This window comes from Podarcis cretensis (assembly GCF_951804945.1).
Source record: "Podarcis cretensis genome assembly, chromosome: 2".
Classification (NCBI taxonomy): Eukaryota; Metazoa; Chordata; class Lepidosauria; order Squamata; family Lacertidae; genus Podarcis; species Podarcis cretensis.
The window spans coordinates 5,226,777-5,370,355 of NC_137171.1; the positions used below are offsets into that span (position 1 = coordinate 5,226,777).

At 46.2% G+C, this 143,579-nt stretch overlaps 3 protein-coding genes and 1 long non-coding RNA gene across 8 annotated transcripts in view; 3 read left to right on the top strand and 1 right to left on the bottom strand.

Moving 5' to 3' along the window:
- Positions 1-2,503: 2,503 nt before the first annotated feature.
- Positions 2,504-30,396, top strand: LOC307210646 (solute carrier family 26 member 10-like). Of its 3 annotated transcripts, none has more exons than XM_079966701.1 (18): positions 2,504-2,906; positions 5,525-5,635; positions 7,664-7,824; positions 9,010-9,174; positions 10,074-10,226; positions 11,788-11,870; positions 12,061-12,208; positions 12,693-12,806; positions 14,118-14,195; positions 16,116-16,211; positions 18,749-18,855; positions 19,691-19,760; positions 21,473-21,643; positions 22,538-22,577; positions 23,360-23,439; positions 24,703-24,757; positions 25,978-26,084; positions 27,981-30,396. In XM_079966701.1, exons 1-18 carry the CDS (start codon positions 2,639-2,641, stop codon positions 28,017-28,019), a joined length of 2,046 nt encoding a protein of 681 aa, XP_079822827.1. In that variant the 5' UTR covers positions 2,504-2,638; the 3' UTR covers positions 28,020-30,396. The 3 variants fall into 3 exon arrangements, with proteins under 3 accessions (XP_079822827.1, XP_079822828.1, XP_079822829.1); XM_079966702.1 differs by lacking the exon at positions 2,504-2,906 and adding an exon at positions 3,765-3,961; XM_079966703.1 differs by lacking the exon at positions 2,504-2,906 and adding an exon at positions 3,911-3,996.
- On the top strand, positions 19,776-21,459 carry LOC307210815. The gene is made up of 3 exons (XR_013836146.1): positions 19,776-20,309; positions 20,441-20,577; positions 20,756-21,459. It is a non-coding gene; the product is annotated as an uncharacterized lncRNA (long non-coding RNA).
- A 571-nt stretch (positions 30,397-30,967) lies between the features above and the next one.
- On the bottom strand, positions 30,968-74,433 carry B4GALNT1 (beta-1,4-N-acetyl-galactosaminyltransferase 1). Its single transcript, XM_079966734.1, has 11 exons — positions 74,356-74,433; positions 46,746-46,961; positions 45,480-45,653; positions 43,349-43,455; positions 43,175-43,212; positions 39,568-39,748; positions 36,060-36,167; positions 34,131-34,318; positions 32,871-33,011; positions 31,717-31,954; positions 30,968-31,430 (listed from the first exon to the last, which is right to left on the bottom strand). Exons 1-11 carry the CDS (start codon positions 74,406-74,408, stop codon positions 31,216-31,218), a joined length of 1,659 nt encoding a protein of 552 aa, XP_079822860.1. The 5' UTR covers positions 74,409-74,433; the 3' UTR covers positions 30,968-31,215.
- A 36,308-nt stretch (positions 74,434-110,741) lies between these two features.
- OS9 (OS9 endoplasmic reticulum lectin) overlaps positions 110,742-143,579 on the top strand; it is a 39,835-nt gene continuing 6,997 nt past the window's right edge. For 2 of the 3 annotated variants that reach the window (XM_079966698.1, XM_079966700.1), the window contains exons 1-12: positions 110,742-110,962; positions 122,054-122,230; positions 122,718-122,781; positions 124,240-124,316; positions 125,263-125,361; positions 126,714-126,915; positions 127,653-127,778; positions 128,805-128,926; positions 139,175-139,217; positions 141,067-141,155; positions 141,410-141,652; positions 142,525-142,747. In XM_079966698.1, coding sequence (XP_079822824.1) covers positions 110,780-110,962; positions 122,054-122,230; positions 122,718-122,781; positions 124,240-124,316; positions 125,263-125,361; positions 126,714-126,915; positions 127,653-127,778; positions 128,805-128,926; positions 139,175-139,217; positions 141,067-141,155; positions 141,410-141,652; positions 142,525-142,747 — 1,648 coding nt within the window. In that variant the 5' untranslated portion in view covers positions 110,742-110,779. The remainder of the gene's footprint in view (positions 110,963-122,053; positions 122,231-122,717; positions 122,782-124,239; positions 124,317-125,262; positions 125,362-126,713; positions 126,916-127,652; positions 127,779-128,804; positions 128,927-139,174; positions 139,218-141,066; positions 141,156-141,409; positions 141,653-142,524; positions 142,748-143,579) is intronic. The other variant, XM_079966699.1, reaches the window with a different exon arrangement.

Genomic DNA, 143,579 nt, shown 5'->3' on the forward strand with positions numbered 1-143,579 from the left:
AATAAGTAGGATTTGGCAGCCAGCTAGTGAGGAGTCATGCTTTTCCAGGGATGTTCAATGTGGTGCCCTTCAGGTACTTTTGGACTATGACTCCCAGCAGCCATAGCCAGTGCTCAGGGCTGATGCTAGAGCAGCAGAGTAGTTTAATCCACCTTAGGTGCACAAACCTGAGTTTCTCAGCATGCGCTTGCATCCATCCAAGGTGCTCCTTTTCACATGGCCATTCTGCAGGGAGCTTTTGGTTGTGCCCCCTCCACAGGTGAGTGGACCTCAGCAGGTGCCTAGCTTTGCCACCCCCTGATGCCAGTTCTGATCTGAAGTAAGTGAAAGTACATTCTTGGACAGAGTTGCTTCCTATTATTTTATAGCATGGTTATGTGCATATTTTGGAAAATGGGATCCTTTCTTACAAGAATCTAGTTGCAACCTGCTGCCCAAAATGCCACCAGCTCTCCCAGCTCACTGAGCCCTGTTACCTCTTCAGCTTCTGACACCTTCTCCCCCCCCCAGTCTCTCCCTCTGACCGCTCATCATTGTCCCACCACCACTCCCTGGCCTTGGTGATTCTGCAGCTGGTCCCTTCCACCATTCCTCTGCGTCCAACCAGTCTGTGACAACCAGTCTTAGCATGGTGTTAAGACACCCCGTGTCTCCACCAATGTCTCCCAATGTGTACCATTGATTGCCCCCAGCAGCAACAAGCATTTCCCAACCATGAACTGCTTCAGCAGCTGCCACTGCCTCCAGCCTAGCCCTCTGTCTGCTGCATTGGTTTGCCAAGTGTCCCAAAGAAGTTCGTGAGCACAGAAGGTCCCTGTCTGAGGCCATGCCCAGGACCCAACAATCTTCTGCCTGCTACCTCTGCTCTTGCCTGCTCCTATCTTAACACCAGTCATTGATTCCTTGAATTTATCTCATCCTTTGGAAAAGCCACGTGCTAGGCCTTATCGCAACATCCTATAGTGATGGATTCCGTGGGTTAATTGCATATTGTGAAGGAATACTTCCTTTGGTCTGTCCAGCTGACCTCTGTTGAGAGCTAGTTACAGGGCAGATGTGCAGAGAGGATGATGGACTTGGGCTGGGTGGGGTGACTTGGGCTGAAATCTCTGCTCACTGGGTGTCCTTGGGCAAACCTCTGTCCCTCCAAGACACTTCACAGGTTAGTTGTGGAGATAAAATGGAACAGTATGTTCTACGTATGTTCTTGTAGGAAGGGCAGGATGCAAACATGATACATACATAAAATACTGCTAATCGCTTCAGTTGGGTGACGCTGAATTTGCAGAGAGAATAATCTCTCTCCATTCACGTCCTGTGATTATACTCTGTCAAGACCTACCTAGAAGTGACATGAGAGATCCCATCCTTGCTGGTTCTTCTATTTTGCATGAATGCTGCTATGTGGGTTCTTGGTTTGGATCTGAGCTGTGGTGGTCATGGAGTGTATCTTGGGGGTTCAAAGGGACCTGGGCCCCTTCCAGCTTTTGAGGCCCCAGGGTATGAGAAAAATTTAAAATGACGACACACAAAAACAAGCAGAGGCATTTTAAATTATTTAATATGACAAAAATCTGTATCAGTATGCAAAATTGGGAGGGGCAGATGGATTCAGCTAGCCTGTTCCATGAATGGAATCCAGAGCAAGGTGCAATGGGACTTCCCTCTCTCATCCCCCCACCTGCACTCTGCACCTCACCAAATCTGCCCTGGAGGGTTGGGAGAACCCTTTGAGGATCAATCTCCTTAGTGCTACGTTGAAGCCCACCCCATGTCTTTCCCCTAACCTCCTCTTACGTGCTTAAACTTGCATGCCACATTTTCATCTGGTGCACATAAAAACAAGTTGCAAAACTTATCAGATGCCAAAAAATAAGGTCTACGTGTGAGACCCCCTTTGAGCTTGTGGCTCAGGCCAAATCCCTCTGCCCACAAGTAAGTGGCCGGGGTGTGATAGTTTTCCCAATGCTGTTTCCTTGATTTCAATCCCTGCTATCCAAAACTACTTGTAGCCAAAGGGGTAGAGAAGTCAGGGACAGTCTGGTGCCTAGCTTTGCCCCTTTTCACGGCTGCTGCAGCTGCAAGTAATGACTTAGATTTTGTTTAGGTCTATGGTATGAAATTAGTACTATTTTTTGATGCTCATTTATTGATCCTCTGTTGTATGAAGGGACATAGTTTTCAAACGGGCCTTGGCTTGTTTTGTTTTTTCTTCTCTTTCACCCCACCCCCACCCCCCACTAAAACAGACAGACAGACAAACAAACAATCCATGGTCCGCTTAGGAACAGGAGCTCATGCTGGAGAACCAAGGGAAATGGAAAGATAACAAAGGACAGTTTACTATATTGTTCCAACTAGGGAAGCGTCTGGTAATCAGGGATGTCTAAGGGGGTGGGGAAGCTGTCCTCATGCATGACTCAGAGGGCACCTAGAGGCATAAGAGCCTTGGTGCCCTGCACCTGACCCTTAGCACCCTGAGCTTCCGCCCCCTTCCTGCCCTGACCCACATTCTGCTTCCCAGAGGGAGGAGAATCCCAGCTCCCCAAGCCTTGCGATTGGCCAGAGAAGTCAAGCCCAGCCAGGGATAAAAGGTGACTGTGAGCATCTTGCCTGCTTGCCTGCAGCCCATGTCAACATGAGCAACCTGGCCTTGTACCGTGGCATCTACACTGAGGAGCGCTTCCAGCAGCTTTATGGGACGCCCCCAGAGCCAGAGGGCAGCCTGGCAGGGATGCTGAAGGGCAAGCTGGCCCAGGGGTGCCGCTGCTCCAGGGCTGCAGCCTTGCATTTGCTCCGAAGCAGGCTTCCCATTGCACGCTGGCTGCCCAAGTACCAGCCTAGGAGGTGGCTCCTGGGGGACGTGGTGGCAGGGCTGACTGTGGGCATTGTGCACATCCCACAAGGTGAGTTTGTGTGTGAGAGAGCGTGTGTAGGGAACGCTGCTGAACTGAACATCAGTGGTGATCCTGGAAGACATAGCACAGCAGCCAGAGGCTGAAGTGAAGCCTCTTCCTTTTCTGCACAGAAGTTTGTTGCAGAACATATGGCGGTGGTGGGCATTCTTCCCTTCCAGAAGTATCCAAGGAGGTGGGGCAGTGGTAGAGATGAGTCGCTTTGGGAGGGGGCAAACCTGGGCACCATCATCTTTTCTCCTTTCTCTATCATCTCCCCTTCCCCATGAAAGTCTCCAAGGATTTCTGATCTTTCCTGGTGTGGATCCTCCTCCTCCTCCTTCTCCTCTCAAGTCCTACCTAATTTCTTCTCCTCACCTGCAAGATCTTCAAAGATCCTTCACCCTGGAGGTTCTGCTTGCTGACTTGCTCTCTATGCAACTGTTAAGCGTTTCTGTTTCCCAAGCTATCCCTAAACCTTCCAGGGGATTTACTCTCAGTGCCCCTTATGCTTTACTCTCAGTCTCCCTTATATTTTGTCTGCTCTCTTGCACACACACCACAAGAGTACTGACCTCTTATCCACTTCCTCAAGCCCTCTCCCCGGTTCACATACTTTTAAAAAAATCTGTGACCAGCTTTGCATCTTCCTTGTTTGAACAACAAGTCTTTTGTTTTCTGGTTTTAGTGTGGGATTTCTAAGGCTGCGCAGTCCTGTGCACACTTACCTGGGGAGTGAGCCCCATCCACTGGAGCTGGCTCTGAAGTAAACACGCAAGGGTGGGGGGCTGGCAGCCTGTCTTGCTTCAGGAGCTGTTTCTCACTAATCTCTGAGGCTGTGGCTGTGTGGTGGAATGGCAGGGGGGTGGGAGTCAACTCCTGGATGTCTTTCCGCCCTGGAGGCCCCAGGTTGGACTCATGCCCTGCCCGTCCTTCTTAAGGGAGGTGCTTCCCTTTCCTCCAGCGGCAGCCCAGGCGTAAGCAGCTGGGGTTAATGGAGCATGCATCAAGGGGTTTCTGGTCAGGGCTGTTCCTCCTACAGATTTTGACAGTGGAAAAGAAGGAAGGTAGAAAGAGCATTGGAGGGAATGATTTCAAAAATGTAGATTTGTTGGACAGCCTATTTTCTTGCTGAGAGGTGGCATTTTCAAAATTCTATTTCTTCTAAAAATTAATTCTGAGGGGTGGCTGTGTTTGTGTCAAGACCCTGACAACAAAGCAGTCACGTGACACCTTAAAGACTTGGCAGATTTATTGTACAGTAGTGCAAAGCTTTCCTGGATTGGAGCCCAGCTCATCCGAGGGATGACATGCTGACATGCTTGTCACTCATGCTGCTGACTAGGAAAGTGAATCCTAGTGCATGAACCCTTCTGGACTGAGCACATGCTATTGAGCATTCATCCCGATTTGTTTGCAAGGGGGTCAGATGATGTTGTGCCATAGCAAGGGTTATCACACACTTTCCAGTTGTTCCTTATTGCAAAAAGTCTGTTCCTTTGGGGGAGTGGGCTTGTTGCACAAAATTTCCTAATCAGCTGTAATTATGCAGCCTGAGTGGCATTCCCCCCAGAATTCCTAATTTCATAAATGTGCTAGCGGCAGTGTGAGATATGGGATTGTTTCTGGACTGGATTTTCGGGTGGGATACAATCACATCCTAGCACATTCAGGTTGCACAAGTATAGTTGATTGGTGAGAAAATACACTGGAAACAAATCAGAATGGATGCTGATTGTCATCTAATCTCCTGCAGACAAATCAGGATAAAAGCTCAGTAAACAGACCACCTGAAAGCGTGCATTCCCATATCCTTCCTGCAAAGTACTGACAGTCTGGAGGTGCTCTGAGAGGGAGGGTTGGGTTTACATGTTAGTGAGGCAGACACGCATCACATGTGCTCAAAGAGAGTTGGACTCTGGGTTCCAACAAAACCCTGAGAAGGGCCCCTGACCCTTTCAAGGATAAAGGTAAAGGTAAAGGGACCCCTGACCATTAGGTCCAGTCTGGGGTTGCGACTCTGGGGTTGCGGCGCTCATCTCGCTTTATTGGCCGAGGGAGCCGGCGTACAGCTTCCGGGTCATCTGGCCAGCATGACTAAGCTGCTTCTGGCAAACCAGAGCAGCGCACGAAAACGCCGTTTACCTTCCCACCAGAGCGGTACCTATTTATCTACTTGCACTTTGATGTGCTTTCGAACTGCTAGGTTGGCAGGAGCAGGGACCAAGCAACGGGAGCTCACCCCATCGCGGGGATTCGAACCGCTGACCTTCTGATCAGCAAGTCCTAGGCTCTGTGGTTTAACCCACAGCGCCACCCGCGTCCCCTTTCAAGGATACCATCCCACTAATTCTGGGGTAGATCCTACATTACTTGAATAGCATCATTACCACTTCCATGTGGCTACTGAGCGGAGGAACAGGAGCAAATGGCACGATCACTTCCCATTGTCAGTTCTAGTGGCTCTTAGGCACCAGTGACATTGTCAGTCCTTCAGCAGGGGAAGCGGGGCCTACCAGTTACAGGCTGTGCTTCCAAAAGTTAGAACTCTTGTCCCAGCCGCTTGTTTACACTTGGCCTCCCAGCCGGTGGGGATTTTGTATAGCTCGTTCTGTTTGCTCTTCCTGCAGGAATGGCCTTTGCTCTGCTCACCTCAGTAGCACCAGTCTATGGGCTCTACACTTCATTCTTCCCTGCCCTGCTGTACATGCTGTTTGGTACGGGGCGCCATGTGTCCACAGGTAAGTGTGCTGCATGGCTGAGTCAGGATGCAGTCGCCATAGACGGGCACCTGGGGCGCTGCTCTTGGGCCCCATGACTTGACGTCCTCCGGGCAGATTTATTATTATTATTATTGTGATTTCTTTATATAATTTATGAGCCCTGACCCTATGAACTACCTTGAAGTGATTTCTCAATACAGTATGTATATATATATATATATATATATATATATATCCATACATTAAAAAGTTAAAGCAATTGCATATATAAAAACAAACTGAAACCTAGTTCAGATAACATTTGAGATAAAGTTCAGATAACATTTGAGATAAAGCCTTGTTGAAAGAGGAAAGGCAGACACAAAAAAGGCAACCAAGATTGCAGTTATATCTGCACCAGTATAATACTACTGCTACTAATACTATAAATAATGGATTATATACAATGTTAGTCATACTCAGAGTAGACCCATTCAAATTAATGGACACAGTTAAACTAGGCCCATTCATTCCAATGGGTCTGCTCTGAGTAGAACTTTGCTGAATACAGTTAAATGTGCTTCAGATTTAATGAAGTGGCTAAGCCAAATAAGGAGAAGAAGAAGGCTAAGGACAGGATAACTTGAGGAAATAATTTCTGCCCTGTCTGATTCCTCTCTCTGTGTATGAAAATGTGCATGTGTGTGCTATAATATATTACACACATAACAAACCCATACATGCCGGTTTCCAAGATCCTGTCACACAATGCAGTGGTTATGCAGATGAAGAGAGGGCCAGCCCTGCTTCTTAACAACTGGGGCTGCCAGGGTGGCATCCCTGAAGGCAACGTTTTACTGTCTCCGCTCCGGTGTAAGTGAATGGTCACTATTCATTTTTGCAAAGGAAAATAATGTGCTGCCTTTGGAGATCTTGTGGTAGTGAGGACAAAACTTCACCCTTGATTCTTGGACCAGTCCTCTCACACACATCAATCCTGTAGAGTAGCTTTCATCAACTTGCCCTCCAGATATACAATTCCTTTTCATCACACATGCACACGCTACCAGGCCACCTGTTATGACAGTGGCTGCATTGCTTGTTCATAATAGTGGTAGTACATTTAAATTGGGCAATTTATAAATATGAATTTATAAATAATGAATTTCAAATGTTCCAGATATACACCCATATTTTTCCATCTATAAGACATCCCTATGTATAAGATGCCCCTTATTTTTGGGGACTTGGATTTAAGAAAATGGGGGGGGGGATCTATCCGTGTATAAGACCCCCCAAATTTTGGACACTGTTTTTAGGGGAAAAAACCCTAGTCTTATACATGGAAAAATACGGTATATTCTGCAACATTTGAAATGTAAGAATGCCCTTCAAGCTGTGTTTGCTTTTAAAGCTCACATACTGGTGCATTGGACTGAAAATTGAGTTTGACTCTCCTAGCATGCCATGTGGGGGAGAGTGAGAGATCCTTCCATGGCCATAAAGTGCACTGTGTGGTCTTTGTCATTGTTTGTCAGCCTATTCTGTTCCACCCATCCAAGACCTGTAGGCTGCAAATGGAGATTTTTCAGCTTTCTGAATGTAGAGAGAGATCCAGTGTATTGTTCAGACGGAAAGTAGGAATGGGTGGCACTGCTGCCGCCAGGATCATGAACGAATGCCACAATGCCATGTAACCGAGGTCGCTATTTTTGGGTGGGATTCCGTTACATGCTGGCAGTTATAACTGATTTGGAAGTATTTGCGCAACAAACCTGCTTCCACAAAGGAGCAGGCGATGGGAAATGCACTGCGATAACACTTGCTTTGATGCAATGGCATCTAACTGCCCCATGAACAAATCAGAATGAATGCTCACTAAGTAGCCAATGTTGTCCAGCTTCCCTGCAAACAAATCAGGATGAATGCTGAATAAACAGGACACCTGGAAGCACCCCCAGTTGAGGGGAAAATAGGAATGGGTGGTCCTGAGTGCCATGGTGTCATTCTCGCCCAGGATGGGACATGCAGAGATTTCATTCGTTCCTCTTTTCCTGCTCTTCAAAGGCACCTTTGCTGTGGTCAGTCTGATGACGGGCTCCGTGGTGGAGCGTTTGGTTCCTGAGCCCCTGCAGTCCAATGGCACCATCCCCGCAGAAGCAGCTTTGCTGGAGGCGCAGCGCATTGGTGTGGCAGCCGCTATGGCCTTCCTTGTTGGGCTGCTCATGGTGAGTCAAAGGGAGATGCTGGGGCAAAAGGGCTCCTTTGGGAAGGCTGAGCACATCACAAAGGGGGCAGAGCCTTGGAACAGTGCTATGGCTGTCATCTGAGGAGGATTCTTGGGCTGCCCATGGCTAATAAGAAGGGCTGATAAACTAGGGGTTGATGAACATGGAGGCTTCAGTCTTAGCTATAGAACCATGGAATTGTAGAGGTGGAAGGGACCCCGAGGGTCATCCAGTCCAAACCCCTGCAATGCAGGAATCCTTTGCCCAATATGGGGCTCAAACCCACGATCCTGAGATTAAGAGTCTCATGCTCTCCTGACTGAGCTATCCCAGCTCTCTTGGCTAATAAAGGTAAAGGTAAAGGTACCCCTGCCCGTACAGGCCAGTCTTGACAGACTCTGGGGTTGTGCGCCCATCTCACTTAAGAGGCCAGGGGCCAGCGCTGTCCGAAGACACTTCCGGGTCACGTGGCCAGCGTGACATCGCTGCTCTGGCGAGCCAGAGCCGCACACGGAAACGCCGTTTACCTTCCCGCTGGTAAGCGGTCCCTATTTATCTACTTGCACCCGGAGGTGCTTTCGAACTGCTAGGTTGGCAGGCGCTGGGACCGAGCAGCGGGAGCGCACCCCGCCGCAGGGATTCGAACCGCCGACCTTTCAATCGGCAAGTCCTAGGCGCTGAGGCTTTAACCCACAGCGCCACCTGTGTCCCCCCTCTTGGCTAATAGCTATTCTTATATCTCTCCTCCAGCAAGCTCACTTGATCCCCACCCCACCAAAACCCTTTAAAATCCTTTTTAAAAACCCAGTATTTGTCTAATCCCTTTGAAGAGCCATCTGTTCTAAAGTCCATCACCACCTCTTGTGGCAATGAATTCCATGCTTATTGTTTATTGTGCTGAGAACAATTTCCTTTTGTCTGTGTTGGGCTCCTGATGGCACCGTGTTATATGGCCTCTGGAAAGCTTACTTGGCAGCTCCTCTGGCTTTTGAGATTTTGGTAGGCCTAGCCCACACATTTTCTGGCATACTTCCACAATGGTAAGGACTAGAAACTTGCTTTCTTAAAAGAATGAAAGCTGAGGAGACTCGCTTCTGCACCCAGCACCACAATCTGTTTTTTCTGCCTGTCTCAGCAGACACACAATTCACACAGCTACTGCTGCCACCTTCCCCTCTTCCCCAGACAGGGATGTTTACGCTTCACCTGGGCTTCCTTTCCACCTACCTCTCGGAGCCTGTCGTCAAGGCCTTTACCTGTGGTGCTGCTTTGCACGTGGTGGTGTCTCAGCTCCAAAGCCTCCTGGGCTTGCCATTACCACGTCCCGCTGGCTGCTTCGCCATCTTCAAGGTATGTGGATCCACATTCAGGGGGTGGGGGTGGGGGTGCAGACATCTCTGCTTATGAAGCCACCAGAAATGTAAATGCAGAAGGAGAACGCCTTTCTCATTCCTAGACACCTGCTCCTGGATGCAGTCCATAAGATATTTTGTTCCTCTGAGCTAATATGAGTGTCCTTGTTTTCTCCACTGCTTCTCTCTCTCACTCCATGGTGCTTTCAGCAGTTTGAGTGGGGCAAAGGGGGCGCTGCCCCACCAACCTCAGCCTGGCTTCAGCCAGCCCCTCACTTACCTGCCTTCTTGCAACCAGTCTAGAGTATGCACTGGCTGCCAGTTTAGTTCCAGTGATGCCCTTGCAGAGGGAGGAGAAGACTGGGGACAAAGCTAGAATTAGTTGACTTATGGTTGGCCACTGTGAGGACAGAATGCTGGACTAGATGGACAATTGGTCTCATGAGGCAAGGTGAGGTGAGCAGGCAGCAGAATCCACAGGGCCAGCAGATCCCAATATAGATATTTACTCCCCCCTTTTTCTGATGTAGATCTTCCCTCACCTCTTCTTCCCTGGTGGGGAGACAGACATTGTTTTGTGGTTCACCTCAGGGGCCAAAATATCTTGGGCCAGCCCTGAATTTGACCTACATTCTTATGGCTTTGTCACTGTCTCTGGCTCCACCTGCCGTTGGTCTTCCTGCCACTGGCCCTGCCAATTCCACTGCACACCGGCCACCCCCTGGTTTGCTGAAACAGGCTGCCAATGAGTTTTGATAGCTGCTAGAAGGTTCCAATAAGCATAGCTGCTTCCTCCTCCCAGGCTGCTAAAAGCATTCCAGTCCACCCCTCAGGGCAGACCTGGCTGCCCTTTGTGAATGCCACGCCAGATGTCCGTGTTTCTGCATTTCCCCCTAGACACTGGCATCTGTTGTGGAAGCCTTGCCCTTAACCAACACAGCGGAACTGCTCATCTCAGGCTTCTGCTTGGCTGTGTTGGTGCCCATCAAAGAGATCAACAACCGCTACAGGAGTCGGCTGTGGGTCCCCATCCCGGGAGAGATCATCATGGTACGTTTGAAGTCTTAGTCAAGGCTGTGTTTTGTCATACAGACAGCTGGTGACTCCCTGCAAAGGAAAGTCACATTTTAACACTTACAAAGAATGTAAATTCAGGTAATTTGCTCATACTTCCTTTGTGTATTTCTTCTTCCAAGTCTGAGGTCATCAAAAGATTTGGATGGGTGGGTAGAGCAGGGATTGAAGAGTGGTGAAGAATAAAGTGTAGATGAGGCAAGGAAAGGCATGGATGCTGGAGATAGGTGGGGGGGGATATAATTGTGGCGGGGGGCAGGAGCTGAGCAGGCACTGTGGATGAAGGGCTAAATTAGATCTGTCATTAAATGCATATTTTAATTCAACATGCACATTTTTTAAAAGAAAATACAAATAGCAGTCAATGGAAGAGGTGATTGATAATTATTCAGATTGTAGCCAGTGAGTTCAAATCTTTCTTTCTATTCTGTGGTGCTGAAGAAAAATACTTCTTCATAGTGATTATATGCTTTGGGAGAAAATTTCCATCAGGATCACAGCAGAAGAGGATAGGCTTAAACAGGCCTTCCCCACCTGCTGCAATCCATGCTAATTATCCCCACCCCAGCTGTAGATATTTGAATTTAAGCAAGCAAAACAAAATATGTAGGAAGATGCTCTTTAGCATCCTGTTTAGTTTTGCCCTAATTCTGTGGCCCTTGGAATGACTGTTCAGAATCATTTTATACTTTTGGTGGTCATTGCCAGTGCATTCAAAAGCTTTTTTCACAGCCATGAGGGCTAAAAACTTGGTTTTTGATTGACAGAGGAGATTTTCACAATGCATCATTCTGTCGGACAGTAGTTGTCTTGCAATAAATAAGGAACCACACAGAGTCAAAATGCAGAGACAAAGATTCACAGTAAAGGCAGAAAAACTTTACTGAGGCAAACAAACAAACTTTATTAAAGCACTGGGCAAGCGAAAGTGAGCAAAGTAACAGAGGTATTTATCTCTCCTGGCTCAGCGTGACCTTTACGTAGTCAAAACAATATTTGCATAAGAAGTGAACCTGCTAGAATTTTCCAGCACTTTCCTGCTTCTGCTCTCAAAGACCTTAGTTACCATGACACATTCTGATATTAAATACGGTACCATGTTACTTGCTTGTGCAACACATTGAGTTACAAAATATGCAAAACCTGGGCCAATGTAGTTCAGTCAAATAGCTAAAAAGGGATTTCAGCATACATGTTCCAAACTGGCCTGACCTTCTGTTTTCTTACCTGTACCAGGATAATAATCCCATGACTAGTCCAGCCCCGCTTGGTATAGAAAGAACCCCCTTGCTAATTCACTCAGACCTTAATTCTTGCAATATTTGGAGACTTTTGACAAACGTGAGATGTCCCTTCACAGTGAAGTATATCTGAAATACATGAGGACACACTTTGTGGAGATTTAATATTTGGAGCACCTAGCGGGACAGCGGCTATAGGAGAAGCTCTTAAAGGCAAATGAGGAGGTTGTTTTTAAAAGCCACACAGCTTACAGGCCTTTGGACTGACACTGGGTCTGTCTGTCATTTTTTGGCAGGTACTGCTGGCTACTGGGATCTGTTTTGCTTCCTCCCTAAACACTCACTATAAGGTGCAGGTTGTTGGACACCTCCCAGCAGGGTAAGACCCCCTTTCTCTCTCTCTCTGTCCTCCCCATTCTCTGTGCCAGCTGAGGGTCAAGTCACCGCTGCCCTGTTGGCATGGCAACAGAAGTGCGGCTTCCACTGACCCTGGTTGTTGGGGAAGGGCAGGGAATGGTCTCTGTCCCCGGGGCACACGGTGACTCCCATTCCCCCATTCTTTCATGCAGGTTCCCACAGCCCCAGCTCCCAGCCCTGCATCTGCTGCCCCAAGTGCTGGGTGACACGGTGGCCCTCACTTTTGTGGCCTACGCCATCTCGGTGTCATTGGCCATGATCTACGCTGAGAAGCACCACTATGTCATTGACCCCAACCAGGTGTGTGTCCAGCCTGGAGAGCTCAGGGTCCCCTCTGGGTGGGGAGGCAGAACCTGGACACATTCAGTCATGGAGACTCTTCCCTTTGCTTGCCAAGCCGCCAGCCTTCCTAGTGCCTCCTATTGCGTGGAAACAGAGCGATGGGTTAGATGGGCCTTTGGGTCTGATCTGGAAGGGGCCTTCTTATGTTCCTGTGACCCTCCAGCTTAAAAATTGTCTTTGTTTGTAGTGGAGACTCAGCTTGAGAGTTCTTCATTTCTTGCTTGAGGCCAGGGATAATGAGCCCCTGGTCTTCCAGATGTTGCTGAACTACAGCGCCTATCATCCCTGACCATTGACTGTGCTGATAGGAGTAGGAGTCCCAACAACATTTGGGGAGTCACTGGTTCCCCATCCCTGCTCTGGATACACCTGCCCACCCCTTGCTTCAGGTTCAGCTGGCTAAAACCCTGCTCTTACTTTGCCTTCCTCTGCTCTCCTACAGGAACTGCTGGCTCATGGCCTCTCAAACCTGGTCTCCTCCCTGTTCACCTGTTTCCCCAGTTCAGCCACGCTGGCTACAACCAACATCTTGGAAAGTGCTGGTGGACGCACACAGGTATAAGGCTGATGTTTCAGGAGTGCTTTGGAGAGAGGTGGAGAACCTGTGCTCCTCTGGATGTTGTCTAGACTCCAGCTCCCATCATCTCTGACCATTGGCCATGCTGGTTAGACGGACGGAAGTTCACCAACATCTAGAGGGTCACAGGCTCCCCATCCTTGGGCTACAAATGGCCTTTCTTACCCCCATGCCACTACATTTACATTTGTTGCTTGGAAATGGCAGGGAGCAAAGGACTAGTTGCTCTAGAAAGAAGAGTGGAAAGCAAGACTGTTTCCAGCAACAGTGGGAAGGAGAGGGTTAGCCCAGTTGCTGGTTCCAAAGCATTGTCAGCCACAGTGGTCCATTGGGATGAAAGTGCCCTTTTTTCCTGATAGGGCTCCTTTGCCTTTTATAACTACACAGCAAGCAGATATGGATTTGCCTGCTGTTAAATGAGACCAGAATAAATAATAATAACATACGCGCCAACATTTCTCTGATGAAAATAGGGACACCCTATTCAATGAGGAGGAGGAGGAGGAGGAAGATAACTACTTTATTAAGTATACCCCACCAATCTGACTGGGCAACTTCCAACATATATAAAAACATAATAAAATATTAAACATTTTTTTTAAAAAAAACTTCCTTATATAGAGCTGCCTTCAGATGTCTTCTAAAAGTTTTATGGTTTCTTATCTCATGGGCTTGGGGAATTGCATAACTCCATGCCCTCCAACATTTCTCCGATGAAAACAGGGACATCCTAAGGAAAAGCAGAACATTCTGGGATCAAATCAGAAACCAGGACAGCTTCTGCAAATCTAGGACTGTCCCTGGGAAATAGGGACACTTGGAGGGTCTGTAATAATTAACAAATGTATTTTGTGAGCTGGAGGTTTAAACTAGGATAAAGTGTGCATAAAAATGCATACATTAGTGAAAATGGTATATGAAATGCAATATATAAGGGGAAATTGTGTGTATTAGGCAAAATTGCATACAAAATCATGTATATCAGAAGAAATCACATGAAAATTTTGGTGAATTTTCATGAGGACATTAAAAAAAAACCCATGCAAACATATGTGGAAATGTAGAGAACTGAACTTAAATGGGGAATTCCTATTCATTATACTCATGTATCCAAGGCTCACATGGGTAGCTGGAGGTCCACTCTTTAGAGTGCTCATCATTATGGGGAACACAGGTGTTTATTTGGTACCACTGCTATACTAAGGCAGAACAATGTCCCTTGGTTACCAGTGGACTTTAATGTCCCTTCCGTTATCTTGGCTGCAACTAACCAGCCTTCCTTGCCCACAGCTCTCTGGCCTCTTCACCAGTGCTGTTGTCCTGGTGGTCTTGCTATGGATTGGACCTCTCTTCTACTACTTACCCAAGGTGAGCTAGTTGATACTATGTGTCGGGGGGAGGACAGGGGTTTATTCAAAGGGTAGCTCGTTATGCTCAGCCAATCCTGATACAAAATTAAATCATGTGCTCTAGGCATCATTGGTATATCTTAGTACCATATTTTAAACAAATTTTGGGTCTCCTGGGCATCTTCATTTACTTGCTCTTAGCACAAAGGCTTGACTCACATGCCATATATTATAAGCACATCTCCCGTCAAAGAATCCGGGGAACTGTATTTAAAGGGTGCTGGGAATTGTAGTTCTGTGAGAGGTAAACTACATTTCCCAGCTGTATTGTTTTGTTTGGTGTTTAGAGGAGACATGCTTTAAACGTACGGTGTGTGCAGTCATACACTCTTGCTACACATTTTGTTTCCATGCCAGCTGTTCAGCCTGGAATTTACCTCCTTAGTTTTTATAGAGAATCAGGTGGCTATAAGTTATTGTTGCCAACCCATTTCTTCCCACTGATCTCTGAAAAATGGTCATGTACACTTGCAGCACCAGCCTGCCCAATGTGGACTAAGAGCATGCTATGGAATCTGTTCAACGCTATTTGGCCTGTACAGTGGACATTTGGGTTACAAACGTGATCTGTGCAGGATGCACGTTTGAAATCTGCAGCATTTGCAACCCGCAGCGGCACGTCTGCACACATGGGGGTTGTGATTCAGTGCTTCTGCGCATGTGCAATGCGTGATTTAGTGCTTCTGTTCATGCACGACCGCCGAAACCCGGAAGTAACCCGTTCTGGTACTTCCGGGTTTCGGTGTGGCTGTAACCTGAAAAAAGGCAAGCTGAAGCGTCTGTAACCCGAGGTAGGACTGTAATGAGAAGCTTCTTGCCGCAGCTTCTGCCTCCTGTTCAGTGTGGCTGCTCCTTGATTGTTTTATCAGGTCTTGGTGAGCTAAAACTATCAGTTCTTGGTGAGCTAGCACTATTTCACAATAAAAACATAAGAAAGGAAACAAAAGATAGGAAACTGGTAATTAAAGCTCTCTACACCAGCCCCAGCAAAGGGAACAGGAATTAGGACTTTATTTTTTAAACAGTCAAATGTTATGTAAATGTCATTAATTAAATTATTATATATACCGTATTTTTCGCCCCAAATGGCACACCGGCCCATAGGGCACACCTAGTTTTTTTGGGGAAAAATAAATTTAAAAAAATTATTCCCCCCCCCAGGCGAGGGGCGGGGGAAGCCCGAGCTTCCCCCGACCCCAGAACAGGCTGCTATCCGCAAGCCGTGGGAAGCCCGAAGCCTGGGGGCACTGAGCTCAGCGCCCCCCAGGCTTCTGGGTGCAGGCAGCTCTCCGCAAGAGGTGGGAGAGCTGCACGACTTCACACAGCTCTCCCACGGCTTGTGGAGAGCTGCACGAAGCCCGAAGCCTAGGGGGCGCTGAGCTGGGTGCAGGAGAGCTTCTGGGTGCAGGCAGCTGTCCACAAGAGGTGGGAGAGCTGCGCGACTTCGTGCAGCTCTCCCACGGCTTGCGGATAGCTTCCTGAAGCCTGGAGAGCGAGAGGGGTCGGTGTGCACCGACCCCTCTCGCTCTCCAGGCTTCAGCGAAAGCCTGCATTCGCCCCATAGGACGCACACACATTTCACCTTCATTTTTGGAGGGGAAAAAGTGCGTCCTATAGGGCAAAAAATATGGTACTGAAGGACCAATTAAGGAGGTCAGCAGTGCTGCATCCCTGCTGAACAGCAAGCAGGCCCAGGGTAAGAGGAGAAAGCTTCTAATGAAAGTTGTAACGGGGCTTTTACTGAACTGAATTTTAATTCTGTTTTGAACTGATCACAGAAAAACAGTGCCTCAGTGGTGTTCAAGAGCCGTGGTATGGAAGTGGGACAGTATGTTAAAGAGGCCCCTCATTTCACACTTCTTTTCTCTCTCATGTCTAGGCTGTCCTGGCCTGCATCAATGTCACCAGCCTTCGGCAGATGTTTCTGCAGTTCCAGGACCTGCCCGAGCTGTGGAGGATCAGCCCCATTGACTTCGTAAGCTATGACAGCATCTGAGAATGGACCAGTTTCTAATCTAGCAGTTGGAAATTAAGAACTGAATATGTTCCTCCCCTATCAAAAATGTTTACATTGCTACCAGGCTTTTGCAATTGGAGTGGCTAGGTCCACAGTTCTCAGTAATGGCCTATAGTAGGGATGAAGAATCTTTCTCCTCCACCCATATTTTGTTGAACTACAACTCCCATCATCCCTGACCATTGGTCATACAGACTGGGGCTGATGGGAGTTGAAGTCCAGCAACATCTGGAGGACCACAGGTTAGTCACCCCTGTCATATTGGCAGAGCCTGTGGCCCCCATCATGCCAAACAGCCATGGCACTGGGGAGCTTAATCTGAAGGCCATACCAGCCTGTCCGTTACCTCTCACAGTGAACTGGTGTGGACTTCCGGGTTAGCGCCAACGTCTAATGGCGGATTCCCTCCGAGCTCCGGAGGGCTCAGTAGGGATCGGGTTCTACCGTGCCGGCGACGCGGGGACCCTTAAAAACCACAGGTGCGAATGCCTGTGGACGTGGTGACTCGGCGGGCACCATTAACGCTCCCCCCGACCCGCAAAGGAGCCTTTTTAAAGGCTGCGGAACGGGGGACGGGGGGCGGCGCGGTGCTGAGAGTCTTCTGCTTCCCCTGCTGAGCGAAGCCGCATGCCATGGACGGAGAGCGCTGACTTTTTCCTTTAAAAATTCGGACTAAAAGCAACAACCCGTAAGTAATACGGAAACCGGACTTTAAAAGAAAAAAAATTTTAAATTCGGCACGAATGGGGGAGGGATAAAAAGGAAGTCTGCCCCCCCCCCCATCTTGTAGATATTTTAAAGCAAAGATCGGAGAACTAAAGTCGAGAGAACCATCTTTTCTTTTCTTTGGAAGAAAAATTAATATTTTCGCGATTGGACTGTACAATTGAATTTGCTGGAGGATAAGAGCTAACCTAAATTAAAGTACAACCCCCCCCCCCGGGAACCGGGAGTGATCTGTGAGAGAGCCTGTTGAAAAGATACGGACTTTGACAGCTGTCAAACTAGCTGTCAAAGTTGGGAATAAAAGGAAACGTTGTTTTTGGTGACTCTGCTGGCTAGATTCTTTTTAAAATTGGATACAATTTATCAGGAGTAAAGGAAAATAAGCTACATTTGGACTTTTGGAAGTAAGTGGAAAGATACTAAGTAAACAGGGTCCCCCTAGAGGGGACTTTTGGGATACTGTAAGAAATGGCTCTCAGTGGGAAAATACTGGAAGAACTGAATAGGACTTTTTATCTCCTGGGAAAGCTTCATGATCAAAGTGGTATCTTAGCAACAACGACAACAGCATTGAACAATACTGTCAACAATCTTATGGGAACAGGAACTGAATTGATACAAGTTTTTGTTTCCGAACCAGAAGTTTTGGAAGGTGAAACAGAGGCTGCTACAGCTGAGGAAACGAACTTTGAAAAATCCCAAGAGCCACATGAGGACTTGTTGGAAATTGAAGGAGAAGCCACAAGGTTGCAGAAGATCAAGGCTGACCAGAGGCCTGGCAGGATAAATTTATCGAAGATGGAAATTGGAGCTTTAGGGCCATATAGATCTAAAAGATTTAAGAAACAGAATTTGAGCTCCACTTCCAAATACAGAGGCCTGCTGGCAAGAAAAAAGAATACTATGGTGATAAGGCTTCCTCGAGAGTTGGTGCTGAAAATAAAGGACTGTCAAGAAGACCGGCAGAGAGAGACTAAGAGAGGGCTAAATGCCTCAGGCGTTTGGGACACAGGCTAGAATAGCTGTACTGACATTGGTTTTAGAGACCACAACCGGGAAAGGGAGGGGGGGATACTTGGGAATCCAAAGGGTGTTTAAATATAATTTGCTCAGATCTTATACATATGTTTATTCTGTGTAACCTTTATGGAAGGTGGGAAAATCGCGGAAGGGAGATTTGGGTCGACTTTAGGAATAAGGTTTAAAATTAATTCAAAAGTGGTTTTTCTTTCCAGATTAAATAGATACAAGATTTTAAATAAGTATTTGTTGAATGGACAAAAATGAAGTTATAATACAGAAGGGGGAGGTGTGAGGAGGTCGGGGAAATAAGGTTTAAGAAAGAAAGGATTGAAATTATACTTGTTTGTTTGTTTGTGTATGTTTGTATGTGGGTTTGTGTTTATGTGTTTAAAACACAGTGAACTGGTGTGAAACTGCCTTGTCAAAGGTTCCAGTCCTTAGCCATTGTAGCTCCAGTTTTCTGAGAGGTCCTCCTGGTCTACTGTAATATTTCCTTGCATTAGGCCAGTTTCCACCCAGACTTCACCAAATCTGCCAGAAGAGTGTGCTTATGTGAATCAGACCTGAGTCAGCAGAGGGCAAGAGGGAAGGCTGAGCCAGTGAAGGACTGAACAGCATGATGTTCCATGCTAAGTGTCAAAGCTGAGCAGTGCTGGTTGCGCCTCAGATCTGTATCCTCAGGTGCTGAGCTGCTCTCCTCTCAGGATTCCTTGTGATTCTATCCCACCCTTTCTCATCCATTGCAGACGTTGTGGGTGGTCACGTGGCTTTCTGTTGTCGTGCTCAACGTGGACCTTGGCTTGGCGGTGGGGGTTGTGTTCTCCATGATGACTGTTGTTTGCCGCACACAGAGGTATTTGCTTGCCTGTCCTCTTCCTCTGCTTTCTCCTTTTGTCAAATGTTATATCAGGCCCAGCTGCTAGGATTAGGTCCCCTAGTTGGGATTGTGGGGGGAGCCTGCAAGGCTATAAGATTAGGGGGAGGAGCTTCTTTCTGTTGAGGGCTGCATTGCTAGTGGTGGGCAGATTTCATACCATTCCTGCCCCCTCACTTGCTACCCCATCTCTCCCTCTCCACATCTCTCTGCTGGGGGCCACATGGAATTAAATATGGGGAAGGGCTATGGCTCAGTGATAGGGCATCTTCTTTGCATGCAAAAGGTCCCAGATTCAGTCCTCAGCATCTTCAGGTAGGACAGGGAAATGCTTCCTATCTGACACCCTGGAGAGCTTCTGCAAGCCATTGTAGGCCAGGATGAGGAGCCTGCGATCTGCCAGATGTTGCTGAACTACAACTCCCATCATCCCTTGCCATCTGCAGCTGATAGGAACTGCAGTTCATCCACATCTGAAATGCCTGAGATTCCTCACCCATAGTGTAGACCCTACTGAGCCAGTGTTGTCCCTCCCAGAAACTGGAGCAGTACTAGTGCGGAGGGGAAACTGCAATGTGGGCTTCTGCCACGTGGCCTGAGGCTCCTCACATTACCCTGGTGGTGCATGAATGAGCCGTGTCACAGCAGCTCCCATGCAGCAAAGGTCCCACGAGAAGGAGCCTGCGCTGGGGGCTGAGAGGGAGCCTGTGGTTCTCTACAACCTTCCGCCTCCAACCATGTTTGCTATATGTTGGGGGAGCTGTGTCCAGATAATTGCCCGTTTGCCCTTCATGTCGCTTTGTCATTCTTACAGGGCTGAGTGCTCAGTTCTGGGCAGGGCAGGGGACACAGAGATCTACAAGCCTGTCAAGCACAACAGCAAGGTAAGAGTCGTGAGGATCAAGAGGGAGCAAACAAACATAGGAACACACGCCACGTGCATGTCTGAAGCCGCAGCCCCAAAGCACCCACTGCAGGGAGCATGAATCTCAGGATTGAGATTGGTGGGGCGACTCCAGTGCCCAAGGGTGCCCAGTCCACACTAGTTGAACACACACATGCTAATCTCTTGATAGGCTATTTATAGCACAGGTGGGGCACCGGTGTCTCTCCAGAGGCAGCAGAACTACAACTCCTCTCATCCCTGACCATAGGCCATGCTGGCTTGGGGTGAAGGGAGCTGAAGTCCAGCGATATCAGAAGGCTTCCCACCCAGGTTTTTGAAGGATCAGAACCTGCAGGTGGGTGTGAAGTGAGGACTCATCCCACTGCTTCCCCCCTGGAAAACCTGATTACTGTTAAATCAAAACAAACGTCACTCATTTATTCCGCGGACTGAATTCAGCAGTAAACAGCAGATTTTCCCAGGGAAAGTGATGGGACAAATGAAAGCTCCGGACAAGAGGGAAACCTCTTGGACCCATGGTTTCTAGGCACAGGACAAGCAGAAGTGCATGCGAGTTCTGAGTTTTTAGTGTTCTAGAATGAAAATTAGCCACACTGCAGAAGATGGCAATTATCCCACGAGGATGCGGAAGGTAGCAAATGTAGCAGATGTTCCTAGGAGAGGGAGCAAGCCTCACTGTATTCAAGGGGGCCTGCCTTTGAGGTGAGATGTGTAGGGATGTGGTGGCAACTTAGGCTGTCATTCAAACCCCACTACCTGTGCATAAGCCCCATTGAATTCAGTAGGACTTACCTGTATTTTTTTGCACCATAACACTCACTTTTTTCCTCCTAAAAAGTAAGGGGAAATGTCTGTGCGTGTTATGGAGGGAATACCTACGGGTGGCATGCCTACGGATTTTCCTCCTCTAAAAACTACGTGCGTGTTATGGTCGGGTGCGTGTTATAGAGCGAAAAATACAGTACTTCTAAGTAGGTGGGGTTAGGTCTGTGGTTTAATAAGGATCAGAAATATTTATTACAACCATTTGTGCCCCACTTTTCACCCTTTTCAGGGAACAAATCCTTGCTAGGATTAAACAATATTAAAATACATTTTTAAAACACACTATGAACATTATCAACATATAAAAAGCCACCAGGATCCTTCCCACAACTAGTCTCCAAATGAATGGCCCTGTGGCAAGGGAGTCCTGCTGTAGCAGCCCCTGGTGTCTTCTTTGCCAGGTTCCCTCTTTCTACTGGGATCCTTCCCAGAGTTTGTGGTTGATCACTCTGGTAGGGGGTGGGGGTCACTGGAGCAGGCAAAGAGACACCAAAATTCAGCGCACGCACACCCCTGCCTCTTGCCTTCCATTCTACATCATTCCTGGTGAGAGGGGCATGGCTTGGGCAGAGACCATGGAGGCTCCATGCCCTAATTTCACCTCTGCTGTTGCTTGTCTGAATGGAGGTGTGCCTATCCATGTGGGTGTATAAATCTCTGTTTGCCTTACATTGCCTTTGTCCACAAAGGAAGGCAGCCCTTGGGCTGAAAGAGGTTCATCACCTCTGCTTCAGCCAAAAATTTGAAAGATGATGGGGTTCGTATATTCATTTTAGGATGGGGTTAATTTTATTAACTTGGCCACCCTAGCCAGGCACAATGATGCATCTGTACCCCATTTATCCACCCATCCCTGCTTCTTAGTGCTTTGAGATCCCAGGTGTGAAGATTATAAGCTACCAGGCTCCCATCTACTATGGGAACCGCAGCTTCTTCCGCGACACTCTGAGCCAACTTGTGGGACTCAACCAAGAAGGGGAGAAGCACGAGGACCAAGCTCCAGGCATCGAGCTCAAGATGGACATCAGCACTGTGGTAATGTGGCAACCCAGGGTGGGAGGGGGGCAGAAAAGATGGAGGGAAGTAGAGTGGAAAATTGGGAGTGGAATTCAGAATTAACCAAGAATTAGTGCCTAAGCTTGCTGGCATTTTTCCTCTTCCTTTTGTGTGGAGACTGGTCAACTGTGAGCCTGAAGGCAGGGGCATCTTCTCACTGATATTCATAAGCCACTCTGGGAACGCTTTCTCAGCTGAAGAGCAGGATAAAGATATTAGTCATAAATAACAGAATCAAGTTAACACAAATCTTGCTAGTCAGAGTGGGAGCCAATGGAGTTGGCCTCCATCCGTCTTGGGAGATAATGGAAGAGTGTGCCTTTGGGGGAGAACTCAGACTGTTGTAAGGCTGCAGCGCCTGCTGTGGCTGTAGAGACTGATACAGGATAAACATGTTTTGTTGCAGCTGGGGCAGATGAAGGCGTCCATTGATGCACCATGGTGTTTCTTCTCTCTGCGCTTCTCTCAGCGGTCATTCCTCCTCTGGCCACTGCTATATCTCCATGACCTGTCTCCAGGCACTGTGGTCATCTGCAAGGGACTCCCACAGGATGGGGCTGATGTTACCAGCCTTCATGCCACATTTGCAGACATCTTTGTAACCCAGAGTTGGCCATCAACAGGCCTAGTGCCTGAAGCCTGTAGAGCACATCCTTGGAAGACAATTCTGTACTAGATACAGACCATTTGATTCAGCAAAGAACTAAGCAAGTCCTATTGAGCCACAGACCAAACTAGGTTTTGCTCTAAAGCAGAGGTTTTAAAATAAATATAAATTAAATGAACAAACCCAAGACTGGAGATGTTTTCACTTTGTCTGGAGTTTAAATTCTTCTCACCTAAGTGGAGATTAAGTGTTGTTTTTCTTCTTAGGAGAGCAATGTCTCTGTCCTGGACAAAAAGCCTGGCTCAGGTAAGCAAAGGGCAATTGCCTTCCAGTTCCTAGTAAATCTTGCTTAGTCAACATGCATTTTGAACTCTGCAAAGTGGAAAGCTGCTTAACTGCCCCTTTCCTGTATTCTGCTGAGGATACTGAATGAGTGTGTGTGTGAAAGAGACTTGCCAGGAGTGTTTTTTCCTATGGAAGGACAAGAGTTCCATTCACTTCTGGTACTCAGAATAAGTTCCTGGGTTCAGAATTCATTAGTGCTCTCTCTGTGTGTGTCTTGCACCTGGCTCTGGATAGTGGATCTTAGCGTTCTTGTAAAAATCAAATTACTTCTTGTAAGCCTTCAATCTTCCCACCTTTGAGCAAAATGCTGGGTGTTGTGTTTAGCTACACTAGACTGGTGTGACAGGAGTTGATAGGCAGGTTCTCTTCTGTGAACATAGAAAGATGCTTTACACTGAGTAAAGCATCATACGGGCCCATCAATACTGGCCCATCTGACTCAGTATTGTCAACACTGACTATCGGCTGCTCTCCAAGGTATCAGATAGTAGTTTCTTTTCAGCCCGATCTGGAGATGCCAGAGGACTGGACATGTTGGGCTGGGTTGAAGAAAACAGTTGTGATCGTACAGCTGCAACAGTTTCCCATATGGAAAATGAGATTTATGTCTCCCCTGTGAAAACTGGTTGGAGATGGGATTGCTTCTGAGCATGTGCAGAGCGGCACATGGCAAATTGTCATTGATGCTGCTGGGCTCTGCCTGTTGGATTCATTGCAGATTGTGGTCTACTTTGCTCTTCCAGGTGTGTCAGTACAGGCTGTCATTCTTGACTGCAGTGGAGTGTCCTTTGTGGACGCAGCTGGAGCCCATCTACTTATTCAGGTACAAAAGGACACATATGTATGAGTACAAGTAATGAGGTGGCGCACTTGCCATCAGAAAGTCTGGGTGCTGAGACAATCTGGAAGCCAAGCTCCCAGTCTAGATTGCCTGCCTTGTTTTATTTATTTCACCTGTATTCTGTTCTTCCTCCAAAGAGCTCAGGGCTTAACCTGACTGAATGTTAAATGCACTTTTTGCATTTAATGTATAGGGTGTTTGATTGTTTTAAATGCAAACAGCATCCACCCAGGTAGTGGAGCTGTTATAATGTGGGCTAAAGAGGGAGCAACATAACCTTTCTGGCAATCCCTCCTAGTTGCATTAGGAGGAAATTATTCCATTAGTGCCAAGTCCAGTTTGACTCTTAGAGTAAGTTTCATCTGGCTGCCATGTGACTTCCCACTTAGGAAATCTTTAGAAAATTCAGTAAATGGAATGCTGCCGCCTGAGCATAGGCGTAGTCAGGATTTATGTTGGGGGGGGGGGGATAGAACGAAGATATCTGTCATGCAATTGGTCAGTTAGTTAAGTATTTATTTATTTACTTGATCAGCTGCACCCCCTGCACCCACTAAGCTACGTCCATGTGCCTCAAGCAAAGGGCAAGGTGGTACCCCACCTCTGTCCTCATTCCTTGTACAGGAGTCAACCAGGCTGATAGTTCAAACTTACTGCAACATTGATGATGGAATAATATCCCCTACTCTGTCCAAGGGTAACAGGCTAGCTTAGGCAGCACAAGGTGGGCAAAAAGGCACATACAGCTCTGTCAACCAACATGTTGCCACTACTCTTTGCCTGTCAGCATTTGCTGCCTGAGGCAGCTGCCTCGCTCTGCCTAATAGTAGGGCTGGCTCTGATCTGATCAATTTGTCAGCCAATGTTGTTGGGACTACAATTCTCGGTCAGTTCAAGCACAACCCTTGTTTAAGTTAGATCTTTAAACTTACAGGTAGGTGAACAAACTGTGAGCAGCGGTGTCCCTAAGGATCTGTATTGAGTCCAGTTATTATTTATGTAACTTACCAATGAACAATTTGGAGTCAAGATTTTCCATAATGGAATCAAAAACAGTGACACAGACATGATAGATCCCAAAATGAATTACAGAGATAGTTCCCCTGCCCCGCAGTTGTGCAAATATCAGTAGCAAATTAGAAGATCACAGCATAGCACCAGGGACCTAGCTATAATCACCGGGGCAGCTTGTGGTTAAAAGGCAATGTTTGCAATTCTCTGCTAATGGCTTCCTGTGCCTTGCAGGTGTGTGTAGAATGCCAAAAGGCAGGCATGCAGATACATTTGGCTTCCTGTAATGGTAAGTGAAATTAAAGGTGCCACCAGACCTCTTTATTCCCCCATTGATTTCCCGTTGGTTGTTTTTAAAGTGAAGTTGCACGTATATAAAGAAAGAATGTGTGCTATGTAATGTCCTGACGTATCTTTATATTGCATGGTTGTTATAATATAGAAAGATTAAAATCAATATATTTAAAAGGCAGCTTATCCCAATGCACATGTTACCCAGAAGCAAGCCTGGGCTTGCCACCAGCTGTACACTCAAGCAGGGAGCGGCCGATTGCAACCCCTGGAAAGTATTCTGAGATGTGCATCTGGTGTGCTTTCTGTTTTCTGTATGAGTCCTTCCGCTGTCTCTTTCTCGATCAGCCACTTCAGCCTGCATGACTGAGGGCCAAACCAGAGGAGGCAACAGAGATTTGTGATTGGGTCTCCTGTTTTCGTTTCTCTACATTTTTGTAAACAGCAGCAATGGGGGTACCCAATTCACATCAAAAACATAGCATGGTGGTAGCACTCCCTATGGGAGCAAATGACATGGGGGGGGGTTGTTGGGGGGAAAGTGCAGGTGAAATGGCCATTCCTGGTGCTGTAATTCTGCTCTGAATAGCTATGGGAAGGGACGAGCTTTTACAGAAATATAAAGAAATGGGAAATCCATCCACAGCTCTGTCATCATCCTGACATAGGCCACATCCATACCATGCATTTACAGCACATTGCTTCCCTCAAGGAATTTTGTGCCCTGTAGTTTACCCTTCAGAGCTGCAAGTCATAGAAATGTAGAATTGTAGAGTTGGAAGGGACCTGGGGATCATCTAGTCCAACCCTCTGCATTGTAGGGATATGCAGCTGTCCCAGACGGGAATCAAACGTGCAACCTTGACATTATCAGCACCTAACTCTGACCAACTGAGTTATCCGTTCCTAGCACCATAACAAATCAGCATTGCCAGAATAATTTAGGGGAAGCCACAGTTTAAAGGTTTGGTGTGGATGTGGCCACAGTTAGGCCCCAAGACCCAAAGATCAGAAGTGCATGCTCCCCTCTTGACTTGCCACTGAATATGTGAACTGACTCAGTTGAGGAAGCCTTGCATACAAAATGAGAGGTAAATCCTGTTTGCAGTGGTTTTGAGGGGTGGTGTCTTCCTCATACATGCAGGTCACCCCTCGAGGAACATGCGCCTGTAGAATCAGACCTCACCCATATCCATTTATTTCCTCCTTTCCATTTAGCCGGTGTTCTACAGACCTTGAGGTCCTGTGGCCTTCTCCATCATCTTCCCCCACAGCAGATTTTTGTCACTGTTCACGATGCGGTTTCCAACCTTCAACAGACTATGGTAAGAGGCTGAGGGTGCAGACAGACAATTGGTTGCAGTCCTGGCCCCTCTGGAACCAGCTTTGCAGCCCTGGGGAGGAGAGGGCCTTACTTGGGAAATAGCTCCGTTTTCCCCAACAGCAAGTGTGGGGTCATGGCTGTACCCATTGAGACTGAAAGTATAAACTCTTATCGTTGAAATATTCCCAAGTGAAAAAGCTTTTTCTTAATGTCCAGCCTAGCCTTCTCTCTGGCATGGCCATTTTCTACGGGCAGGGATATTATTTTTCTATGTGGGAGCATTCCATCAAATGAACCCCCACCTAAATGGACTAATCCAGACACAGATTTACCACTGGGCCTTCCGCTGCGGGCTTCAATGGAGGTTTACTGTGGAATCAGTGCTGTCCATGTTTGCAAGTTTCCCACACTATCCACATGGCCTTCCCATCATCAATACCTGTACTGTTTTCAAATATTTAATCTGGATTTTTCTCTGACTGCAGGAAATTTGTTAAGTAACAATAACCCATTATAAATCTACAGTCACCACTGGTGTGGAAGCCCATGGGTAATAATTTTTTTAAACCCACCAAAATGGAAATGGGGCCCAGGCACCTCATCCCCCAAACACAAACCTCCATTGTGAAACATAGTAACTAAGGGCCAGGAATACTTGCTTGTATTTTTTACCTTTTTTTTTTTTTTTTACGTACACATGCAAAGAATCTGAAAAGGTAGTGAAGCATTGGGGGGGGGGGCAGAACCAGCAGTGCAGAAACATTTCTTTAGTGAGTGCCCATGGGTGTGGGCAGGAGGCAATGGAACACTTATGAAAAGTAGAAGAAAAACTACAGAAGTGTGGCAACCACAAAATGAAAAAACAACAGCCCATGTCTCAGCCACCCACTTAGTAGATATTGCACCAATCCAGATGCACACCCTTTTCAGAGGAAAGTGGCTTTGGCTGGTTGGCAGCTTGCTTTTCGTTTTGCAAGCTATTTGTTACGAGGACACAGGCGGCGCTGTGGGTTAAACGACAGAGCCTAGGACTTGCCAATCAGAAGGTCGGCGGTTCAAATCCCCGTGAAGGGGTGAGCTCCCGTTGCTCGGTCCCTGCTCCTGCCAACCTAGCAGTTCGAAAGCATGTCAAAGTGCAAGTAGATAAATAGGTACCGCTCCAACGGGAAGGTAAACGGCGTTTCCGTGCGCTGCTCTGGTTCGCCAGAAGCGGCTTAGTCATGCTGGCCACTTGACCCGGAAGCTGTACGCCGGCTCCCTCGGCCAATAAAGCGAGATGGGCACTGCAACCCCAGAGTCGGCCATGACTGGACCTAATGGTCAGGGGTCCCTTTACCTTTACCTCCTGTAGTAACTTTTTAAAAAATGGCAGTTCTTTCTGGTCCCCATGCAATCCCACATATGGGCTCTGTGTCTGTGCGGAGCTGGAGCTGCAGCCTTCTGTAACAGGAGCAGCCAAGAGGGGGTCCTCCAGCTGTTGCTGGACTCCCTAATTCCTGGCAGTGGGACGTTCTGGTAGGGGATGATAGGAGCTGTAGTCCACATCAGGACAGCACACTGGCTATCCCCGTTCTACAGAAATAGCAAAGGAGCTGGTGGTTTTTCTTCCATTCCTAAAGAGCATACACTGAGAAGTGTGTGGGTGCCTTCCCATTCCAGTCTCTTTCAATCCATGCATTACAGGAGGGATAAGAACAGCCTCTATAAAGTCTGCTGCTCACTGCTTCACAATACCATTTATACAGCATGTATCCCAATCCTTTCTGCAGCCATCATGCACCTATATTGCAGATAGGGGCTAAGGCAGAGAGACTAGTGAGCAAGGATGCCTGGGAGAGTCCTGTTACACAGTATACAGCTTCATGCAGAATTCTTTCTTTTTTCTTTCCCTGCTCAGGAAAGTATGGAGCTGAAGGACCCAACCATCTGGGTGTAACTGCCTCTGTATCAAATCAATCCATGCGTACCAGGACAAGGACTAGCTGAGATCACAGAAAAGCTAGAGGCAGCTGGCTGCCTCGGAAACCAACAAGGCCCTGTCTGCTATAATGGAGGGCTGTCCTATCAGGAACGGACAGAGAGACAGAAGAGAAAGGAGGCAGCAGGACAAGACAGAAGCTCCTTCTCTTGCCAAGACCTCTTTGGCCAGTTGTGGTCTGTATTCATCTACCACCGCACTAAAGGAGGGTTTGATTTGCACTCCCATTCAGTCTCCATCTCTTCTGGGCCCTTGTCAAAAAGTTTTGATACACCAACAACCAGAGATAATTTTTTTTGTTGAAAAAACCAACACAAAAAAAACCTTTATTCCTTTCCCCAAATTGTTTCCTTTATACAGGAAAAAAACGTTTGAAGTAATCACAGGTAAATTCATTGCCAGCAGGAAAGGGACAGTAAGCTCGTAAGATGAAAGGAAAGGAGCAGCCGCAAAACAGCAGGTGGCATCCAGCTATGTTTTACTCAAGAGTACACCCATGGAAATTAATGGACCTAACTTCATCATGTTCTTTAACTTCAGTGAGTCTGCTCTGAGCAAAGGTTAGTGGACTTCTACTCAATGTGAGTGAAAGGGCTGTGCAGCCTGGAATGAGGTCTCATTATAGCTGCAGCAGCCCCCACGGCTGGATGCAAACAGGACAGGAGGGTGGGGAGGTTGGAAGATATTATTTCATGCAAAGGCTAACACACACCCTGCTGCCACTGAAGAACTTGCTTGCCAAATCTATAGCTAGCCACCCTAAAGACTGATAAACTGCCTTTCCCTCCTCATGTGGTTGGGACAGTACGGCAACACTGCAGGGCTGTTGGGAGAAAGTCAGAAATGGGGGTGATGTTCACCTCCTGGGCAGCTTCCCTCACTGAGGAAGGTTTCTGCTTTTAGTTTTAATTCTCCTTCACATCAGTATAGTTGACTCTTCAGCCTAGTATCATGATCTGAATTCATACTGTGTGTACCAAACTAAGCATTTGCTTGTTTAGGCTGAATTAGGAACAGGCTGTAAGCTTTCCAGTAATAGTTCCAAATCAATATGTCAACATTTTGAAAATAACTCTTGCTTTATTTGAAAGTGTTGTGGGGTGGGGGAATGTGTAGGGGTTGAATCACCGCCCCATTTAATAAATAAATAAAGTGGCATGATAGCAAGAGAGAGGACCCATCTTATTTACGTATCAATATGTATGCTAAAACTAAAGAGGCTTCACCTGCCCTGATTAACATAGGGAGAGCAGTGAAAGATTCAGTGCCTTATCTTTTGGCATGTGATTCTGCTGAATGGATAAACAGAGATGAGAGACTTGCTTCTGAGTCAACAATTGCGCTGTAAGTCCCACTACGCTCAAAGGGGCTTACTTCAGTTTTGAATGGGACTTCAGCAGCCTCTGTTACAGCCAACTGACCAATCTAGCAAATGCCTTATTTGAGACCCAGTTCTATACCAATCTTTTTGAAACTGTGATTTAGCAACATAATGCATCACCCTGAACAAGAAGCATATAAAAGGAAGAGAGTTAGGCTGGAAGGGGAAGGTAGGTAGAAGGAAAAAAAACTAAGTATCAATTCTTTACCTACTGAGACCATTGCTTATCTGATGGTTGTGGCAGAAAAGCACAAGAACACTCTCAGGAAAGCAACATGTTCCCCCTTCTGAAGAAGAGCCATTTGCTCTGGGTCTATTGACATGACCAGAGGGAACCTTTAGGTCATGGAGAGAGAGAGAGAGAGGGAGAGAAAGGGAGAGAGAGAGTTTGGAGGAAGGGGGGCGCTATGGTAGTACAACAAATATATTTGAGCTTCACAGCTAAAGGGCAGTGATCATCAGTCCTACTCCAACCACATTGACTCTTGCAATGTCCGTATCTGTCCCCTCAGCATCACTCTCCCTGCTGCAGAAATGCTTCAGTGCCTAGAGCTGATTGGCTAGTGCTATGATTGCCTCTCTGTCTCAATACCTCTGCAGTCAGTGGCAGATAAGCACTTCGTAGCCAGGCTACCAGGAATGAGTGCACATCATATGGGGGAAGGGGTGGGGAAAGCGTGCCATATAACAGAGTGGTCTTAATGGCTGCTGCTTACTTGCTGTAGGACCAATCCCATGCATTGGAACTAAATATGCAGGAGAAACTAAACCCAGCCCTGCTTCATAAGCATTTCACACACCCCAAAACAAGCAGCAGCTGTAGGAAGAACAGTAATACCGATTATGCAGTTGGGACCAAGAAGGCAAAAGGAAGCAGGGTTCAGGGATATGGGGGGAAAGACTTGTCAAATGGATTTTGTTTGAAATAAAAACATTGCAGTCTGTTGTACACAAGTCTGCCTTCTTCAGCATATAAAAATCCTGCCACATTAGAAAATCAGCTCCCAGCTCCCAACCCACTGTCAATGAACACAGGCCACTTCTTCTGCAGGAGTGGGCAAACCTGAACTTGTCTGGAGTTTTGAGTGTGCTGTTTTATGGCCCCTGCTGTCCTCCTTTTCTGTTGCTTTGCAGCAATTTATACCTCAAAGCTTCCCCCTGGTGGCTGCTTTCCATCACTGTAGTCTTTGGCACTTCAAAATGTCCCAGGATGGCACCAGCTTGAGGATGCGTGAGGGAAAGGAATTGGGAAGAAGGGAGCAAGATGTAAAGACTTGGCACAAAAAGTTGTGGCACTGGATAAAGTATTGTGTCTGTGTGTGGCGAGATGCAGGGGGAAGCCCAGAAAAAATTGTGGTTGCTTCCAGCTAGGAAAGAAAGTAAGTTAACTTCCAGCGCTCTCAAGTATCACACCCCATCCAAGATTCTCCAGTTCAGAGACGTAACAGGGCAAAACAAACACAGGAACAGGTCACATCCTCCTGATCACCAAGGCTCAGAATCAAGCAATGGCACAGTCTCTCCATCCTGCTAGAAAAGACATTTTTTCTTTTTTAAAAAAGTAGTCATGGCTGCCCATTTCCCAAACTGCTCTTTAAGCCTGAGGCTGCTGAGGCGACCCTGAGTTCTGGGGGTTTGGCTAGCTGACAGACAAGGCCATTTGCCTGGGGCTCTGGCCAATTGCCAGAGCAGGCTGCCTGAGATTGGTAAACCCAATTGCCTGAGGACAAAGCCAGTTGTCAGGGGTGAAGCTAAACTCATTAGCACCAGAGACTAGTTGCCGGTCATGCATTTGAAACGGTTCTTGAAGTAAAAGAAGCTCTGTTTGGTGGTGAGGCTGTTGTCACTTGAGTTGGGATAGCGGAATTTGGCATACTGCTTCTCACTGTCTGTCTTTAGCCATGGCAGCTTAATCTTTGAGGCATGGTCCACCACCACATCGGAACAGGAACCGACATGCAGAATACCCAGGCCATCAATGAAGAATTCTGCAGAGAGAGAGAGGAGGAGGAGGATTAGCATGGTCTTCTGGATTTTAGCCAGGAAGCCCTCATGCGGCCAAAAAACCAGCTTAGTCCAGATATGGTCACTGGTCCTAAATTATGCTCCAAGCACCCACCACACTCACAAGGGGTCCCGAGCACATCACTTGACTTGTACACTGCATACAGTTTCCCCCCGCTGCCTTGTACAAAAGTGCCACCCCTAGAGTTAAGCCAATGCTCCTTGCCTACACATGCTAAGCACCACTTGGACTGTGGCCGCATGACTCACCGAGGTGGGCAACACGACTGAGGCGAGGGTCAAAGCCAACCTGCAGAACCTTCTCAGTGCGTGCCAGGAAGAAGTTGATCACACCATCAGTAACCACGCAGTCAGGAAAGCCTTCAATGACGTGATGGTAACCCTGGCGGATTTGCAGACAATCTCCATCTTCACCGCCAGCTTGCACGCTGATCCGCTGGCGGTATGTGGTGGTGTAGCTGGTGATCTCTCGCACTGCTCCACCCACCTGCCAGGCACAAGAGAGGACATTTGGGATGGATGCAGAGATGGAACAGAGTTTGGGCCAGACATACAAGGGACAGTCTCTATTGGCACAGATTTACGCAAGAATTGGCCTTGAGGGCCTCAGACCAAATGCTGTCTCCAATAGCAGCCAGCCAGCCAGCCTGCTTCCCAGAGGTGCAAAAATGGCAACCAAAATTATCAAGGAGTAGAGCAGTTCCCCCATGGTCCCCCTCAAGACCATAGAAACAATTATGCTGGATCAGACCAAATGCCCATGCAGTCCATCATCCTCTTCTCAACCAGATGCTATGGAAAGCCCACAAGCAAGACAGGAGCACAGCAGCACTCCCCCACTAGGCTTCTCCAGAAACCAGTATTCAGAGGCATACTGCCTCCAATGCAGGAGAATCAGTAAGCACACAAATGATTTAAAACACTTGAAAATATCTAAAAACAATTCTTATACAGATGCCGACTGGGAAAGATCTATACTTAAAAAGCTTGTTGGAAATAGGAGCCTAATTTAGACTAGGTTCCTTCCTTACTGGCTCTCCCTACAAGCCTGATTTGGACTTCAGAAAGTGACATGTCCCCAGCCCTGCTGCTGTCCCCACAGATCCCTTCAACTGTCATGGCTGTCAAGGGGCCCCATTGCGAGCATCTTTCTCCAATTCTAGAAGCTGCATTTTGCTGCCATATTGTATAATAGGTATTAGAAGGCTTGGCTGGAGAGATGTCAGTCTGTCTCTTCAGACCAAGGATGGAGAAACTGTGGCCTTTCAGATGTTCCTGGACACACTCTCATTATCCTGCTGGCACGGCTGATAGGAACATTTGGAGGGCCACATGTTTGTCACCCATGCTTCAGATAAAAGAAATGGGGAACAGGAAAAGCAAGTTACAGGAAAGGCACTCACCAGATCCAGGGTAGTTTTCTCAAGGACATCTACCAGCTTCTCCACTTTGGTGCGATGTGTGAAGATGAAATCATCATCCACCCACAGAACATATTTTGTGGTCACTTGGGAAATGGCAAGGTTTCGGCCAGCAAACCAGCCCTAGAAAAGGAGGGAAAGTTCTGCAAGCACTGTTCACGACACTGCTAATGTCATTCCCCTTGCCCAAAAGTGAAACATAGCCATCTTGCTTTGCCATGAAGCATCTTATCATTTAATATCATGAGCTCAATCACTGGGCCCCATGCTTCTCCTTGGGCTCCAGGAACCCAAGTGTTGTTTCTCCCTCCCTAGACCCCTGGCCAGCAAATAGTTTTTCATTCTACATTGGCAACTAGGGGGTCAGGTGGTTCCCTACAGAGTCCCAGATGAGACTTGTAGGTCTCCAGTGGCTGATCCGCATATTGTTCTCTACCAACTATAGCACTTTCTCCAGCCTGGAGTTACCTCAGCATTGTGGCCTTATTCAGCCACTACTCCACTCCAGTCACCATGTACCACAAATACAATACTGCATCCTTGTATTCCATATTCTAGTAATTCACATTGCTACCCCAATGTTGTAATCATTAATGTGGACTAGGCTCACGTACAAGAATACATTTAAACTCTTTACTCATCCTGATTGTTAGTGTAGATACAGTTAATGTGCGATGAGGAAAGTGACAGTGGAGTTTTTCCTTCTTAAGGTAAAGGTAAAGGTACCCCTGCCCGTACGGGCCAGTCTTGACAGACTCTGGGGTTGTGCGCCCATCTCACTTAAGAGGCCAGGGGCCAGCGCTGTCCGGAGACACTTCCGGGTCACGTGGCCAGCGTGACATCGCTGCTCTGGCCACAGCCAGAGCCAGAGCCAGAGCCGCACACAGAAACGCCGTTTACCTTCCCGCTGGTAAGCGGTCCCTATTTATCTACTTGCACCCGGAGGTGCTTTCGAACTGCTAGGTTGGCAGGCGCTGGGACCGAGCAGCGGGAGCGCACCCCGCCGCAGGGATTCGAACTGCCGACCTTTCGATCGGCAAGCCCTAGGCGCTGAGGCTTTAACCCACAGCGCCACCTGCGTCCCTTTTTCCTTCTTAGTAGGTGTCAATTAGCCCCATTCCACCCCCATCTCTACTTCAGGAGCCTGACCCCAGAGCTGGTTGCCCTTAGATAGCACATCCCAATGGAACCCAACAGAGATTCAGAAATGTGCCTGAGGCTTCCCACAGCTAGTCTCCACACCTTGCCAAAGGGCATAAAGTACTGTTCAATGTGGGGTCCCTGCACATGTTCAGGGCTCTCGCTGTCATCAGCAATGATGATGGTCACGGTGGGATAAAACTTGCGGATGCTGCTGATCAGTGTTCGCAGCTTGTCATAGCGCAAAAAGGTCTTCGTTGCTATGGTGACCAGGGCACTGATGTCGTATTCTGCAGAGGAAACACAACACAGGAGAGGTTGGAAAGGTTCTGCTGAGGGATGGCTCAGAGGGAGTGGCTTGAGAAGCCTTGGGCAGAAATGGATATCCTTCCCGGTGTCCAATGTTAAGATTAAAAGAACAACACATCCAGCAGCTATCTGCTCATTTAGAGGACTTCTATATCGCCTTACAACAATGCTTCAAGGTTGGTTTCCAAGGAAGAAGGCACCAAAAAGAAAGATAGAAATGAAACAGTGAGGGCACCAGGTGAACCACTCAGGAGAGAGAATTCCACAAGGGCGGCACCACAGCTGAACAAGCACCATGGTATCCAACTCTGTTGCAGTGGGTTCTTGGGCTACTAGAGAGCAAGAGATATCTTGAAAATGTGGGAAAGTTCAGGGATGCAGGAGAGGATATATTGTCTGATTATATCCTTATCCAACTAGTGTTAACAAGTTCCTCAATTTCAGCAGAGTACACTGGTGCCCCGCAAGACGAATGCCTCGCAAGACGGAAAACTCGCTAGACGAAAGAGTTTTCCGTTTTGGAGGTGCTTCGCAAAACAAATTTCCTATGGGCTTGCTTCGCAAGACGAAAATGTCTCACGAGTTCCTGCGGGTTTTTTTCCCTTTCCCCCCCTTTTTCTAAGCCGCTTATCCGCTTATCCGATAAGCCGCTAAAAGCCGCTAAACCGCTAATAGCGCTAATCCGCTAAGCCGTCAATGGGCTTGCTTCGCAAGACGAAAAAACCGCTAGACGAACGGATTCTTTTTGTCTTGCGAGGCACCACTGTAACACATTCCCCTTTATTTTAAGCTTTGCAACGGCAGCGTTTGCTCAGGCTCGCTAAAGCCTCTATAATAACTATTCTGATATTTTCCCCTTATTCCCTCATAAAATAGAAGAGACGACACAGTCTTTTACAAAAGTATAAAAAAAGAGTTTACTCACATTCTGTTCACAATCAGATCCCAGACGGCACTTAGCTTAATGAAGTAACATACACTTGGAATCTATCTCTTAAGAAGACAGTCCCTTTGTCCTCTCTTGGTTGGGAGCCAAGAGGGCATCTTTGGCTTAGTAGATGTTGTTCCTTCGATGCATGTGGTGTAAGAGAGAGAGATGGCTGCCCTGCCCTGTGCTTTTGTCATTACCTGCACAGGTGAGGCCACACCCACCTCTAGTCACATGCAGAGGAAGTCTGTCCCAGCCCAGAAGGAAACAGAAAGTTTACCTGCTGGCTGGACAAACATCCCTCCCATTTGTAAACATGTTCACTCTAGGAATGTTGTACTTGACTGCTCTTGTGTTTCACATCCCACAGAAAAGACATGCTCCTAAACACAATGCTTACTATGAACCAGGATTACTATAAACTATTTACATGACTCCTGAGCATGGTTACCGCTGCTCTAAGCTGTTGCCCTTAGCATATAGCACACAAATGGGGGTGGCATGCAGGTGGCAGTGGTGACATGCAGCCCTGTGCAGGGCTTCATCTGAGTTCTCCCCTCAAGGCCTGTGGTGAAAATCAGAACTTAATCCTGGAACAATTTGAGACCAAAAAAGACGAGAGAATCTCTAAGGATGTGATGAAGACAAAGACTGGGGTGGGGTAGAGTGTTGGGGAAAGGAAAGACTCTTACTTCTGGTCATCCAAGTCAGAAGTTGGACACAGCAGATGGGCTCGAAGGCCAGGCCTTCCCTTGGAACATTTGTGTGCTAGACACCTCATGTGTAGTACTCACCGCCACTTGCTCCTCTACTGGAGGGTCCTGGATTGTAGAGCTTGGGCGTAGGCGCATGGCGGATGCGGATGATGAAAGATGCATGGTGCTCATCGGTAGAAAACTGCACTGGAAAACAGAGGAAGGAGCAGAACACCAGTCTAGAGCTGTAAGCACTTGAAAACGAAGCTATCACCACTGGACGAGTTTCTGGCCTGGGAGCTCTGGTGCAGTAAGCTAATTTTAGACTGAGCTTAATGTTCTTTAGACGATAATGTGCATTACTCCAAAATGTGGCAAGCTTGAGGGGCCCTTCTGAGTGGTACTCTAGACTTCAAAGACTCTCTGCTACAAAGGCCTTTTCTGTGTGAATCACTGGCTGTGGGCTGATATGTCTCTACCATTCACACACACATAGTACGAACTGGTACATTCTAAGGACCAAGAGTTTGAGCTGGCCAGACCCAGGTTTTAAAAATCTCACCTCAGCAATGACCTTTATCCAAACCACTGTCTCTCCTCAGGACTCACCCTTCAACTATAATATGGGGATAACAGTTTAGGTCCAAAGTTTCTGTTGACAGGAGCAGCCTGTGAGTGGAGCTCTGTTTACATTATGCTCCCATCAGCAGAAAGGGGGAAAGGTGAGTTTTGCTGATCTCCCCTTTCATCTGAAGGCCTTCTACATACTGAAAATCTGCTCTGGAAGTTTGGGGAATCTTCTAGAGCAGCATAAGAGATGGTGAAGGGACAAGGAAGAGTGTTGAAAAATGCCGCCCCTCTTCTGTACTCCCCTCCCCCCAAACATTCTACTGGATTTCCATTTCTTCCATGAGGGCTAGTAAGGACAAAGGACATTACTACTAGCCTACCTAGTCTGGGAACCAGACAGAGGGCCTTCTTGGGAAATGATCTATAATGAAATTAAGAAAGTCCTTAAGTGGACCTTTCCTAAGAAACCAGAGGCTTTTCTCTTGGGCATGGTTGGCCAATTGGTGTTAAAGAAGGACAGGATTTTCTTTATGTATGCTACCACAGCAGCAAGAATTCTACTGGCAAAGTATTGGAAGATGCAAGAACTACCTACTCTGGAAGAATGGCAAACAAAGGTGACGGACTTTATGGGACTGGCTGAGATGACGGGCAGAATCTGTGACCAGGGGAAGGAGACAGTGGAAGAGGACTGGAAGAAATTCAAAATATACCTTAAAAACTGTTGTAAAATTGAGGAATGTTAAGATGTCAAGGGGTAAGAAACAGAGAATTACAGCTGTAACTAAAAAAGTAAAGGAAATTTAATGAAAGTGAATTAAGATAAATTGACCAAAGGGTTGCTAAAGAACCATAAAATAAGGATGCAGGGATGGGGAGGTATGGGGAAGTCGAAAGAAAGAAGGTGTATGAAAATACGAATATGAAGTTATACTTGTTTAAATGTTTTGTATGTTTTTGTTTTGTCTTTTGTTGGTTTTTATTATGTGTTTGAAAAATGAATAAAAATTATTTTTTTAAAAAAAAGACAGAGGGCCTTCTTGGTAGTGGCGCCCGCCCTGTGGAACGCCTTCCCATCAGATGTCAATGAGATAAACAACTACCTGACATTCAGAAGACATCTTAAGGCAGCCCTGTTCAGGGAAGTTTTTAATATGTAACGCTGTACTGTTTTTAACACTTGATTGGGAGCCGCCCAGAGTGGCTGGGGAGGCTCAGCCAGATGGGCAGGGTATAAATTATTATTATTACTATTACTATTATTATTATTATTATTATTATTATTATTATTATTATTATTATATACCTTGCAGTGCTGCTGCAATTATTCCAGAGATAATGTATATAGAGTGCTTGAAATGTGCTATATGAATGCTAAGTAGTATTACAATCAAGACTGCAATGGGGAATGGGGTGGTTATTGGACACCATCTCCCAGCAGCCTCAGCCAGAAAGGCCAACAGTCATGAGAGCTGTAGTCCAGCAACATCTGGAGAACCAAAGGCTCCCGGATCCCTGCTATAGATACTGACCTGGGAGTGAGTCCCATTGAATTTAACCAGACATCTAAATAGACATACATAATGCCCAGGAGTGTGTTTTAAGCCAGGGGCTGGCAAACCTCAGGCTTGCAAAATCTACTTCGCCTTTTGACTGGAACTTTGAGGTCTACCAGGAAGAGCCAGGTGCAAAATATCAGCCATCCATGAGAAGACGCTTATGCAGATTCCAGCTTACAGAGTTTATTAATTTCCACAGTTGTCAGCCTAGCAAAATCACACATCCCCTGTAGCAATCTGGCAATATATTTCAGAAACATAGCATTTCTTCATTTTTTTAATAGCGTCCTTCCTTGAGCTTCTATCCTGCCCTATCCCTGGGGCCACAGAGTATCATACTATTAAACAGAACAGAAACAAAAAATAAAATGAATTTCAATTACCCCCCCCCCCTCCTCTAACATACACTACTTACGTAACTACAGCCCCCAAATGCCTGGTCAAACTGAAAGGCATTGCATTGCCTAAAATTGTATATTTTATTTTGTAACCCGCCCTGGGAACATATGGCAAAGAACAGGTAAGAAATCTAATCAAATCAATGAATGCATACACTAGTCAATTTTGGAGAGTGGGGAAGGCAGGATTCCAATCACAGCAACAACAGTCTCTACGCTCCCCTCCATGTATTCAGAGCACTTCGCCAGAGAACTGGCACAATAGGAACAGAGCTGGAAGAGACCCCCAGGGTCTTCCAGTCCAATAGGATACTGCCTCACAAGCAACTTAACCTTTTGCACATTTGCAAGCAATTGTGAGAACACCTGCTTGCACCTGACATGTCGACCTTCACCTTTGTCTGTCCTTGACCCCTCAAGGGCCCACAATCCTTACTTGGGGGGGGGGAGTGGGAGCACTAGCAGCAGGAGCAGTGGGAACTGGCATTATAGTGCCATCTTTTTTGCAATCCCAAGATCTCCCCTTGGTGAAAATGAACATTCAGCTTGAGAGCTCCTTCACCCACCCTACTTGTTCCTGCAACCACAGGTATGTCGTTGGATCCTTGGGAAGATAGTGGGGGTGAGGAGTACTCAGTGTCTGAATTACGAGTGTAACTCTGAGGTTACGAGTGTGGCCAGGCTCAACTCCCAGGTATCTGCAAGGAGTCTGCTTCTTACAGCATCCCAATTATTTCTCCTATATAGCAGACAGAAGGACTGGGTCTGAGGGAGTCACCTAATAGCAGAGGCACAACTTGAACTGGAGACTAGTTAGCTGTTAGCTCATATTCTTAGTGCCTATTTTAGACAGTACCTCAAAGGATGTATCTGATACACCCTGTCAAAAAATAGGCCTACCACAAAGCCTTTGTTCATATCCCCACAATGGTTTCCATTTTGTTCATTTTTTTCTTATTTGTGCTGCCTTGTGAGAAGATTTCCTTGGTTCTGTGCTGTGCCATCCTGTGCCTTTCCCCCTGTTCTCTGCAGTGACACCCCAGTGCTTTGAAATGAAATGAATGCCCCTTCTGTACCCACCTGTATCTGCTGTGTTGGGATGGAAGAGTGTGTTGGTGTAGGTGACAAACTGCATTTGCCGATTGAGGTTGTCCAGTTGGGATCCTGACATGATGAGTTGCATGCCCCCCTCCCCTTCCACTTTGACCCCTTCCACTTCTGCAGCCACATCGAAAGTGCCCATAGTAGCTGTCAAGTTGACCTGTCAAAGGAAAAAAAGCAGGGTCAAGAATGAAGGAAGCCAGCTTGTGACTTTCCAACAGGAATGGGAAACCTATGGCCCTCTATCTTGCTTAGACTACAATTCCCATTACTCCTGGCCATCGGCCAAGCTGGCTGGGGCTGATGCAGTCTAGGGTTGCCATATATCTGGGATTTCCTGGACACATCCGGTTTTGGGGGGCCAGCAACCCCATTTGGGTGGATTTTTGCATTTTGGATTAAATGTCTGGGTTGGGGGGTGTTATTTTTTATTTTTATGTTTTATTTTATTATTATTTTTTGTGGAGCACACCCATGCTCAGAAGCCACTGTCCCCAGGAACAGAAGGCAGGCATCGGGTGGCCTGGAGCAGCCTGCTGGGGGTCGTGCTAGGCCTGGTGTGGTTCCTGGCCGCACTAGGCCCCGCGCTGGTCCCGGCCGTTGCCTGGCCTTGTGTGACCTTCCCTGGGCCGCTCAGCCTCCCATCGTGAGCAGGAGGCCAAAGACAGCAAAGAGAGGGGAGGGAAGAAGGGGGGAGCAGGCAGGAGAGGAAGGGGTTAGCGGCAGGGAGGGGCGAGCAAGGGAGATGCAGAATGGTGAGGGGTGCCCCGATGGTGGTGGGGTGTCTGGGTTTTTGATCCCTGGAATATGGCTACCCTAATGGAGTCCCCAAACATGTAGAGGGTCACAGGTTCCCCACCTCAGCTTTAGGATCTCTCTGGTAAAATGGTGTGCTGGGAACAGAATGGAAAACTTTATAGGATGTTCCATGAATTAAAATCTAACGAGACCAGTTTATACAGCATATTTTCTGCAGAGTACAAATTTGGTTACATGCAAATAAATCATAGGTACACAGAGCAATCCTAGATAACTTGCATGAACCTGCTGCAAGGTTTGTTTTTTTTCAATCAAGATAAGCATGGTTCTCTTGGTGGTCACACCCAGTTGTTGCTGTGACACATGAAATTTGCTTAATCCCACATCCTTTGCTACTTTCCATTGATTGTGAAAACGTTTCTGTTCTGGCAAGCTTATTTCAAGCTGGGCAGATAGAATTTAATATGGTGAATCCTGATTAGTCCCTTTATTTTAAAATTTGTGTTTTATTGATTTTTAGTTATAAATGAATATATATATATATGTATGTGTGTATATATATATATATATATATATATATATATATATATGTGTGTGTGTATATATATATATATATATATATATATATATATATGTATATGTATATATATATATGTATGTAAATGTTTGATTGCTTTAAGTTATTGTTTTTATTTTATTATATTCATTATTTATTTCAGGATTTATGAACCACTCTACATTCAGAGAATGCCCAAGCAGTGTGCCAAAGTAACATATATATTAAAAATACAGATCATAAAACAGTCTTAAAACATAAAAACCAACTGCAGGAAAAAATACTCATTTGGAAAGCCTTGGGGAGGGGAATTAAAGTTTTCAGCAAATGTAAAAAACATAACGGTGCTGGGACTTTCTTTGCTGCTACAGGAAGAGAATTCCAGAGGACTGGAAATATCATGGCTTGCAGCACTTGGGCTGATGCCTGACTCTCTGAGTAATGTGATTGCAAAAGAAGGGTAGGGCATAAATCTTTGAACAAAGAAATGAGTGTTTGCATTTCTTCAGAACTTGACATTGTGCAACAAGGAATGGTGCCAAGAGGATACAGCTGGAAAAGGGAGGGACAACAGGAAGACAAGAGGGCTGGGAAACACAGCAAGAGCTCAACTATACTTGGCTTTTGCCCTGCTCTTTCCAGGGCCAGACCGTGCTTTAAAAAGCTCAGCGTCTGAGCATTTTTTAATTCCTTTCCCCACAAAACCTACTCTTTAGCACACATTTGGAGCAAACGTCAGTTCAGATTTCCCGCAGATTGAAAATGCATACTGCTCAACCATGCTGATTTAAAGCAGGACACCCCAAAATTACAGAAGCCTTCTGATTGGATCCCAGAATGTCCTGTTTTTTGGTCTGGTGCTTTGGCACGAACCAACTGGCTCCCGTGAGAGTGGACCCAAAAATGAGTGTCCTGATTTTGACTAGCGGGATGTTGGAGATTTTTCCACAGGGAATGCTCTGGGGGGGGGGGCGTGCTCAGACATGAAGCTTTAAAGCATGGACCTGTGCCTGGAAAGAAGCTGCCACATCTAGTGCAGTGCTGCTCACACCCTCCCAAGTGACACCCCCTTGACCAGCCCCACTCTGCACCCTCTGCAAATCTTTTTGCCTGGCTGGAATGAGTCTTTGTTCTCTGATAATGTTTATTGCTTTCCTGGGTGAAGAGTAAAAGGGTTTGTGTATAAACTAGCCTATTGTATAAAGATAAAATTCACATGCAATGCTCCACCCAGCCACTCTGGCCCTGCCACCATTGGCACGGGGCCTCCAGACATTTGTGCAGAAGGGAGTGTGGGCCCTGGGCTGAAAAAGGTTCCCCACCAGTATTAAAGTGATAATCAACACTTAGAATTGAATCCCAGAAACCCACCGGAAGCCCCCCAAACCGGTTGAAGAGAGGAGTCACACGCTCCAAACAACCAGCTCATAACTGCAACTGCATACAGTGGTACCATAATGCATTCCGGAGGACCGGTTTGTAAACCAAAACAGGTTGTAACCCAAGGCGCGCTTTCGCCAATGGCCCACCCCAATTGTTTGTAATCAAGAAAAGGGGCATGCACTTCCAGGTTTGACGTGGTTGTAATCCAAAGCGGATGCAAACCAATGTACCATCGTAATATGTAAGACAAGCAATCATCACACACACAGAGAGACAAGATCCCCCAGTGGCTTCATGGCCTCAGATTATCTAAGAACACCCAAAGAGATAACACACACTAGCCATTTGTCAAAGCAACAGGACCAGTTTATACATTTAGCAGAATCAAGCAGTAACCATTTTTCCGGCCTGCACCATTTCAGGCTATAGGTAGGAAAATCTGTGCTTGAATGCATTCAAACATGCAACTTCACCTGCTGCCTCAGCGGAAAATTCAAACATGCAACTCCATGTGCAACTTAAGTGGTACAACCAGCCTTCCTTTTTGCAAGGATACAGGGATGTTAGAAACTAATCAGGCTGAGAAACCGTCGCCTAATTCCTGCAATCAGATCTCTGTGTCCCAAATACCTTAGAAGAGTTTGGATTTGATATCCCGCCTTTCACTCCCTTTTAAGGAGTCTCAAAGCAGCTAACATTCTCATTTCCCTCCCTCCCCCACAACAAACACTCTGTGAGGTTAATTGGTTTGAGAGACTTCAAAGAAGTGTGACTGGCCCAAGGTCACCCAGCAGCTGCATGTGGAGGAGCGGAGACGCGAACCCGGTTCCCCAGATTACAAGACTACCGCTCTTAACCACTACACCACACTGGCTCTTTGTACCTTACCTGGTACAGAGCTCTTTCAGCTGCTTGTAGACTCAGACCTGAGGAATAAAAATGCACAAGGAGGTTACTGAATTTTCACCTTTCCCTGTTCCACAATAAGAAGTCCCTGTCCCCCACACCTGCCACCCCCATAGTTGTTTCCTTCGAGACGCAACTGGAGGGGAAGAGACTTGCCTGGGATGAGGATGGTCCGGAGGGGCCGAACTTCCACCCCTTGGGCCGGATACTCTAGAGGTGAGTTGGCTCGGACAATGAGGAGCTGGTCAGATGGAGAATGGGACCTTGGAGAATGGAAAGGAAGAAGGTTTAGGGATGCCAGCCTCTGGCTTTGACAAGGTGCTCCTACATCTTTATCCATTGATCTAAATATTTGTAGCCCACAATTTCATTTTAAAAATCAAAGTGGATGACAGTGATTTTAATGCAGTAGAAATCAAACAAAAATTAAAACAGATCACCAGCTGACTACTTAATCTTAAGTACTATGTGGAAGGGAAGTCCAGTAAACACACACTCCCTCAAAGCTGTGCTTGACAAACATCTCCATTCTGCGTCAGAGGAAGACACAGGAAGCTGTTCCTTCACATTCATTTGCTGCTTTGACTCTCAGTAGCTAGCTGGTGGCTAAAATTCCCACAGAAGTAAATCCCACTGAGTTCACAAGTCTTCCACATGAGATTGCTTAGGATTGCAGCTGCCCAGAGTGAGCCTTGGGAAATGTGTTTAGGACTGCAACCACAGATTACAATCCTGCGTTTACTCAGAAATTTGTCCTGCCAAATTCAGGGGGTTTACTTTACGTGGCTGATGAGTTAAATTCTGAAGTGCAGGTGCTCTTTGGGACAACCCCCAAAGCCACATACCTTCTAGCATTATACTAGAAAAATAAATGCTTGCATTGCAGACATTATGGCATCAATGCAAAGTCAGCTTTTTCCTCACCTTCTTCTGCTTTTCTAAACATCCAGCCTTGTAAGAGTTCTGGTGGTCTCAAAAGCTTGCTCACCATTTTGTGACATTTCCATTGATCAGAACAAAGAGGCTATGGATTCCCACCCCCCAAAAATAAATGTGGCAGTCTAACCCTAAGCCATGCATGCTAAAGTAACCTGCCTCTGCCTAGCATATTTGGCGGGTTTCTCTCCAAAAAAGGGGATTTGTATTGATTTTGCTTGATTTAGGGAGGCAGCTGACCCCCCCCCCCCCGGCTACGTCCATCATGTACCACCCCTCAAGCTGGGAGGAGGCACCAAACAACCACCCCTTCACTCCGCTGTGGTACTGACCAGTGGAGGTGACAGAGTATGAGGCCAGCTGTCTGCTGAAGTGCATTTCTGCTCAAACAAGGCAGCAGCTATAGAATCTGCAGGAGTCTATCTAACATGAGCTGTGTGCCCATGTGAGGCAACATGGAGGACGATGGAGGCTACATGCCAAGTCAACCACACCCTGGAGGTGTGGAGGGACCAAAATAATTAAAATCATTTAGTTAAGTTGTCTTGAAGAGAAACTGCTGGGTGGAAAGAAAGCAAGGCCATATTTGATGTGATGGAAATGGAGTAAGCAAGCCATGTTACAGATAAGGAAACATCAGGAGAATACAACAAATCACACTGTAGAAGCTTCAGAGAGAATTGCAGATCAAGCACTTTATGCGTAGCTGACGGTGCAAAATGGGTAGCAACAAAAGGGACTAACTGCACATGTCAAAAGGTGTAAACTGGTGAGTGTCACTAGAAATAAGCTGTTGGTATTTACAGTGACAGTAACATGTTATCTACTTAATGAGGCAGTACTATTTTAAAGTAACCACGTCAGCAAACAGTAATATCTTTGCTAAATACAGTACATATATCTGAGTGGTTTGTACAATGTCTAGACCCCAGAGTTACCAGAGTTGTTGGTAAATTAAGGGTTTAAAGCGTATAAGTGATATTAAATGGTTACAATAGTGCAGGGTTAGGAAAAACCACTGGAATGGAAGCTGGGTTTTGTTAACAGGATAAGCAAGGAAATATACCCAGCCTTTCCCTAAGTCTGGATAATATCTCTGGTCAGGAGTACCTTTTATGGTTTAATTCTCTGCTGATGGAACAGGAATCTGCTGCCATTCTATAAACCATGCACTGCCCAATAGTTTCCGGCTCCCATGTGAGATTCCCCTGTTACCATCATCTGCGGTCCTGTATAGAAGGATGGCAACAAGTAGCAGGGCCTTTTCAGCAGCTGCTCCTTTGCGACAGAACTCCCCACCAAGTGTGTGTGGTGTGATCAGGGAACCCACCGTGGGACAGGTGAAGCTCACCTTTGCTGGTAACTGCGGTACTCCTGTTTTCGCCTGCTGTTTATCTCTGGCAGTTCGGAAGGACTGAAGGCGTTTGCGAATTCCAGAGAATAGATGTGACCAAAGAGCTGTTTCTGAAGTGGGAAGTTCATACTAGGCTCCACCTCACACTTGCAGGAGTTCTTTGGAAGGAGCCTGGGAAGGGACAAATACGTGTCAGTAAACATTGATGAGGGGTATTCTCGTTTTGTCAATGCTGAATACACTATGTGCAACAACAGCATGACTTACTTGGAAGAATATTAATAATCTCTCTCCCCCCCCCCATATGGAGATGGATGTTGCCCTCAGTACCATCAAGATAGGACTGTGGGACAGCAGCTCAGGACCCCACACAGAGGAATGAGCAGGATCCTGCCCCCTTCCAAAGCAGCAAGGCTACATTAACATCTAAAAGCAGGAGCGGAATAAGACCTATAAATCCAGAATCTAAATTTACATTACTGCACCACTGGCTGTTGCCTATTATAGTAGAGGTAAAAGTGAAACACATTTAGTATCTGGGGAAGCAGTGGCAGGAGGAACGGAAGCAAGGTACTAGAAACTGGAACACCTTTGGGGCTAGAGGTTTCTCTCCCTACGATGCTCCCTACGATGTGGAACATCATTTCAGCTGTTGAGTGGACAGCTGAATCTACAGTCAAGACATTCTTGCCCCACATGGCATCCCAGGTGGTCTCCTGAGTCTTAAATCCAGTCTGAGGAGCCAGCTTACAAGGGTAGGGTGTGTGTGTGTGTCACATGCGCAACGTCCCACGTGTGACATCAGAATGTTGGGAGGAGCCTTGGGTGGAGCCAAACCCGGTGGCCACACAGCTTCAATGACTCCTTCTTCCCCTCCCCCTGGCATTGCTACTGGCAGGAGACTGCTTTGACCCTCCTTCCCCTCCACGGCAGGAGGAGGAGGAGTTGGCCACTGGAGCCACACCATGGTCAGCTCTATGCTTTGGGATGTGAGTATGTACATGCATGCACATTAATGTCACAATGCATCCATTCCTATATTCAGATATTTATCTTCTCAATTCACTCCCCCCCCCCCCGCCCCTGGGAAGGGAGTTGAATGGAAACCTTAAGAATCCTACTGCAGATGTTCGGACACTATACCTTTTTAAAAGCACATATACAACACCTCTTCCACCCCCAAACAAATAGGAAATAGCGCTTCATGAGGACCTGGTACCCAAAAACAGGCACTGTCCTTGTTATATAGGGATGGGCGCTTACTCCAGGATCTCCTCCTTAATCCGGAAAGCAATGTGTGCATATTTCTTCTCAGGCATCAGCAGATGGTCACTCAACAGTTGCTCTGGCGTTTGGCCTGGCCGGTGTCGCAGGTCCACCGTACTGTAGGGCTTCGGTGACCAGACATGAAGATAGAGAAAAGCCAGGGATGCCATCAGCACCATCAGCACACACAAGGACTTCTGGACTGGACGCATCCTGGGGCAAAGATGCAAGGAGAGAGAAGAAACCTTAGAAAGGCAGCAGCAGCCTGGATTGGGTGAGCAAGGAAAGAGCTCTCAGCCAGGGAGTGGGAAGAAATTTGTTCCATTTGCACTTTAATGGGAAACTACCCAATTCACTCTTCCCAAACCAATATGTTAAACAACAACTGATGACCTCCTTCTACTGGTCCACAATAGAGAGTGTCCTCTCATATTGTATCACAGTGTGGTACGTTGGCTTGGCAACCACAGACAGAAAGTCTTTACAGAGGGTGGTGAACACAGCACATGGTATCATGGGCTGTCCCCTGAGCCCTCTAGAGAGCGAGAAAAATTCTCAGGGATGTTTCACACCCCGGCCAGCACCTCTTTAATCTTCTACCCTTGGGCAGGAGAAACAGAAGTATAATCAGTCATACCAGCAGGCTTACAAACAGTTTCTGTCTGTGGGCTGTTAGGCTGCTGAACGGAAAATACAGTAATATAGTGCAACTGACTTTCAGGGTTGGTGTGTTGTGCGATAAGCACACAGAGTGCAATGAGATTCAGTGTTTGTGAGGGGGAGGGAGGCTCAGTTGATTTCACTGTACACAGGTTGTATATTGACAATAATGGTATTATTATTATTATGGCAACAAAAACTGAGCTGCCCTTTGAAATTTGGATTCCTAATTTTGCAATGTAGTTCTCCAACAACAACAACAAAGGTGGCACAGAAATATTATGGGAAAGTAAGTGAGTTCAAGGGACGTGGGTGGCTCTGTGGTCTAAACCACTGAGCCTCTTGGGCTTGCCAATCAGAAGGTCTGCAGTTCAATGGGTGAGCTCCCGTTGCTCGGTCCCAGCTCCTGCCAACCTAGCAGTTCGAAAGCACATCAAAGTGCAAGTAGATAAATAGGTACCGCTCTGGCGGGAAGGTAAACGGCATTTCCGTGTGCTGCTCTGGTTCGCCAGAAGCGGTGTAGTCATGCTGGCCACATGATCCAGAAAAACTGTCTGTGGACAAACGTTGGCTCCCTTGGCCATGAAAGTGAGATGAGTGCCGCAACCCCAGAGTCGTTCGCAACTGGACTTAACTGTCAGGGGTCCTTTACCCTTTTTTAAAGTGTGTTCAAAATGTTTCTGCATTACATTAGGAGAAATGCCTGTGCATTTTCGTATCATTTTAAAAAAAGGAAACTGAAGTGAAGATAGGGCAAACTGATCATCAGAAAAATGAGAAGCCAAAATGGACAGATTTGTTTATTCCTACTCTTAAGCCCCAATCCCGTTGGTGACTTTGGGTGAGTAATGCCCTCTTTTTCTCTTCGCCTAACCTCGCTCACATGGTTGCTGCATAGATAAACCATTTGTGGGTAGGGGAAGGCACACACCATTCTGTGCTTGTGATAATGATTATGAGAAGTGAAACAAGCAAATGAAGTGGCGGTTTCATCTCTGCAGATGTCTGTCTCCATCAGTTTTTGTAGCAGCTACAGTGCAACTCTGAAGATTGGCAAAACCTGTAATTTTAGACTTGAAGGGTCTCATGCAGCACAGAATGCCATGGCTTTTTCCAAAAGACTAGTGAATTGGAATTTGATTGCAAAAGTTTCAAAAGGAAGACTGAGCAACTTAACAGCAAATGAGAGGGATGTATCTCTGCCTCACATACTGCACCATTCTTCTAGGACTATTGGCTTCAGGAACTGCATAGGTGTTAAGGTGAGCTGAGTTGGATGGCAGAAAACATCTATAGGAGTTTCTGTTCCAGTTAAGCTATCCCTTCCCTTCAAGGGAAATCCTCCAGCAACTGCCCTGTGGGAAAGCAGGCAGGCAGCCAAAAAGAGACACCTGAGCCTCTCCCTGCAGGATTGTCTCCTCCCTGCATTCCAAAGTCCCTGCATTCCAAAGTCAGGCGTCAACTCTTTGCTTTGTGGTTCTTGGTGTATCCATTTAGAGAGAAACTGTTCCCCGAGTCCCACTTTTCAAAATAAAGTTTAGATGTTTGTACTTCTTTATTTATTGTTTTAATATTTCAGGAGATGCCCGGTGAGTTGTGACCCTTCTCAAAGCGTTTCCTCCACCCATTACAGAGCTGTTGCCACTGAGAGTGTCAGTCCTATGGGCAAGAGCCACCTGCACTAACAGGGGCTGGGCAGGTCAGAAGCCTAGCAAGCTGCAAGGTGAAGGAGGAAGCGCCCCAGTTTCACTTGAAGTGCAGAAAAGGCAAATCCACACAGTGCCAAAACCAGGTTATGCCACGGAAGCGAAACAAGTTTGCATGCGTTTTTTTCTTTGTCTTAGTGTGGGAGCTACTTTACTTTTCTCCTACATCTGAGATCTTCTAGAATGATGTGGTAAATTTTGAAGTGCATGGGCTCATTGGGTCAATTCTCATCCACCATCTTGGTGTATCCATTTAAACAGAAACTTCCCTCAGGCCCACTTTTAAAATGAAGTTTAGATGTTTGCACTTCCTCTTCTATTATTACTTCAGGGTCTCTGGAACTCTATATCTCAGTAACCCCCAGAAAGCTTTAAAAATGTCTGAGAGGCGTGGTCTAATAGGCTGCAGCTTGAGATTGACACTAAAGGCCCAACTCCACTTCCCCTTAAGGCCATACCTCTTTGCCCTGTTTTCAATTCGTTCTCTCACTCCTATCTTTATACATAATCTTATCTTTATGCCACCTTACCACAGTTCAAACTGTTATGGACATGGGGGGGAGGCCTACCCAACAAACATATCAGAAGCGTTGGCCTCCTGAGCTTGAGTGTTACGCTGTAGGGATTTGACAAAGCCACAGTTCCAAAACAGAAGGGTTGGTTCCGCTGCACAACATTGCATACACACCACTGCTAATTTCAATACATTTCCCTCCATTAGGCAACCTCTACTAGGTTCCCAGTGCCGTAATAAGGCAAGGAAACCCCACTTTCTGAAACATTCACAAAAAAGTAGCCAAACAGATGGTTTTATTTAGTTCCAAGGGTGGAGTTGACCCGACCCATGGCATGAATGGAACAAGGACTCCATAATCCTTCAGATGTGCTACTTCAGATTTCACCCCTCCCATATCCAAGAATCTCCTGACGAGTCTGCTGAGAGGAGGAGCAGTGTGCTGCTTTCTACTTATTCAGCTCCAGCACCAAGTCAGTCAGTCAGTCAGTCAGCCAGTGTGTCGGGGAGAGAGAGAGAGAGAGAGAGAGAGAGAGAGAGAGAGAGACTGAGTGTTAGAGATCGTGTATAGAGATAAGGTTGCTGCTAAGAGCAGCTGCAGACACTCAGTGCAGCATTCATTTATGCTAGACCTATTTAGCTCTGTATATAGTTTTGTATTATAGTTGTAGTTATAGAATAAAAGAAGATATTCTACAGAGCTGCTCTCCGAGTGGTTTATACACTGCTAGACTCTGCTATACTCTGCTGTGCGACAACTGTATTGTGGAAGTGAATCCGGTGCTCACGGCTCTAAGCTGTGAGTCCACAGCACTTTGACCTGTTCCTGTGAAGAAGGTGGTCTCTGGAAGTGCTACCCAGCTCGCCCAGCCCAGTCAGGGTTGAAGTTCATGAGTCCAGTTGGTGACACTGGCTCAAGGGCGATGCTGACATCGGTTATGGGCCCAGTCGTCTGACCAGTCGTTGTTCCAGTCATCCCAGTCGTCCCAGTCGCCAGAGGTTTCTGTTGCTGATCGCTGGACGGCGGAATGGAGGCTGCATGCTGGACTGATTTGTGGTGCCTAGAAGCAGAGCTGTTTTGGAGCAGAGTGCTCAAGCTGCCGCTGTTGCTGCTGCTTGATTTATGGAGGTATGTTGCTGACTGCCAAAGAAAGAAGATAGCATCCCTGTTTGCTTGTTAATTGCGCTCTGAGTGGGAGAGAGAGTGGCTGAAGGCTTTATCTGTGTTGCACGAGGGAAGTGTCTTGCTCTAAGTAATAGCAGACATGGCCTGTGCACATTCTGGCCAGATGGCTCTGTCCTTTCCTCTCCTCACGCCTGAAACCTACGCAGTTTGGCAAGTTAAGATGAAAGCGCTTTTACAGAGGGAAAAGCTATTTCACACGATAGAAGATGACCCTCCAGATAAGGATGATGATGATTGGGCTGAGTGGCATGCTGCAGATATGAAAGCCCGAGGGACAATTGTTTTGAGTGTTTCAGACCACTTGCTGGTGAACTTAGAGGGTCAAGAGACTGCACAAGCTGTTTGGCATAAGTTGAGAGATATGCATCTGAGACAAAATGCTGGTTCCAGTGTGATTTTCTTCAAGAAGCTGTGCAGGCTGCAGTTGGAGAAAGGTGGTGATTTGCCTAGCCATCTATCTCAGTTAAAGCGTCTCAGACAGGACCTTGTTCAGCGAGACCTGGCTATTTCAGAGGCTGTGTTTGCAATGCTGAGATGATTCTTACGATGGAGTAGCTGCCCAGATTTCTACAATGCCTGCTGACCGGCTAACAGAAGATTATGTGTCTAGCGTGCTCTTGAATGAGTGGGATCGCAGACAGGCTGTTAGAGAAAGCCGGGATTATGCTGTTAAAAATGTGCTTGAAAATGTGCCTGAGTCTTCAGCAGGGGAAAGTGAGAGTGAAACTGCTGCTGTTAAAGCACTAAAGTTGAGGCGGTGCTTTTCGTGTGGAGCACAAAGCCATTTGAGTTTTCAGTGCTGCAAGAAATCTTCAAAGAAGAAGGGAAACTTCAGAGGCAGAGGGGGAGGAGGACGAAATCCCCAAGCACCTGCTACTTCAAAGGCCTTGATCTCTCGCTGCTCCAACCAACGTGGGCGGAGTTTCTTCGTGATCGACTCTGGCTGTACCAACCACGTGGCCAAAGATAAGGATCTCTTTGTTCAGCTTGAGAAGCAAGAGAAAGAAATTCATCAAGCAGATGGGACTGTTCTCACGAGTTTGGCTAAGGGAACTGTGTTCTTAAAGAGCCTGAATGCAACAATTAAGAATGTCCTGTATGCACCTGATATTCAGGACAATTTGTTGAGTGTTTCCCAGCTTGATTGTCAGGGGTTTAAGGTGGTGTTTGCTAAATCTCGTTGTGAAATTCGTCGAGATGGCAAGCTCATTCTATATGCAAAATGTGTTAATGGTTTGTACCAATTGCCTTTTGTTTCAGGTACAGGTACTGCTGAAGCAACTGAGAAAGAGTGTTGCAATTTGTCTATTGATAAGAATGAGAAGATGCATGACCAATGTATTCATTATTACCACCGTGTTTATGGTCATTTGAATTTCCAGGCTGTGGCAAAAATGCCTGATATGGTTCAGGGTATGAAGTTGAAAGAATGTCCCTACCACATGAAATGTGTTTCTTGTGCTGAGAGTAAGGCAAGGCAAGCTCCCAAAGGTACAGAGTCTGGGAGAGAGGCCAAGAAACCATACGAAGTCATTCATGCAGACTTAGTGGGGCCTCTAGCGCTCTCTAGAGGCAATTCAAGGTTTTTCATGGTTTTGATAGACTCCTATTCGAGGTGTGTTTGGGTCTATATGTTGCAGAAAAAGTCTGAAGCCTTTACTAAGTTTTGTCAGTTTTGTAAATGGCTCAGGAATGTACATAATGAGAATGTACGTTGTATTTTCACAGACAGGGGTGGAGAGTTTTGTTCAGAAGAGTTTGAGGCTTTTCTTTCTGAACAGGGCATTGAGCATAGGACAGCCACGCCCAGATAACCCTGGCAGAATGGTTTATGTGAGAGAATAAACCAGACCCTGCAGCAAGGAATCAGAACACTATTACATGATTCGGGGCTGCCCAATCCTTTTTGGGCCGAAGCTCTCTCGTTTTTCTGTCATGTGTATAACAGGAGGTACCAGTCCGCAGTAAATTGCACCCCATATGAGATGCTTCACGGAAGGAAGCCATGTGTGAAGCACTTTAAAAATTTTGGGTCGGAGGTTTGGGTGCACACCTCGCTGGGTGACAAACTGAGCAAGCGTGGAGAACATGGTGTTTTCCTAGGATATGAGAAAGGGTCTTATCGTGTCCTGATCACAGACACGAAAACCATAAGGCTGACCAGGAGTATTGACGACAATCCACAATGGGACAGAGTTGGCGTTTTCCAGTGCCATCCCATTTGTGATGATGGTGCAAAAGGGGCAAAGAAAGTTAAGAGGGAGGCAAGTTCTGATGTGATTTATAATCCTGATGCCAATGTAGATCCAGATGATGGCACAGATTATCAGAGCCCAAAAGTCTCAGGTGAGTCTGACGCTGATTCAGACTTAGCAGCTTCATATACTTTAGCTCCCCATTCTCCCAAAGTGGAGGAAGCACCAGAACAAGAGGATCAAAGAGTTTTGCGCAGATCCGAGAGAACAACCAAGGGTGTACCGCCGAAAAGGTTTTCTGCAGAGTTCGCTAAGGCTGCGGTCACATAAAACTCTGGTGGGGTTTTTAAACCTAGCATGAAGTGTGCTGAGAGTAGTGGCACAAAACGCTTCATTTATTTCCTTACCTGACATTTGAAGGATCAGGATTGAAGGAGCAAGCATGTGTTTGAGTACTGAAAGTGGTTTGTTCAAATCTGCCTAATTAGAAATGTCAATTTGTATTTGAGAGGAAGAAATGTGTGTGAAGATTTTTCCAGAAGCTACTTATTCATTTGTGTGTTCACAATGTGTATTTTGTGTAAACTGCAGATTGAGATTTATGTTTTAACTCTTTCCTGATGGACACAGAGTGGTTGCAGTAACTGTTAAATGGTATAATAAAGTGTCTTAGATAAAGGGGGAGAGAGATATGTAAACCAAGGTTGTAAGCAGAGAACAACATTTGGAGTGTGTGTGTAAGTTGCAGTTATATTAAAGATTCTTGAAATGGTCGGATGAAATGGGGGAGGATGAGGAGATTTCACCCCTCCCATATCCAAGAATCTCCTGACGAGTCTGCTGATTCTCCAGAGAGGAGCAGTGTGCTGCTTTCTACTTATTCAGCTCCAGCACCAAGTCAGTCAGTCAGTCAGTCAGTGTGTCGGGGAGAGAGAGAGAGAGAGACTGAGTATTAGAGATCGTGTATAGAGATAAGGTTGCTGCTAAGAGCAGCTGCAGACACTCAGTGCAGCATTCATTTATGCTAGACCTATTTAGCTCTGTATATAGTTTTGTATTATAGTTGTAGTTATAGAATAAAAGAAGATATTCTACAGAGCTGTTCTCCGAGTGGTTTATACACTGCTAGACTCTGCTATACTCTGCTGTGCGACGACTGTATTGTGGAAGTGAATCCGGTGCTCACGGCTCTAAGCTGTGAGTCCACAGCACTTTGACCTGTTCTTGTGAAGAAGGTGGTCTCTGGAAGTGCTACCCAGCTCGCCCAGCCCAGTCGGGGTTGAAGTGCATGAGTCCAGTTGGTGACACTAAAGTATCGGAGCTGGTATTACCAGTCCTGACAGAAACCAGAACAGAATGTGCCCTTTGTTCTGGGCTTCTCCCATGCTTTGCTTGGGAGTTGGAAACTTGTTGCAATAACAAATGATCCAGCTTTCTTCTAGCCACTGTTTTGCTTCCAATTTGCCTGGCAGAGATCTCTTGCTTGAACCTGATCGATTCCGAACCTGCAAGGCTAGACCCTAGTGAAGTTTAAGTGAAGCTTTTAAGTACTATCCCCCAAAATTTTGTCCTTATCAATTTGGCATACATTTGCATTCTGTAAATGTGAGCCATTTTCTTGTCAAAAAAGTCGAATATAAATCTATTAAATAAGTAGACTTATCAGTCTAAACTGGAACCAAACCAGTCATATTTGAACCAGAACCAAACCAAAAAATTGAATGAGCTAGCTCCCTGGCCATGCTTAGACAGAGAGACATATATGCTACCCTGAGCTCATTGTTAGGAAGGGCCAAATGCAAATTAATAATAATAATAATAATAATAATAATAATAATAATATCAACTCACTTTCAGATCATTGCACAAAAGGATGCTATGAAATTACTGTACAGAAAAGACAAATATTTACATTAACCAGCTTGGTTTTAAAGCCCAGGGGATAGATGCATGACTATTTTTTGCATTTATAGTTTTCAAAAGGAACTTTTTAAGGCCACAAACGGGGAATTAGCAAAACCATATTAAATATGTTAAATGCTATTTAGAAGTTAACTCAGACACTTAATAACCATTCAGCTCACATAAACATGTTCAATAACTCCAGACAAATGCGCTTTCTAGCCCTGACTAGCAGTAGCTCTCCAAGATGGAGGAGGTATTTCCTAATCCTGCTGCCTGAGGTCCCTTTAACTGAAGATGCCATTTATCCTTGTGGATCAGTGGCACGGCATGGGTCGCCAGCACCCAGGGCAAATATAGCGCCTCCTAACCTGTGGACTGTTACCACTCCCTAAATCCCTTCCTCCAGTCCAGTATTGAACCCCGTCAACCCATCATCCCTGGCCACTGGCCAAACTGCCTGAGGCTGATGCAGTTGAGATTCCAAAGCAGGGCTACCCAATCTTTTTTAAAACCTGCAGATGCCAGGGATTGAACTAGAAATCCCTGGGTAGCCCACATGGTGCCCTACAGATGCTGTTTGACTCCCTGCTCCCGTCAGCCCCAGCTAGCATGGCCCATAGCCAGTGATGGCGGGGGTTGTAGCCAACATCAGGAGGGAACCAAGTTGGCCCAGCTCTGATCTGCATGAAAGAAAGCAATCTACCACTGAGATCTGGTCCCTCCCACACTTTGTCCCCTTCAGCCCTACCTTTTTTCTGAAACAGAATGTTCTGCACCCCCTAATCCAAGTGAGTTGTGTGCTTTCTCGAAACATTCCTTGCAGCAGTTGCACAGTCGTTACTAGAAGCAGCGTGAGTCATATAGGGAAGAGCTACAGCAATTAGTAATGATTTGGCAAGTCATCAGTTGAGCAAGATGCATGGTGAGGATACAGGCATTCATGTTTTTGCAGAAATGCACGGGATGTTGAAACCGTATTAAGCAATGGAAATGAAACAAGTTAGACTCTTAAACATAGCGGTCTGGATGGAAGAACAATGACTTTTTCTGAGAGTTTTTTCGAGACTGGACTTTCTGAAATTAAAAGCTATCAAAAGACGGCAAAGTGGAGTTGAGATATAGACGTGGATACACCAGGCTGGCAGTAGACAATGGATGAACTTTGGGGATTGGAACCGGGGAATGGGGGGGGGGGGAGATTTGGAATCCAAAGGCTGTAAAATTATATATTATTTCTTTCTTTTCTTTTTTCATGTCTGTTGCTATCTTTCCTTTTTATTCTGGAAAATTTTTAATAAATATTATTTAAAAAAAAAGAAGAAGAAGAAACTCCAAAAATGCAGGCAGCTGTATCAACTGGTATACGTACATTTATACATGCATACACACACCCCACTAAAGAACAGCAATCTGTGGCATAAAACCCATTTGATTAGAATCAGCTGACAGTAATAAATTATGGGATAAATTCAACTTGTAGAAAACATTGACCTTTAACAAAAGGTATCAAGCCAGCTGAAATGCAATCTTTGGCTCTTTATTAGAAATACAAAACTGCAACACAAGCAGTCACTAACATGGTGCCATTGTGCTCACTAATATCTCCTATGGCGTCCACGAAAGGTCTCAGTAGCTATTTCCTAAAATCCACATACGAGAAACTTTTTACTCATCCTGCTCAGTTTCTACTTGCACTGGCTCAGGAATGGGTGCCTACCCTCCCATCTCTTCTGAACAGAGGAGAGCAGCAAAGAGTGAATGTGGCAGTGGCTGATGTAGGTGCCATTTCACCCCACTGACGGACCATCTTGTGGCCCTGTCTCTTCTTCATATGGCAACCATTTTTTGCAAGCTTTTTGTAAAGGACACCCCTGTTGCTTCCTCAAGATACCATATGTGCCCAGTTGCCCATAGAGCTTAGTGGCGACTGCTGTAGCGTATTGTACAAAATTACATATATAATGACTACAATTCTAGGCAATCATACTTATTTAGTGGCAGAAGAAAGAAAGTAGCAGCTAAGACAGAGAAGGAAAAAAATAAGCTGTCACCCCCCCCCCTTTCTGTCCTCCTATGTTGTTGGACTCTAGCTCCCATCAGCCCCCTGCCTTCATGGTCAGCTGTCAGGCATAATGGGAACTGCAGCCTAATGCACGGCAATCATGAGTGAAAATGTTTACTTGTGCATTGCAAGTAAACAATTTACTTGTGCATTGCAACCTTCTTCTCGTCTTTTATGGTCATAAAAGCTGTCTCCCAAACATTATCATACCATTGCATTACTGTACTACTAAAGTTGGGGGATTTTCAACTGACAGCAATTGCTCATATGACTGCTGTCAAGAAGGAAGCTATGGGCCAGATTGAACTAACCCAGTACACTAACCAAAGCCGACACAAGGGCTCCTGTGAGCACACCAGGGCAGGGCGGCTTCTTCCACTTTCCTTCTCCCGATCTGCTCTGGAAAACCTCCAGAACAGCGCACGGGGGAAGGAAAGGAGAGGTCATTCTGTCAGGCAAGCAGAAATGCTTGCACTAATGGAATGATAACAACTGCGCAACACTGAATTCTTCTGGATATGTTCCAAATCTCTTTCAGCAACAATTCCTTATGAGTCCAAGAAGGGCCCTCTTTCATAAATGATTTGGCACATTTCTAAATAAGTAGAAGAAATGCAAACTTGAAAAAGGAAGTGTTACCATTTCAACTGCTAGAGTAAGGTAGGAACACAATCAAAGACAAAAGCCTCTGCTTGATTATTAGCCTCACTCGATTCCATAAGCAAGGACCACCAGTCAGGGCTTGTCCACACTTCAGCTTGTACCTGCCTCTCCCTCCAGGGAAAACTTCACCACTTAATCAGAGCAAATGTCAATCAACTGAAGCAAACGTCAAGTTTCCTGTGGATTGAGGTTTGCTCTGATTTTTCTAGGCACGGGACAAGCGAAGTGTGGGTGCACCCTCATTTACCCTCTTTTTCATTAGACATCACATTGACATCACTTCTGCTCTTAAAAAAAGTCCCCATCTCCTACACCCGGCCCTGGGCGAAGAGGCATTAATTCCCATCCTTGGGGGAGAAAGCAAAGTTGCAGCACTGTGCCAACTGTCCCCAAAATACTGCCAACAATGCCTCACATTTAGGAAATTAACATGGAGGAACACCAGTACAAGCACTAGAGAAATGGCAGTGATCCCTTTAACAGAGTTCTCAGAGTGCCTGTGGGCCTCCTACTGCTGACACATAAAATCAACACAAGACCATTCATTATGTGCTACTGTAGGGTCAGAAAAGTTTCAGCAAAGGGCAAACTACATGACTGTGAAGCTAGACCTGGGGCCTCCATAAAGTTGAATGTTAGAAGACTGAGGTCAAAAGGAAATACTTTGTCACACAGCAGGTAGTTAAAACTAGGGAATTCACTTGTATAGTATACAGAAATGGCCACTAACTTGGGTTGCTTAAAAAAGATGACAAATTAGACTAATTCATAAAGCTATCCATGACTACTTGCCATGAGAATGCATATTATCTACCAGTATTGGAGAGCCCAGGACCTCCCATTGCCTTAAAATAATCTTACCCAAGGGTGTTTTCCCTTCTTGGGAGTGGGGCACCTTTCACACATTATTATTCTGTCCTGGAAGCAGCATTGTCCTGCTTTCTCATCAGATTTTGCCTAAACTTCTAGTGCATCTGAAAGCTCATACTTTTTTCTTTTCTTGAAAATCCTGTTAAGTGCATGAAATATTCCTTCTTAACTAACATCCACAGCACTGAATCAAAGACAGTTCTAGCACACAAAGTATAATGTGGTTATTACATAATTTGAATGTAGAACCTACAGCAGCCAAGAAATACATCTGCACTACAGAAAACAGCCTTTGACAGGGAGAAAACAAGGATTCTACAAAGATTCCTGTCATAGTGACCTGGTTTCACACATCATAGTGAGCCTAACCATGGCTTAGCACGCTCTCCAGAAAGGAGACTGTGGCTATTGTACTTTGCTCCTCCTTGGTCATTCTGCAACTGAGCCATCCCAAGCCATGGTTTGGCTTAGTGTGATCTGAACTAGACCTAGTGAGAGAAAGATACTGGGGCACTTCAGCTGGCTTGTGGGGCTGAATCACAGTGTAATCACAGACTGGCCTTCTTTAGTAAGGCGAGGTCTTCTACCTCCCTGTTTTATTTCAAGCAAGTGATGCTGGAGGTGAACTGTGAATGGGAAGGTCACACAATCTTTCCTGGAAAACTTTACCTCAATTCCAGGTATTGGATGCAAACTGTGGTTACTGAAAAGGGGAAGAAAAGAACACTCTGTGAATGATCACAGGCACCGTTTTCTCTTACATGATTCACACCTTCCAAGATCAAGACCTGTAATTAAGAAAGAAGTTCTAGGCAAAATCTAGCCCAAATTGATCAGAAAGTTATCAAAAGGTTGTATTCTATGCCTGAACTCCCATCATTCATCTTATCAGTGATCTCTGCTCACAAAGTCAGTTATGTCTTCAAATGCAGAGATGCCCGTCGTTATTTCACCACATCCTGCCGCAGCTTTGTGCAAAGCAGCTCTAGCTCTTTGAAGCCAACAACCCTGCCCAACTCTGCCAGAAAGTCACACACCAGCAACATACAACCCTCCTGCCATGGAAAAGTACAATCAAGAAGTGGGATGTAAATGTTTGAAATAAAGTAAATAAATAGAGGGGACATGAAAAAAATACACATGCTGCTCCTTAGGTAGGTCCATTTTAAACTTGGAAAATTGTGGCAACAGACCAAGGATGAGAACTCAAACTCCCATCAGCCCCAGCCAGCATGGACAAAGGTCAGAGTCAGAGATGATGGAAGTTGTAGTCCAACAACATCCAAAGAGTCTCAGGTTCTCCATCTCTGCAACAGAAGGTGCTGGTGCTAGTTCAAACATCTCTGGTTTGTTCTAGGGTAGCATCCTGATTCACCAAACACATCTCCCCTAAACTTTTTACAGGTAACCAGGCTGGGTCTGGTTAACAGATAAATGAACAGGCACATGCGCACAGTGGTGGACCTCAGACTCCTCCTCTCCTCACCCTTTTCAGCAACGTAACAAGCCCTGACACTGACCCATGGAACCCAGGATGTGCTCAAGGAAGAGAGAAAGGCACTCTGCACATGCTCAAAGGCCATTTAATCTCCAATTGTTTCTTCAGTTTCCTGGGCACAACTTGGAACCATGTTCCAGGTCTAAGAGCCAATTCATACATATCGCTTAAGTTGCCACCATAGTCTTAAAAAAATCATCTTAACTTCCTTTCTTCATTCAAAATCTACATTAGAAAATACCTTTCTCAAGCAATGTTAAAGATGTTTGAAAGAAAACAGTGTGCAAGCTTTTGCCCTCTCCAGAACTATTACAGTATTCAGTAGACAGAAAGGGGGAAGTGAAATGACTGGTGTTGAAATTGTGTTGAAATCATGCATGGAGTCTGAATTTAGTCAGAAAGACCGTGGAAGGAGGTTGCAATATTCAAATGAGGCTCTATTAGGTGCTTTGCAGGGCTTCTGGGAAAAAGAAGCATACAATGGTTGACACTCCAATTTTTAGAAATATAAGATCCAGCTGTTAATCACAAGTGTATCTGTCAGAGCTGCCTCTAGGTCCCAGCTCACAGAGGACCAACGCTAGGCTGTCGTAATGTACAAAAGTCTTTACTGAAGTTCAATTTCCATTTCAAAGCCGCAGCGCGCAGCCCTACATCTTAAACCCTAGATCGGCGAAGTCCCGTCTGAATCCCCTCCCCTCTGACACCAGTTTAAGATCCTAGCCCTGCTCCACCTTTTCCGCTGCTCTCTCCTCCTCTGGGTCCTCCTGCCCGCTGGGGCATCCCCCTTTCTGGACTCCTCTGACGCTGAGTCGCTTAGCTCCTCCCCCTGCCTCCGGCGGGCTTTAGGACCCGGTTCCCAATCCTCATTCTCTGCTGTCCCACGCTCCTGTACATTTGAACTTGCCTCTCGCGCCAACCCAGTGACCTTCCTCCTGACCGTTACACTACTTCTGTCACTGCTTCCCTCTTCCGGGATACTGGCCGGATCTGACCTCCCCTCCGTTGTCTGACTCTCCGATGGAGGCGTGGTCAGCCCTGACTCCTCTCCTCTCCCTGCTGGGGGAGACGCTACTCCCAATACCTGTGACTCTTCCCCCCCCACTATGCTCTGGTGGGGAAGCTGGTCCTGATTTCCAACTGCTGCTCTGGGAGTCCCCGCTGGCCCCTTGCTTCTGGGGTGTCCCCCTTGGGACCCCCCTTGCCCTGGCCACCGGCGCCCCCTTCTGTGAATCTTCCGATTCGCTGGAGAGGCTCATGGAATCTCTCGGGCCACTGTCATCTTCTCCTACGCTGCCCTCAGATTCTTCCCCTTCGCTCTCCATCTCCCCTCTTCCCTGTGCTTCTGCTCCTGAACCCCTGACAGTATCATTTTTTGCTTTTGCAAAATACACAGGTTTCCTCTTACCAGTCTTGGGTTTTTTTATCATCTAGATAATACCTGTATAGGAGAACTCAGAAGCTCGCATGCTACTTGTAGTAGGGTATAGCCCTAATATGGATTTTGGATTTTCTTCTTGTGGGTCAACACAACTACATTTGCAAGAACGGTGTTGGAGGAGCAGAGAAGAATTTGCCATGCAATGAGCATTCTGTCCAAACTTCAGCTTCACATTTGCATTGCAAAGCATTACAAAGAGTCTTGTGTTGAAAAGCAGGGTGGGAGGGACTTGCAAAAAGACAATTTGCTTTGGAGAATGCTACATTGATGCTACATTCCTACATTTAGAACAGGAGCCTGTTTGTTCAATCCATCCTTTCCTTCAAATATTTTTCTTTCTCTTCCTTTCTTCCTTCCGCAAAGAAAACCACCAACTCCGTTGGGCAACTACTGTACAAGTCTTTCTCTATCCCGGGGAATATTATTTTGGCAATCAGGGATACTGAGGTTCCAGACCACTTTCCCCCACAAAAACATAGTACCAGCCATCAGGAATGTTATCCAGGAGGCTGGACCACATATAGCTACCAAGTTTTGCCACCTGGTCCTCAAACACCATTATTTCAAAAAGACAGGTAAATGGGCAACACAGTATGCAAACATATCCATGGCTATTTTAGAACAACACTTACTTCGGCTTCTGCCCACAAACACCTCCCCCAAGTTATATTGATGACATCTTCATCATCTGGACCCATGGGCAGGAGACTGTACAGTACTGTACAGTTGTACCTCGACTCCTGAACACCTTGGGAGTCAAACGTTCTGGCTCCCAAATGATCAAAAACCTGCAATGAATTTTCCGGTTTTTGGACGTTCTTTTGGAAGCCGAACATCCAACGAGGCTTCCATGGCTTCTGATTGGCTACAGGAGCTTCCTCAGCCAATCAAAAGCTGTGCTTTGGAAATCTAATGTTTTGGAAGTCAAATGGACTTCTGGAATGGATTCTGTTCGACTTCCGAGGTACGACTGTACACTAGGACTAGTGAAAAAATATTCACCTCACCATCAATCCAAGCATAGACCTGTCCACATGCAGGTTCATTTTATGGATGATATTGCAGAACTGCATAGTAGACAAATAGGCACCAGCTTATAATAGAAACCCGCTGACTGCAAAACATGTTTGCACACTTCTTGCTTCCATCCAAAGCTTAACACAAGATCTTCCATCTATACCCAAGTCCTGGATTCAGCCACATTTGTTCCAGCTTGTTGGATGGGGGTGGGCACTTGAAGGATTTATATTAGACATTTGCTACAATGAGACACCACTCAGGCAACACCATTACAGGATGTTAACAGGGTATGGACTTTCTTCTTGACTAACCCAATCCCGTCAGTTGCTCAGAATCCTGCTGAGACAATTTGGTTTTTCTGCCTCAGTGGAAGGATTGCAAACTGCACTCCTGAATCAGCATATTGGTCCTTGTCCAAAATACTGACCTTGTTCCAGAACCCTGGGATCTTCCTATTGTTTGGGTCATCACCCACCCTTGGTGAAGGACATGACTACAGTTCAGGGCAGTATGAACAAACATCATGTGTGAACGTGCAGGGAGTAGGGCCTCATGGCAGCCTGCCAGAAAAAAATTACGACCTCATCAGGAGTTCACTCACCAGCTTATTTGCCAAAGGGATACGTGCCATCAACATTTGCCTTCAGTACAGGACAAACATTGAAATGCACACAAACCGGTCACAAATCTGATGCAATAAATTGTAATATTCAAAAACCAGGGGGATAACATTTCAGCTTTATGAGACAAAGGCATTGCAAAAGGAGACAGCAATGTACCGTATTTTTTGCACCATAACACTCACTTTTTTCCTCCTAGAAAGTTAAGGGGAAATGTCTATGCGTGTTATGGAGCGAATGCCTGCGGGTGGCGGGGGGGGGGATCTGCTGCAGTCGTGAGCAGAGGATCCATGGTTCCCCTTCCTTCCCTCCTCCGTGATTACAAAGCATGGATCCACATGGATCCTCAGGATTTTTGCACTGGGCTACTCCAAACTCACTGTCAGTTCACATGTCTGTGGCCACAGCATGAATCACAAAAATCATATATCCACTATTTCGTTTGGAATATTTTTTTTCTTGTTTTCCTCCTCTAAAAACTACGTGCGTGTTATGGTCTGGTGCGTGTTATAGAGCGAAAAATACGGTAATAATAATAATACCCCACCCATCTGGCTGAGTTTCCCCAGCCACTCTGGGCAGCTCCCAACAGAATATTAAAAACATGCTAAATCATCAAACATTAAAAACTTCCAAAACAGGGTGAAATAGCTGAATTAGAAAGTTATCAATACATTTGGCTCTATCAGTTGGGTTTGAATCACAATAACTGTTTCCTATCCCACTAAAGGTAGGGATAAGAATAGCAAAACCGGGGCGATTATCACCAAACTACTGCTGTCTATACAGGAAGAAAAGGATTTTAAAATTGTATCGGCTTTCAGACTTGGAAGATTTGCAAAGAAAGATAAGCCCAGAGATTGTTTGATAACTTTGAGATCGAGGAAGGAAAGGGATAAGATTTTGGGATTACACTACGAAAAGTCACTGGACATTTTGGATAAAAGAGCACAAATTTACAAAGATATCCCGAAACAACTGCTGGACCTTAGATCCGCCTATCTTGAATTGGTGAGATTGTTAAGAAGTAATTCAATCATTTTCAGGTGGGAATTTCCTCAGGGATTATCCTTCACCTTCAGAGGGAAGAAAGTCAAGATTGAAACACTTGAAGATAGAGATAAATTTTTGATTGCTTACGGAGAGGACCTTCAGAAAGGAATCGAAACACCCTTGGGGCCTGGAGCATCTGCTGTACCTACTCCCTTGGAACCTGAGGATCCAGAGAAAAAGATACCACCCCTTGAGAAATAACAGATTTGTTCAGGATGTCTCTGCAACTGTTGAGCTGGAATATTAATGGGTGCAACTCTCCGGAAAAAAGGAGGAAATTATTTCATATATTGAAAAAAGAACAATTGGACATTATCTGTCTGCAAGAAACACATGTGACAAGGCTCCATAGAAAAGTGCCAATAAATAAAAGATTAGGCCAAGAATTTATATCTTCGGACCGAGTAAAGAAAAGAGGAGTGGTGATCTATGCAAAGGAGAGCCTATCACCTAAATTTTTATTTAAAGATGAGCAAGGAAGAATTTTGGCAATAGAGATACATTATCAAGGAGAGAAGTTTTTGATACTAGGAATTTATGCACCAAACGAAGGGAAATCGGAATTTTATAAGAAGTTGCATGAAAAAGTCCTGGACTATCTGGACTATGACAACATCATTATGATGGGAGATATGAATGGCGTGGTATCAACCAACATGGATAAGTCACAAAATCAAAATCTTACAAAAGATGGAAGACTACCAAAGACCTTTTTTGAACTAACTGACAACATGGACTTGATTGACATTTGGAGGACAAAGAACCCCCTGGGAAGAGAAGGAACATTCTTTTCTGAAGCCCAACTGACATGGACGAGAATCGACCAAATATGGATATCTAGAGGTCTGGCACCTAAGACTGGAAAGGTGGAAATCTGTCCAAAGACCTGCTCCGACCATAATGCTGTAAAGATGAACATAACACTACTACCAGCCGGCTCCTTTATATGGAAGATGAATGACAATTTGTTTAGAGATCAGGAGATTACCAAGAAGGCCCAAAAAGTTTTGAAGGACTATTTTGAGATAAATTTGAACACTACGGTGGAAAAAAGAATCATCTGGGATGCAAGTAAGGCTGTGATGAGGGGGTTCCTGATACAACAGAATGCTGTAAAGAAAAGGACACAAAATGAGAAAAAAGATAAGATTTTGGAGAAAATCAAAGAATTTGAGAAGAAGCTAAGATCTAATCCGAAGTCACAGCCGATTCTTAGAGAAATTAAACTCCATCAAGCACAGTATTCTAAATTGATAAACCAGGAAATAGAGTGGAAACTCAAATTAATGAAACAAAGATCATTTGATTCGGCGAATAAATGTGGGAAACTGCTAGCATGGCAGCTGAAAAAGAGACAGAAACTAAACACAGTTACAAACTTAGAGATTGAAGGAAGAAACATTCAGAACCCTGTGGACATTAGAAAGTGTTTCCAGAGATACTTCAAAAAATTATATACTCAAGGGCCGCAAGATGAAGACGAGATAAAACAATTTTTGAAAAAGAATGGATTACCAAAATTGTCACAAGAAAATAGAGCAATCTTGAACTCTAAAATAACACGACAAGAGATTGAACAAGCTATTCAGAATATGCAATTGGGCAAATCTCCAGGGCCAGATGGACTAACCTCCAAGTATTATAAGACATTGAAAGATTATTTGATACAACCAATGCTGGAGGTTAGCAACGAAATTTTGGAGGGGAAAAAGGCGCCGGAATCGTGGAAAGAAGCTTTTATCACATTGATACCAAAATCGGAAACTGAAAAGACTCAACTTAAGAACTACTGCCCCATCTCCCTCCTAAACGTGGATTACAAAATATTTGCAGACATATTAGCAAGTAGATTTTAAAAAGTCTTGAATCAGGTAATTCACAAAGACCAGGCAGGCTTTCTCCCAGGAAGACATTTGTTTGCTAACACAAGGAACATAATTGACATTTTGGAACTTTTGCAAACAAATATCAACACAAAAGCAGTTTTAATTTTTATAGATGCGGAGAAAGCCTTTGATAATATTTCTTGGAAATTTATGAAGGGAAATTTGGAAGGGATGGGGGTGGGACGGAGTTTTGGGAACGGGATTGACGCAATTTATTCAGAACAAAAGGCTAAACTGATAGTTAACAATGTGATTACTGAAGAGTTCAAAATTGAAAAAGGAACACGACAAGGCTGCCCGATTTCCCCACTGTTATTTATCTCTGTTCTGGAGGTGCTCTTGAACATGATCAGAGGGGACCGGCTGGTGGAAGGTATTCAGGTCGGAGTGAAACAATATAAACTTAAAGCGTTTGCAGATGATCTAGTTTTGACCCTTCAGGAGCCAGAATCTAGCACGAAAAAAGTATTACAATTAATTCAAGAGTTTGGTCGGGTAGCGGGATTTAAGTTAAATAAGCAGAAAACTAAGGTATTGGGGGAAAACTTGACAGTTACAGAGTCAGAATGGTTTCAGAAAGAGACAGAGTTGAACGTAGTTAAAAAAGTAAAATACCTAGGGGTAAATATAACAGCAAAAAATCTGAGTCTATTTAAAGATAATTATGAGAAATGCTGGGCAGAAATTAAGAGAGACTTAGAAAGTTGGACAAGATTGAAACTTTCCTTGTTAGGCCGAATTGCTGCTGTAAAGATGAATGTATTGCCGAAAATGCTTTTTTTATTTCAAACATTACAGATTGTGGACAAAACAGAGTGTTTCCGGAAGTGGCAGAGAGATATTTCTAAATTTGTCTGGCAGGGCAAAAAGCCCAGAATTAAGTTTAAGATATTAACTGATGCGAAAGAAAGAGGGGGCTTTGCCCTGCCAGATTTAAGGCTGTACTATGAATCAGCAGCTTTTTGCTGGTTGAAAGATTGGCTGCTTCTCAAAGACACTGATGTACTAGATCTGGAAGGTTTTGACAATGCGTTTGGTTGGCATGCATATTTATGGTATGACAAAGTTAAGATCAATAAGAATTTCAAGAACCATATTGTCAGAAAAGCAGTGTTTAATGTCTGGACAAAATACAAAGACTTATTGGAAAACAAAACTCCAAGGTGGCTTTCACCATTGGAAGCTAAGGCCCGGAAAAGACTCAATATGGAGGCCAAATGGCCGAAGTATTGGGAAATATTAGAAAAAGATGGAGATAATTGGAAATTGCAGAGTCAGGACAAAATGAAAGACAAAGTGCGAGATTGGTTACATTATGCTCAGATTAAAGAAGTTTTTAAATTTGATAAAAAGTTAGGATTCCAGGTGGAAAAATCGAAGTTAGAAACGGAACTGTTAGAGCCTAAGACTAAGGTACTCTCAAGAATGTATAACTTGCTGTTAAAATGGAACACACAAGATGAAATGGTTAAATCGGCTATGATAAAGTGGGCACAGGACATTGGGTATAATATTATGTTTGAGGACTGGGAAAAGTTATGGACCATTGGGCTGAATTTCACTGCATGTAATGCTTTGAAAGAAAATGTAATGAAAATGATATATAGATGGTACATGACCCCAGTCAAACTTGCAAAAATATACCACTTGTCTGATAATAAGTGTTGGAAATGCAGGGAAAGTGAAGGAACGTTCTTTCACCTCTGGTGGACTTGCCCTAGGGTTAAGGCCTTCTGGGAAATGATATATAATGAGCTGAAAAAGGTATTTAAGTATACCTTCCCTAAGAAACCAGAGGCCTTCCTTTTGGGCATCGTTGACCAGAGGGTGTTAAGGAATGACCGAACATTTTTTATGTATGCAACAATAGCAGCAAGGATACTCGTTGCGAAGCATTGGAAAACCCAAGATCTACCCACACTGGAAGAATGGCAGATGCAACTGATAGACTATATGGAACTGGCTGAGATGACTGGCAGAATTCGAGACCTGGGAGAGGAGACGGTGGAAGAAGATTGGAAGAAATTTAAGGACTATTTGCAAAAATATTGTAAACTGTATGAATGTTAAGGAGGATGCTTGATCACAAACAACTTGGCACCATTGAATTAGATAAACTGAACTAGGAAGATAAGCTAAATTTAGGAAAAAATCAATTTTTAGATAATGATTAGGCTAAATTAAAAAGTTTTTAAAAGTCAAATGAATATATCTAAAATTTAAGATATAACATTGGAAAATTAGATAAGGTGGGGACAAGGTGATAAATTGCTGAATTAACTTTTATATTTTGGAATGTAGGAGAGGGAGATGTGAGGAAGTCCAAAAAGGATAAGAAAATATGTTATGAAATGTGATTTTTTTGTATGTTTTGTTTATTATGTTATAATTCAAAAAAAACTATTAATAAATATTATATATATTAAAAAAAAGAGAAATCCGGAGGATCAGTGGCGTAGTATGGGTTGCCAGCCCCTGGGGCACGGCCCCTTCCTGCAATCCAGTATTGAACCCCATCATTGTTACTAATGAACTTACAAAGTGGGAAAAAAACTGCATGCCTAGTTCATTTCATCTCCATTTAAAGGCAGAAATTGTATTTGTTAAAATTGTGTATTGCTCTCTTCCTGCTCAAAGCAGCACCTATGGGATGCCGAGGCTTCCTTCCACTGGGGTAGTAGCAAGCTCAGACCTGCTTAGTTCCATAGAAACAATTACATTAGGACTTGCAGTCCATTTGCTGGCTGTGCCTGAATTATTAGCAGGCACTGCTTAATTCTCAAGGCAGCCTTTTTTTAAAAAATGTATTTTTTATTAAAGATGTCTTGTTTACAAAGTATGTGCAATGTCTCTTTTTTCAAGGAACATTTTCTACAGGTCGGTGTGGCGTTTGCCTCCTAGGTGGGTCATAAGGAAAGGGTTAAATGAGTGTGATGTGACTGGCCAGTGAGAACCCGAGGGGAGGAGGAGGAGTTAGAGAGAGAGTTGGTGTTGTTTGAAAGTCAGTTGAGAGTTGGGAGTTGGAGAAGGAAGAGGGAGGTTGAGTCTCTGGGTTGGTCGAGTTGTGTGGTGAGAGAGTGAGAGGAGCTGTTAGGTGGAGTCAGATAGATAGTTGGGATAATCAGTTTGAAGTTGTTAGTTGTTCACAGTGGCGTAGCGTGGGGGGTGCAGGGGGAGCCGGCCGCACCGGGCGCAACATCTGGGGGTTAGGGTTAGGGGGCGCAAATGCACGGGTTAGGAGGTGCAAATTACTTGCCTTGCCCCGGGTGCTGACAACCCACGCTACGCCACTGGTTGTTCATGCCTATAAAAATAAACTTGATTATTTGTTAACAACTGTCTGGACTCCGTGTGTACCCAAGAGAAACGGGTTGGTGGCAGCCAAGAGGCAATCACAGTGGTGGCACAGGGATCAACAGACCATCAAACGTCCGGGGACCCTGTGTGATCGCCACAGTCGGTTTTATTTGTTGAGACATTAGTGTTACATTGGGGGGGGGGAGAGGTGGAGGGGGCCATGGTGGGTGAGGGTGGGGTATCAGCCTGTTCTTTTTTGGAAAAGTCTCATTTCACTTCTCTTCCATGTTTGTTTCAGCAGGTACTAGTCATCTGCACCCATTCTTTCATATAATCACTAATAACCCCCTCCTCCTTCCTACGTGCACTAAGAACCACACATACACACCCTCTGACTCCATCCATATGCTTGCACACATGGTTCAAACTGTACATGGTTCAAAATGTAAGCTCCACCAAGTTTGAATACAACTGTGTCCAAGCCTGAAATCTTATACAAATTCAAGTCAGTGACAGCACACAAAGGGATCCACAACAACCCCTTTAAGCAATTAAAAGTGGGAATTTAAATCCCATAGGCTTCCAAGGGATAACACTCAAAATGTTGGTTCTTCTGACCTGCTGGATTTCTGCCTGTCATACATCAGTTAAAGGTACATAAACTCTGCCAGGGGGGAAAAGGTGCCAGTATTTATGCTCAAGGTTACCTTGCATATACATGATGGCACACATACACGCCCACAGCACCCTCAGACTCAAAGCCTTGCAGGGCTTTAAAAGCCTAACTGATCTGGGAGAATCCACTGCAGCATTGCTGAAGCTAAGCGGGTGTAGTTGAGTTCAGATCAGTCCCCTGGGTGGAAGATCACAGGAGCCCAATTCAAAAGTTACACAATACCAACCGAAGTTCCCTTGGGTAGAAAGAACAGAGATAATAACAAGAACATCTGCAAGGAGCTGCTATCCCATGCCCCAACTTGTCATGCATGTCCCAGGCTGCACCACCTGGTGTCCTCAGGCACAGTGATGCATGCCAAAAGACACACACCTTACAGACTTTGACCAGAGGGCCAGAGGGCAGACATGCATTGTATTAAGGGCATGGCTCCACACATGAATTTGTCTTACGAATAGGGCTAGGGGAGCCCAGCTTGGGTATGAGCAAGGTATTCTCATCTGTTTCTCTGCTTTACTGGATTTATGAGCCCCAGTATCATTACTGGGACTGGTCCGGATTCTTTTCTTGCCTCTGGGTGCCTTTTTAGGTTCAAAGCTAAGTTAAAATCTCAACAATTACTGTGTCAAGTTCAGTCACCTTCCACCCTTCCACTTGATAAACGGGATCCTGACAGAACATATAAGCTCCAAGTTTGTTAATTATTGCTTGTCTCACAGTTCACATTCTTCTGCTCTCCAGTTTCCAGGTTAAAAGAACAGTTAATAAAACACTTAATAACATGCTTGGTTTAAAACAAGTTAAAATCAATTAAAACTCGGTTGAAATCTGTGGAGCTCTGGAGCTGGCTGCCCTTTCAGGGACTGAGCAAGGTATTAATGTTTGTGGAAGAGCAACAGCTATGGGGCCGTGCATCTACTTTGCATGCAAAGGCCTTAGGTTCCATCCCTGGTATCTCCAGGCAGGGCTGGAACACTCCCCTCTCTGAAACCCTGGAGCACTTTGGAGGGGCGAGGGAGGTATGGCGGTGGGGGCAGATGTCATAGGCGAAGGGGATCGAGATACGGATATGCTCGTACCCCTTCCAATCTGCGCCCCATCCCGAGAGACGAGGGTAGGGTGAGCAAGGATTACTCACCTCCGTCACTGGTGTTGTGCAATGCCAGGTCTATAGGCAACAAAACCGCCACCCTGCGAGATTTCTTCACCTCGCAGGGGGTTGACCTGGCATGTGTGACTGAGACCTGGGTGCGCGAAGGGGATACTGTTACCTTACGAGAGATGGCGCCCCCGGGTTTCTCCGTCCTCCACCAGTCGCGGACTGTGGGCCGGGGGGGGGAGGGGTGGCGTTATTAATCCGGGAAGATTGTTCTTTCAGGGCTCTACCATCGCCATCGATCCCCGGCATTGAATGTGTTGGCCTAGTGTGGGGCTCCGAGGTGAGCTTGGCTGTCTGGCTGGTGTACCAGCCACCTAGCGCACCAGCAGCCACCCTGTCAGGCCTGCTGGAGGCGGTGGCCTTGGAGTTCCCTAACCTATTGGTATTGGGGGACTTCCATGCTGATGCCACTCCCTCCTCACAGGCTCTGGACCTGGTGTCTTCCATGGCGACACTAGGGCTCTCCCAGTTTGTTTCGGGCCCCACACATCAAGCAGGCCACACGCTGGATTTGATCTTTGGCGTCGGTATAGATGTGATCATGTTTCCTTCGATGAAGGTGCCATGGTCTGATCACTACGCTCTGAAAGCCAGGATTGACGTTCCACCCCCACCCCGCTTGGGTGGCGAGCCAATTTGGGCTCGCCCGCAGAGGCTGATGGACCCTGATAGATTCCATCAAGCCTTGCGGGACCTTTCTCCCCCTGGCGACTCATTGACTGAGCTTGTTGAGCCTGGAATACCCAGCTCCTGGCAGCCATCAATGAGATCGCACCTAAGCGCCCTCTGCGACCCCGCAGAAACCGGGCTCCCTGGTTTACCGAGGAGCTCCGGAAAATGAAGCGGGACCTCAGACGGCTAGAGCGAGTATGGCGGGGTGCCCGTGACGGAGCTTCAAGAACATCTTATAAGGTTTTTATGAAAACCTACGAGATGGCAGTGAAGGCCGCTAAGAAGTCCTACTTCTCGGCCTCCATTGCATCCGCTAGCTCTCGTCCGGCGCAATTATTTAGTATAATTCGGTCTTTAACGTCCCTCGAAGGACAGCCAAATTTAAATAACAATTTGACACACACCTGTGAGGCATTTGCGAGCTTTTTTGCGGAGAAGGTCTTGTTGCTCCGCCATGACCTCCCTGCCAATTTGGATACAATAAAGGAACTGGAGGCCCCTCGACTGTCCTCGGGTTCAGTATTGGACCACTTTGACTGGATATCCCCAGCCGATGTGGACAGACTCCTCCGAGCTGGAAAGCCCACCACCTGTCCTCTCGACCCGTGCCCGTCCTGGCTGATTAGAGCGTGTCCAGACGAGGTGCGGGCCCCCCTGGGGGATATCATCAATCTGTCCCTTGGCACCGGGACATTCCCAGGGGAACTGAAGGAGGCAGTAGTGCGCCCGCTCTTAAAGAAAACATCATTAGATCCCTTAGATCTATCCAATTACCGCCCGGTTTCGAATCTTCCATTCCTGGGTAAGGTGATTGAGAGAGCGGTTGCTGAACAGCTTGGTAGGTTTCTGGATGAAACATCGGCTCTGGATCCATTCCAGTCCGGCTTCTGCGCTGGTCATGGGACCGAGACGGCTCTGGTCGCCCTAACAGATGATCTCCGCAGGCAGCTGGATCGAGGCGGGTCGGGGCTGCTGATTCTTCTAGACATGTCAGCAGCCTTCGACATGGTCGATCACGAACTCCTGGACCACCGCCTTGCCGACGTGGGGATCCAGGGCACAGTCCTTCAATGGCTGCGCTCGTTTCTCTCTGGTCGAGGACAGAGGGTGGCGCTTGGGGGGGAATTGTCATCCCGCCACTCCTTGGTGTGTGGTGTGCCCCAGGGTGCAATACTCTCCCCGATGCTTTTTAACATCTTTATGCGCCCCCTCGCCCAGCTTGTCCGGAGTTTTGGGCTGGGCTGCCATCAGTATGCTGATGACACCCAACTCTATCTGTTGATGGACGGCCACCCGGACTCGGCCCCAGACACACTGATCAGATGCTTGGAGGCTGTGGCTGGATGATTACGTGGGAGCCGGTTGAAGCTAAATCCTTCGAAGACAGAGGTCCTCTGGCTGGGACGGGACGACATGGGACTGAGGGGGCAACTCCCATCTCTTGCGGGGGTGCAATTAGTGCCAGCACCGTTCGTTAAGAGTTTGGGTGTAATCTTCGATACCTCCCTCTCCATGGAGGCGCAGATTGCAGCTATAACAAAGGCGGCATTTTTTCATCTCCGCCAAGCTAAGCAGTTGGCTCCTTACCTCTCTCACCCTGACCTAGCCACTGTGATCCACGCGACGGTCACCTCCAGACTGGATTATTGTAACTCGCTCTACGTGGGGCTGCCCTTGAGACTGACCCAGAAACTCCAGCGGGTGCAGAATGCCGCAGCGAGACTCCTTACGGGGTCTTCGCTTAGAGATCACATTCATCCGGTGCTATACCAGCTGCACTGGCTCCCGGTGGAGTACAGGATCAGGTTTAAGGTGCTGGTTTTAACCTTCAAAGCCCTATACGGCCTAGGGCCCTTGTACCTACGGGACCGCCTCTCCTGGTATGTCCCACAGAGGAACTTACGGTCTTCAAATAAAAACACCTTGAAGGTCCCAGGCCACAGAGAGGTTAGGCTGGCCTCAACTAGAGCCAGGGCTTTTTCGGCTGCGGCTCCAACCTGGTGGAACGCTCTGTCACAAGAGACAAGGGCCCTGCAGGACTTGACATCTTTCCACAGGGCCTGCAAGACAGAGCTGTTCCACCTGGCCTTTGGTCAGGGCGCAGCCTGACTCCCTCCTTTGGCAATCTTTACAAAACTTTAGTTTATGGTTGCCATCAATTTTGATTTTAATTAATTTTTATAATGTTTTATAATGTTGTACTGTTTTAGTGTTGTTAGCCGCCCTGAGCCCGGCTTCGGCTGGGGAGGGCGGGATATAAATAAAATTTATTATTATTATTATTATTAGTCAGTCTCAACCGTCCTAAACTTGAGATATTTAAGGCAGCTTCCTGTTTAATGAACAAAAATATTTTCTAGTCTGTTGTTGACATCAGAAAGGTGAAAGTTATTTATAAATGATGGAAGTTTGAGGTTGCATGTAGGGCTTTGAGATATAGCAGTTAAGATTGTCTGAAGAAAGAAGAAAGAAAATTCAGAGTCCTTGTCTCACACAGAAAGTGGTGAACCCTCCCAGCTCTCACATGGGAGCTTTCGTTTCTTCTTCCAGTTTCTCACTCAGGGTCCCTCCATCCATCCACCACCTTCATATGTGTGTAATCCTGGAACCCAGTAATGGCAGAGGGCACCAAAGGAAAACCAAAGAAAAGTGAAGAAATAAGATAAAAAGGAGGAACATATATATGAGAAAAGAAACAAAGGGAAAATAAAACTTTCGAATTTTTGTTTGTCAGTTGCCCCAAAAAAACCTATTCAAAACATTCACTCTGTTAAGCAATACTTCCCCAATCTTCAGACCCATACGTCTCAAACGCATTCCTTTTCAAACAAAAAGTCCAAAAAAGGGGTTCTCTAGTTGTTGTTACTCACAAATATCAGCAATGAATTTTCTGTAATCAAACCTATATGTCAGGGACAGTCCCAGAATTACAAAAGCCATCTCAGTTTCTCATTTAATCCCAGAATGTCCCTATTTCCCCTGCGAGTGCTGCTGCTGCCGAGCTCAAAAAAAGAGGAAGATCCGGCACTTGTCCTGAGCAGCCGAGGAGGCAAGGGAAGCCCCTGTGGCTTCTCCATGGCCGCTGCTGCTGCCCCACTTCCTTGGGCAGCTCATAGCAGCTGCTAGAGAGAAGATGAGAAGAGGCTGCCACTGCCAAGCCCAGCCCTGTGTGAAGTGCTGGCTCTGAGGGGCAGGCAGAGGGCAAGGGCCTCCCTGGGAAGGAAGGAAGGAAGGAAGGAAGGAAGGGGGAGCAGAACGGAGCGCAAGGAGACTTGATTTAAAAAACAACAACAACTTTGTGCATCTACATCTAATCTTGCCCCTTTGCCCAGCATGGACAAAGGTCAGAGTCAGAGATGATGGAAGTTGTAGTCCAACAACATCCAAAGAGTCTCAGGTTCTCCATCTCTGCCACAGAAGGTGCTGGTGCTAGTTCAAACATCTCTGGTTTGTTCTAGGGTAGCATCCTGATTCACCAAACACATCTCCCCTAAACTTTTTACAGGTAACCAGGCTGGGTCTGGTTAACAGATAAATGAACAGGCACATGAACACAGTGGTGGACCTCAGACTCCTCCTCTCCTCACCCTTTTCAGCAACGTAACAAGCCCTGACACTGACCCATGGAACCCAGGATGTGCTCAAGGAAGAGAGAAAGGCACTCTGCACATGCTCAAAGGCCATTTAATCTCCAATTGTTTCTTCAGTTTCCTGGGCACAACTTGGAACCATGTTCCTGGTCTAAGAGCCAATTCATACATGTGGCTTAAGTTGCCACCATAGTCTTAAAAAAAACGATCTTAACTTCCTTTCTTCATTCAAAATCTACATTAGAAAATACCTTTCTCAAGCAATGTTAAAGATCTTAAAAAGAAAACAGTGCGCAAGCTTTTGCCTTCTCCAGAACTATTATTCAGTAGACAGAAAGGGGGAAGCGAAATGACTGGTGTTGAAATCATGCATGGAGTCTGCATTTAGCAAGCCTTCAGAAAGAACAGGAAAAAAGAGGGAACAGAATGGATCTTGATTTAAAAAACAAAACTTGGTGCATCTACATCTAATCTTGCCCCTTTCTAAAAATAAATAAATTTCTGGGTGAGTATTTCTTTTTGTAAATCTACCAAGTAATAAAATAAAAATAAAATAAAGGGGGGTTTTCTCAGGATGGGGGAGGGCATGTGTGCTATGTCCCATTAGGGAGGTGGTGGTTCCCGCCCATCTTCTGATGGGAAATGCTCTGCAAGGGGGGGGTGTACAAAAATGGGGGGTTCAAAGAGGGTCAGTTGAGAGGAGTGAGAAATGTCCCTATTTTCATCTGAGGAATGTTGGAGGGTATGCATACATTTAAGCACTCTTACCACTTAGTCATGGAGAATCCTGGAAATTGTCATTTGTTAAGGGTGCTGAGAAGTGTAGCTCTGAGAAATCAGCAACTTTAAACTAACTACAGTTCCCAGGATTCATGACTGTTAAGATTGCTTAACATGTTTGGTGTGGATGTGATTTCTGTTTGCTTCATCCACACTATACATTAACACACATTTAAAACACATGACTTTCCCTAAAGAATCCTGAAACCTTAACAAGCCACAGTTCCCAAGATTTCGGAGGGGGAGCCATGTGTCCTTGGAAGGTGGTGGACTCTCCTTCCTTGGAGGTTTTCAAGCAGAGGTTGGGTGGCCTACTGTCCTGGATGCTTTAGCTGAGATTCCTGCATTGCAGGGGTTGGACTAGATGGCCTTTGGGGTCCCTTCCAACTCTATCATTCTGTGATTCTATGACTGTACAGGTCAGCAATGCAGCTGAAGAATGGAGGTCAACCACCAACTCCAAATAAATGGCAGCAATATCCTCCAAAGTTCAGGATCCACTAAAATTAAAAAGAACACATACAAATGAAAGTAACCCATTACCAAGTTTGGGGTCCCAGCTGATTAAAATATCAGAGGTGGGAGGAATAGAATAAAACACTGAGATCCAGGTAGGAGAATAACAAGAACAGATAACTGCAGTATAGAAATGGGAAGAGCATGCCTCATAGCTGCAAAAATAACCAAGGGTTCACTATTGCAAAGTACAAAAGATAGATAGATAGATAATACTTTATTCGGCTATAAGCCCACAAGGTAAAACATATCAATAAATAAAATAGCATTTTACATTCTAAAATATCAACTAAAATATTTCAACGCATAATCTCCTTCACATTACTTACAATCTCTAGATGTACCGTATTATGGCCTTGAAGATAAAGATGGTGCATAGAGTTTACTAGATTTTTAATAGTCATGCAGCATTCCATGAAGTCTTTTATATGAAAGAACTGCAAACAAGAATCTGGCCACCTGTAATGTTCTATATGAGTCAATGTCCTGGAGTAGATAAGCTAGATGTAATTCAGGTGGCTTAGCAACAATTTCCAGAATGGTTGAACTCAGAATCCTTGATCGGGGAACGGTGTATAAAGGGCAATTAAACAAGATATGATAAAGGGAATCTATTGATTTGTTGTCACATGCGCATAAAACAGAGGTTTTACCGTTAGAAAATCTATTGCTCAGCACATTGGAGGGGAACACATTAAATCTGGCTCTAACAAATGCAAATCTATGCGACGCAACCGATAAGGTAGACAGATATCGAGGTATCTGGGACATAGATGTAATGCCCTGATTTATCGGAGAACATGTACCTCCACCTGTCGTAAGATTTTGTTGCAAATCAACCTCCTCCAATCTTTGTTTGATGACCTTTTTAGCTGTAATTAGATCTAACTTTAGTATATTGGAAGGAGAGATTCCATAAGACAACAGTTTGGAATGGATTTTTGTTGCCCATGGGCTGGTGAATTCATCTCTCCAAAGGCACTGAACAAGATGGTAATTCGGCAATTTATGCCAAAGGGACAGCCACTATTTAAAGGCATGTCTCCACATCAGAATCTCTAAGGAGGGGGTCTTAAGTTCTAAGCAAATGGCAGAGTTGCTTACACAGGAGGGTAATTTCAAAAGAGAAAAAGATTTTGCAATGTCACCAGAGGCATGAGGTTTACAAAGGCGCCCCATAAAGGGACCGCATAGGCCATAGTTGCAACCACTTTTGCACTATAAACTTTTAAGGCGGATGGAACATGCATAGCCCCCTCAGTAAAGAAGAAGCGTAATAGAGCGTAGATAAGGGCTTTAACCTTATTTTGTAGTACAAAAGAGCTATTTGGCTATATGAAAAGAATAATGAGAGGAAATGCGGAGTTCGAACTTCCCTTTCTTTTGCAGAAATAGGCTCTGGAACTGGGTAAATTAAGGAAGCTTGTTTTTAACACTGATTGGGAACCGCCCAGAGTGGCTGGGGAAACTCAGCCAGATGGGCGGGGTATAAATAATAAATTATTATTATTATTATTAAAGAGTCCTTCCAACCTCCCACCCATGCTCATCAAGAAGTATAGGCAGCTAGGGACTGGGCTGTGTGACAGCCCCTCCACCAACCTGAGGAGTTGCTGAGGATTGTCCTATCAGCCAGCCCTTGGGTCTTCATCTGCTGTTGCTGAATGCCAAGTAGGCTCTGAGCAAGACCTCCCTCAACCAGGATGTGATTATGGATGAGGAAGCTGATTTGATTTGTTTCACTGAGAATCAAACAACCAGGAAAGAGTGCAGCAGTTATATTTACATGGGCTTAGCAGGGTGGTTGTGGAACAACTCCTAAATAAGCACCACCTCATCCTTTTTCCTGCACATAGAAGCCTAACAAACAAACGTTTATTTGCAACCTCAAACTGGTTTTGTAGGTCTCTTCTCTGTAGGCAGCCTGGCTCCTCCCCGGCTTTACCTGAGAGTAAATCCCACCGAACTCAATAGACTTCCAAATCGACTTGCTTGGGATTGGGCAAAAGGGGAGGGGGGAGAGAGAAGAACCTTAGCTAACTTTGCAAAGCCTTGCAGAGGCAGCTGCATGCACCTTTGCCCTTTGTGGAGGATGGCAGCATGAGAACGGGCCTTTTCTACAGTGGCTCCCCATTTGTGAAATGTTCTCCCCAGGGAGGCTCGCCTGGCACCTTAATTGCATATCTTTAGGCACCAGGCAAAGACGTCTCTCTTCAACCAGGCATTCAGCTGATTAACATTCTATGGCTTTTAAAATGTGTTTGTGGGATGGGAGTTATTGATTTGTTTCTGTTTCTGTTAGATAAAGGAATATTTATAATAATATAAAAGTGTATAAGCATGTATCATCCTGATATTAATCATCCCAAAATTAAACAATGAACAGTTACAAATGGAAAGGCCTGGGAGGGTGGAAAAACCAGGGCTGACCAGGTATCCCTCCCCCCATCTTTCAAGTTATTTTCATATTTGTTTCCATAAAATTGGGGAATACAGAAACTTTGAGGGGGGATATAGTTACCCCCAGTTTATACCCCATCTGGACTTCCAATCGCTATGAACAGTTCCAAAAATGTGTTTGGTTGCCCATTACAAGCCATTTTATAATACGTTAATTTGATTATTATGAAAGTTCTGATTATTCCACACTACTATTATTGTTGGCAGGGCAACTCACATCTTGTGGTTTCATTAATTATTTGTAATATAATTACAAATAAGTTTGACTCAATCTGCTATTCTGTTCACATAAACTTCCTTCCACAGTTCACAATCTGACCTGTTAGAAGGAAGGATCAAGAACAAAGTTCTCTTCTCTGGTTAGGATAATATGGTGGCCTAAAGTGACAAGATAAGGCACGGCAGCTAACAGGCATTGAGGGACGGCAGTGGGTTAAGGAATCTCTGTGCCAAGATCACGCACTCTCTGTCTATGCTTAGGAGGCCTCACCCAGTGTCTGGCTGTTTCTTATATCGAGCTAAACCCCCCAGGTAGGCAGGCTCCAAAGGATGGGAGTCGGGGAGGGGGATGTAAATTCTGACAATCCAGAAGAGACTAGGTGATTACAAGATGGAATGGTTGCCATGTGCAGAGCAAAATTAGCAGGGTCTGTGGTGAATGTACTCAGCGATGAAGTTTACCAACACCACATGTACAAGATTAGAATTAACATACAGGAATGGAATTACCGTAACTCCAATCCCAATTCCATGTTAGATAGAAACATACTTCACTGTAAGCATGAACTGAAAAGATGTGCATGTGTATACACAGCCACCTTTTTTATTTAGAACGATCCTATATTTATTTACAGTGATCCTATATTTGCCAACTCAGAAGCAAATCCCACCAAGTTCAATAGCACTAAGGATACAATGCAAACCTCACTTGCCTGAAGTACTACTGAATTCAATAGGTCTTACTTCCGAGGAGACACAGCTAGAACTGCAGCCTGAGTGTGCAAAGAAACACGATATGGAGCTGCAATCTGATGAGCACACAGCTGAACAAAGGTCTCACTAGACACCGTGATTTCTGAGTACAAAGACATAGGCTTGGGTTACAAGTCAGTCTAACTTATGTGACAGTTGGTTATTGGGGTTTTTTTAAAATAAAGAAATCGCACACACCCAGAAATGCAGTAGGAATAAGAATCCAAACCCAGTTTCCTAATCTAAGTCATGCCCATACGGCACATGTGCTCTGAAACAGGCAACTGGCCTTGGACCGTAAGCCTTATGTAAACCTTGTTGACAGCAGCTGTACAATTCCTCTAGCCATCCCTGGGTCTGGTTTCTGGCAGATCAGAGATATACCTGTGCCATTCAGACAAAAGGCAGCTCCCATCTCACCTTCGCTTTCTAGGCAGGTCGGCCCACTATTGAAGCACATTCAGTCCTGGACTGGAAGGGAAGAGAATCCCTTTCCGAACATGACTGCATCTTGGGGCCTGTTCCCAGGGCTACCTGACGCCCTTTGGCTGGTAATTCAATTAACAAGCTCTCTTTGGAATAAATCCCAGGCATAAATGAGACGGTAAATTCTATCATGGGAGGCGGGGGAGAGCCAGAAAGCTAAAAGAAATGCCACCTGCACTTAGGACTCTCCCCCTCCCCATATTACCTAACATGACCAAATAAATAAACCCCGGTGATATTATAAAGAATTAACCCATCACTCCTCTATCAAGCAGCATTCAGGTGACAAGGGGAGGCCAAAGCCATTGGGAACGAAATAATTGGCTCCACACCATCCGCATCTATCCTCCATCGGGACCGGATCCAGGCCTGCTGTTGCCACCGCTCAGGCCCAATTGGGACAGACTCGTCTATCCCCGCACCAAAAGACTGCAATGATGAGAGAGAGAGATATATATATAAAATCTCTTTTTTAAAACCTGCCCAGCCAATCAATGCAGTCGATTCGCTGGGCTCCGGCCCCCACCCCCGCCAGCCCCACCTAGCTATAAATAACAAAAGCCAGGCTGGTCCGGGCATCGCAGCGCTGAGACGCCGGCTGGCTCTCCGCGGACGCGGGCAGAGACAGTACCTGGGTCCCGAGGAGGAGGAGGAGGAGGAGGAGGAGGCGAAATAAATCGGAGGAGCTGCACGCTCAGCGCTGCAGCATCTGCCTCGCCCCCATCTCCCGTGCCATTTTCACCTCGCCGCTTCGCTTTCCTCTCTCCGAGCTCAGAGCAATCTTCCGGCTTCCAGGTTACACATGTGACAGGTTTTCGTTTTCCTTTAAAGGAAAAACTGGTACCCTGCTAGCAGAAAACCGCCCCTCCGCCCAAGGAAGAGAGCAGGCGGGCAGCGGCCAGGGGAGCAGCTCCGCCCCGCCCCTAGCGGCCGAGCCGGGAATCGGAGCGGGAGGAGTCTGCGCGGCAACAACCGTGACGGGGAGTTCACACGTGGCGCGTGTTGTGGGTGGGGGCAGAAACAGTTCCCACTCACCCACGGGCATGCATGCATCCACATATGTGCATGTCTCGGGCGCTCTAGCGGGGAGGTTTAACGACTAAGAACAAAAGATAAAGGCTTCCCCACGCCTCAAGAGTTAACATTTAAAATTTCAGCGTTAATAGAAGCATAGAATTGTAGAGTTTGACTTCACTCCCAAATCGTCTCCCAAGACTGATATATGCCAACCAATAAGATCAATAACAGAACCATGGAATTATAGGGACAAGAGACATCTAGTCCAGGCCCCTGCAATGCAAGTCTCTTTGGCCCAGTGCTGGATTTAGGTACTCTATAAGCTTAACAAGCTATAGCTTAGGGCCCCCAAAAATTAAAAGAAAAATTTTGGGGTGCCCCCAAAAATTCAAAGAAAAAAAACCTGGATGTACATTTCCAAAATATAACATAAAAAACAAATAAAATAAAACCTACATACAGCAATGGTGTTTTGTGTTGTGTAGGCTCCTATGATGTAAGTACTGTGGTACCTCAGGTTACAAACACCTCGGGTTACAAACGCTTCAGGTTACAGACTCCGCTAACCCGGAAGTAGTACCTCGGGTTAAGAACTTTACCTCAGGTTGAGAACAGAAATTGCGCACTGGCAGTGCAGCGGCAGTGGGAGGCCCCATTAGCTAAAGTGGTACTTCAGGTTAAGAACGGACCTCTGGAATGAATTAAGTTCGTAAACAGAGGTACCATTGTAATGGCCCCCGCCTGCTAGCCTGCTCCCTAAAATATCCCTGGTTTGCTCATTTCTATATATAGGGTGCATACATTCTGCATGGATTGGTTGCATGGCAACATGTGCAAATGGCTCTCGATACCTATTAGGTCCATAAATTACCATATAGCATATATTCAACACAAAAAACAGCAACAATTTGTTGTTGACAAAGCTGGGCATATAAAGGGCCCCATTACCTTCAGTAGCTATGGGCCTCATCAAACCTAAATCCGGCCCTAGGAAGACACAACATGGGGCTTGAACCCACAACCCTAAGATTAAGAGCATGCGGTTGTGATCACCTTGGTGAGGCTTTAGCATACATCGCTCCCTCCCTGCTTCCTTGACATTTAAGTCACAACACCAGAGATGAGGGATCTCTTTTGGTTCAAGGGGTGCATTACCTCAAGGGAAATTACATACCAGTGGCAGGCAGTTCCAGAGGCAAAACATGGGGGGAGCAACAAATATGCCTCTTAAGTTTTGTACTATAAGCCAAAGTCAGAGGTCTTGATAGATACAAATCTCCTGCTTAAGTAGTTAAGGAGGAGAGTGCAGGGCTGGGCCATTAAATACGGGACCTCAGGAGAGTCCTGGAGGGCAGGCAAAGAAACTTGGTGAGGTTATTTGGCCCCCTAGGCCTGAGGCTCCCCACCTCAGCTCTCCATACTTCTTTCTGAGTACATAGGATTATACTGTGAATTCCTGTTTGCCTTGCAGCTGTTAAAAGCACAGGAGCCCTGTCAGGAAAAAGAGTTGGCAGCTTCCCCTTTTTCGCTTAGAGAGCAGGAATAATAGCAGACTGCCTGTTATAAAGAGAAAATAGAGCGAAGATTGCAAAGCATTTTATGTACTAGATCCGGTATATAAAAGAGGGGTGTTATAAGCTTGGGGCTGTTATGCCAGTTTTCTAAACTTGCTTTTTAACTGCAGCCTGACACACACAAGTAGGTGGCGCTTCTGTGGTGATACAGGGATGGGGCTCAGCTGCCCAGCTTTTGGGGTTGAGATGTGGAGGCACATGGAGAAGGGCCTCAGAAAATGAGAAGTAGAGCTGCGTGTCTTCCACGTATTGCTGCAACGTACTCTAAACCATCAGCAGTTTCAAGTAGATGCAGTGGCGTAGCGTGGGGGTGCAGGGGGGGCCGGCCGCACCGGGCGCAACATCTGGGGGTTAGGTTAGGGGGCGCAAATCCACGGGTTAGGGGGCGCAAATTACTTGCCTTGCCCCGGGTGCTGACAACCCACGCTACGCCACTGAGTAGATGTTATACAGCACAGGAGATAAAACTGAACCCCAATGAAGGCTCCACGGGGCTGAAGCAACACCCAAGGTTATCATGACCATCCAAGTAGGACTGGAAGCACTGCAAAGCTGCATCACCCACCCCTAGTTCAGACAGCCGCTCCAGAAGGATACCATGGTCAACCGTAGCAAAAGCTGCTGAGAGGCTGAGGAGAATTAAAAAGGTAAAGGTACCCCTGCCCGTACGGGCCAGTCTTGACAGACTCTGGGGTTGTGTGCCCATCTCACTTAAGAGGCCAGGGGCCAGCGCTGTCCGGAGACACTTCCGGGTCACATGGCCAGTGTGACATCGCTGCTCTGGCGAGCCAGAGCCGCACACGGAAACGCCGTTTACCTTCCCGCTGGTAAGCGGTCCCTATTTATCTACTTGCACCCGGAGGTGCTTTCGAACTGCTAGGTTGGCAGGCGCTGGGACCGAGCAGCGGGAGCGCACCCCGCCGCAGGGATTCGAACCGCCGACCTTTCGATCGGCAAGCCCTAGGCGCTGAGGCTTTAACCCACAGCGCCACCTGCGTCCCTGAGGAGAATTAACAGGGACACATTTCCCCTTTCTCTCTCCTGACAGAGCTCATCATACACAGCGACCACAGCAGTTTCTATGCCAAAACTGGGCCTAAACCCAGATTGAAATGGTTTTAGAAAATCAGTTTCCTCAGAAAGCACGTGGATCTGGTCTGTGATGAGTGCTTTTTTTTCCTAGAAAAAAGGTGCTGGTACTCATTGCTATTTTTCAATAAAATGAGGTGCCAGAACTCACCATAAACACCTTCCTTGTTCTCATACCTTGGGTTAAAGTCGCTCCAGGTTGTTGTGAGGATAAAATGAGGGGGAGAGGAGAACTCCTTGACTTCCTTGCAGGAAATGGGGGCTATAAATGTAATTATGTGATTTGTAGATGTGATAGGAATTTTATGGTCTTAGATAAATGTTAAATGTTCATAAGCGTACCAACCAAGCATGAACATAGATCAGCACAGGAAGACCAACCTGGAACCATTTTGATTCCTAAACTGAGCAAATGTTTTCTCTGCAATGTCAAAGTGGGAAACCTTCCATTGTCTCTTTCCTCACAAATCCTGTCTTAAGGGCACATTTAAGATATGAATAGGGTGTGAGCCTGTGACCTGGCCCAGGAACTAAGTATTTATCATTACAAAAGACTGGCCAGGCTCCCCAGGCAATCCAATCAAGTAATCTGCCAGATAAACAAGGACAGGAGAAAAACAACATACAAATTTCTACTACTGGTGCTACTGGAAGGAATTTTTTTTTCTTTTCTTTTCTTTTATACAAATTTCTGTTTTAAGACCACTTTTTCTGTGGTGTATGTATGATGTTTCTGGGGGTGGTCTTGATCTACAGGGTGGCAATTTCAAAATGTCTATATAAGGCCTTGCGCGCCATTGTTGTGGGTTCCTCCTCCCTCCTGTGTGTAGTGAGTGAGGACCCTGTTGCAACAGATCAATAAAGATCAAGCTTACTAGCTGCTTTGCTTCTCAATATTCTCTGGTTGGCCTCTGCTATTTTCTCCTACCAATAGGGAACCTATGTAAGGACTCTATATGGGCTCTTGGATACCCCATAAGGGAAAAGGGCAATTTTTGTTTACAACATACCCCACCGGAAGGAATGTCCCCCACAAAGTTCCGGGCAAAAACCTGATCCCCTGGAATAAAGGACCGTGGCGTGCTAGTACAGCCCGGGGGCTTGGCCACACCAAAGTCTGGGTGCAGCCCGTCAAGCGGAGATCTGAGGCAACGGCCCATAAGCAGTTCGGCCGGGCTCAGCCCTGTAGCTGCATGAGGGATGATGTGCTGCACGAGCAAGTATTCAGTGACCCGCTCGTGCCAGTCCCTCTGTTCCAGGCACGCCAGTGCCTCTTTTGCTGAGCGCACCATTCTTTCTTCCTGCCCATTGCTGGCCGGGTGAAATGGTGCCGTTAGGGCATGGCGGATGCCCAGCCCCAAGAGGTACCTTTCAAAGGTGCCCGACGTGAACTGAGGTCTGTTGTCCAAGACGATGACATCAGGACACCCATGAGTTGCAAACAGACCCCACAGCACCCAGATGACGCCTTCGGTAGTGGTGGAGGGCATCAGGGCCACCTCCAGCCATTTGGAATAGGCGTCCACCACTACCATAAAGGTCCGACCATGAAAGGGGCTGGCAAGATCAATGTGCACCCTCGACCAGGGTGCCTTGGGCATCTCCCAGGTGTTACCCTTAGCTGCTGGCGGTGCAGGTCTCAACTCTTGGCATGCTTGACAGGAGGCAACCCACGAAGTGATGGCATCGTCCATGTTAGGCCACCAGACATAACACCGAGCCAACACCTTCATTTTGACGATTCCCGGGTGGCTGATGTGCAGAGCCTCAAGGACACGCTGTCGGAGTCTTTGGGGAACCACAACTCGATCTCCCCACAGTGGGCAGCCACGATGAGCCGAGAGCTCGTGTTGTCTGGTTGCGATGTGGCCCCTCCTGGAACATCGCCGACAGATGGCGTCTCTGAACCGACACTTGGCACAGGAATGGTTGCCTCCACAGCCGGCACATTCTGATTGGCCCATGGACTTCTGTTTAAACTTCCCGTTCTCCCGCTTTGTCTGGTGCATGTCATCGTCTTCACTGGAGGATGCCTCATCACTGCTGGCCTCTTCATGATGCACTGGGACTGGCTTCCTAGCAAGACGCGGGCTACTGGCCTTGCGGATTTCCTGGGCAGAGAGTTCAGCAGCTTCTGAGGCCATGGCCTCCTCAATGGTTTTCTGCAGCGTGAGGTCTGGCTTGGCGAGGAGACCCCATTGCAGACAGATGTCCCGGACCCCGCAGACGATTTGATCCATCAGGGCATCGTCTAAGTCTCGGAACTCGCAGTGCATTGCAGCCTGTCGGAGGGCAGCAGTGTAGTTGTTAATTGACTCCCCCTCTGCCTAGTTCCGGTGGTAGAACACATGGCGGGCAGCAATCTTGGATGGCTTTGGCACGTAGTGGTTGCGGAGCTTCTCTTGAATCATGTCCCACGGCTCTGCCTGGACTGCTAGAGGCGCAACCAATGCTCGGGCCATCACAAACACTTCGGGGCCACAAAGGCTGAGGAAGAGGCCCCGCTTCTGATCTACAGACCCTCTTTTCAGCTCATTCGCTTGGAGGTAGCAGTCGAATCGAGCAAGGTAGGAGTCCCATGACTCAGAGGCTGGGGCAAATGGCGGTAGAGGCATGAGTGAAGCCATGGTTCCGATGCCAACGTGGAGGGCGATGGACGGAACACAGTGCTCTAGCCAGAACGGTCAGCTCTGAATTGGTTATGCTCTGAGATTTCGCTCCGTGTTTCAGCTCCGTGATTCAGCTCAGCTCAGAGGGTGGCCGCGTCTGGCTGTGCTCTGATGTCCATCCATCCCATCTTCGTTGCCAGTGTTAAATAGTGGGTGAACATATCAGACAACACAGCAATTCTTCAAACAGCTCTTGCTTATTCACAGGCCAGAACAGAACTGAACAGCAAACAGCTAAGCTGGCCTGCTTTTATAGACAGCCGGCTGTCAACATTGTAGCAACAACAACCCAGGGTTTCCCGCCTAAAGCAACTGACGTGGACCTGAGTGAAAACTATATACACGATACTCCTGGTGGCTAGGGTAAAAACATTAAACGCCTCCCTATTACAGGGCTGCCTTCAGAGGTTTTATAGTCGCTCACCTCTTTGTCACCTGTAGGGAGGGCATTACACAAGGAGGCTGACACCACCGAGAAGGCCCTCTGCCTGGTTCCCTGCAACCTTACTTCTCTCAGTAAGGGAACCACCAGAAGACCCTTGGAGGAGGACTTCAGTGATGAATGAATGGAGGTGAAAACACACCTTCAGGTATACTGGTCTGAGGCAGTTTAGGGCTTTTAAGGTCAGCACCAACATGGAATGGTGCTCAGAAACATACTGGAAGCCAATCAATCAATTAATTAATTGGGAAAGAGCATGGATAGGGAATATCAGGCTCGCAGGTTGTGAGTCCGTGGCCTCCTCACAATGAGAAGGACTGAAGCCTTCCCCTCTCCCACTGCAGTTTCATGGCTGGCTGGAGGAGACACCCTCCCAGTCAACTGATGGACAGGCCACCCCCAACCTGGGGCTCTCAGGTTTTGGGGGCTCTTAATCTCAGTCATAGTGGCTGGGGCCGATGGGAGCTGACAGTGAACACACACACACATGCCATGCTGGGATTAGAGGTGTAAGAAGGGGGAGCAGGGGGGCAAAGTGCCCCGCGTGTCATCACTGAGGGGGGTGACATTCAGTGCACTGCCTGCCCGTGACTCCCAAGCCTACCCCGAGCCGTCAATGTGTGGGGGGGGGGGGGGTTTGACAAAAAAAAAAATCCACATTGGGTACCACCTGACCTTGCTATGCCTCTGTCCCCTATACTTCCTGTTTGGACTGGTCAATAAATCGTAAAGGGGACATGCAGCAACCTAGGAATATAAGTCCCTTAATAAATTTGGCCCTAAATTGGCCTTGGCAGAGGACATAGACAAGGCCAATTTGAGAAATAAATCAGGGCAAACCGATGAGCTTATACAGAGGCGTTCTTTTGAGCTCAGTAAAAGCCAGCCCAGACAACAAGGCACACAAACAGAGGAGAGAGACACTGACCTCCAGGATCAGCTTCATATGGTTTGCTTAGAATTAATCCTCATCAAAAACTTTCTTACAGTAAGCAATGGGCTGCTTACAACATTGGTGGAAAATTTTACAACGCAAGAGAGAGCTTTAGAGCCAAGAGATACTGAAAGGACATCTAGACAAAGCCAGCTGGTAATCACTGTCCTCCCCGCAACCTTGAGGCCGGTGGATTCCTCCTCACCCGTTGCTCAAAAGATCAGAAATCAAACTTCGCAGGCCTCTGCTTGGCATTTAGGCGAAACATTTTAAATAGTGCCCTTGAAAGCGACTACCCAGCTGAATTCACCTACCTATCTGGCTCCAGAATGAGCGCTATAAACTATATAACTGTTTCTAGGGATCTCCTTCCTTATGCTAAGACCCTAGAAGTTATGCCTAAATTTGACAGTGATCACTTCCCAATTCTCCTTCAGCCAAAATCCTTCATTCAAGAGATACGTACTGAGGACTGTTACCAACCCTTCCTAATGCCAGCAGGAAGAACTTACTGCTGAGCCAAATGATCTAAACCAAATGATAAGTGAACTACTGGCCTCAAATTGCTTACAGTGCCTTTGGTCTGCCCTAATACGGGTGGCACTGTGGGTTAAACCACAGAGCCTAGGACTTGCCAATCAGAAGGTTGGCGGTTCCAATCCCCGCGACGGGGTGAGCTCCCGTTGCTCGGTCCCAGCTCCTGCCAACCTAGCAGTTCGAATCTCCCTTCTAATTTTAAAAGTGGCATGTACTATTCTTCCCCTTTCCCCCATATTTTATCCTCAAACTTGTGAGGTAGGATAGGCTGAGAGATAGTGACTGGTCCAAGGTAGTAACAGTAATCATCAACATCATCATCAATTTGTACTCCTCATTTTTCCCTGACAGAGACTCAAGGCAGCTTACAGATAAAAATAAGAACAGCTAAAATCATAGAAAAAACAGTAATTAAAAACAAATAAACATTGATACAATTAAAACTATATACTGTATATACGTATAGAATTTTATTAAAACCATACAAACTATAAAAAAAAACAGCACAGCACTGACCCTTTCATTAATAGCAATCAGTTCCCAAAAGCCTGTGGGAACAAGAACGTCAACTGCCAGTGGAAAGACAAGGAGGGAGCCAGTCTAGCTCCTACAGGGAGGGAGTTTCAGAGTCTGGGAGCAATCAATGAGAAGGCATATGCACACTGATGCTGATTTCCTCCTTGCTAGCACAGTCACCTTTTCACAGTGATCAGTCCAGTGCTTTTCACAGCAACCCAACATGCAGAAATTTTAGCATGCAATCCATTTTCTGAGATGATGCTAAACTGGTGCCTTCAAGGCTTAGTAGGAATCCCTCCCAGATCGCCCAGTCCTAACTGCACTGCTGCCGGTAACATTGGCTCCTGTTAGCGTTGCAAGTGCAGTGGTAACACCAAGAAGCTGTGTTGCCAACCTTTCCTTCTCTTGTGCCTTTCACAGTAGCTTGAACTGTCATACAGTAGTGACCCTATGGTAAAAGCTTCACCTGTTTCCCAGGACTTGTGAGCAGGGACTACACAAGTGAAGATCCCAACACACCTGGTATGGTCGAAGAGCTACTGAAATGAGGAATCAGCAAGTAAAGTTCTTCAAGGTATGGAGAACAAGGTATCTGCTGATCTCTGCAGATCAAGCTACAGTTAATGCCACAAATGCTAGCCTGGTTGATTTCGTCTCCCCGCTCCACCCCCAAACTGTAGGCAACCCTACTCAGAATAATGTTGCCACTGCATCTGTAGTAATGTTCACCCCCAACCGCTTGCCCCTCCCTTCTCCTGTCTCTGCTCTCCGGCCAGACTAGGACGCCCAGGGCAAGGTTGGCTGGCTAATTACTTTTCCCAAAACAGAACAAACACGACCCGGTAGGGCTGCCACCACTCCCTATGTCCAGGGGACCCAGAACCACAACCCAGGGAGAAGGCTGTGACCCGTTTAACCTGGCTGTCCCCCTGTTCCGCAAGCTGCATCCACAGACCTGCAGGCAGAAGTTCTACGGTAGAGCGTAACCAAGCGTAAGGCTAGGACTTAGCTATTCCCTCCGGAAAGGCACACAACTACAACAGTTTCATTCTTAAAAGGTTTATTTTAAAAATAACATAAAAAACATGCTAGAATAGCAGGCACTCTTTTGAACGTTACAGATAAGAAAATAAGAACATTGCATAGTATAACTAGCTATACATACTCACAAGCTCTAACACACAATAGGATAGCTGAAATCTTTAGGACTCTGCAAGTTGAAGGCTTTTGAAGATCTCCATTTCAAAAGGCAAAACGACGGCTGATAAGATGGGACATCAGAACCGGGCCTCTATGCGGATTGCAGAGCAATGGCAGAGAGCGCAATTTCTCAAACAATTCCCTGATCCTTTATTCACAATTCACACTCTGCATCGTAACTTTCAAGCCAATCATAAGACTCAAATTATTTTTGAATACACCAATGACCGGCTTGCTGGTCAATCAATTTACCCCTTGACAGCTGGGCCAATTTGGAATCCAAACTTTAAATCAAAGGGTTTCCTCCCTTCCGTGGAAATTAGCCAGATACACATTCCCAAGCAATTCAAGGACAGATAGCATCACTGGGGGGGGGGGGGATATTTACACTCTCAAACTCAGGTGTTAGGTCTTTCATTAAATCAAGGCTTCCTTGGTTCCCATAAAGCTTTCAACTAAGGAGCCATTTAGTCTAGAGTTTAAAGATACACACTTCTTTCCCAGGGTCCTTGTGGCTGATGAAACTCCCACAAGGCTTCACTCCCTTTGCTTGACCAAAGAATAATTTTCTAAATAAGACTAACTTTACTACACCCTCCCCTCTAAGATGAAATTATAGGGTGAAGTCCCATAATTTCATCAAAGAAAATTATTTACATACTGAGGTAGATCACCCGGTCCAGGGGGCTCCAGCAGCTTTTAGAACATACATTACTAGCAGCACCCCCCCAATCCGATTTTTCACAGTTCTTAGGCAATACTCAATAATAACATCTCATGAAACAGATTGGTACATTCTAGACAAAGTATCAGCAACAACGTTGCTCTTTCCTGCGATGTGAGTGACTTTAAACTGAAAATCCTGAAGGGCCATACTCCACCTAAGCAATTTCTGGTTGGATGATTTTACCCTTTCCAGCCAACACAGTGGAGAATGGTCTGTTTGAACCTCAAAGGTGTTACCCCACAGATAAGGACGCAGTTTGGTCAGAGCCCAGACCAAAGCAAAACACTCCTTCTCTATGGTTGAATAATTTTGTTCAGAAGTGATCAACTTTTTAATCAAGTAAACCACGGGACGCCAATTTCCTTTTTCATCTTCTTGGAACAAAACTGCTCCTAGTCCAGTCTGACTGGCATCAGTTTGCACTATAAACGGACGTCTCTGATCTGGGGCCAGCATGACTTGGGAACTCATAAGGGCATGTTTTAACAAATCAAAGGCCCTTTGGCACTCCTCAGTCCAATTTACTCTAACTGGCAGAGACTTCTTACAAAGGTTGGTGAGCGGAGCAGCTAAAGTTGCAAAATGGTTGACGAAGCGCCTATAATAATTCACCAACCCGATAAAAGACTGCACATCCTTCTTCACGATGGGGCGAGGCCATTCTTGAATGCACTGCACCTTGGCCTCTAAAGTCTTGATGTTTCCTGACCCCACTCTAAATCCTAAGTACACTACTTCCCCTTGGGCAAACTGGCATTTTGATATTTTAACAGTCAGGTTTGCCTCTTGCAACCGGGCCAAAACTCTCTGCACATGCTTAAGGTGTTCTGGCCACGATTCCGAAAAAATTGCTAGGTCAGCCAAATAAGCACAGCAAAACTCATTCAGGTCATGAATCAAGGAGTTGATTAACCGTTGGAAAGCTGCAGGAGCATTTCGTAATCCAAACGGCAGCACTTTAAACTGGTACAAGCCTACATGAGTGACGAAAGCAGACTTTTCAGAAGCTTCTGGGGACAGCGGGATTTGCCAATACCCTTTTGTCAAATCCATGACAGTGATGAATCTCGCCCGTCCCAACTTCTCAATCAAGGTGTCAATTCTAGGTAAGGGAAACACATCAGGGACAGTAACTAGGTTAATTTTTCGATAGTCTATGCAAAAACGAATAGATCCGTCTGGTTTTGGAACCAGTACTATGGGAGAAGCCCAAGCACTCTTACTAGGTTCTATAACTCCCAACTCCAGCATTTCTTTCAATTCAGTCTCAATATTCTGCGCATGTGCCTCACCAACTCGGTATGGACGTGAGGAAATAGGGGGAGTGTCCCCCGTGACAAAATGATGCTGAGCCAAGTGAGTCTTACCAGGCTTGGTGCTAAATGTGTTGCTATAAGGTTGCAGTGCCTCATAGAGCTCTTTAGCCTGAGTCTCACTTAAAGTCGGCAGCTGCAATACATCAGAAATACTTCCAGCCTGTTTGTATTCAGTTAAAAGATCCACAGGTGAAGCAGGCACCTCCTCCTGGCTCCGCGAAATGGCCAGCACAGAGATCTTTTGTTCAACACACTCTTTCAAAGAATTAACATGATACTCGCGAGCAGTGGGGTGCAATTCCTTGCAGTTTACAAGGTAACGCACAGGACTCAGCCTCGCTTCCACAACACCAGGACCTTGCCATTTCACATCTAACTTGTGGGGGCGAGACGGTCTTAAAATCCATACCTGATCCCCCACCTCAAACTGTTTGCACACAGCTTTGGCATCATGTACTCTTTTTTGATCTAATCGGGCGTTCTCTAAATTCTCTTTGGCCAGTTGCCAAATGTCTGCCAGAGTTCCTTTTAATTGGGCAAAATACTCACTAACAGAAGGCAGTTTTATCTCTTCCTCAGAACCTTCCCACTCTTTTCGAAGCATTGAGAGAGGGGTATTCAGAAGCCTTCCAAAAATCAACTGATTGGGTGCAAACCCAAGGCTTCTTTGATGGGCATCATTATAAGCAGCCACCACCAAAGGCAAATCTTGGTCCCAACTAGTACCATGGGCCAGGGCATACTTGCGCAGCATCTGAACCAAGGTCTTTTGCACTCTTTCCACCAACCCATTTCCCTGATGCTGGTAAGCAATGGATGTATGGTGGCGAACCTCAGACAAACGCAAGACCTCCTGGGTTACTTTAGCCATAAAATTAGTTCCCAAATCGCTCACCAAAACTTTAGGAATTCCTAGGGAACAGAAGGCAGAAATTAAAGCCTTAACCAGACTATTAGCAGAGGTATTCGTCAAACTTGTGGCATAAACATAACGAGACGCATAATCAATGATCACGCACAGATATTGCTTCCCTGAGCGAGTTTTTGGCAAGGGACCCACTAAATCAATTCCCCACTTTTCCAAAACATTTGCTTCTAAGGGGACACTCTGTAACTCATTAGGCCGGTTATCACGGTCATTCCCCACCCTCTGGCAAATTACACAAGAACGCACATATGCTTCAGTGGTTTGATACACATCAGGCCAGTAGAAGTAACGAGTCAATCTCTCTAAGGTCTTTTGTAGTCCCATATGACCCGCCAAGCCGTCTTCATGGGCTAAGCTAAGAACAGTAGATCGCTTCTTTTCTGGAACCACTAGTTGTAAAACAAAATCTTTATTTTTCTCCTTTTTTGGTACAAATTGTCGATATAAAAGTCCCTTTTTATACACAAATTGGGCCCTCTTCGTTCCTCGGAGAGGAGTTCCAACCGCCTCCCGACAATCCTGCAAGGAGGGGTCAGCCCTCTGCTCAGCAGCAAACTCTCCCAGATCTCCCAGTTCCACAGAACCATTAAGGTCCTTCTTGGTATCCTCATCCAAGACAGGTAACTCTCCCTCCCCTCCAGGTTTTTCATCCAACCCAGTCTCAATCTCCACCAAATCTCTCCCTGCCTGGGATGGGGTGGGGGGAGTTGCTACAGTTACCGGATCCACATTCAGCTGTTGCTGCAGATAGACTTGAAACCCAAGATCATTCCCAACCAAAACGGGACTTTTGCAGACTTCTGGATCATGAACAATTACCAAATGGTCCCCACTATAACCTTTGTATTTAAGGGGAACTATTGCTGTTGGCTGGAAAATTTCCTCCACTCCGTAAGGGCTAATCTTTAAGGGTTTAGCCTGCATCTGGCTGGGTAAAACCAGATCTTTCGACACACTAGTAATATCAGAACCAGTGTCCCGGTACGAGTCCACAACAGTTTTATTGATCTCGATAGGGGCGGAAAACTCCAAATTTGCCCAATTCACATGGGGTGTTTTTACAGGGTTCCTGGTGCATACAGGACCCACGGTCACGGGTATTTCAGGTTTACTCACAACAGGTGTCGCCCCACCCTCCTCCTCCAGAGCCAAACTTTCCACTGCTCCAGATTTTGTCGATTTCTCCTCCCAATTTTCCTCCTGCCGCTGTATCATACGGACAGCAGGGGTGGAGGTAAGAACGGGGGGGGGGGGTTCTTCCCACTCAACTGGGGACAAACTGCCTTTACGTGCCCCGGTTTTTTGCAAAAGAAACACAGTCCAGAACTCGGGGGCACTTTAGCACCTTCTCCCCCAGCTGCAACAGAGTCTTTAGCAGGTGTAGGCAATCCTTTGCTGGATTCTTTGATGGGGGGGGGCGGACCTTCCCGACGACGCTGTAGATTTATACATGTTACTCTGTCCTTTATTGACAAGATGGGTGCGATTCAGCCAAAACGATTCAGCAAGGGCGTTGGCTTCTGCCAGCGTCCTGGGCTTTTTATCGGCAACCAAACTAACAATTTCTGGGGGCAGGGAGCGCATCAATTGTTCAATTAACAGCAGCTGCTTGATCCCTTTCAAATCCTCCACCCCCTCGGCTGCAAGCCACAGTTCAAAGTTTTGGGCCATTTTGGCAGAGAAGACTGCAATGTTGTCAGTGAGCCCTCCCCTTTCCACTTTCCAAAAAGCTTTTCGATAGTGTTCAGGATGTAAGCCATGCCGCTGCATGACTAGTCTTTTAAAGCTTTCATAGTCATTCATCTCATCTGGGGGGAGGTGCCCCATAAGCTCTGACAAGTCACCACAAACTAGGGGACGTAACACCGCCATATACAGTTCTGGCGCAACCCCCATGTCCCGGCAAGTCACCTCAAAAAGATTTAGATAACTAAGGACATCAGTGGGGGGGTGGTATTTCTGGAACACCTTCCAGTTAAGATTACTTAAAGTCAGTCCTGGAGGGGACCGTTGGTATTGGTCTCCCCCCCTCCTCGGGACAGGTTCATACCTTGGGGTAGGGCTAGGAGGCAATTGCCCCTGGGCATGTAGCTGTTCCGCCGCCGTTGTTGCGTATCCACGCAGGGGTCTCTGGAAGTACTCTTCCTCCTCCTCCTCCTCTGCCTCGTACCTTCGCACCGGCACGCGCCTCTCTTGAGCCCTCACCGGCGAGTAGATTCTGCCTGGGCTGATTGGACGCTGTCTCACCCTCCGGCGGACGTCCGGCGCTGGCGGCTCTCGTCGGCAGTCTCCTACAGTCATCTCCTGTAGCTGCTGCGACAGATCTTGAAAGTGAGGTGCCATCCGGCTAGCTCTTGGTCCCATTAAAAGAGACTGGTCCACTCTAGGATACTTATCTCGGCAGCGGAATCCACCGTTCACCGGATCTCGCATCCACTCCACATCATGTCCTTCTGAGAAATCCATCTCTTTAGGCTCTGCATGGACAGAATAATTCTTTCTAGAACGCGTGGAGTCCCCCACAGCCTCTGCCTCCTCACGAGGGGATGGGGTTCGGTTAATCGGCGTGTCCCTCCCCCTGTCCACAATGCAGGACTCTCGCTGGCCCCTCCGGACCGTGCTTATTTGGCTGGCATCCACCAGTTCTTCCTCCGACCCCGAGCTATCCGAAAACCAGGAAGCGGATTTCATTCCAGGGCTCACAGTTCTAGGGGGGTCGGCTTCCACCGGGAGGGAGCTATCTCCTCCCAAATCTCCCCATTGATCTAAAGTTTGTAATGATTGCTGTTGCGAAGTTGCCAAACTGTCCTCCATTCTCCTAGCTATCACTATCCAAAAAATAAAATAAACCACCTGTAACCCACAAAAGATTCGTGCCAAGTTTTTAAAAGATCAAAGTGCCTTTCCGTGGGAAGTTCAATCCCACCACTGCTGCCACCATGTAGTAATGTTCACCCCCAAACGCTTGCCCCTCCCTTCTCCTGTCTCTGCTCTCCGGCCAGACTAGGACGCCCAGGGCAAGGTTGGCGGGCTAACTACTTTTCCCAAAACAGAACAAACACGACCCGGTAGGGCTGCCACCACTCCCTATGTCCAGGGGACCCAGAACCACAACCCAGGGAGAAGGCTGTGACCCGTTTAACCTGGCTGTCCCCCTGTTCCGCAAGCTGCATCCACAGACCTGCAGGCAGAAGTTCTACGGTAGAGCGTAACCAAGCGTAAGGCTAGGACTTGGCTATTCCCTCCGGAAAGGCACACAACTAAAACAGTTTCATTCTTAAAAGGTTTATTTTAAAAATAGCATAAAAAACATGCTAGAATAGCAGGCACTCTTTTGAACGTTACAGATAAGAAAATAAGAACATTGCATAGTATAACTAGCTATACATACTCACAAGCTCTAACACACAATAGGATAGCTGAAATCTTTAGGACTCTGCAAGTTGAAGGCTTTTGAAGATCTCCATTTCAAAAGGCAAAACGACGGCTGATAAGATGGGACATCAGAGCCGGGCCTCTATGCGGATTGCAGAGCAATGGCAGAGAGCGCAATTTCTCAAACAATTCCCTGATCCTTTATTCACAATTCACACTCTGCATCGTAACTTTCAAGCCAATCATAAGACTCAAATTATTTTTGAATACACCAATGACCGGCTTGCTGGTCAATCAATTTACCCCTTGACAGCTGGGCCAATTTGGAATCCAAACTTTAAATCAAAGGGTTTCCTCCCTTCTGTGGAAATTAGCCAGATACACATTCCCAAGCAATTCAAGGACAGATAGCATCACTGGGGGGGGGGGGGATATTTACACTCTCAAACTCAGGTGTTAGGTCTTTCATTAAATCAAGGCTTCCTTGGTTCCCATAAAGCTTTCAACTAAGGAGCCATTTAGTCTAGAGTTTAAAGATACACACTTCTTTCCCAGGGTCCTTGTGGCTGATGAAACTCCCACAAGGCTTCACTCCCTTTGCTTGACCAAAGAATAATTTTCTAAATAAGACTAACTTTACTACACCCTCCCCTCTAAGATGAAATTATAGGGTGAAGTCCCATTATTTCATCAAAGAAAATTATTTACATACTGAGGTAGATCACCCGGTCCAGGGGGCTCCAGCAGCTTTTAGAACATACATTACTAGCAGCACCCCCCAATCCGATTTTTCACAGTTCTTAGGCAATACTCAATAATAACATCTCATGAAACAGATTGGTACATTCTAGACAAAGTATCAGCAACAACGTTGCTCTTTCCTGCGATGTGAGTGACTTTAAACTGAAAATCCTGAAGGGCCATACTCCACCTAAGCAATTTCTGGTTGGATGATTTTACCCTTTCCAGCCAACACAGTGGAGAATGGTCTGTTTGAACCTCAAAGGTGTTACCCCACAGATAAGGACGCAGTTTGGTCAGAGCCCAGACCAAAGCAAAACACTCCTTCTCTATGGTTGAATAATTTTGTTCAGAAGTGATCAACTTTTTAATCAAGTAAACCACGGGACGCCAATTTCCTTTTTCATCTTCTTGGAGCAAAACTGCTCCTAGTCCAGTCTGACTGGCATCAGTTTGCACTATAAACGGACGTCTCTGATCTGGGGCCAGCATGACTTGGGAACTCATAAGGGCATGTTTTAACAAATCAAAGGCCCTTTGGCACTCCTCGGTCCAATTTACTCTAACTGGCAGAGACTTCTTACAAAGGTTGGTGAGCGGAGCAGCTAAAGTTGCAAAATGGTTGACGAAGCGCCTATAATAATTCACCAACCCGATAAAAGACTGCACATCCTTCTTCACGATGGGGCGAGGCCATTCTTGAATGCACTGCACCTTGGCCTCTAAAGTCTTGATGTTTCCTGACCCCACTCTAAATCCTAAGTACACTACTTCCCCTTGGGCAAACTGGCATTTTGATATTTTAACAGTCAGGTTTGCCTCTTGCAACCGGGCCAAAACTCTCTGCACATGCTTAAGGTGTTCTGGCCACGATTCCGAAAAAATTGCTAGGTCAGCCAAATAAGCACAGCAAAACTCATTCAGGTCATGAATCAAGGAGTTGATTAACCGTTGGAAAGCTGCAGGAGCATTTCGTAATCCAAACGGCAGCACTTTAAACTGGTACAAGCCTACATGAGTGACCAAAGCAGACTTTTCAGAAGCTTCTGGGGACAGCGGGATTTGCCAATACCCTTTTGTCAAATCCATGACGGTGATGAATCTCGCCCGTCCCAACTTCTCAATCAAGGTGTCAATTCTAGGTAAGGGAAACACATCAGGGACAGTAACTAGGTTAATTTTTCGATAGTCTATGCAAAAACGAATAGATCCGTCTGGTTTTGGAACCAGTACTATGGGAGAAGCCCAAACACTCTTACTAGGTTCTATAACTCCCAACTCCAGCATTTCTTTCAATTCAGTCTCAATATTCTGCGCATGTGCCTCACCAACTCGGTATGGACGTGAGGAAATGGGGGGAGTGTCCCCCGTAACAAAATGATGTTGAGCCAAGTGAGTCTTACCAGGCTTGGTGCTAAATGTGTTGCTATAAGGTTGCAGTGCCTCATAGAGCTCTTTAGCCTGAGTCTCACTTAAAGTCGGCAGCTGCAATACATCAGAAATACTTCCAGCCTGTTTGTATTCAGTTAAAAGATCCACAGGTGAAGCAGGCACCTCCTCCTGGCTCCGCGAAATGGCCAGCACAGAGATCTTTTGTTCAACACACTCTTTCAAAGAATTAACATGATACTCGCGAGCAGTGGGGTGCAATTCCTTGCAGTTTACAAGGTAACGCACAGGACTCAGCCTCGCTTCCACAACACCAGGACCTTGCCATTTCACATCTAACTTGTGGGGGCGAGACGGTCTTAAAATCCATACCTGATCCCCCACCTCAAACTGTTTGCACACAGCTTTGGCATCATGTACTCTTTTTTGATCTAATCGGGCGTTCTCTAAATTCTCTTTGGCCAGTTGCCAAATGTCTGCCAGAGTTCCTTTTAATTGGGCAAAATACTCACTAACAGAAGGCAGTTTTATCTCTTCCTCAGAACCTTCCCACTCTTTTCGAAGCATTGAGAGAGGGGTATTCAGAAGCCTTCCAAAAATCAACTGATTGGGTGCAAACCCAAGGCTTCTTTGATGGGCATCATTATAAGCAGCCACCACCAAAGGCAAATCTTGGTCCCAACTAGTACCATGGGCCAGGGCATACTTGCGCAGCATCTGAACCAAGGTCTTTTGCACTCTTTCCACCAACCCATTTCCCTGATGCTGGTAAGCAATGGATGTATGGTGGCGAACCTCAGACAAACGCAAGACCTCCTGGGTTACTTTAGCCATAAAATTAGTTCCCAAATCGCTCACCAAAACTTTAGGAATTCCTAGGGAACAGAAGGCAGAAATTAAAGCCTTAACCAGACTATTAGCAGAGGTATTCGTCAAACTTGTGGCATAAACATAACGAGACGCATAATCAATGATCACGCACAGATATTGCTTCCCTGAGCGAGTTTTTGGCAAGGGACCCACTAAATCAATTCCCCACTTTTCCAAAACATTTGCTTCTAAGGGGACACTCTGTAACTCATTAGGCCGGTTATCACGGTCATTCCCCACCCTCTGGCAAATTACACAAGAACGCACATATGCTTCAGTGGTTTGATACACATCAGGCCAGTAGAAGTAACGAGTCAATCTCTCTAAGGTCTTTTGTAGTCCCATATGACCCGCCAAGCCGTCTTCATGGGCTAAGCTAAGAACAGTAGATCGCTTCTTTTCTGGAACCACTAGTTGTAAAACAAAATCTTTATTTTTCTCCTTTTTTGGTACAAATTGTCGATATAAAAGTCCCTTTTTATACACAAATTGGGCCCTCTTCGTTCCTCGGAGAGGAGTTCCAACCGCCTCCCGACAATCCTGCAAGGAGGGGTCAGCCCTCTGCTCAGCAGCAAACTCTCCCAGATCTCCCAGTTCCACAGAACCATTAAGGTCCTTCTTGGTATCCTCATCCAAGACAGGTAACTCTCCCTCCCCTCCAGGTTTTTCATCCAACCCAGTCTCAATCTCCACCAAATCTCTCCCTGCCTGGGATGGGGTGGGGGGAGTTGCTACAGTTACCGGATCCACATTCAGCTGTTGCTGCAGATAGACTTGAAACCCAAGATCATTCCCAACCAAAACGGGACTTTTGCAGACTTCTGGATCATGAACAATTACCAAATGGTCCCCACTATAACCTTTGTATTTAAGGGGAACTATTGCTGTTGGCTGGAAAATTTCCTCCACTCCGTAAGGGCTAATCTTTAAGGGTTTAGCCTGCATCTGGCTGGGTAAAACCAGATCTTTCGACACACTAGTAATATCAGAACCAGTGTCCCGGTACGAGTCCACAACAGTTTTATTGATCTCGATAGGGGCGGAAAACTCCAAATTTGCCCAATTCACATGGGGTGTTTTTACAGGGTTCCTGGTGCATACAGGACCCACGGTCACGGGTATTTCAGGTTTACTCACAACAGGTGTCGCCCCACCCTCCTCCTCCAGAGCCAAACTTTCCACTGCTCCAGATTTTGTCGATTTCTCCTCCCAATTTTCCTCCTGCCGCTGTATCATACGGACAGCAGGGGTGGAGGTAAGAACGGGGGGGGGGGGGGTTCTTCCCACTCAACTGGGGACAAACTGCCTTTACGTGCCCCGGTTTTTTGCAAAAGAAACACAGTCCAGAACTCGGGGGCACTTTAGCACCTTCTCCCCCAGCTGCAACAGAGTCTTTAGCAGGTGTAGGCAATCCTTTGCTGGATTCTTTGATGGGGGGGGCGGACCTTCCCGACGACGCTGTAGATTTATACATGTTACTCTGTCCTTTATTGACAAGATGGGTGCGATTCAGCCAAAACGATTCAGCAAGGGCGTTGGCTTCTGCCAGCGTCCTGGGCTTTTTATCGGCAACCAAACTAACAATTTCTGGGGGCAGGGAGCGCATCAATTGTTCAATTAACAGCAGCTGCTTGATCCCTTTCAAATCCTCCACCCCCTCGGCTGCAAGCCACAGTTCAAAGTTTTGGGCCATTTTGGCAGAGAAGACTGCAATGTTGTCAGTGAGCCCTCCCCTTTCCACTTTCCAAAAAGCTTTTCGATAGTGTTCAGGATGTAAGCCATGCCGCTGCATGACTAGTCTTTTAAAGCTTTCATAGTCATTCATCTCATCTGGGGGGAGGTGCCCCATAAGCTCTGACAAGTCACCACAAACTAGGGGACGTAACACCGCCATATACAGTTCTGGCGCAACCCCCATGTCCCGGCAAGTCACCTCAAAAAGATTTAGATAACTAAGGACATCAGTGGGGGGGTGGTATTTCTGGAACACCTTCCAGTTAAGATTACTTAAAGTCAGTCCTGGAGGGGACCGTTGGTATTGGTCTCCCCCCCTCCTCGGGACAGGTTCATACCTTGGGGTAGGGCTAGGAGGCAATTGCCCCTGGGCATGTAGCTGTTCCGCCGCCGTTGTTGCGTATCCACGCAAGGGTCTCTGGAAGTACTCTTCCTCCTCCTCCTCCTCTGCCTCGTACCTTCGCACCGGCACGCGCCTCTCTTGAGCCCTCACCGGCGAGTAGATTCTGCCTGGGCTGATTGGACGCTGTCTCACCCTCCGGCGGACGTCCGGCGCTGGCGGCTCTCGTCGGCAGTCTCCTACAGTCATCTCCTGTAGCTGCTGCGACAGATCTTGAAAGTGAGGTGCCATCCGGCTAGCTCTTGGTCCCATTAAAAGAGACTGGTCCACTCTAGGATACTTATCTCGGCAGCGGAATCCACCGTTCACCGGATCTCGCATCCACTCCACATCATGTCCTTCTGAGAAATCCATCTCTTTAGGCTCTGCATGGACAGAATAATTCTTTCTAGAACGCGTGGAGTCCCCCACAGCCTCTGCCTCCTCACGAGGGGATGGGGTTCGGTTAATCGGCGTGTCCCTCCCCCTGTCCACAATGCAGGACTCTCGCTGGCCCCTCCGGACCGTGCTTATTTGGCTGGCATCCACCAGTTCTTCCTCCGACCCCGAGCTATCCGAAAACCAGGAAGCGGATTTCATTCCAGGGCTCACAGTTCTAGGGGGGTCGGCTTCCACCGGGAGGGAGCTATCTCCTCCCAAATCTCCCCATTGATCTAAAGTTTGTAATGATTGCTGTTGCGAAGTTGCCAAACTGTCCTCCATTCTCCTAGCTATCACTATCCAAAAAATAAAATAAACCACCTGTAACCCACAAAAGATTCGTGCCAAGTTTTTAAAAGATCAAAGTGCCTTTCCGTGGGAAGTTCAATCCCACCACTGCTGCCACCATGTAGTAATGTTCACCCCCAAACGCTTGCCCCTCCCTTCTCCTGTCTCTGCTCTCCGGCCAGACTAGGACGCCCAGGGCAAGGTTGGCGGGCTAACTACTTTTCCCAAAACAGAACAAACACGACCCGGTAGGGCTGCCACCACTCCCTATGTCCAGGGGACCCAGAACCACAACCCAGGGAGAAGGCTGTGACCCGTTTAACCTGGCTGTCCCCCTGTTCCGCAAGCTGCATCCACAGACCTGCAGGCAGAAGTTCTACGGTAGAGCGTAACCAAGCGTAAGGCTAGGACTTAGCTATTCCCTCCGGAAAGGCACACAACTAAAACAGTTTCATTCTTAAAAGGTTTATTTTAAAAATAACATAAAAAACATGCTAGAATAGCAGGCACTCTTTTGAACGTTACAGATAAGAAAATAAGAACATTGCATAGTATAACTAGCTATACATACTCACAAGCTCTAACACACAATAGGATAGCTGAAATCTTTAGGACTCTGCAAGTTGAAGGCTTTTGAAGATCTCCATTTCATTTTTTTTTAATAAAATTTTTATTGAATTTTCACATTTTATAGACACAGACACACACACACAGACCAAGACAACACATATAAAGTTTCATATCCTAACTTTCCTAACCCCAGTTCTTGACTTCCCCCCACCCCCCCTTCATACATCCTAATTCAATTAAATTAGCTCAGCAAGTTCATATCTCTCATCCTTTACATATTTTTATTATATATATATATTTTTACTTAATTCTTATTACTTGGCCCAATTTTTACTTATCCAGTTTTCTTATAAATATTAAATCCTTTTCTAAGGTCGACTCGAATTCCTTCCATGAATTTCCCTTTTATCTTAAAAATAGGTCATAATAATCAAACACAAAAGTCATAAACATTTTTCTAAAAAAATTCTATCCCCCCCCCGCCCCGGTTTCTGTCCCTTCCCAATGTCCCCATGTCCACAAAAACAGTTTTTAGCCTGGATTCCTCACATCTGAGGCCTTTAAATCTCTGTCAGTCTCTCTCTGCCGATTTTGTTGGTAGCCCTCTTTGTTGGTCCTTGGGTCTCGAAGGAGTTCTAGCTCAGTCTCATCAGATTTTCTTCCATCCAAAGTACTTGGTACCAGCTGCTGCGAAAGGTCAGCTAATCCATACTCAAAGAGGAAGCGCCAATCATATTTCTTGTTTCTTATAAATTCAAATATTCCAAGTGTTCCAGGGGCTTCCTCCCTCCTCTTTCGCATCTTTCGCAGATTTGTAATCCAAAGGTCTTCTTCTTTGTGTTCTGGCAATGTAGGCTTCTGGTTGGTACTCTCTATCTGTCCTGGCCCTTTTTCCCTCTCCTCCTGTTCCAAAGTTGTCTCTTCTAATTCAGCTGCAGATTTTTTCCCGGTCAAGTCCATTGTGCATTCAGCAGAGTCACTTATTTTAGAATTCAAGGTTATAAATTGTTTACTCATAGCCGTAGTCTGCTCCTGCAACTTTCCCACGAGAAAGAACATTCTTTCTATCTCTGCCTGTAATTTTCCATCTGCAGCCATTGTAGTGTTTCAATGTTTCCCCTAGGGGGATTCTGGTTACTTAATAGTCTTTTCCCAACAGTCCGTTACTTTATTATTTCACTACTTTGTTCCCAACCACTTTAATTTAAATGTAACAAATTTAGTCCAGAAAGGTGTTAAATAATAAGATTTTTAACTTTCACTGCCCGTTTGACAGCTCCTTTGACAGCTGTCAAACTCCTTGTTCCTTTTTCTCCAGCTCACATACAGGACACTCCCGGGTCTGGGGGGGTTTGAACAAAAGCTTCCAAAATTCCACTCTTACTCTCCAGCACAAATCTTCTTCTGTCAAATTCATGAAAATGTTATCTTTTAAAAAACACCAAAAAGAAAAAACTCTCCACCTTAGTTCTCCGATCCTTGCTTTAAATCTTCTGTAAGCAGGGGGGTGCGGACTTCCCTTTAGCACATCCCCCGGTCGTACCGAATTCAATGGTAGAAATTTTAAAGTCCAAATTCCATTCTACTCACGGATTAATTAGAGTCCGAATTTCAGGGAAGAAAGTCAGCGGTCTCCGGCCATGGCTCGCGGCTTCGCTCCACTGCAGTAGCGGTCCACTCACAGCACCACGCCGCTCCCCGTACCCTCTCCGCAGCCTTTAAAAATGCTCTTCGTGGGTCGGGGGGAGCGCTTTAGGTGCCCGCCGAGTCACCAAGTCCGCAGGCTTCAGCGCCTGCGGTTTCTGGGGGTCCCCGCGTCGCCATCGCGGTAGAACCCTTCTCCAGCGGAGCCGATTCCCTCCGGAGCTCGGAGGGAATCCGCCATTAACCAGATCGCGCTAACCCGGAAGATCTCCATTTCAAAAGGCAAAACGACGGCTGATAAGATGGGACATCAGAGCCGGGCCTCTATGCGGATTGCAGAGCAATGGCAGAGAGCGCAATTTCTCAAACAATTCCCTGATCCTTTATTCACAATTCACACTCTGCGTCGTAACTTTCAAGCCAATCATAAGACTCAAATTATTTTTGAAAAACAAAAAAAATTCCTTCCAGTAGCACCTTAAAGACCAACTAAGTTAGTTCTTACCAAGAACTAACTTAGTTGGTCTTTAAGGTGCTACTGGAAGGAATTTTTTTTGTTTTGACTATGGCAGACCAACACGGCTACCTATCTGTAACTGGAATTATTTTTGAATACACCAATGACCGGCTTGCTGGTCAATCAATTTACCCCTTGACAGCTGGGCCAATTTGGAATCCAAACTTTAAATCAAAGGGTTTCCTTCCTTCCGTGGAAATTAGCCAGATACACATTCCCAAGCAATTCAAGGACAGATAGCATCACTGGGGGGGGGGATATTTACACTCTCAAACTCAGGTGTTAGGTCTTTCATTAAATCAAGGCTTCCTTGGTTCCCATAAAGCTTTCAACTAAGGAGCCATTTAGTCGAGAGTTTAAAGATACACACTTCTTTCCCAGGGTCCTTGTGGCTGATGAAACTCCCACAAGGCTTCACTCCCTTTGCTTGACCAAAGAATAATTTTCTAAATAAGACTAACTTTACTACAGCATCACTCTTCAAAAGTACGGTAAAACAAGTAAAGGAAAGGAAACACTAGGGTTAGGCTACGTGGCGGCCTGCATGAGGTTTGATTAGAGCTCCCATCGCCCCTGATTACCATGTGGGCTGGGAGTCATGGGAGTTGTAGTCAAGAACATCTGGAAACCATCACACGGGCTACCACTGCTGTACCCACTGGTTCAGTTACGCCATTTTAGACCTGGTGTTATGAGAAGGGGTTCTCTTGTAACTTCTAGGTTAGATTACTGCAACACATTATATATGGGGCTGCCTCTGAAGACTGTTCAGAAACTTCAACTGGTCAAGTAGCTCAAGGGGGCAAGTCAGGTTGAGCATATTAAACCAATCCTGACCCAACTGCATTGGCTGCTGATTAGTTTCCAGGCCCAAATCAAAGTGATGGTTTTGACCTATAAAGCCTTTAACGGCTAAGGACAACAATACCTCAAGGACGGTTGCCTCTCTCCATATGAACAGACCCAGAGTTTCTGGTCATCCTCTTTGTGTGCCTCCCACACATGAGGTTCGGAGGTGTTAACATGAGAACGGACCTTTTCTGTGGTGGCTCCCTGCTTCAGGAATGCTCTCCCCAGAGAAGCTTGCCTGGTACCTTCATTACATATCTTTAGAGGCCAGGCAAAAATATTCATTTTATCCCAGGCCTTTAGCTAATTGTTTAATCTAAGGCCTTTTAAACTTTTTGTGGCGGGCTGGCATCATTGTTGTTGTTTTTGTTACTATGGTATGTATTTTTGTGTTTTTATATTGTAAACTGCCCTGTGATCCTCAGGTGAAGGGTGGTATAGAAATTTAATACAGAAAGGATTCACATGCTTAAGCTATATTCTGTCTTTTCACCTCTTAGTCAATAAAACATAGGCTGATTGAGGGAATGAATGCATAATCCAGATCTAGTCTCTCTCATCCATCTGAAAGACTCTGGCTGCAGCACATCTTTAGTAGCATAAATGTGCAGCCTAGAAAACAGTATGTGCTGCCTTGAGATAGTACAAAGCTTTCCATTATCTTATTGGCTAGACTCCTGGTGGAGCTGTTCTGTGTGTAGGAAAAGTTCTTGGGTCCTGCACCAAACACAATGCCTGATTCACAGAGCAAGCAAGTAGCTCTAACTTCAAAGGTCACAGAGGCTCAAGAGCTTGGGCTCCTTTCACATTGATTCCCACAAAATTTCAATAGGACATACAACCCGGGGCAGGCAAGTAGTCCAGTCACTGCTTGATTTTACATTACAGAGGTTTCAGGGCTCAAGCCAACCACATGAGTTTGTGGGGAGGTTTAATCAGTACCCTGGAATAAATTTTTGGGAGAGTGTAACACATTTTGCCACCCAAAGTGACTGCAGTGTGCACAGTCTGGAGAGATGGGGGAGGGACAGTGGCGTAGCGTGGGTTATCAGCACCCGGGGCAAGGCAAGTAATTTGCGCCCCCTAACCCATGGATTTGCGCCCCCTAACCCGTGGATTTCCCTAACCCCCAGATGTTGCATCCGGTGCGGCCGGCCCCCCCTGCACCCCCCACGCTACGCCACTGGGGAGGGATATTCCATAAAATATCTACAGGAACCACCCATCTTAGGATAGTGCTCTCCCTTTCCTTTCAAGGGGAAATCTCACCTATGCAGGAATCATTGCAGGAGAATCTGGAGCACAGGGTCAGTCAGTACATGGGAGGTGTCAGTATGGGCACAGAGGGAAACAGCACTCCCTGGAATCACCCCCAGACCTTGCAGTTTCATGCCCAGGGACAGGGAAGCCACAATCCCTTGTGATCTGGACAGCACCAGCAATCCTATGAGGGAAACAGAAGGGGGGCAGATGGGCAGAACACCACCAATCTGTCAACATAGAGCCAATCCTGTACCCACAGAATGCCTAGTCAACCACCAGCAAACTTAGGGTACAACTAAGAAACATGAGGGGAGGACAAACAGTGTTATGAGGGGTGTGTGTGTGTCAGTCTGGATGAAACCCTGGTTCCCCTTCCAAACCTGGGATCCTATATCTGTGAGGGCAGAATGCGCAAAGGGAAGCTTGCCACACCACTTCCTTTGTCAAGGAAATGGCTTCGGCGGACTAGTTTACTGCAGATTATGAGTCCAAAGAAGTTGCCAGAGAAACAAATGGGTGGGTCTTCCACACACACTTACCTGGCTGGTAGGTAACAGGACAATAACCAGAGTTGTATGTGAAAGTAAGCTGAAAGCAGACTGGAAGCTGGAGACAAAGAGATATGTTTGCTCTCTGCTGGACTGTGAGGCTTTGCTGGAAATCTAATGGACACAATATATGCTGGAGTGTTAATGTTGTGAGCCCCTCCATCCTATGTTCATTTTGTATGCATGTGAAAATAAAGTCATATATCTTGGACACCACAGTCTCCACTGACCTTTATTCCGAAGGAAACCAAACCCTGGGTAAGCACTTTGAGTCTAGAGTCTCTCACCACTTAGAGATTGGAGTGGCACGTGACAATATTCTCCTTTTAGGGCTTCATGAGGACAACAGAAAAAGGGTCACAAGGTAGGCAGCATAGGCCTCTTGCTGCTGTGGTACTACCTGAGGTGGTGCTACCTGGGGTGTACCAGAAGGATCACTCCATTGCTCTCTTCACTCGATGTCTGGCACACCCTCTGCCTTCTTTGTGGGAACCCTCTTCTCCACAGGAGCTGGTGGGTCATTGTTGCTAACCTGGCTTTAATCTCTCTCATTCACAGGATCTGGCTGGAGACAGTAGGAAAATCGCATGACATAAACACTAACCACCCTTATCCCCATCCCAGATGTTCTCTTGACAAGGTCCATGCCTCTTCCACACACTGTCTCCAATAGCACTTTGGAGCTGAACACCTTATTGCCTGGGTCCAGGGCACCAGACCAAAGCCTCTCCAAAGGACACACTCATCTTGAATGGTTCCCTCACATGCCTGTGGATGACAAAATTAACTGCAATTCCAGTTAACTGTAATTCCAATTACAGTTACAGCAGGAGTCAAGCAAGCAGAAGATGGAAGCCAAGGGTACTCATGTTTCTCATGAATCATGACCCACCAGAAAGTGAGGGCAATCATCATCATCTTTATAAAATACCTACAGAAATATCTGAGATAAGGAGTTTGGCCAAGCCAAGAATTATCCTAGCAGCTGCAAAGCTATCCTAGCAAAAATGTCAGTGTTTAAAAGGAAATGTGTATGATTTTTCATAAAGCACAGACCGCCAGGATCCTGCAATAAACACACATCAGGAAGCACCCTAGGAATCACTGAAAGCTGTGGAATGGCTTTTGCCTGATTCTGCGAATGCTATAGGACTAAGTCCCAAAATTCAAAGGGGTTTTACTGCCACATAAGGGGATAACGGGCTCTTCTCATGGGTCTATTCATATTAATGTAGTCGTTTTAGTTCTGCCTGTAGTGATTTATTATAGATTCTGTTTTTAATATTTTGTTGTAACCCACCCAAGGAATGTATGTTTGTGGGCTGTTATATAAATCTAATTATTATTAATAATAATGGCAACTATTAATTGAATTAATGAGACATTATTAATAGGAAGGTTATTATCAATAGCAACAATAGAACAGCATTTTAAAGGTAAAGGTAAAGGTACCCCTGCCCGTACGGGCCAGTCTTGACAGACTCTGGGGTTGTGCGCCCATCTCACTTAAGAGGCCAGGGGCCAGCGCTGTCCGGAGACACTTCCGGGTCACGTGGCCAGCGTGACATCGCTGCTCTGGCGAGCCAGAGCTGCACACGGAAATGCCGTTTACCTTCCCGCTGGTAAGCGGTCCCTATTTATCTACTTGCACCCGGGGGTGCTTTCGAACTGCTAGGTTGGCAGGCGCTGGGACCGAACGATGGGAGCGCACCCCGCCGCAGGGATTCGAACCGCCGACCTTTCGATCGGCAAGTCCTAGGCGCTTGAGGCCTAGAACAGCATTTTAGAAAAGGACAAATCCTGGGGCCCGGGAGACAACAGCCATTCCAAGTGAATTAAAACGGGTCATGCAGCCTGCGTGCTCCAGCTTCAGGTAGGGCATCGGCTCACCGAATCCCTTCCATAGCTCTTGTCCAGGGTCACTGAATGTGGATTAATTACTCCTTGTCATGTTTTCACTATGCTCTTGTGCTAATATTCAGGAAAGCTAAAGTTAAGTGCTAAAATAATATTCCCCCATTATATTTTAAATGCATTATACAGTATTCAAGATCACCGTGCTTCCACAGAGCAGTAACAGGGGTGTCGAAATAATCCGGATTAAATTATCTAGATTTAAAAAACAAAACAAAACAAAACAAAACAAAACAAAACAAAACAAAACAAAACAAAACAAAACAAAACAAAACACAACACGGAGCCACGCATCTGCAGGCAGCTGGCGCGCGCCGTCAAGCGGTATTTACGGCTTGCGCAGTAGTCCCTCTAGTCCTGCAGGCGCTCGCTGTTCTGATTGGCTGCCGAGCGCCGAGCTGAGAGTTCCGCGACGCGCTTCTTCCTGGTTTAGCCGCAGCGCGATAGGGCGCTCGCTCTCCTGATTGGCTGACGGGAGCGACCCAATCCCCTTTTACCAGGTTTCTCCGACGAACGCTTCACTCCCCCCCGCCCTTCCCGGCAGCCAATGGAAAGGCTCTGGCGCAATAATGGTCATCGGACCCGCCCCCTCCCGTAGAGGAAGGGCGGAAGTAGCCTCTGCGGCGGCTGCCAGTAAAGGCGAGAAGCCGGAGGGAGCCGCGCGAGGAAGATGGCGCGGGCGCGACGCCTCTCGGGGTCCTGGGGGCCTCGGCTGCTGCTGCTCCTCCTCCTCCTCCTGGCCGGGGCTCTGGCGCTGGGGCGCAGCGAGGCGCTGGGCGCGCTCAACCTCCACGAGCTCAGCGAGCTGAAGTACGGCATTGAAATCGGCGCCGAGCCCGTGATGGCCGGGCAGGTAAGGCTGGCTGGGCCGAGCTGAGGCGATGGTGGTGGGCAGGGAAGCGGCAAAAGGAGCCTGGCGGCGCCTCGGGAAAGACCTGCGCTCCTTGTTGTTGTTGTCGTCCTCGTCATTACCGTGGCAGAAGGTTCCGCGGGCCCGAGGCCGCCTCCTCAGCCGCCGCCGCCGCCGCCATACGGCTCTCGCCAGGCTTCTGAGGGGCCGCAAGGCGCTGCGCTGGCTCTGCTCGCAGCAAGAGGCTTCCCAGGGCGACCCCTCTCCCCAGAGCCGCCCCCGACCAGGTTGATGGGTTCATTGTGTGGGTTTTTTTGCTGCTTTTTATAAGTATTGTACCCTCGCTTTGGGGGTTATTTGCAATGAAGAGCCAGGTAACTAATTGTATGAATAAATAAAACAAATCTGTCTGCAATAAACAACAGGTAGGGGTCCTCTGTCCCATTAAAGTGTAGCAAAATATTATTTTAAATTATTATGTATTCAGTTTATATACCACACTTTATCCAAAGATCCCTGGGTGGTGTACAACATTAATAACATTTTTTATGCAGAATAATAAAACAGTGGACACAGCAAAATAATAAGAAACCATAGTGACGCCCCCCCCCACACACATTTAACAGGCCATAGACGATGAACACCTGGGTAAAGAGGAATGTTTTTGACTGGTGCCTAAAGACATGCAATTATGGTGGTAGGTGAGCTTCCCTTGGGAGTCCAGGATAGAAACACTGGTCTTCCCAGAAATTGTTAGACTACAGGTTCCATCATCCCTGACTATTGGACATGCTCGCTGGGAATGATGAGAGTTGGAATCCTTCAATGTCAGTCGGGCCCCATGTTTCCCCATTCCTATTTAGAGGAACAGTATCTCACCCTTCAAGAAGTGGCCAAGGTATGCCATAAAGGGCAGGAATAATACTCATGTAATAAACATTTAATTACTTCAGAAAAATTGACCATTTCACCAATCATGTAATACAGGACTGGGAAGCCTGTATCCCTCCAGATGTTGTTGAACTCCAACTCCCAGCAGCCCCTGCCAGCATGGCTAATGGTCAGGGATGATGGAAGTTGGAGTGCAGCAACATCTGGAGGGCCACGGGCTAGTCAACCTTGAGGTAAATGCTTAGACAGTTACAACAGCTGCCAAGAAATCAGCTTGGGCTAATTACAACCACACAGCAACTAAATTAAATACTACATATTTGTAATCATCTAGATTTTATTTTATTTTATGTACACTTAACATAATAATGGTGTTCAAGAGGTTGAGTGCCTATCCTGGCTAACCCATGGATAACTCAAATTGAAAACTTTAAAAATGTAAGGAGTGGCTGGACTTTGTGGCATAGTGTAGCCATGGCTGCTTCTGCTGTCCTGCTCATGGTGGAAGGTGTGGGCAACAGAGCAGGGGAAAATACCTCTTTGCTGTGTCAAGCCCCTGGCTGGTGCAGTGAACAGACACAGGTCAGGCCTATTGCCATTTTATGACAGTAGCAGAATTAGCACAGAATCCAGCCAATTTTGTGCCAGCCCAGTCCAAAACACCATAATTTGGGGTTTCCTGCTGGCTACCACCGGTTGCAGCTTCTGCCGTTTTGGTGGGCATATTGAGTGCTCGCTCCCTCCCTCTCCATACAGCATGGTGGATTGGGGTTTGGATTACTCTGCCTAGTACAGTAGTTGTCGTCATAAATAAAGGGGAGTTGATTTTTAAATGTATTTCTGATTGTAGTTTAAAGGAGGTGATGCACTTTCTCTATGTGTCTTAGTCCACCCCCCCAAAATGCATGTAGGATCTGTAAAAAGCTCTCACACTTGCCTTGCCCTTTAGATAGGACATTCTTGGCTTCATGGTATATTTGATGATGTTTGACTGTGGACACATAATAGCAGTGGGCACTCAAACCCTAATCATCCTGTTCAGGTTCCTTGACTGCTGCTCTGTTTTCTACAGCTGCTTGCACCCTTGCCCTTTTCAGGAACAGTGGCATCAGTGTATGTTTACTACTCTAGCAAGGCTTGCATCATCACACCTGAGTCTTGCATCATCTGTGTTGTAGTTGACCCTGAGGAATTTGAATTTGAAGACTTATTTTAAGTGGCTTGAGTGCTATTGTCCTTGATTTCCTTTGTGGTTTTTACAGAGGACTGACTTAAACCTTGCAGAGCCAAATGGCTCTTCTTTCTCTCTCCCTGAGCAGGACCTGTGTTTCTCAAAGTGTGATGCAGATGATTTTCCTGAGATATATTTATAGGCAATATTTATAGGATAGCAGTAGCCTTCGTTTTAAGGGAAACTTGCTGCTTCAGTTAATGGGACAGGTCTTGGTAGAAAATTTGTAGTCTTGAAGTGGCAGTACCCAGCTATGGGCATCTTCTGCACTCACCTTCCCCCGCTTGGTGCCCTCCAGGGGCTTTGGACTACAGCACCCATCATCCCATACCATTGGCTTTGCATGCTGTGGCTGATGGGAGTTGTAATCCAAAGCATCTGGCAGGTTCCAGGTTGGAGAAGGCTGCTCTGCACCAGTATCTTAGTTAGTAATCAGTTATGTGTACATCCTGAAAACTATTTATGCCGCTCAGGTGCACTCTTAATTGCATGTCTACTGTTTTGAAAGCAGTGCTTCCTGCAGCACCAAGATGTCAGCTGCCCAACCGTGTCTCTGACTACTGGAGTTTGAAGCTTGCAACATAAACAAATGACTGTAATTTACACAGTGTTCATTCCACGCCCTCTCAGTGAACAACCTCCCCTCTGATTCTGCAGTATTTGGATTTTTGATACTGATGTCTCATATAGTTAAAAAAAAAATCTGGCTAATATATTCTGTTTTACATAAGGAGTCATTTTTCATTAGCACAAGTGTGGGTGTACCTCCTTTTGCTTTAGTGCTGTTTTGACTCTTATGAGAATGTATCTGTTGTAGAACTGCATCCCTTCTCCAGAAGAAAAAGAGCCTCCCTAATAGAAGTAGCTGCTCCCTGAAGGCATTGACAGCTTAAACATCTGGTTTTCCTGTGTGTTGTTCCCTTGCAAGTGATGGAGCTTGGGATACTGCAAGTGCTGTATCATAAAAGGAAATGTAACGTCTGGCACCAGAGTGACTTGCACCAGAGCCATTCCAAGCAGTGGGGAGTGCTTGGCATTAAATGGTGGTTTCCAGGCTGGTATAGAATTGACTGATTGATTGATTGATTGTATTTATATGCCGCTTTTCATTCCAATGAATGCCAAAGTGGCTTACACACATTAATTAACAACATAATAGAGCATAATAGTATCATAAGTACAGCATAAATCATATAAAATAATTAACAAATAATCAGTAAAACAATTGCAGTTTATAAAACACTATTAACAAAGCAGCAACTAAAACATAAACTAAAGCATAAGTTGAACATTACAGTTACAGCAAAAGTCATATTACATGGGTAACAAAACAATGCATCTTGTAAATAGCCACTTGCTATGGCAAATGGCAGTGCAGTTCTATATGCCAACTTTCCCCAACCAGTGCCCCCCCAATGTTGTTGGACTCCAACTCCCATCAACCACAGCCAGTAGGGCAGTGGATGCAGCCCTCTGATTCAATGGGTCTTACTCCAGCCTTGTGTTTAAGCACTTACCTGTGAGCTATAGGTGAAAAGAAATCCTACACTGGTGAGTGAGAAGAGTGGCAGAAGAGGGACACAGCATTTGGTCCCCCTGTGCCTTGCATCAAAATGCAGTGGGCTACAGGAGGAGGGGCAGAGCTCTGTCTCCCCCCAGCCTCTTAACAGGCTTGCACTTCCTTTTTGCAGGCTAGTAAGTTTTCTGGGCTTAATTTACAAGGCTGGCTTACACTCAAGTCAGTATTCATCAGACTGCAGCCTAAGGGACCCTTCCGGATGATCAGGCAGGGAAGTCTTACAAATCTGTTTTTGCTTTGCTTTTTTACTTCAGGGGCAATGGCATGGCATTATATGAGCTGATAAGCTAGTAAAATTATTTGTGGACTATTAATTTTAGTTGGATTCATTTGCAGGAGTGTCTCCATGTTGCTATAGCAGCCTGCACAGCTGCTTGTTTCTTTTTAAGAATAAAGTTTCACTTCCATGCAAGTTCATTCTGAACTGGTCCTTGCCCTATCAGTTCCAGATTAATTACCTGACACAGCCTTAGGTCCTAGCAACAGGAACCATTATGCTGTGCACTGGATTTATTTATTTATTTATTTATTTATTTATTTACATCAATATTAATATACTGCCCTATACCTGCAGATCTCAGGGCAATTCACAAAATAAAATCAGAATATAAAACCACCAAATACATAATCAAAATAAAAATACAACAACCCAATAACCCCCCCACCAGATTTTAAAAGGGTATAGGATGTCAATCAAATCAGCCAAAGGTCTGGTTAAAAAGGAACATTTTTGCCTGGCACATAAAGGTGTATAATGAAGGTGCCAGGTCAGCCTCCCTGGGGAAAGCATTCTACATACGAGGAGTCACTGCAGAAAAGGCCCCGTTCTCATGTTGCCACCCTCCAGACCTCTCGAGGAGCCTCACGAAGGAGAGCCTCAGAAGATGATCTCTCTTAGGCTAGGTTCATATGGAAAGAGGCGGTCATTAAAGTATTGTGGTCCTAAGCCATTTGAAAACCTTAAACTGTGCTCAATTTACTGGTGCTTCCTGATGAAAATAACAAGAAGGCTAAGTAAGCTACCCCAAAGACATACTGTGTGCCATGACAAATCTTCCTTTGCAATGTGCTTGGGGAAGTTTTGGGTTTTTGTTGTTGTTGTTTAGTTGTGTCCGACTCTCCGTGACCCCATGGACCAGAGCACACCAAGCACTCCTGTCTTCCACTGCCTCCCGCAGTTTGGTCAAACTCATGCTGGTAGCTTCGAGAACACTGTCCAACCATCTCGTCCTCTGTCGTCCCCTTCTCCTTGTGCCCTCCATCTTTCCCAACATCAGGGTCTTTTCCAGGGAGTCTTCTCTTCTCATGAGGTGGCCAAAGTATTACTTGCCGTTTATCTGTGGTGGTAGGCCTGGCTGGCGTCTCCTTGGAACAATGCATTCTAGTGTGCTCTAAAATTGTGCAGGGATTCTGCAGCTACTGAGTGGCGTCTTAAAATGAAATTCCAACATCACGTTTTAACATCCATATAAATCATCATCATCATCATCATAATCATAATAATTTATTTATACCCCGCCTATCTGGCTGGGTTTCCCCAGACACTCTGGGCGGCTTCCAACAGAATATTAAAATACAATAGTCTATTAAACATTAAAAGCTTCCCTAAACAGGGCTACCTTCAGATGTCTTCTAAAAGTCTGGTAGTTGTTTTTCTCTTTGACATCTGGTGAGAGGGTGTTCCACAGGGTGGGTGCCACTACCGAGAAGGCCCTCTGCCTGGGTCCCTGTAACTTGGCTTCTTGCAGGGAGAGAACCGCCAGAAGGCCCTCGGCACTAGACCTCAGTGTCTGGGCAGAATGATGGAGGTGGAGACACTCCTTCAGGTATACAAGGCCGTTTAGGGCTTTAAAGGTCAGCACCAACACTTTGAATTGCACTCGTAAATGTACTGGGAGCCAGTGTAGGTCTTTCAAGACCGGTGTTATGTGGTCTCGGAGGCCACTCCCAGTCACCAGTCTAGCTGCCGCATTCTGGATTAGTTGTAGTTTCCGGGTCACCTTCAAAGGTTAGCCCCACATAGAGCACATTGCAGTAGTCCAAGTGAAAGATAACTAGAGCATGCACCACTCCGGCGAGACAGTCTGTGGGCAGGTAGAGTCTCAGCCTGCATACCAGATGGAGCTGATAAACAGCTGCCCTGGACACAGAATTGACCTGCGCCTCCATAGACAGCTGTTAGTCCAGAATGACTCCCAGGCTGCGCACCTGGTCCTTCAGGGGCACAGTTACCCCACTCAGGACCAGGGACTCCTCCACACCCGCCCACCTCCTGTCCCCCAAAAACAGTACTTCTGTCTTGTCAGGATTCAACCTCAATCTGTTAGCCGCCATCCATCCTCCAACCGCCTCCAGGCACTCACACAGGACCTTCACCGCCTTCACTGGTTCTGATTTAAAGGAGAGGTAGAGCTGGGTGTCATCTGCATACTGATGAACACCCAGCGCAAACCCCCTGATGATCTCTCCCAGCAGCTGCATGTAGATGTTGAAAAGCATGGGGGAGCCCAGGGGTCTGAACACTCATTCCCCACCACCACTTTCTGAACATGGCCCAGGAGGAAAGACTGGAACCACTGTATAACAGTGCCCCCAGCTCCCAGCCCCTCTAGACAGTCCAGAAGGATGTTATGGTTGATGGTGTCAAAAGCCGCTGAGAGATCCAGCAGAACTAGGAAACAGCTCTCACCTTTGTCCCTAGCCTGCTGGAGATCACCGACCAGTGCAACCAAGGCAGTTTCAGTCCCATGATGAGGCCTGAATCTCGACTGGAAGGGATCCAAATGGTCCACTTCTTCCAGGCGTGCCTGGAGTTGTTCAGCAACCACTCGCTCAGTCACCTTGCCCAATAATGGAAAATTTGAGACTGGGCGATAGCTGGACATATTGGTCACATCTAAAGATGGTTTTCTAAGAAGCGGTTTGATAACCGCCTCTTTCAGCGGGTCTGGGAAGGCTCCCTCACAGAGAGAAGCATTCACCACCCCGTGAAGCCAATCTCCCAGCCCTTCCCGGCTAGCTTTTATAAACCAGGATGGGCAAGAATCAAGGAGACAGGTAGTTGGTTTCACTCGTCCAAGCAGCCTGTCCACATCCTCGGAGGTAACATATTGGAATTGATCCCATGAAACTTGACTAGTCAGGACTCTAGCACTCTGCCATTTTGAAATATGTCATTTTGAAATCTATCATACAGTGAGCTTGATTTCAGTGACACATTGAGAGGCTACTTTTCCAGCTTTTTTGTAGATGTAGATTTCTGCCACAGCACAAGAACTGTCCAACAACGCAATCCTATATATTTCTGCTCAGAAATATGCCCAACTGAGTTCAGTTGGACTTGCCCCCGGATACGTAGGATAGGACTGCAGCCTAAAGGTAAAGACCCTGACCGTTAGGTCCAGTCGCGGACGACTCTGCGCACTCATCTCGCTCTATAGGCCGAGGGAGCCTGCATTTGTCCGCGGACAGCTTCCGGGTCATGTGGCCAGCTTCTGAGCAGCACACGGAAGCGTTGTTTCCCTTCCCACTGGAGCGGTACCTATTTATCTACTTTCACTATGATGTGCTTTTGAACTGCTAGGTGGGCAGGAGATGGGACTGAGCAACAGGAGCTCACCCCGTTGTGGGGATTCGAACCACCGACCTTCTGATTGGCAAGCCCTAGGCTCAGTGGTTTAGACCACAGCGTCATCTGCAGCCTAAGAGAGCTCTAAATCACAACAAATATGTGGGCGGTTTGAGGTGCTGGTTTATATTGGGGAGTAAAAGAGCAATATTGAATGGACCATGTTGATACATCACAGTACAGTGGTACCTCACAAGACGAATGCCTCGCAAGACGAAAAACGCGCAAGACGAAAGAGTTTTCCGTTTTTTGAGTCGTTCCGCAAGACGAATTTCCCTATGGGCTTGCTTTGTAAGACGAAACGTCTTGCGAGTTCTTGCGAGTTTGTTTCCTTTTTCTTAAAGCCGCTAAGCCGTTAATCGCCGCTAAGCCGCTAAGCCGTTAATCGCCGCTAAGCCGCTAATAGCCGTGCTTCGCAAGACGAAAAAACCGCAAGACGAAGAGACTCGCGGAACGGATTAATTTTGTCTTGCGAGGCACCACCGTAATCAATAGTTACTGTGAACATGGAGTTAGCTCCCACTTTGTTCCTCTACTATCTGGTGCAACAAATCATGATCCTTGATTTAGGCCACATTCACCATACATTTAAAGTGCTATGCTGCCACTTTAAACATTGTGGCTGATGCTTTTCTGCCCCTGCGTGACTGCAAAAACAGAGCCTGTCTCTCCATCAGTTTTCAAAAGAGAGTGATTTGTATGAATGAGAGGGTTTTGACTTTCTGCCAAGTTGTTTGTCAGGCAAAAAAGAGGAGCCCCTTTCTGTCAACAGTCTAAATCTGGCTTGTACTTTGTACATCTGCGAATGTTCTGGAGGGCTTGGTTGCAGTTGGCTGGCCAGTTGGAGCTGAGCTCACGGTGACCTTGCCTTTGCGTGTTTGTAGTGTAATCATTGCTGATTGTATGCTTGACTGTTGAGGGACACACTGGTGAATAATTGTTTTGCTAATATGAATACAGTGGAACCTCAGGTTACAGACACTTCAGGTTACAGACTCCGCTAACCCAGAAATAGTACCTCGGGTTAGGAACTTTGCTTCAGGATGAAAACAGAAATCGTGCGCCAGTGGCGTGGCAGCAGCGGGAGGCGCCATTAGCTAAAGTGGTGCTTCAGGTTAAGAACAGTTTCAGGTTAAGAATGGACCTCCAGAACGAATTAAGTTCTTAACCGGAGGTACCACTGTACAGTACATGCTGTTATTGCTGTGTAAATGTGTATTACTCAGATCATATTTACATTTGAGAGGAACATAAAGGTCTTCCATACACACAAGGTCTTCAATACAAGGTGTCTGGAACATCTTCCATACACAGAAACTACTGGTCCTTGTGTGAACAACTGTGCTGTTGTCACATCTGGGCGGGCATGATTAGAGGGTAATTGTGGGTGGTGTTAGAGCATCTGCTGGGCCCAGTGAAGCCTGTGGGCAAGAGTTTTCCTCACCCCCCTGGCTAGAGCGGCTGTGTTGTATTAATTATTCGAGTGTTGGACTAGGTCCCCGGAAGCCAGGGTTCAAATCCGCACTCAGCCATGAAGCTTACTGGGTTACTTTGGGTAAGTCAGTGCCTCTTAGCTTTAACCTACCTCACAGGGTTGTTGGAAGGATAAAAAGGAAGGAGGAAAGGTGGGATATAGTTGTAGTAGAGGCTGCAGTAGTAATATAAAGATCAGCAGGAAAATGTAGGCAATGCCTAGCATAATTGCTGAAGCTGCGAAGGGGCCAAGCAGTTGATAGCAGGTTCATTGCCCTATGTACTCCCTTGATCCTCCCTGTAACTTACATGTAAGGTAAAGGTAAAGAGACCCCTGACCATTAGGTCCAGTCGTGACCGACTCTGGGGTTGTGGCGCTCATCTCGCTTTATTGGCCAAGGGAGCCAGTGTACAGCTTCCGGGTCATGTGGCCAGCATGACTAAGCCACTTCTGGTGAACCAGAGCAGCGCATGGAAACGCTGTTTACCTTCCCGCCGGAGTGGTACCTATTTATCTACTTGCACTTTGATGTGCTTTTGAACTGTTAGGTTGGCAGGAGCTGGGACTGAGCAACGGGAGCTCACCCCGTCACGAGGATTCGAACCGCCGACCTTCTGATCGGCAAGTCCTAGGCTCTGTGGTTTAACCCACAGCGCCACCTGCGTCCCTTAACTTACATGTACATGGATGCAAATTGCTTGACTTGCATATAATATAGTGGGCAGAATTTGGGTTACCTTGGGGGTGGGGTGTGCGTGTATTATGTACCGTATTTTTCACTCTATAACACGCACCAGACCATAACACGCACGTAGTTTTTAGAGGAGGAAAACAAGAGGAAAAAAAATTCTAAACGAAACAGTGGATGTATGATTTTTGTGGTTCATGCTGTGGCCACAGACATGTGATCTGACAGTGAGTTTGGAGTAGCCCAATGCAAAAATCCTGAGGATCCATGCTTTGTAACCACGTTTTTGCACCACTGCGGCCCCAGGCAACAGTGGGTGCGTGATTTTTTTGGTGCAAGATGTAGCCATGGACACGCTATGTGATCTGATGGTGAATTTGGGGTGACCCAGTGCAAAAATCCTGAGGATCCATGTGGATCCATGCTTTGTAACCACGTTTTAAGTGGGGAGGGAAGGAAAAGGACTCAAGGGACAAGGAGCACGCATGGGGTATGCGGAGAAGGATGCTGCTAATAATGCAGAACAGGGGTTTAAGGGGAGAAGAAGCACGCGTGGGTGGGTGGAGAAGGATGCTGCTAATAATGAAGAAGAGGAGTATAAGGGGAGAAGGCTCCTCTCCTCTCCCACTTTTCTCCTTTAAAGCAAGCAGGCTCTGCTTTTCTCCCTCCTCCCTGCTCATCCCCGGCTTAGTGAGCTGAAAAACTTTGCTGCTATTTAGCGAGTGGGGAGGAGAGAGGGACAGAGAGCCTGCTTGCTTTAAAGGAGCAAAGCAGGAGAGGAGAGGAGCCGCTTACATGGCTCTTCTCACGCTTTGCTGTTTCAAAGTGAGCCACGGAGGAGGGAAGGAAGGGGAACCATTGATCCTCTGCTCATGACTGCAGCAGATCCCCCCAGCCACCCATAGGCATTCGCTCCATAACACGCACAGACATTTCCCCTTACTTTTTAGGAGGAAAAAAGTGAGTGTTATGGTGCAAAAAATACGGTATATATAAATGTGGAGTATATACAGCGCTCTGCCTAGAGTGACTGGACTGGTGGTGAAACGGGTTACAGGCTCAATTCTACGCAGGTTTACTTGAAAGCAAGCCCAGCTGCATTTGTAAATATACCCAACCAAGATATCTTGGTACCAGGAATAAGGGAAGACCAAATGGAACTTTTCCCCTGTGGTGATATTATCAATATAATAATCAGTAGTCTGCAAGGTTGGGTTTAGTAACCAGCCAAAATGTATGCTTCCTACTGGCTCTGACTCTCCCCTAAGAGGGAAGATGTTGCATCACAGCAAAGTCTGACTTTTGCCTTTTCCCATAAAATAAATTGCTAAATAAAAAACTTTTTCATGCTTTAGCCATTGTCCCGTGTAGTGTTTCCAGTGGCTGGAAGCCTTGTTGACTAAGACAGCAGGCTCACATGGTGGATCCAAAGAACCACTTTAATGTGTCTGGAGACTGGTTCTCCAAAAGGCAAACCTCAGTCCTGTTCTTGCTGTTTGTATCTCCTGGGCTCCTGCTTCCCTTGTCCTTTTGGGGAAGTCAGGCTGCTGCCTGCCGCTAATTTATCTCTTCTCACCCAGCTCCTTTGCTTATATCTTCCCAGAGCAAGTCATCTGATGTGGTGAGTATCTCATCCAAATACAAGCAGATGTACGAGTGCCGGCTACCTGCTGCCGCAGTGAAGATCCACCATGAAAAAGAGGAACACCCACGGAGTTACAGTGGACTTGGAATCTCAGAACTGCTGAAGCCCATGGAAGTGGCCCCTTGCCTTACCAAGGTAACTTTGGGCTAAGGGTTGGGATTAAATGTTGGGGGACCAGATGCAAGAAGAGAAGCAGTGAGTGAAGCCTGTTCCCCCTGTCCCTGGGGAAATTTGCAAGGATGATTACCCTCAATCATCCTTGTTTTTCCTTTGCCAACAATCTCTTGCTGTCATGAGGACTGCCTCCTTTAAGGAACCGAAGCTGGTACTCAGCTAAAATGCTAACTTCAATCTTGCAGCCTTATTAAAACTCCACTGAGTTTCTTTCTCTTTCTCCCCCTCCCCTCTCTCCACTCCTGAGTCCTTGAGCTTTCCCCACTTTTATAACCAAAACTTCAGTGAAACTCAACACTTCCATGTCCACTCCACTCATTTGCATGATTAGGCATTGCCTAATTTGGGTGTAATACTTCAAGAGAATTATAATGCAATGGGGCTCTTACAACAAGATTTTTTGCTTCAGCCAAATCACCTAGGCTTTAACTTCTCCCTTTTCTCTCAGACCAAGGACTGGTGGACGTACGAGTTCTGCTACGGGAAGCACATCCAGCAATACCACATGGAAGGTACTCTCTTCTCTTTTGTCGGTTTCTCTCATCTGCTTGGTTTAGGTTCAAAGTAGGTATGGGGAGCCTCTGACCCTCCAGCCCCTCCTATCCAGCCTTCTGCAAGCCCCACACCCCCCAGACCATGTTTGCTTGCTTTACCCAACTGGGCTGGGTTCTTTTCATCTCCACTGTAACGGAAGGTTTAAACCTCCCCACCCCGGATGCCACAACAGTGAAGAATATATGATTCACTCAGAGCAGAAGTGGGCGGGTGGTGGCAAAGACAGGTCTGGGAGTCATGCTTGCCTGCTTCTCAACTGCAATATGCATTGGCACAATTTGCTTTGGTGGAACAGGAGGGTTGCTGCAATAACCCACTGTTCCAGAGGGCCCACCAACTCTCAGAAATGGCTTCTGGGAGGTGAAATGGAGTTGTGGTAGAAAAGACAGCCAAGGAAGTCTTATTATTCAAAAGAGTTCCACTCAACTTTCTCTGTATACAATGCTCATTTTCCCCCTTTTAATATTAGTCAGCCTGAAGGTCTTTGGCATGAAAGGTGGAGTAGAAATAAATAATCAGTGAACAGTTAAGCCGGGGATTGGGAGCCTTTGGCTCCTCAGGTGCCTCTGGACCACAACTCCAATGATTGCTGACCAGGGCTGGTGGGAAACTCCAGCAGTATCTGAGAGCCTCCGGTGCTCCATCACTGGATTCAGCTTGCTACTTCCTTGCTGCAAAGTGCCTCCCACTTTGCTGATCTGCAGTGGGAAAGGAGCAACCACAGTCCCCAGAATTGTGTCGTGAGTGTAGTGCCACCCTTTTAATAAACCTTAACCGTAGGTCTGTATACATGGTTAATTCTTACAGTAGTCTTATAATGAGAGGTCCATAGTCTCCCCATATTGTAGAGTTTGGCCAGGGTGGGGGTCTTCCAGCACTGTCAGAGGCTGATGACTGAAGCAGTTCATGTCAGCAAACCAGGAATGGCTGTCCAGCTACTTTGAACTGATAGGGTGCATGGCTGTGTTCTCAAAAGGAAGTGGGGGTTCTTCAGTCTGGTGTGCTCTCCCTCTTTGCATCAATATGCAGATTTGAAACTTTACTTCTTACTAATCCCTTCCGTTTCTTAGCTGGTATAGCCCCTAATCTATAACCACAAAATTTATGCAAACAAAACATATGTGTCAGGAAGCTAGTGGCGTGATTAGCTTAGACCAGAATATTTAACATTTTGTTTTTAGTGAAAGGGCGTCTTTTGTGTGTGGTGATCAGTGTAGCCAGATTCATAGCTTGAATTTACACTGTGTCAGCACAACTGAAGCAGGTCTTTTCTCAGCCTCTGGTTCATGCTAAGATGTTGTTGTTATCATCATTATCATCATCATCATCACCATCATCATCATCACCTGAGGTCCAAGCTTCCAGTTAACAAAGTGACACTTTTCATCTTTCCCTGTGTCTTCCCCCACCCCCAGAGTCTGAAATCAAAGGTGACATTCTGTACCTGGGGTACTACCAGTCCGCATTCGACTGGGACAACGAAACTGCCAAGGTGGGTGTTCCCTAGGCCCTTGATCACTTCATGCGATGGGGAAAAAGTTGAGTGAGCATCCCTAAGGCTTAAGTAGCTCTCCAACCTCCTAACTGCTGAACATAAATCAAATCTGATGTTTCACTTGCTTTTCTTAATAGACTTTTCCTCCCGCTTCCCCCAGCCTGAAGCTCTTAGATTTAGTGTACCTTGAGATAGAACACTCTTGACATCAGTAGAGGGGAATGACAATGAAAACTCCCAATTTGTAAGTCACTTTGGGTCACTTCAGGCACAAGCAAAAGCATATCTCTTTAACCAGGCCTTTGGTTGTTAACTTTTTGTTTTTGCCTTTTAGAAGAGGTGGGGAAGTTTTTAATGTGTCTTTCCCCCCCTTGGTTTTAATGCATGTATGTGCAGTGGGTTTATTTTGCTTGTAAGTTGCTTTGTGCTGGCTGGGGCTGATAGTGTGCTGGAGTCCAGGAATCTCTGGAAGGGTTCCAGTTTGGGGAAGGCTTCTCCAATGGAAAATAGGGACAGATGCCACTGCTGCCGCTGAGGGAGGCGGGGAGAAGAAAAGGAACAGATGCGGGTAAAGTAGAGAAGAGGTCTGGAGGTCCCTCCTTGCTATGCACAAGGAGTTTAAAAAAGCAGAGTAAGGCAGTTCTTGGAGTCATATTCCAAAGCAAATTAAGCCCCTGGTTCAGGAGCCTTCCTGTCCCATGATAAGGGATGATGAGAGTTGCAGTACAACAATATTTGGAGAGCACCAGCTTGGGGGAGGGTATGCTAAGGACACTCTGCAGCTGTCCCTGAATCTAGGCCCAGCTCAAAGCAGATTACCTTCAGCTTCTGCTCAATAGGGACTTGCAGCTAATTAGAGATAAAAAGGATCGAAGCAGTGAAACTCCCCCACCCCACCCCCAAGGCCTTGAGTGTTTTCTGGTTCTCTCTCCCCGCATCACAGGCTTCCAAGCAGCACAAGCTGAAGCGTTACCACAGCCAGACCTATGTCAACGGATCCAAGTGCAACTTGAACGGGAAGCCCCGGGAGGCTGAAGTCAGGGTAAGGAAAGGAACTTGGGTGCACTGTGTGGAAGTTTCCTGAGTCAGCAGCTGAGAGGAAAGGAAGTATGGTTCTCTTGTCCTTTAGAACCCTTCATGCACAAGTGAAAGTCTCCATTCAGGTAGCCAGAGCTGTGTGATGGGCAGGAACAGACATTTTCCATGTATCCCACCAGATGCTGCTGGACTACAGCTGCCATAATTCCTGGCCATTGACAATGCTGGCTGGGGCTGATGAGAATTGGAGGGCCACAGGGTCCCTGGTCTATAGTTGACTTGAGAGATGTTGAGCCGAGAGTTGGAAGTTGGGCCTCGGAATGCTTGGAATATGGGTTCTCCTCCTGCGTTTCATGCAGAGGAGAGAGCTGTAAAGAGCTTCCTGCTTGTGCTGTCATACATGTTAGTTTGTTCCCCATTTTTCCTCTTGCAAATGCCTGATCATTGGCTGCCAAGCCACCTTTTAAGTTGTTGTTGTTAACATATAAAACTCTGACCAACTCAGGGCCAGGGTTTTTCTGACATGCATAGAAAACTCACCTGCTTGCTCAGGCTTTCCCTGACAATTAGCACTGGATCCTTCTGCCCTACACCACAGGCAATAATCCACAATGTACTTTTTTATTGGAATAATTTTATTGCTTGTTTTCTTTCTATCTTGGTAAACTGCTTTGAGATTTATTTGTAATCAGAAGAGGTATCAAATATATATATAATCAATAAGTAAATAGATTAGGCTTTTATGTAGCCACCAAGGAAGTGTTAGGAAGTGCACATTGTGAAACAGAAGGAAATGGAGGGACATTGTCTCATAAATTTACCCTGCTGCTGTTTGAACTTGGGCTGACCCTTCAACCCAGGGATGTGGGACCTGTGCTGCTACAGATCTTGCTAGATGCACTCCCATCACTCCTGACCATTGGCTATGCAAACTGCGGCTGATGGGAGTCTAACCACATGTGGAGGGACTCGGAGTCCCCATGCTCTCTTTAACCAATGTGACCTTCCCCCTTTGTCCTGGCAGAGAGACCTGGATTTCATGCATGTGCCTTTCAAAGCGAGATTAGCCTCTCTTCTGTCCCCACTCCTGGCAACTCATGGAAAGCTATCTTGGGGGTAAGGGCCATAGCTCAGTGAGTGGAGCATGTGCAGTGGGTACAGGAGTCCCAGGCAAAATCTTGGCCATATCCATCTTTAAAGGCTCTCCAGGAGAAGGGCAAGGAAAGTTTGGTGCCTGAGTTCCTGCAGAGCTGCTGGTTACCAGAGGAATAGAACACAAAGCACTAGGCTAGATGGACGCTATGATCTGAGTCAGTATAAAACAGCTTTCTATATTTTTCTATATCTAAATCGCAGTTTCTGTGTGAGGAAGGTTCAGGTGACTACATTGCCCGTGTGGACGAGCCCCAGTCCTGCTCCTACGTGCTGACCATCCACACCACCCGCATCTGCCACCACCCATTTCTGCGGCCACCGTCCACTGCCACCCCTCAGACCATCCGCTGTCACCCAGCCCTGAGCCCGGCAGAATATGTGGAATATGTCAAGGCCCAAGTGTGTAAGTAGTACAACTGGTCAGGGAGGAGGTGGAGGCCCCTTCAGTGCCCTCTTGGCCAGGGCTATTCACTTTGATCTGGTGGCCTTTTTAGAACTTAGCCCTTGCAAGGTAGGATACAGCAGTGTGACAGAAGTATCTTAAGTGCATTTGAAGCGTAAGCCCCTCCTTTCAGGGCGATTGAATGGTGTGTAGAGTTCTCTTGTGTGCATCACAACCTAAAAGCAGAAACAGAATAAAGAGTTGGTGTTAAGGGATGCCCTTTCCTCATTTGCCTTCTCTGTTGCTGAGAGAATAGGCATGGGGGGGGGGGGACAGTGTGGTGTAGTGAAGACTGTGCTGGCTTGGATTCAAATTCCACTTAGCCTGAAAAGCACTAGATGACTTTATCTCATTTTGTATTTTGAACACTACACCTCCCAACACAAAACAAAGTATGCAGGTATTTTCACCTGTGTAATGTGGTCACTTGGTGGCAGAATGCCAGATTTCTTGGCACAGGATTTCAGGATTCCTATTTCTGGTGCCCACTTTGCCCTCCAAATGCCAGAAGAGCCGCATAGCACAGGGAGGGCAAACAGGGTAGTATTTGAGCGCTGACTGCCAAGGAGTCCTGCTTGCTTGGGAGAATATTGTCTTGTTGCATTGGATGCTATGATGATGACCTGTTTCTTACCTGGACATACTGGGGTGGGTGGGTGTGTTTGCGTGTCTAATGTATATTGTGTAAATTTTTGCAGCTGACACAAAGCGCAAAGTGGAGGAGATCTCTGAAGAGCTGAAGACTCTAGACACACGGCTGTGGAACGAGCGAGACCCCAACTCTGCCGTTCAGGATTCAGATGGCAATGGTAGGGAACTACCTGGCAAGACAGTCCTGCAAGGATGTTACTGAAATCTAGCCGTGGGGTGGGGTGATCACATGGAACCTGAGGCAAGTCACCATTTTAAAAAGTCAGTAAATACAGTGGACCATCCGGATACAAACTTAATTCATTCCAGGGGTCCGTATGTACCCCGAAAAGTCCACATCTAGAGGTGCTGATTTTGTGCATGTGTGCAACGCGATAGCGTGCTTCATATGTGTGAAGTGCGCAGAGCGCATGGTGAAACCTGGAAGTATACACTTCTGGGTTTTGCCACGTTCACAACCTGAAAGGTACATTACCCGAAGGTAACGTAACCCGAGGGTCCACTGTATGGCCTTCAGTGCCAAAAAACATACTGGTCCTCTGATTTTTGTGTTGGGATAATGTGCAAGGACCCTTACACAATGTGCCTTCATCCTTAGGGGCACTCTGCAGTTTCAGATGTCTATTGGTGCAATTCTGTCAGATGGGGAAGCTATCTGCAAAGAAGACATTGAACCTGCATTTGTTCTCTTGTGAAAACAGCAGTGCTGTACAAGAGACAGAAATGCATCTTTTTCTTGCATTTGAGAGTTGTGCTCTCAGTGTACAACTTAGGACTTGGTTTGCTTCAGTGTTCAGGAGTTGTAATGATCTGATATTGTACAAAATTTTACATAAAAGTCTTCCAGTTGCAGAAGCTTAGAAATCATTTTAGAAAAGTAAATATATAAGCAGATTGTCTTAAACATTTTGTTCATCATTGTAAAAGAAAATATATTGTAATCCATTTTTTCATTAGTGGGGGGTGGGGGGTAAGGTTCGGGATGAAACAGGACCTTCACCTCTTTAGGGGGCAGTACCTGCTCTTGCCATTTTGGAAGCTAGAAACCTGTAAAAAGGAACTGCTGTTCTCAATGTGCTGAATTCTGCATTTGTGTGGTGCAGAGTATTCTCTATCCTGAGTGTAATTGTAGAAATGCTCTTGGTAAGCCCAAATGACTTTGCTCCCACCTAAAAACTTTGTTTTGCCTGTTTGGTCAGTGACCCCAGAGCCTGTTCCAACTGCTTCTCCTCCTGAAAGCGACCCAGGTGATGACTCTGATTTCTGGGAGAGAGCGCTGCGGGGAGATGAGAAGACAGCCCAGATGCCAGACCAAACAAAGGTAACCTCCTGTCATCACACCTGATCATAACCAGTATCTGTCCAAATACTTTTAGTGTGTGTGTGTGTGTGTGTGTGTGTGTGTATTCTTACCCTCAAAGTTGGTATATTTTCCTTTTTCTTGATTCTGACACCACCGGTGCGGGAGTTCTTTGTTTTTTATTTAGGCATGTTGCTGAGGCACTTATCAGTATCCCCTGAATTATAAGATTTGACTTATCAGTGAATTCTTCTATTTTATAGATTTATATCCTGACTTCAGCAACATAGCAGTCATAACAGGGAGACAATAAAATTCAAGTAATGAAAAAGAAACTCAGCTAATTGTCTTAAGCCTGCACAAACACAACTAATTATAAGAGGCCTTTCTGGCTAAAAACATCTTCAAAGTGCATTTAAAAGCACACACAGGAATTACCTTGTGCATAGGATAGTTATGGGAGGGGTGGAGCATCTGCTTTGCACGCAGGTTCAGGCCCCGGCATATCCAGATAAGGTTGGAAGAGGCACTTTTCTCAAACCCTCGAAAGCCCCTGTCAGTCAGTCAAACGGCCAGACGCTGATCTGACACTGTCGAAGGCAGATTCCTATGTTCCTGTAAGTTGCCTCACCACTGTCAATGTCTTAGTGTTGCATCCAAGCACAGCCATATATTCCATATCTACTAAATCAGGGCTGGGGAACCTCCAGGCCACCAGATCTCCACATCTGGCCCACAAGCTCAATTCAGCCAAGCCATGTCCACTGCCCTACACCTCACGTGACACATCTCGAACAAAGCTTTGCAAGGGACATCACAAGACCCACCAAATTAGCTGCTTGTCACCTGCGGGCAAAAAGATCAGCTAGTGTCCTTTTAACACCAGGTGATTGGCCTGTCAAAATTGTCCTATGCAAGGTGGGGAAGCTAGTGATCTGGCCCACTGGGCAGATACAGTACCCCACTGCAGTATTAGATAGATGCATCTGTTCATTGTTGGCTCATGCACCATTGATGTTGGTGTTGTTATATGTTTATTATATTATTATATTTATTTTGTTGTTGTTATATTTTTATTATATATTTTGTTGTTATATTTTTATGTTATGAACTACTACTAAACTATCTACTAAATCAGGGCTGGGGAACCTCCAGGCCACCAGATCTCCACATCTGGCCCACAAGCTCACTTCAGCCGGACTTCCGGGTCAGCGCCATCAGCTAATGGCGGATTCCCTTTGATCGGGAGGGGATCGGCTCCATGGAAATCGGGTCCTTTCCGCTGCGGCGAAGCGGGGACCCCTATAAATCGCAGGCGGTGAAGCCTGGGAACGTGGGGACTCGGCGGGCACCTTTTGCGCCCCCCCAGCTTGTGAGGAAGCCTTTTTCGGGGCTTCGGAGCGGAACGGGGAAAGCGGCGCGGTGCTGTGAGTTGATTGCTTCTTTCGTGGAGCGAAGCCGCATGGCTGTTGCTGGAGAGCGTTGACTTCTTTCCTGGAACAATTGGACTCTAAAGAAAGTACCCGTGAGTAGGGGGAATTGGATTTATCGGCAAAGAAGGGAAAAAAAGACTTAATTGGCTACCGCGGCGGGAGGTCTAAACAGGAAGTCTGCCTTCTGCTTTGTATATAGATCAAAGCATAGAGACTTTTGAGCTAAAGCGCTGGAAATAAGTTTGGAAAGGGTTGCTTTCCAACTTGAGAACTCTTTTGAACCCCCCTCCTAGAAGCAGGGAAGGAAGGGGGCCATTTTAGACTGTTTAAACCTGCATGAAGAGAGGGGAAATGCTTAAAATCCACCGCTCAGACATGGGAACGGTCTGCCTGTGAAGTAAGACTGTTGCTTTTTAGCCTGTGTGTCAGCTGTCAACAGAAGGATTTTGACAGTAAGTTGGATACATCGTGGCCAGCTTCAGTTCTCTGTTTGTTAAGAAGGGGGGGGGGAAGCAACTGGAAGGTAACTAAATTGGAACTGTTTCTATTTCTCGGCTGGAGAAAAAGTTACTTTTTTTGGACTATTGCAACTGTGTCCACCTAGAGGGACTCTTAGAAATTGCAACAAGGGGAATTTTCCACTGGTAAACAGGAACAGCTTATCTGAGATTGACCTTGGTTTTTCTGCTGCTTTATTGTTATGGCAGATGGGAAAGAGAAAATAGACGCGTCAGTTCTGAGGTCTGGGAAAGCTTGGGGGCAGCGAAGGCAATCAACTGCTGGCCTTCCTACTGCATCTGGGTCGGCATCAACACAATCTAAGTCTAGTGGAATGTCAGAAGAAGCCGTAGCGAATGCATTGGTTAAGCTTAATGAAACTTTGTTACAACTCAGTACGAAGGTTGAAGAGACTAATAAGGTCGAAGAGACCAATAAGAAGGTAGATACTGCAAATAAAAAAATTGATTTAAATACAGAAACACTAGATAATTTGGGGGGAAAGGTGAACAGTAATACAGAATCTATTCAGAAATTACTGCAGGAATCGAAATTGACTCAGGAAAAAACTGCTGCTGTGGAAGTTAAAGTAGTGCAATTGGAAACAGAGAAGGTTCCAGGCCTACAGAAAGAAATTGCAGATCACAAGCTGACGTTGTCTATGATCGAATTGAAAGAAAAACAGACAAATTTAAGGATCAGAGCTGTTCCTGAACTGGAGAAGGGCACCTTGACAGATTTTTTGACACAAGAATTTGCAGAGTTTTGGAAATCGGAATTGAAACAAGAAGATTTTAAGATCGTGAGGGCTTTCAGATTAGGAAAAGGAGGAAAAAAGATTAAAATAAGGGACTGTCTGATTACCCTCTGATCCAAAGAAGAAAGGGATAAAATTTTGGGTTTGCATTTTAAGAACCCTTTGACAATTCTGCAATCAAGAGTGGAAATCGTCAAAGATATACTGAAACATCTCTTGGATCTAAGATACGACTTTGGAGATTTGGTTGCCCTATTGAGAAAAAACAACATTATTTTCAGGTGGGAATTCCCCCAAGGCCTATCTTTCCGTTTCAAAGGAAGAAAGATAAAAATAAGATCAGTGGAGGAAAAAGATAAGTTTTTGAGAACACATGGAGAAGATCTGCAGAAAGGACTTGGAAAAGAGCCAGCCGCACTGGACAAGAGTCCACCAAAAAAAGGGAAACCAACGCCACCGACCGATATAGACAAACTACTGGGCGCCGTTGGAGGAGAAGGAGAGTAAATACACCATGACACTGCAAGTATTAAGTTGGAATGTTAATGGACTGAACTCCCGGGAAAGGAGGGGGAGAGTATTTCACATATTAAAAAAAGAACATGCGGATTTGATTTGCCTACAAGAAACGCATGTGACAAGGCTACATTGGAAAATTTTGACTAATAAAAGATTAGGAGAAGAATTTATTTCATCAGATAAAGTTAAAAAAAGAGGAGTTGTACTTTATGCAAAGGAAAGCCTGTCACCGAAATTTTTATTTAAAGATGACCAAGGAAGATTTGTTGCAATTGAAATTCAACTACAAGGAGAGAAGTTTTTGATAGTAGGTATTTATGCACCGAATGAGGGAAAATCGGAATTTTTTAAGAAATTGCATGAAATTCTACTGGACTATTTAGATTACAACATGATTTTGATGGGAGATATGAATGGAGTGGTGTCTACGAATATGGATAAAGCCCAAAGACAAACGGTGACGAAAGATGGTAGATTACCAAAGACGTTTTTTGAAATGACTGACAATATGGATCTTGTTGATATTTGGAGAACTAAGAACCCCTTGGGAAGAGAAGGAACTTTCTTCTCTGAAGCCAAAATGACATGGACAAGAATTGACCAAATCTGGGTAACTAGGGGACTGGCCCCGAAGACAAAAAAAGTGGAAATTTGCCCTAAGACTTGCTCCGACCACAATGCAGTGAAGATGGAAATGACATTAACACCAATTGGCACCTTTAGATGGAGGATGAATGACTCCTTGTTTAGGAATGAGGAAACCACTAAAAAGGCCCAGAAAAACTTGAGAGACTATTTTGAGATAAATATGAACACCACTACCGAAAAAAGAGTGATTTGGGATGCAAGCAAAGCAGTTATGAGAGGGTTTCTGATACAACAAAATGCAATCAAGAAAAGAGCTCAAAATGAAAAAAGAGAAATTTTTTTGGAGAAAATAAAGGATGGAGAAAAGAGACTGAGGGCGAAACCGAAATCACAGGAGATCCTGAAAGAGATAAAGTTATATCAAGTACAATATACGAAATTGATGAATCAGGAAATAGAATGGAAGATCAAACAGATGAGACAAAAGACATTTGAATCAGCGAATAAGTGTGGGAAACTGCTGGCATGGCAAATGAAAAAAAGACAAAAACTCAACACTATCACGAATTTGGTGGTGGATGGAAAGAACATACAGAATCCTGCGGAGATTAGGAAGTGTTTTCAGAAGTACTTTAAACAGTTATATACACAGGAGACTCAGAAAGAAATAGATATTGACCGATTTTTGAGAATAAATGGATTACAAAAAATCTCTCAAGAGAATAAATTAATGCTAAATTATAAAATATCTGATCAAGAGGTGGAAGGAGCCATTCAGAATATGAAATTGGGCAGATCTCCAGGGCCGGATGGCTTGACTGCAAGATATTATAGAGCTTTAAAAGAATGGTTAGTACAGCCTTTGAAGGAAGTTTGCAATGAAATACTGGGGGGGGGGAGGCACCCGACTCGTGGAAAGAAGCTTACATTACACTTATACCGAAAACAGAATCGGAAAAGACACAGCTTAAGAACTACCATCCCATATCTTTACTTAATGTGGATTACAAAATTTTTGCTGAAATTATGGCTAAAAGATTAAAAAAGGTATTGGTAGAAGAAATCCATAAAGATCAAGCAGGCTTTCTCCCGGGGAGACATTTGTCAGACAACACAAGGAACATAATTAATATTTTAGAAAAATTACAAGTGAATATTAATACTAAAGCAGTTTTGATATTTGTGGACGTGGAGAAATCCTTTGATAATATCTCTTGGAGTTTTATGAAGAAAAATTTACAGGGAATGGGGGTAGGCCAAGGTTTTGAAAACAGTATAGGTGCAATTTACTCAGAACAAAAAGCTAAGCTAATTGTGAATAACCTAGTTACAGAAGAGTTTAAGATTGAGAAAGGAACACGACAGGGCTGCCCAATCTCTGCCCTAAATGCAGTGTCAGAACCAGTGACTTTCCCCATGCCCAGAATCGATGACATTTTGACCCGGGTGAGGAAAGGGAAAATTTTTACCAAGCTGGACCTAAGGGGGGCATATAATCTGATACGTATGAGAGAGGGAGATGAGTGGAAAACCACTATGTTCACCCCCTTGGGGGCCTTTGAGTACCTAGTTATGCCCTTCGGTCTACAGGCGGGCTCGGCCTGTTTTCAATCGTTCATGAATCACGTCCTGGGACCATTGCTTTACAAGAACTGTGTAGCGTTCTTAGATGACGTCCTGGTGTACTCAGAGAATGAGGAGCAGCATGTGCGAGATGTAAGAGAGGTACTGAGCAGACTGCAAGAAAACCAGCTGTGGGTGAAACTGGAGAAGTGTCAGTTTCATACCAGAGAGGTGGAATTCCTGGGGTACCGGTTGTCAGACAAGGGATTGGCCATGGATCCCAGCAAGGTTCAAGCGGTACTGGAATGGAAGACACCGAAAACTAAGAAAGACGTGCAAAGGTTCCTGGGCTTCGGAAACTTCTATCGGAAGTTCATCAAGAACTTTGCCCACTTGACGGCGCCCATCACTGATTGTCTTAGCAGCAAGAAGAAATTTGTCTGGACGGAAGAGGCGCAGCGAGCGTTCGAAAGATTAAAGAAGGCGTTTGCGTCGGAAGAACAACTTTTGCACGTGGATCTACAGCAACCAATGAGAGTGGAGACTGACGCCTCAGACCGAGCGGTGGGGGCTGTGCTTCTACAGCCGGGAAAAGATACGTCGGAATGGAGACCGTGTGCCTTCTTCTCGCGGAAGTTGAACAAATCCGAGAGGAACTACACCGTATACGACCGAGAATTGCTCGCCATTCATGAAGCGTTCTGGAGATGGCGACACTTGTTGATTGGGGCGCAGCACAAGGTCCAAGTGCGGACCGACCACAAAAATCTGGAGTACTGGAGAACTGCCCGAGTACTGAACCAGAGACAAGTGAGATGGGCCCAGGAGTTCTCCAAATTCCATTTTGAAATTCGTTACGTACCAGGACCAGAGAACGTAAGGGCGGACGCTCTCTCTCGAAAACCTGAGTATTTAGAGGGGGAGGGAGCGCCTGAGGAAAGGCATATCATCCCTGAGGACCACTGGGTGTGTGGGGCGGCATTGGTGGGGCAAAGAGAACTGGTAGAGGGCACCGAGAACGATGAATACGCCCAAGAGAAACTCAGAGAACTCAGGGGGATAGGGGAGAACACAGGGGGGTTTGAGGAAAAGAACGGGGTGTTGTATTACAAAGGGGCACTGTACATACCCGATGGGGAACTGAGGGGCAGAGTGCTCAAGCAGTTACACGACAGCCCCACAGCGGGGCACTTCGGGCAGCACAAAACCATGTGGTTGGTTACCAGGGAGTTTTGGTGGCCCAAGGTGAGGGAAGACGTACGGGAATATGTTAGGGGGTGCGACAGGTGCCAGCGAGCCAAAGGGGAGAGGCTGGCACCAGCGGGGCTATTGGAACCCTTACCCACACCAGAAAGGCCATGGGAGGCAGTATCCATAGATTTTATGACGGACCTGCCAAAATCCAAAGGGAAGACAGCTGTCATGGTGGTGGTAGACTTATTAACTAAGATGTGCCATTTTATAGCCTGTTCACACGCGGTCACAGCGGAAGAAACCGCCAAGTTGTTTGTAGAGCATATTTTCAGGTTGCATGGCGCCCCCTTGAGGGTGGTCAGCGACAGAGGGAAACAATTTACTTCCAGGTTCTGGAGGAAGCTCATGAGCTTACTGCACGTGGAAGTCAATTTTTCCACTGCCCGGCACCCAGAAACAAATGGGCAGGCGGAAAGGGCAAACGGGATTTTACAACAATACCTGAGGTGTTATGTAAATGACAGGGAAAATGATTGGGTAGATAAGTTGGCCCTGGCAGAATTTGCCTACAACAACGCGGAGAATGTGTCCACAGGGATAAGTCCCTTCCTGGCTAATTATGGGTGTCATCCCAGGGCATTTCCAGGAAAAGGAGGGGAGAGATGGAGTGTCCCGGCTGCGGAACACTTAGTTGAAGACATGGAAGCGATCCACCGGCAACTCCAACTTAACTTAGAGAGGGCCAAGGAAGAATACAAAAAGCAAGCAGAAAGAAGCAGAAGGGAAGGTGAAACCATAAGGGTGGGGGACAGGGTGTGGCTATCCACCCAAGGACTGCCGTTCAAGGGAGGGTGTAAGAAATTGAGACCCAAACGGCTGGGACCCTTTGAGGTCATACAACAGGTCAACCCGGTGGCATTCAAACTCAGATTACCCAACCACATGAAACTGCACCCAGTATTTCACAGGTCTCTACTGTCGCCATACCGAGAGGGGCGAGAGTGGGGGGAACGTGAGAGGGAGGTTACTCAAACACCAGTCATAGAAGAAAGGGAACGCAACATGCATGTGGCAGAAATCATTGATTCTAGGTGGAAAGGGAATCAGGTGGAGTATTTAGTATAATGGAAAGGGGAAGCAGAGTCGGAAAACACATGGGTACCGGCAGAGGAGGTCAATGACGAGGTTTTAATAGAAACGTTTCATCAACGGTTTCCAAGGAAACCTCAGCCCGTGGGACGGTTCAGGAGGGAACACTTCGGCACCACCGATGAGGAAGAGGAGTTTGAAGGGTTCCCAGAATCAGGGCTGGAAGAGGGAATAGACTCAGACGGGGAAGAGGACACAGGGAGAAGAGACGGGAGGCAGTGGAGAGAAGTGTTTGAATCCTCTGATGATGAGGAGTGTTCTTTCCGGGGTTTTCCATCCTCACCGCCAGCAGGGGAGGGGGCGGGAGGGGGTGAAGGGGGCCCTGGAGGGGAGGTGGATGTCAGGGAACTGCCATCAGAAAGACAGGCGGTGGAGGGGCTCTCAGAAGTCAGGAGAGACTCAGCAGCGGCGGAAGGCAGCAGCAGGGGGAGAGTGGGAGATCAGGGAGAGAGAGAGACGAAGGAATGGCTCAGGGAGTCTTCCAGCGATAACAGCGGAGAAGTCTCAGGTCCTCCCATAGGTACACCCACTCCTCGCCGGAAACTGTCGCGCCGAGAATCTAGACGACGCGTTTCCGTCAAGGAGCTTTTATGCTGGAGTAGATTCCGTAAACGCCCACTGTCAGATTCTGCCAGCGACTGAGGGAGCCATGCTTAAGGGCTCCGCTAAAAACAGAGCCTTGCTAAGTTGAGCAAACTCTGAGGGACTAAGCTTTACGCACAAGCAGCTCATCATCCCATCACAGGAGGTTTACAATTTGGATAAGAAAATTGGTTTTCATGTGGAAAAATCAAAATTGGAAACAGAATTGTTTGATCCTAAAACTAAGAATTTATCAAGAATGTATAACTTGCTGTTGAAATGGAATACACAAGATGAAACGGTTAAATCTGTTATGATTAAATGGGCACAAGATTTTGGACATAACATTATGATGGCTGATTGGGAAAAGTTATGGACCACAGGTATTAAGTTTACGGCTTATAATGCCTTAAGAGAGAATATAATGAAAATGATTTACAGGTGGTACCTAACCCCAGTCAAGCTGGCAAAAATTTATCATTTGCCCGATAATAAATATTGGAAATGTAAAGAGATTAAGGGCACATTCTTTCACCTTTGGTGGACATGCCCCAGGATTAAGGCCTTCTGGGAGACGATTTATAATGAAATGAAAAAGGTATTTAAATATACCTTCCAGAAGAAACCAGAGGCCTTTCTCCTGGGCATGGTCGGCCAATTGGTGCGAAGGGAGGATAGAACATTTTTTATGTACGCTACAGCAGCAGCAAGAATACTCATCGCAAAGTATTGGAAGACACAAGAATTACCCACCCGAGAAGAATGGCAGACGAAAGTGATGGACTATATGGAATTGGCTGAGATGACAGGCAGAATCTGGGACCAAGGAGAAGAGTCGGTGGAAGAAGATTGGAAAAAAATTTAAAGTTTATTTTCAAAAATATTGTAAAATTAAGGTTTGTTAGAAAGATGTTAGAAAAAGAAAATTAGGTGGTTTTGGTAGAAATGATATAAAGGATTAAGTAAAAATGAGCTGATGAAATTGACAAAAGAGAGGACGTTAAATTATAATATATTAAATTTAATTACTTAAATGAAATTAAGGTTGGAAGGATTTGCTGAAATAACGATTTGAACTAGAATACAAAATTGGGAGGTGAGAGGAGGTCAAGGAAATAAGTAAAGGAAGAAAGTTATGTAAAGGTTTAATCTGGTTTTTTTTTCTTTTTTAAGTGAATGTATTTTTATTTTGCTGTTGTACTCTTTTTTTTCTTTTTCTTTTTTCTTTTTGTATTTTGTATTACTCTTTTTTCTTTTTGTAATTTTTAAACTCCGAATAAATATTATTAAAAAAAACAAAAACACAAGCTCACTTCAGCCAAGCCATGTCCACTGCCCTACACCTCACATGACACATCTGTTCATTGTTGGCTCATGTTGGTGTTGTTATATGTTTATTATATTATTATATTTATTTTGTTGTTATATTTTTATGTTATGAACTACCCTGAGATCTGCGGGTGAAAAATATTTAGAAAATTTGTGCGCCACCCTTCATTCAAATATCCCAGGGCAGTTCACAACATAAAAATACTGATGGCACAGTGCCATCAAAACAAGGGGGGGGGAAATACATAATAAATCAAAAACAAACCAATAACCCCCCTCCCACAAACACATTTAAAAAGCCATAGAATGTTAATCAGCCAAACCCTGGTTGAAGAGAAACAATTTCTCTTGGTGCATAAAGATATGCAATGAAGGTGCCAGGTGAGCCTCCTGGGGAGAGTATTCCACAAGTGGGGAGCCACTGCAGAGAAGGCCCTGTTCTCATGTTGCCACCCTCCAGGCCTCTCATGCACGAGGCACACAAAGAAGGACCTCAAGTGATGAATGCAGGGTCTGGATAATAATGAATTCATTTGGTGAAGCAAGTAGCTGAACTCAACAGTCTGTATCATGCAGAAATAATTCCCTCACAACCCTACAACAGTGGCTTCTATGCATAGCACCCAAAGCCATTTAACTTCTGTCTTTTTTCTGCAGGAGGAAGAGCCAATCATGAAGACAGCAGACAGTCACCTAGCAGGTAAGTGTGTGGCCCATAAGCGCTGTGGCTCAAGAAAACAATCCTCTTTACCACTGTCAGAAAAGATGCTTTGAGGAACATTCACCTGAACCAAAGAATTCAGGACTTTCTGAACCCTCCTTCTCCTATTCTTTCAAGAAGACTGGTTAACAGTCAGACATTTTTTAATGGCCTGTATCTTTGGAAACTGCTAATTCCTCCCCCCTTAGGCATCCTTTCCTCCTTTTAACATTGTTTAGTGTTCAGAAAGAGAGCGATGGCAACTGCAAGTGCTCCTGGATGACACTGCTTATCTAGATCCACTTCCGTCTGGATTTTGGTTTGGTTTAGGGATTGAATCAGCCTTGGTTACTTTAATGGATGACCGTTACAGAGAGAGGGGCAGGGAGTGTGACCCTGTTGTTCTTACTCAATCTCTCAGCAACTTTTGAAAACATTGATCAGCTTCCTGGGATGGAGATTGGAGGCACTGCACTAGAGTGGTTTCATGCCAACCTGCACAGTTGAGTCCAAAGAGTAACATGGGAGGAGTGCAATTGGACTCCCTGGCCCTTAGGCCACAGGTTTCTGCAGGACACTGTTCTGGATCCAGTGCTATTTAATACATGTATTTTGGAGCAAGAGAAGCTTTGGAGCATGGTGCCATCAGTATGCTGATGACATGCAGCTCTGTTCTCCATCTGAATCAGAGGTTGTGAAAGCCCTGGAACAGAGCCTCAAGGCAGTGGTGGACTGGACAAGGGCCAATAAACTTGAGTTCAAGTTTCAGCAGAGATGGAGTTCAAGAATTCAGCAGAGATGGAGGCTTTGTGGGTGGGTGGTTCCTGTATCCAGAAGATAGGCGAGTTGCCTGTTCTGGGAAGGGTTGCACTTCCTCTCAAGGAGCAGGTACGTAGCTTGGGCGTACTCCTAGATATGTCCATCATTCAAGACCCAAGTGACCTCTGTGGCTAGGAGTGCCTTTTGTCAGCCATGACCATAACTGGATTAGGACCCATTGGCCACTGTATTCCATGCATTGCTACCCTCAAGAATGGTTTACTACAATTCAGTTTATGTGGGGCTGCCCTCGGACCTGGTCAGGAAGCTCTGGCTGGTGCAGAATGCAGCTACCAAACTGCACGTGGGGGCAGACAGCTGACAGCATGAGACACCTCTGTTAAAACATCTCCACTGGTTGCCCATACGCTACTGGGCCGGGTTCAAGGCTCTTGTGTTGATATACAAGACCCTGAGTAAGTTGGGTCCAGGATGCCCTAAGGACCATCTGAACCCTTGTATCCAGCATGATCACTGAGACCATCCAGAGAAGTGCTGTTAGTTTTCCCCAGGTCACTGGTCCCATGCTGTGGAACACTCTTCCAGCAGAGATCCAGTGGACACTTCCATGCATTTCTTTTGTAAGTTAAGAGGACTATGCAGTTGTTTAAAATTTTGTTGACTGGTTTAATTGTTTTGTACATTCCTCTTGCATCTTAGGCACACCCAACTTGTGTGTTTTCTACCCTGCACAGTTGAAGGCCGACCAGCTGAAATTGTGCAAATTAAATGCATGCAAAGTTTTCCTGGTGCGAAAAGAACCTCCAAGGTCCTCTCAGCATGCAGGCTCTGGAAGCTTGGGGGTAGCTCCATGAGATCTCACCGGAACTTGGATGGACCCGTGAGATTTCACAAAAGCATCCTAAAGCCCTAAAGCTGAGCATACTTTTTACATCAGGAAAACCCAGCTTAGTGCTCTGGCACTGTAAGGCTAAGGCTGCTGTATGCTAACCGGATACTTTATGAGAGGGTGGTATATAAATTATTTTATTTATAAATAAATAATATGTGCTGTCTCGTATCTTTTCAGATTTCAAGAGAAAAATCCACTTCAAAGTTATCAAGAATCCTGGGGACCTGGTGCAGTTTATTCGTGACTTGAAGGAGAATGCCAGGAAGGTAAGATGTAGTAGAAGGCTTGCTTCTCTCCAGATTTACTATGCTATTGCTGAGCTGCTTTTAGGTATACAATGTGGAATTGTTATCTGCCTAGTATATGGAACTTCCTTGTCCAGGGTCCAGGTGTTTGCTAGGGAACAACAACTTGGAGGTCTTCCTGGGGCCACTGGACAGGGATTGTCCAGCCTTTGTGATGTGCATGTTGCGATGGCATCTCAGCTGGATCAGTTTGAGCCTCGCCTTTATCCCTCCAGGACAAAGAAATGGTGAGAGAACCAGAGGAAGCATCTCAAGAAACTCCACCCAAAAGTGAGCCATCGTTAGGGACAGAGCACTCTGAAGAAGGAGCCCAGGAGGATGAGAAGGATGAGGAAGATCTGCTGGGGAAGTTTGAGAAGGAACTGGAAGACATCCTGCTGCCTAAGTCTGAAATGGCCAAGCTGAAGGAGGAGGTAAAATCTGAGATGGAAAAGGAGTTTGGTCACATCATTGATGAGGTGAGGATGCAGGAGACTAACTATAATTTCCTTTCTGCACTACCCACCCGAGAAAACTATAATGGGCCCTGGATGTTCTCTGTCCCCAATCACCTTGTATTTGCACACATTTTGCTGCCTTTGTGGGGAAAAAGGGCTATAAACTTTGTATGTGTTTTTTAGTTTAGAAAAAGCTGAGAGGGAGGGACACAAAATTGGCAAAGAATGATGAATAGTAAGGAGAGGGAATCTTTCTGCAAGGTGAAGGAACTTTCTTCAGGCAGCACCAGTGGTGGGGAAGGGAGGGGACTAACAGAGGAAGTGGTGTCTGAATGATGCAGCAGCGAGACTTGTAGTCAGTGTGGTTGCCCTGGTGGAGCCTTACAACCACAAGGACTAGAAACATGATTGAAAACGGAGTCTTGCAGATCCAGACTCTACACCTGTGGTTCTCAAAGCGGGTGGTCCGGCCCTCTGGTGGGGCAGGGGGGTTACCTAGCAGGCGAAGGGGGGACTGAAGGTGTAAATGACTGCTAGACTTTGAAAACCTGGTATCACTAGATCATTCTAGTTCATTTGTTTTGTTTAATTAATTAAATAGTTCTGATTGCATTTTGAATAAATGTGCATTTAATTGTTGCTGTTTCAAATTTTATTGTGTTATTACCTTCCATAGTAGGGCATGCAAACCACTGTTCTGAATATTGCTTTTGGTAGGGAGGGGGCACTGGGGATGAGTGGATTCAGGGGAGCAGTGGCCCAAGAAAGTGTGGGAGCAACTGCTGTACACTTAACTGCAGGAAATGAGCCAGGCTGCTACTCAACTGGATCTCTCTCTTTCTCAATAAATAAATAGATCTTAGCTTATCCTTTCTTGGATTGTTTACTGGCAGGTGGAGGATGAGTTGGAAACAGAAGGCCTGAAAGGTGAGTTTGATCGGAAGCAAGCCTCCAAGTCTTTGGCGTCTACCCTCAACAAGCTTATTGACAAGCTGGATCCTGGCAAAGACTTGAATAAAGGAGATAAGGAGCAGGAGCCACAGCCAGGGGAGGAAGAAGAGGTAGCAGCAGATGGGGAAGATACTGCTGAAGAAGACGTAGCCAAACCAGCAACCGGTATGTTCCCATACAGATAAGGTTGACTTCATTTTTTTCAGTGCCAGTAAATTTGAGGACTGTTTTTGGATCAGCCAACAGGGGGTGACATTTTGTCATAAATAACACATCGAGGGTTGATCTACATGCGGACTTGCTCAGATTGCAGGGCAAGATGTCAAGGGTTTAGCAAATAATTTGGGACCAGGTAGTTAGCAAGTTGTGATGTGATGAAGAAAACCACAGCAGAAACTACTGTAGTTATGGAGAAGCCTTTGAATGCCCAATGGGTGAGACTTCTTAGAAGGGCTCTTTCATCACTTATCCTTCCTCTCATTCTTAAAATTCCTGCAGGGGACAGCCTGGGAGGTCTCTGGAGAGTTTCATTTTTGTAACACAACTGCTCAGACACCAGTCCTGGAACAGGGTTTGGCCACCTGCTACCCTCCAGCTGTTTTGGACTCCAGTGCCCATCTGGCTGGGGATGGTGGGAGTTTTGCTCCAAAGCAGCAGGAGGTGCCGCAGGTTGGCCAAAGCTATCCTATAAGCTTCATGGTCAAACTTGCCAGAGCTGTCCTGTCTAATGCCCTTCTCCATTTGTGACTATCTGCACATTTAAAAAAGACACAAGACTTCACCTGCTCTCCCAGGTGCATTTCCTTAGCACTGGTCAGTAAGTGACTGGGAGGCAGGGGGCAGGTAGGATGATGCATTGTAGACAGAGAACTGATGGTGGGAGGAGTTTTCCCAGTAATGTTTGCCAGTTTCCAAATTGATGGAAATAGTTATTTGCTACTGGGGGGGGGGGTGTCCAGCAACATAGAAGTTCCCAACTCTTTCCTTTTTTAAAGCC

What these genes read in the sequence shown, in the direction of transcription:
- LOC307210646 (XM_079966701.1), top strand. Translation starts at nt 2,639, where the DNA reads ATGAGCAACCTGGCCTTGTACCGTGGCATCTACACTGAGGAGCGCTTC. An exon ending in GGGGCGCCATGTGTCCACAG is followed by an intron (nt 5,636 to 7,663) that starts GTAAGTGTGCTG and finishes TGCTCTTCAAAG; the next exon opens with GCACCTTTGCTGTGGTCAGT. An exon ending in GTTGGACACCTCCCAGCAGG is followed by an intron (nt 11,871 to 12,060) that starts GTAAGACCCCCT and finishes TCTTTCATGCAG; the next exon opens with GTTCCCACAGCCCCAGCTCC.
- B4GALNT1 (XM_079966734.1), bottom strand. Translation starts at nt 74,408, where the DNA reads ATGGATGGAGGGACCCTGAGTGAGAAACTGGAAGAAGAAACGAAAGCT. An exon ending in CCGGACCATCCTCATCCCAG is followed by an intron (nt 43,213 to 43,348) that starts GCAAGTCTCTTC and finishes TTTATTCCTCAG; the next exon opens with GTCTGAGTCTACAAGCAGCT. An exon ending in CTGAAAGAGCTCTGTACCAG is followed by an intron (nt 39,749 to 43,174) that starts GTAAGGTACAAA and finishes TTCCTTTGACAG; the next exon opens with GTCAACTTGACAGCTACTAT.